The sequence below is a fragment of the Phocoena phocoena genome, unplaced genomic scaffold (assembly GCF_963924675.1).
Source record: "Phocoena phocoena unplaced genomic scaffold, mPhoPho1.1 SCAFFOLD_41, whole genome shotgun sequence".
Lineage (NCBI taxonomy): Eukaryota > Metazoa > Chordata > Mammalia > Artiodactyla > Phocoenidae > Phocoena > Phocoena phocoena.
In genome coordinates, this window is record NW_027077433.1 from 1,457 (window position 1) to 145,635 (window position 144,179).

The 144,179-nt window shown below is 42.0% G+C and overlaps 1 pseudogene; it reads right to left on the bottom strand.

Moving 5' to 3' along the window:
- Positions 1–28,880: 28,880 nt before the first annotated feature.
- Positions 28,881–92,921, bottom strand: LOC136143275 (RAD52 motif-containing protein 1-like; annotated as a pseudogene).
- Positions 92,922–144,179: the final 51,258 nt, after the last annotated feature.

A 144,179-nucleotide genomic window follows, 5' to 3' on the forward strand; every position in this document is an offset into this window, starting at 1 on the left:
AGGACACAGTCACACATTTAGAAATCGAACTTATACCTGCGTAAGGGGAAAGGTGAGGTGGGGTGATGCATAAAACCAGAGTTTGAAATTAGCACAGATACCATTCCATAAACGAAATATGTAATAGACAAGACCTACTGTTTGCTCAACGAACTGGACTCAACCCCCCCCCCCATGCACCGCAGAGGAATATATGTGTCTACTAAGAATCTTGAAACCTATGTATTGATATGTCTCCGTAAGGGAATCAAGTGTGTGTAGAGCGGCAGAAACACTGCAGTGAAAATCAGCTAAAGCCCATTATAAAAATAAATTTCAAAGAACAAAAAAACACAAAGAGAGTGAAAGAGAGAGAAGTTCTTCCAAAATTCGTCCAGGGGCTGTGATGCACCCTGGATTGACCTTAACTACCCACACAGCTGGATGAGACATAAGGCCGGACACTTGGGGCCGAGAGGATTGGTGAGGTTGGGTGAGCCAACGCAGGCCCTTTAAAGCAGTACTGCTCGCTACCCATCCCATGGGTCCCAACTCTCCAGGTTTAAGGGAATCTTCCTACAGCTAAAACATGCATGGGGAACCCAGAGGATGGTACACCGTGTGATCGGGAAAGGTTTCTAAAACGCACCTCATTTTTCCTCTCCTGGTGCTCGGGTTCGCCATTCCAGCCGCTTTGCTGACAATCTCCCCATTTGGAGAGTCAGCGCCTTAAACCTCCTGTTTCGCATACTCTGCAATTAGTGCGGAGGATAAACGGGATGAGGGGGAACCAATGTGAGAATAGCTGTAGGTGTTTGGACGGGCACATGTTACTCTAACTTCCCATCAGGAGGAAGAATTAACCAAAGGCTCAGCTTGCCGCCCCGGAACCAGAATAGGGCCTGAAGCAATCCTGCGGGTTTGCCGCCAGTTCACACAAAAGCGAGTTGAAAAATGGAGCTCAGGGGCACTGCAATTCACAAAACTGCAGAGTTGAAAAGGACAACTTTCGTCGAAAAATATATTGAGGTAAGGCAACGAGGAGGATTTGAAACCAATGCAGCATTGTAGGAAACAGGTTTCACCAGGTAGACTGGAGTCTCCTTTAAAGCACATCAAAAGCGGCAGAACTTCCAAATTGATGCAGCTGGCCAAAAAGCGCGTACGCGTTGTTTCCTGAATATATCCAGGAAACAACGCATACGCCCTCTTTGGCCAAGCAAACAAGCGGGCAATGCAAATCCCCACAACTAGGAAGTCTCTCTTCCCACCGTTCCAAAGGGCCATCCGAAAAAGGTGTACAAACGAGAGAGGCAGGACAGGCCACGGAGAACAGGTAGCCTTTTTACCCTGATGGGCGGGATGTAAATTGCCAACAGCCACTCTGGAGAAGTGTACGGTGTTTCCTGAAACATGTAAAAAAGAGAGCTACAGAGAATAGGGCAACTTCCACTCATGGGGCTATATCTTGGGAAAACTAAAGATCGACGAGACACAGCCACCCCAAAGTTTAGGGCTCTGCTGTTTACAAAAGCCTCGACTTCGGTACACCTTAAATATCCCAGGAAAGAGAAAAACGGGTAAAGAAGTTGCGGTACTTATGTACAATGGAGTATCCCTCAGCCTTGAAATCAATGTCATAAGGCCAGCAACAGCATAATGAGTAGATTTACGTACTATGATTCTACGTGAAAGAAGCAACACATAAAAAAGAAACTTATCATAAGATGTCACTCATAGACGGAACGTAATCATGGCTACACATGAGCTGAATTACAAAACAGAACACAGTCACGCATTTAGAAAACGAACTTATGCCTGCGTAAGGGGAAAGGTGAGGTGGGGTGATGCATAAAGCCAGAGTTTGAAATTAGCACAGATACCATTCCATAAACGAAATATGTAATAGACAAGACCTACTCTTTGCTCAATGAACTGGACTCAACACACCCTATGAACCGCAGACGAATATATGTGACTAGTAAGAATCTTAAAACCTATGTATTGATATGTCTCCGTAAGGGAATCAAGTGTGTGCAGAGCGGCAGAAACACTGCAGTGAAACTCAGCGGAAGCCCATTATAAAAATAAATTCCAACAAACAAAAAAAAAACACAAAGAGAGAGAAATTCGTACAGAATTCGTCGAGGGGCTGCGATGCACCTTGGGTTGACCTTATCTACCCCCACAGCTGGACGAGACATAAGGCTGGACCCTTGGGGCTGACAGGATTGGTGAGGTTGGGTGAGGGAAGGTAGACCCTTTAAAGCAGTACTGCTCGCTACCCATTCCATGGGGCCCAACTCTCCAGGTTTAAGGGAATCTTCCTACAGCTAAAACATGCATGGGGAACCCAGAGGATGGTACACCGTGTGATCGGGAAAGGTTTCTAAAACGCACCTCATTTTTCCTCTCCTGGTGCTCGGGTTCGCCATTCCAGCCGCTTTGCTGACAATCTCCCCATTTGGAGAGTCAGCGCCTTAAACCTCCTGTTTCGCATACTCTGCAATTAGTGCGGAGGATAAACGGGATGAGGGGGAACCAATGTGAGAATAGCTGCAGGTGTTTGGACGGGCACATGTTACTCTAACTTCCCATCAGGAGGAAGAATTAACCAAAGGCTCAGCTTGCCGCCCCGGAACCAGAATAGGGCCTGAAGCAATCCTGCGGGTTTGCCGCCAGTTCACACAAAAGCGAGTTGAAAAATGGAGCTCAGGGGCACTGCAATTCACAAACCTGCAGAGTTAAAAAGGATAACTTTCGCTGAAAAATAGAGTGAGGTAAGGCAACGAAGCGGAGTTGAAACCAATGCAGAAATGCAGGAACAGGTTGCACCAATTAGATTGGAGTCTCCTTTAAAGCACATCAAAAGCGGCCCAAGTTCGACAATGATGCAGCTGGCCAAAAAGGGCTTCTGCGTTTATTCCTGAATATATTCAGGAAAAAAGACATATGCTCTTTTTGGCCAACCAAGCAAGCAGGCAATGCAAATCCCCACAACTAGAAAGTCTCTCTTCCCACCGGTCCAAAGGGCCATCCGAAAAAAAGTGTAAAAACGAGACAGGCAGGCCAGGCCATGGAGAACAGGTAGCCTTGTTACCCTGATGGGCGGGATGTAAATTGCCAACAGCCACTCTGGCGAAGTGTACGGGGTTTCCTGAGACATGTAAAAAAGAGAGCTACAGAGAATAGGGCAACTTCCACTCATGGGCATTTATCTTGGGAAAACTAAAAATCGACAAGACACAGCCACCCCAACATTTAGGCCTCATCTCTTTACAGAATCCTCGACTTCGGTACACCTTAAATATCCCAGGAAAGAGAAAAATGGGTAAAGAAGTTGCGGTACTTATGTACAATGGAATGTCCCTCAGCCATGAAATCAATGTCATAAGGCCAGCAGCAGCATAATGAGTGGATTTAGGTACTATGATTCTAAGTGAAAGAAGTCACACATATAAAAGAAACTTATCATAAATGATCACTCATAGACGGAATGTAAACATGGCTACTCATGAGCTGAATTACAAAAGAGGACACAGTCACACATTTAGAAATCGAACTTATACCTGCGTAAGGGGAAAGGTGAGGTGGGGTGATGCATAAAACCAGAGTTTGAAATTAGCACAGATACCATTCCATAAACGAAATATGTAATAGACAAGACCTACTGTTTGCTCAACGAACTGGACTCAACCCCCCCCCCCCATGCACCGCAGAGGAATATATGTGTCTACTAAGAATCTTGAAACCTATGTATTGATATGTCTCCGTAAGGGAATCAAGTGTGTGTAGAGCGGCAGAAACACTGCAGTGAAAATCAGCTAAAGCCCATTATAAAAATAAATTTCAAAGAACAAAAAAACACAAAGAGAGTGAAAGAGAGAGAAGTTCTTCCAAAATTCGTCCAGGGGCTGTGATGCACCCTGGATTGACCTTAACTACCCACACAGCTGGATGAGACATAAGGCCGGACACTTGGGGCCGAGAGGATTGGTGAGGTTGGGTGAGCCAACGCAGGCCCTTTAAAGCAGTACTGCTCGCTACCCATCCCATGGGTCCCAACTCTCCAGGTTTAAGGGAATCTTCCTACAGCTAAAACATGCATGGGGAACCCAGAGGATGGTACACCGTGTGATCGGGAAAGGTTTCTAAAACGCACCTCATTTTTCCTCTCCTGGTGCTCGGGTTCGCCATTCCAGCCGCTTTGCTGACAATCTCCCCATTTGGAGAGTCAGCGCCTTAAACCTCCTGTTTCGCATACTCTGCAATTAGTGCGGAGGATAAACGGGATGAGGGGGAACCAATGTGAGAATAGCTGTAGGTGTTTGGACGGGCACATGTTACTCTAACTTCCCATCAGGAGGAAGAATTAACCAAAGGCTCAGCTTGCCGCCCCGGAACCAGAATAGGGCCTGAAGCAATCCTGCGGGTTTGCCGCCAGTTCACACAAAAGCGAGTTGAAAAATGGAGCTCAGGGGCACTGCAATTCACAAAACTGCAGAGTTGAAAAGGACAACTTTCGTCGAAAAATATATTGAGGTAAGGCAACGAGGAGGATTTGAAACCAATGCAGCATTGTAGGAAACAGGTTTCACCAGGTAGACTGGAGTCTCCTTTAAAGCACATCAAAAGCGGCAGAACTTCCAAATTGATGCAGCTGGCCAAAAAGCGCGTACGCGTTGTTTCCTGAATATATCCAGGAAACAACGCATACGCCCTCTTTGGCCAAGCAAACAAGCGGGCAATGCAAATCCCCACAACTAGGAAGTCTCTCTTCCCACCGTTCCAAAGGGCCATCCGAAAAAGGTGTACAAACGAGAGAGGCAGGACAGGCCACGGAGAACAGGTAGCCTTTTTACCCTGATGGGCGGGATGTAAATTGCCAACAGCCACTCTGGAGAAGTGTACGGTGTTTCCTGAAACATGTAAAAAAGAGAGCTACAGAGAATAGGGCAACTTCCACTCATGGGGCTATATCTTGGGAAAACTAAAGATCGACGAGACACAGCCACCCCAAAGTTTAGGGCTCTGCTGTTTACAAAAGCCTCGACTTCGGTACACCTTAAATATCCCAGGAAAGAGAAAAACGGGTAAAGAAGTTGCGGTACTTATGTACAATGGAGTATCCCTCAGCCTTGAAATCAATGTCATAAGGCCAGCAACAGCATAATGAGTAGATTTACGTACTATGATTCTACGTGAAAGAAGCAACACATAAAAAAGAAACTTATCATAAGATGTCACTCATAGACGGAACGTAATCATGGCTACACATGAGCTGAATTACAAAACAGAACACAGTCACGCATTTAGAAAACGAACTTATGCCTGCGTAAGGGGAAAGGTGAGGTGGGGTGATGCATAAAGCCAGAGTTTGAAATTAGCACAGATACCATTCCATAAACGAAATATGTAATAGACAAGACCTACTCTTTGCTCAATGAACTGGACTCAACACACCCTATGAACCGCAGACGAATATATGTGACTAGTAAGAATCTTAAAACCTATGTATTGATATGTCTCCGTAAGGGAATCAAGTGTGTGCAGAGCGGCAGAAACACTGCAGTGAAACTCAGCGGAAGCCCATTATAAAAATAAATTCCAACAAACAAAAAAAAAACACAAAGAGAGAGAAATTCGTACAGAATTCGTCGAGGGGCTGCGATGCACCTTGGGTTGACCTTATCTACCCCCACAGCTGGACGAGACATAAGGCTGGACCCTTGGGGCTGACAGGATTGGTGAGGTTGGGTGAGGGAAGGTAGACCCTTTAAAGCAGTACTGCTCGCTACCCATTCCATGGGGCCCAACTCTCCAGGTTTAAGGGAATCTTCCTACAGCTAAAACATGCATGGGGAACCCAGAGGATGGTACACCGTGTGATCGGGAAAGGTTTCTAAAACGCACCTCATTTTTCCTCTCCTGGTGCTCGGGTTCGCCATTCCAGCCGCTTTGCTGACAATCTCCCCATTTGGAGAGTCAGCGCCTTAAACCTCCTGTTTCGCATACTCTGCAATTAGTGCGGAGGATAAACGGGATGAGGGGGAACCAATGTGAGAATAGCTGCAGGTGTTTGGACGGGCACATGTTACTCTAACTTCCCATCAGGAGGAAGAATTAACCAAAGGCTCAGCTTGCCGCCCCGGAACCAGAATAGGGCCTGAAGCAATCCTGCGGGTTTGCCGCCAGTTCACACAAAAGCGAGTTGAAAAATGGAGCTCAGGGGCACTGCAATTCACAAACCTGCAGAGTTAAAAAGGATAACTTTCGCTGAAAAATAGAGTGAGGTAAGGCAACGAAGCGGAGTTGAAACCAATGCAGAAATGCAGGAACAGGTTGCACCAATTAGATTGGAGTCTCCTTTAAAGCACATCAAAAGCGGCCCAAGTTCGACAATGATGCAGCTGGCCAAAAAGGGCTTCTGCGTTTATTCCTGAATATATTCAGGAAAAAAGACATATGCTCTTTTTGGCCAACCAAGCAAGCAGGCAATGCAAATCCCCACAACTAGAAAGTCTCTCTTCCCACCGGTCCAAAGGGCCATCCGAAAAAAAGTGTAAAAACGAGACAGGCAGGCCAGGCCATGGAGAACAGGTAGCCTTGTTACCCTGATGGGCGGGATGTAAATTGCCAACAGCCACTCTGGCGAAGTGTACGGGGTTTCCTGAGACATGTAAAAAAGAGAGCTACAGAGAATAGGGCAACTTCCACTCATGGGCATTTATCTTGGGAAAACTAAAAATCGACAAGACACAGCCACCCCAACATTTAGGCCTCATCTCTTTACAGAATCCTCGACTTCGGTACACCTTAAATATCCCAGGAAAGAGAAAAATGGGTAAAGAAGTTGCGGTACTTATGTACAATGGAATGTCCCTCAGCCATGAAATCAATGTCATAAGGCCAGCAGCAGCATAATGAGTGGATTTAGGTACTATGATTCTAAGTGAAAGAAGTCACACATATAAAAGAAACTTATCATAAATGATCACTCATAGACGGAATGTAAACATGGCTACTCATGAGCTGAATTACAAAAGAGGACACAGTCACACATTTAGAAATCGAACTTATACCTGCGTAAGGGGAAAGGTGAGGTGGGGTGATGCATAAAACCAGAGTTTGAAATTAGCACAGATACCATTCCATAAACGAAATATGTAATAGACAAGACCTACTGTTTGCTCAACGAACTGGACTCAACCCCCCCCCCCCATGCACCGCAGAGGAATATATGTGTCTACTAAGAATCTTGAAACCTATGTATTGATATGTCTCCGTAAGGGAATCAAGTGTGTGTAGAGCGGCAGAAACACTGCAGTGAAAATCAGCTAAAGCCCATTATAAAAATAAATTTCAAAGAACAAAAAAACACAAAGAGAGTGAAAGAGAGAGAAGTTCTTCCAAAATTCGTCCAGGGGCTGTGATGCACCCTGGATTGACCTTAACTACCCACACAGCTGGATGAGACATAAGGCCGGACACTTGGGGCCGAGAGGATTGGTGAGGTTGGGTGAGCCAACGCAGGCCCTTTAAAGCAGTACTGCTCGCTACCCATCCCATGGGTCCCAACTCTCCAGGTTTAAGGGAATCTTCCTACAGCTAAAACATGCATGGGGAACCCAGAGGATGGTACACCGTGTGATCGGGAAAGGTTTCTAAAACGCACCTCATTTTTCCTCTCCTGGTGCTCGGGTTCGCCATTCCAGCCGCTTTGCTGACAATCTCCCCATTTGGAGAGTCAGCGCCTTAAACCTCCTGTTTCGCATACTCTGCAATTAGTGCGGAGGATAAACGGGATGAGGGGGAACCAATGTGAGAATAGCTGTAGGTGTTTGGACGGGCACATGTTACTCTAACTTCCCATCAGGAGGAAGAATTAACCAAAGGCTCAGCTTGCCGCCCCGGAACCAGAATAGGGCCTGAAGCAATCCTGCGGGTTTGCCGCCAGTTCACACAAAAGCGAGTTGAAAAATGGAGCTCAGGGGCACTGCAATTCACAAAACTGCAGAGTTGAAAAGGACAACTTTCGTCGAAAAATATATTGAGGTAAGGCAACGAGGAGGATTTGAAACCAATGCAGCATTGTAGGAAACAGGTTTCACCAGGTAGACTGGAGTCTCCTTTAAAGCACATCAAAAGCGGCAGAACTTCCAAATTGATGCAGCTGGCCAAAAAGCGCGTACGCGTTGTTTCCTGAATATATCCAGGAAACAACGCATACGCCCTCTTTGGCCAAGCAAACAAGCGGGCAATGCAAATCCCCACAACTAGGAAGTCTCTCTTCCCACCGTTCCAAAGGGCCATCCGAAAAAGGTGTACAAACGAGAGAGGCAGGACAGGCCACGGAGAACAGGTAGCCTTTTTACCCTGATGGGCGGGATGTAAATTGCCAACAGCCACTCTGGAGAAGTGTACGGTGTTTCCTGAAACATGTAAAAAAGAGAGCTACAGAGAATAGGGCAACTTCCACTCATGGGGCTATATCTTGGGAAAACTAAAGATCGACGAGACACAGCCACCCCAAAGTTTAGGGCTCTGCTGTTTACAAAAGCCTCGACTTCGGTACACCTTAAATATCCCAGGAAAGAGAAAAACGGGTAAAGAAGTTGCGGTACTTATGTACAATGGAGTATCCCTCAGCCTTGAAATCAATGTCATAAGGCCAGCAACAGCATAATGAGTAGATTTACGTACTATGATTCTACGTGAAAGAAGCAACACATAAAAAAGAAACTTATCATAAGATGTCACTCATAGACGGAACGTAATCATGGCTACACATGAGCTGAATTACAAAACAGAACACAGTCACGCATTTAGAAAACGAACTTATGCCTGCGTAAGGGGAAAGGTGAGGTGGGGTGATGCATAAAGCCAGAGTTTGAAATTAGCACAGATACCATTCCATAAACGAAATATGTAATAGACAAGACCTACTCTTTGCTCAATGAACTGGACTCAACACACCCTATGAACCGCAGACGAATATATGTGACTAGTAAGAATCTTAAAACCTATGTATTGATATGTCTCCGTAAGGGAATCAAGTGTGTGCAGAGCGGCAGAAACACTGCAGTGAAACTCAGCGGAAGCCCATTATAAAAATAAATTCCAACAAACAAAAAAAAAACACAAAGAGAGAGAAATTCGTACAGAATTCGTCGAGGGGCTGCGATGCACCTTGGGTTGACCTTATCTACCCCCACAGCTGGACGAGACATAAGGCTGGACCCTTGGGGCTGACAGGATTGGTGAGGTTGGGTGAGGGAAGGTAGACCCTTTAAAGCAGTACTGCTCGCTACCCATTCCATGGGGCCCAACTCTCCAGGTTTAAGGGAATCTTCCTACAGCTAAAACATGCATGGGGAACCCAGAGGATGGTACACCGTGTGATCGGGAAAGGTTTCTAAAACGCACCTCATTTTTCCTCTCCTGGTGCTCGGGTTCGCCATTCCAGCCGCTTTGCTGACAATCTCCCCATTTGGAGAGTCAGCGCCTTAAACCTCCTGTTTCGCATACTCTGCAATTAGTGCGGAGGATAAACGGGATGAGGGGGAACCAATGTGAGAATAGCTGCAGGTGTTTGGACGGGCACATGTTACTCTAACTTCCCATCAGGAGGAAGAATTAACCAAAGGCTCAGCTTGCCGCCCCGGAACCAGAATAGGGCCTGAAGCAATCCTGCGGGTTTGCCGCCAGTTCACACAAAAGCGAGTTGAAAAATGGAGCTCAGGGGCACTGCAATTCACAAACCTGCAGAGTTAAAAAGGATAACTTTCGCTGAAAAATAGAGTGAGGTAAGGCAACGAAGCGGAGTTGAAACCAATGCAGAACTGCAGGAACAGGTTGCACCAATTAGATTGGAGTCTCCTTTAAAGCACATCAAAAGCGGCCCAAGTTCGACAATGATGCAGCTGGCCAAAAAGGGCTTCTGCGTTTATTCCTGAATATATTCAGGAAAAAAGACATATGCTCTTTTTGGCCAACCAAGCAAGCAGGCAATGCAAATCCCCACAACTAGAAAGTCTCTCTTCCCACCGGTCCAAAGGGCCATCCGAAAAAAAGTGTAAAAACGAGACAGGCAGGCCAGGCCATGGAGAACAGGTAGCCTTGTTACCCTGATGGGCGGGATGTAAATTGCCAACAGCCACTCTGGCGAAGTGTACGGGGTTTCCTGAGACATGTAAAAAAGAGAGCTACAGAGAATAGGGCAACTTCCACTCATGGGCATTTATCTTGGGAAAACTAAAAATCGACAAGACACAGCCACCCCAACATTTAGGCCTCATCTCTTTACAGAATCCTCGACTTCGGTACACCTTAAATATCCCAGGAAAGAGAAAAATGGGTAAAGAAGTTGCGGTACTTATGTACAATGGAATGTCCCTCAGCCATGAAATCAATGTCATAAGGCCAGCAGCAGCATAATGAGTGGATTTAGGTACTATGATTCTAAGTGAAAGAAGTCACACATATAAAAGAAACTTATCATAAATGATCACTCATAGACGGAATGTAAACATGGCTACTCATGAGCTGAATTACAAAAGAGGACACAGTCACACATTTAGAAATCGAACTTATACCTGCGTAAGGGGAAAGGTGAGGTGGGGTGATGCATAAAACCAGAGTTTGAAATTAGCACAGATACCATTCCATAAACGAAATATGTAATAGACAAGACCTACTGTTTGCTCAACGAACTGGACTCAACCCCCCCCCCCCATGCACCGCAGAGGAATATATGTGTCTACTAAGAATCTTGAAACCTATGTATTGATATGTCTCCGTAAGGGAATCAAGTGTGTGTAGAGCGGCAGAAACACTGCAGTGAAAATCAGCTAAAGCCCATTATAAAAATAAATTTCAAAGAACAAAAAAACACAAAGAGAGTGAAAGAGAAGTTCTTCCAAAATTCGTCCAGGGGCTGTGATGCACCCTGGATTGACCTTAACTACCCACACAGCTGGATGAGACATAAGGCCGGACACTTGGGGCCGAGAGGATTGGTGAGGTTGGGTGAGCCAACGCAGGCCCTTTAAAGCAGTACTGCTCGCTACCCATCCCATGGGTCCCAACTCTCCAGGTTTAAGGGAATCTTCCTACAGCTAAAACATGCATGGGGAACCCAGAGGATGGTACACCGTGTGATCGGGAAAGGTTTCTAAAACGCACCTCATTTTTCCTCTCCTGGTGCTCGGGTTCGCCATTCCAGCCGCTTTGCTGACAATCTCCCCATTTGGAGAGTCAGCGCCTTAAACCTCCTGTTTCGCATACTCTGCAATTAGTGCGGAGGATAAACGGGATGAGGGGGAACCAATGTGAGAATAGCTGCAGGTGTTTGGACGGGCACATGTTACTCTAACTTCCCATCAGGAGGAAGAATTAACCAAAGGCTCAGCTTGCCGCCCCGGAACCAGAATAGGGCCTGAAGCAATCCTGCGGGTTTGCCGCCAGTTCACACAAAAGCGAGTTGAAAAATGGAGCTCAGGGGCACTGCAACTCACAAACCTGCAGAGTTAAAAAGGATAACTTTCGCTGAAAAATAGAGTGAGGTAAGGCAACGAAGCGGAGTTGAAACCAATGCAGAATTGCAGGAACAGGTTGCACCAATTAGATTGGAGTCTCCTTTAAAGCACATCAAAAGCGGCCCAAGTTCGACAATGATGCAGCTGGCCAAAAAGGGCTTCTGCGTTTATTCCTGAATATATTCAGGAAAAAAGACATATGCTCTTTTTGGCCAACCAAGCAAGCAGGCAATGCAAATCCCCACAACTAGAAAGTCTCTCTTCCCACCGGTCCAAAGGGCCATCCGAAAAAAAGTGTAAAAACGAGACAGGCAGGCCAGGCCATGGAGAACAGGTAGCCTTGTTACCCTGATGGGCGGGATGTAAATTGCCAACAGCCACTCTGGCGAAGTGTACGGGGTTTCCTGAGACATGTAAAAAAGAGAGCTACAGAGAATAGGGCAACTTCCACTCATGGGCATTTATCTTGGGAAAACTAAAAATCGACAAGACACAGCCACCCCAACATTTAGGCCTCATCTCTTTACAGAATCCTCGACTTCGGTACACCTTAAATATCCCAGGAAAGAGAAAAATGGGTAAAGAAGTTGCGGTACTTATGTACAATGGAATGTCCCTCAGCCATGAAATCAATGTCATAAGGCCAGCAGCAGCATAATGAGTGGATTTAGGTACTATGATTCTAAGTGAAAGAAGTCACACATATAAAAGAAACTTATCATAAATGATCACTCATAGACGGAATGTAAACATGGCTACTCATGAGCTGAATTACAAAAGAGGACACAGTCACACATTTAGAAATCGAACTTATACCTGCGTAAGGGGAAAGGTGAGGTGGGGTGATGCATAAAACCAGAGTTTGAAATTAGCAGATACCATTCCATAAACGAAATATGTAATAGACAAGACCTACTCTTTGCTCAACGAACTGGACTCAACCCCCCCGCCCATGCACCGCAGAGGAATATATGTGTCTACTAAGAATCTTGAAACCTATGTATTGATATGTCTCCGTAAGGGAATCAAGTGTGTGTAGAGCGGCAGAAACACTGCAGTGAAAATCAGCTAAAGCCCATTATAAAAATAAATTTCAAAGAACAAAAAAACACAAAGAGAGTGAAAGAGAGAGAAGTTCTTCCAAAATTCGTCCAGGGGCTGTGATGCACCCTGGATTGACCTTAACTACCCACACAGCTGGATGAGACATAAGGCCGGACACTTGGGGCCGAGAGGATTGGTGAGGTTGGGTGAGCCAACGCAGGCCCTTTAAAGAAGTACTGCGCGCTACCCATCCCATGGGTCCCAACTCTCCAGGTTTAAGGGAATCTTCCTACAGCTAAAACATGCATGGGAAACCCAGAGGATGGTACACCGTGTGATCGGGAAAGGTTTCTAAAACGTACCTCATTTTTCCTCTCCTGGTGGTCGTGTTCGCCATTCCAGCCGCTTTGCTAACAATCTCCCCATTTGGAGAGTCAGCGCCTTAAACCTCCTGTTTCACACAGTCTGCAATTAGTGCGGAGGATGAACGGGATGAGGGGGAACCAATGAGAGAATAGCTGTAGGTGTTTAGACGGGTACATGTTACTCTAATTTCCCATCAGGAGGAAGATTTAACCAAAGGCTCAGCTTGCCGCCCGGGAACCAGAATAGGGCCTGAAGCAATCCTGCGGTTTTGCGGACAGTTCACCAAACAGCGAGTTGAAAAATGGAGCTCAGGGGCACTGCAATTCACAAAACTGCAGAGTTGAAAAGGACAACTTTCGTCGAAAAATATATTGAGGTAAGGCAACGAGGAGGATTTGAAACCAATGCAGCATTGTAGGAAACAGGTTTCACCAGGTAGACTGGAGTCTCCTTTAAAGCACATCAAAAGCGGCAGAACTTCCAAATTGATGCAGCTGGCCAAAAAGCGCGTACGCGTTGTTTCCTGAATATATCCAGGAAACAACGCATACGCCCTCTTTGGCCAAGCAAACAAGCGGGCAATGCAAATCCCCACAACTAGGAAGTCTCTCTTCCCACCGTTCCAAAGGGCCATCCGAAAAAGGTGTACAAACGAGAGAGGCAGGACAGGCCACGGAGAACAGGTAGCCTTTTTACCCTGATGGGCGGGATGTAAATTGCCAACAGCCACTCTGGAGAAGTGTACGGTGTTTCCTGAAACATGTAAAAAAGAGAGCTACAGAGAATAGGGCAACTTCCACTCATGGGGCTATATCTTGGGAAAACTAAAGATCGACGAGACACAGCCACCCCAAAGTTTAGGGCTCTGCTGTTTACAAAAGCCTCGACTTCGGTACACCTTAAATATCCCAGGAAAGAGAAAAACGGGTAAAGAAGTTGCGGTACTTATGTACAATGGAGTATCCCTCAGCCTTGAAATCAATGTCATAAGGCCAGCAACAGCATAATGAGTAGATTTACGTACTATGATTCTACGTGAAAGAAGCAACACATAAAAAAGAAACTTATCATAAGATGTCACTCATAGACGGAACGTAATCATGGCTACACATGAGCTGAATTACAAAACAGAACACAGTCACGCATTTAGAAAACGAACTTATGCCTGCGTAAGGGGAAAGGTGAGGTGGGGTGATGCATAAAGCCAGAGTTTGAAATTAGCACAGATACCATTCCATAAACGAAATATGTAATAGACAAGACCTACTCTTTGCTCAATGAACTGGACTCAACACACCCTATGAACCGCAGACGAATATATGTGACTAGTAAGAATCTTAAAACCTATGTATTGATATGTCTCCGTAAGGGAATCAAGTGTGTGCAGAGCGGCAGAAACACTGCAGTGAAACTCAGCTGAAGCCCATTATAAAAATAAATTCCAACAAACAAGAAAAAAACACAAAGAGAGAGAAATTCGTACAGAATTCGTCGAGGGGCTGCGATGCACCTTGGGTTGACCTTATCTACCCCCACAGCTGGACGAGACATAAGGCTGGACCCTTGGGGCTGACAGGATTGGTGAGGTTGGGTGAGGGAAGGTAGACCCTTTAAAGCAGTACTGCTCGCTACCCATTCCATGGGGCCCAACTCTCCAGGTTTAAGGGAATCTTCCTACAGCTAAAACATGCATGGGGAACCCAGAGGATGGTACACCGTGTGATTGGGAAAGGTTTCTAAAACGCACCTCATTTTTCCTCTCCTGGTGCTCGGGTTCGCCATTCCAGCCGCTTTGCTGACAATCTCCCCATTTGGAGAGTCAGCGCCTTAAACCTCCTGTTTCGCATACTCTGCAATTAGTGCGGAGGATAAACGGGATGAGGGGGAACCAATGTGAGAATAGCTGTAGGTGTTTGGACGGGCACATGTTACTCTAACTTCCCATCAGGAGGAAGAATTAACCAAAGGCTCAGCTTGCCGCCCCGGAACCAGAATAGGGCCTGAAGCAATCCTGCGTGTTTGCCGCCAGTTCACACAAAAGCGAGTTGAAAAATGGAGCTCAGGGGCACTGCAATTCACAAACCTGCAGAGTTAAAAAGGATAACTTTCGCTGAAAAATAGAGTGAGGTAAGGCAACGAAGCGGAGTTGAAACCAATGCAGAAATGCAGGAACAGGTTGCACCAATTAGATTGGAGTCTCCTTTAAAGCACATCAAAAGCGGCCCAAGTTCGACAATGATGCAGCTGGCCAAAAAGGGCTTCTGCGTTTATTCCTGAATATATTCAGGAAAAAAGACATATGCTCTTTTTGGCCAACCAAGCAAGCAGGCAATGCAAATCCCCACAACTAGAAAGTCTCTCTTCCCACCGGTCCAAAGGGCCATCCGAAAAAAAGTGTAAAAACGAGACAGGCAGGCCAGGCCATGGAGAACAGGTAGCCTTGTTACCCTGATGGGCGGGATGTAAATTGCCAACAGCCACTCTGGCGAAGTGTACGGGGTTTCCTGAGACATGTAAAAAAGAGAGCTACAGAGAATAGGGCAACTTCCACTCATGGGCATTTATCTTGGGAAAACTAAAAATCGACAAGACACAGCCACCCCAACATTTAGGCCTCATCTCTTTACAGAATCCTCGACTTCGGTACACCTTAAATATCCCAGGAAAGAGAAAAATGGGTAAAGAAGTTGCGGTACTTATGTACAATGGAATGTCCCTCAGCCATGAAATCAATGTCATAAGGCCAGCAGCAGCATAATGAGTGGATTTAGGTACTATGATTCTAAGTGAAAGAAGTCACACATATAAAAGAAACTTATCATAAATGATCACTCATAGACGGAATGTAAACATGGCTACTCATGAGCTGAATTACAAAAGAGGACACAGTCACACATTTAGAAATCGAACTTATACCTGCGTAAGGGGAAAGGTGAGGTGGGGTGATGCATAAAACCAGAGTTTGAAATTAGCACAGATACCATTCCATAAACGAAATATGTAATAGACAAGACCTACTCTTTGCTCAACGAACTGGACTCAACCCCCCCGCCCATGCACCGCAGAGGAATATATGTGCCTACTAAGAATCTTGAAACCTATGTATTGATATGTCTCCGTAAGGGAATCAAGTGTGTGTAGAGCGGCAGAAACACTGCAGTGAAAATCAGCTAAAGCCCATTATAAAAATAAATTTCAAAGAACAAAAAAACACAAAGAGAGTGAAAGAGAGAGAAGTTCTTCCAAAATTCGTCCAGGGGCTGTGATGCACCCTGGATTGACCTTAACTACCCACACAGCTGGATGAGACATAAGGCCGGACACTTGGGGCCGAGAGGATTGGTGAGGTTGGGTGAGCCAACGCAGGCCCTTTAAAGCAGTACTGCTCGCTACCCATCCCATGGGTCCCAACTCTCCAGGTTTAAGGGAATCTTCCTACAGCTAAAACATGCATGGGGAACCCAGAGGATGGTACACTGTGTGATCGGGAAAGGTTTCTAAAACGCACCTCATTTTTCCTCTCCTGGTGCTCGGGTTCGCCATTCCAGCCGCTTTGCTGACAATCTCCCCATTTGGAGAGTCAGCGCCTTAAACCTCCTGTTTCGCATACTCTGCAATTAGTGCGGAGGATAAACGGGATGAGGGGGAACCAATGTGAGAATAGCTGTAGGTGTTTGGACGGGCACATGTTACTCTAACTTCCCATCAGGAGGAAGAATTAACCAAAGGCTCAGCTTGCCGCCCCGGAACCAGAATAGGGCCTGAAGCAATCCTGCGGTTTTGCGGACAGTTCACCAAACAGCGAGTTGAAAAATGGAGCTCAGGGGCACTGCAATTCACAAAACTGCAGAGTTGAAAAGGACAACTTTCGTCGAAAAATATATTGAGGTAAGGCAACGAGGAGGATTTGAAACCAATGCAGCATTGTAGGAAACAGGTTTCACCAGGTAGACTGGAGTCTCCTTTAAAGCACATCAAAAGCGGCAGAACTTCCAAATTGATGCAGCTGGCCAAAAAGCGCGTACGCGTTGTTTCCTGAATATATCCAGGAAACAACGCATACGCCCTCTTTGGCCAAGCAAACAAGCGGGCAATGCAAATCCCCACAACTAGGAAGTCTCTCTTCCCACCGTTCCAAAGGGCCATCCGAAAAAGGTGTACAAACGAGAGAGGCAGGACAGGCCACGGAGAACAGGTAGCCTTTTTACCCTGATGGGCGGGATGTAAATTGCCAACAGCCACTCTGGAGAAGTGTACGGTGTTTCCTGAAACATGTAAAAAAGAGAGCTACAGAGAATAGGGCAACTTCCACTCATGGGGCTATATCTTGGGAAAACTAAAGATCGACGAGACACAGCCACCCCAAAGTTTAGGGCTCTGCTGTTTACAAAAGCCTCGACTTCGGTACACCTTAAATATCCCAGGAAAGAGAAAAACGGGTAAAGAAGTTGCGGTACTTATGTACAATGGAGTATCCCTCAGCCTTGAAATCAATGTCATAAGGCCAGCAACAGCATAATGAGTAGATTTACGTACTATGATTCTACGTGAAAGAAGCAACACATAAAAAAGAAACTTATCATAAGATGTCACTCATAGACGGAACGTAATCATGGCTACACATGAGCTGAATTACAAAACAGAACACAGTCACGCATTTAGAAAACGAACTTATGCCTGCGTAAGGGGAAAGGTGAGGTGGGGTGATGCATAAAGCCAGAGTTTGAAATTAGCACAGATACCATTCCATAAACGAAATATGTAATAGACAAGACCTACTCTTTGCTCAATGAACTGGACTCAACACACCCTATGAACCGCAGACGAATATATGTGACTAGTAAGAATCTTAAAACCTATGTATTGATATGTCTCCGTAAGGGAATCAAGTGTGTGCAGAGCGGCAGAAACACTGCAGTGAAACTCAGCGGAAGCCCATTATAAAAATAAATTCCAACAAACAAAAAAAAAAACACAAAGAGAGAGAAATTCGTACAGAATTCGTCGAGGGGCTGCGATGCACCTTGGGTTGACCTTATCTACCCCCACAGCTGGACGAGACATAAGGCTGGACCCTTGGGGCTGACAGGATTGGTGAGGTTGGGTGAGGGAAGGTAGACCCTTTAAAGCAGTACTGCTCGCTACCCATTCCATGGGGCCCAACTCTCCAGGTTTAAGGGAATCTTCCTACAGCTAAAACATGCATGGGGAACCCAGAGGATGGTACACCGTGTGATCGGGAAAGGTTTCTAAAACGCACCTCATTTTTCCTCTCCTGGTGCTCGGGTTCGCCATTCCAGCCGCTTTGCTGACAATCTCCCCATTTGGAGAGTCAGCGCCTTAAACCTCCTGTTTCGCATACTCTGCAATTAGTGCGGAGGATAAACGGGATGAGGGGGAACCAATGTGAGAATAGCTGCAGGTGTTTGGACGGGCACATGTTACTCTAACTTCCCATCAGGAGGAAGAATTAACCAAAGGCTCAGCTTGCCGCCCCGGAACCAGAATAGGGCCTGAAGCAATCCTGCGGGTTTGCCGCCAGTTCACACAAAAGCGAGTTGAAAAATGGAGCTCAGGGGCACTGCAATTCACAAACCTGCAGAGTTAAAAAGGATAACTTTCGCTGAAAAATAGAGTGAGGTAAGGCAACGAAGCGGAGTTGAAACCAATGCAGAATTGCAGGAACAGGTTGCACCAATTAGATTGGAGTCTCCTTTAAAGCACATCAAAAGCGGCCCAAGTTCGACAATGATGCAGCTGGCCAAAAAGGGCTTCTGCGTTTATTCCTGAATATATTCAGGAAAAAAGACATATGCTCTTTTTGGCCAACCAAGCAAGCAGGCAATGCAAATCCCCACAACTAGAAAGTCTCTCTTCCCACCGGTCCAAAGGGCCATCCGAAAAAAAGTGTAAAAACGAGACAGGCAGGCCAGGCCATGGAGAACAGGTAGCCTTGTTACCCTGATGGGCGGGATGTAAATTGCCAACAGCCACTCTGGCGAAGTGTACGGGGTTTCCTGAGACATGTAAAAAAGAGAGCTACAGAGAATAGGGCAACTTCCACTCATGGGCATTTATCTTGGGAAAACTAAAAATCGACAAGACACAGCCACCCCAACATTTAGGCCTCATCTCTTTACAGAATCCTCGACTTCGGTACACCTTAAATATCCCAGGAAAGAGAAAAATGGGTAAAGAAGTTGCGGTACTTATGTACAATGGAATGTCCCTCAGCCATGAAATCAATGTCATAAGGCCAGCAGCAGCATAATGAGTGGATTTAGGTACTATGATTCTAAGTGAAAGAAGTCACACATATAAAAGAAACTTATCATAAATGATCACTCATAGACGGAATGTAAACATGGCTACTCATGAGCTGAATTACAAAAGAGGACACAGTCACACATTTAGAAATCGAACTTATACCTGCGTAAGGGGAAAGGTGAGGTGGGGTGATGCATAAAACCAGAGTTTGAAATTAGCACAGATACCATTCCATAAACGAAATATGTAATAGACAAGACCTACTCTTTGCTCAACGAACTGGACTCAACCCCCCCGCCCATGCACCGCAGAGGAATATATGTGTCTACTAAGAATCTTGAAACCTATGTATTGATATGTCTCCGTAAGGGAATCAAGTGTGTGTAGAGCGGCAGAAACACTGCAGTGAAAATCAGCTAAAGCCCATTATAAAAATAAATTTCAAAGAACAAAAAAACACAAAGAGAGTGAAAGAGAGAGAAGTTCTTCCAAAATTCGTCCAGGGGCTGTGATGCACCCTGGATTGACCTTAACTACCCACACAGCTGGATGAGACATAAGGCCGGACACTTGGGGCCGAGAGGATTGGTGAGGTTGGGTGAGCCAACGCAGGCCCTTTAAAGCAGTACTGCTCGCTACCCATCCCATGGGTCCCAACTCTCCAGGTTTAAGGGAATCTTCCTACAGCTAAAACATGCATGGGGAACCCAGAGGATGGTACACTGTGTGATCGGGAAAGGTTTCTAAAACGCACCTCATTTTTCCTCTCCTGGTGCTCGGGTTCGCCATTCCAGCCGCTTTGCTGACAATCTCCCCATTTGGAGAGTCAGCGCCTTAAACCTCCTGTTTCGCATACTCTGCAATTAGTGCGGAGGATAAACGGGATGAGGGGGAACCAATGTGAGAATAGCTGTAGGTGTTTGGACGGGCACATGTTACTCTAACTTCCCATCAGGAGGAAGAATTAACCAAAGGCTCAGCTTGCCGCCCCGGAACCAGAATAGGGCCTGAAGCAATCCTGCGGTTTTGCGGACAGTTCACCAAACAGCGAGTTGAAAAATGGAGCTCAGGGGCACTGCAATTCACAAAACTGCAGAGTTGAAAAGGACAACTTTCGTCGAAAAATATATTGAGGTAAGGCAACGAGGAGGATTTGAAACCAATGCAGCATTGTAGGAAACAGGTTTCACCAGGTAGACTGGAGTCTCCTTTAAAGCACATCAAAAGCGGCAGAACTTCCAAATTGATGCAGCTGGCCAAAAAGCGCGTACGCGTTGTTTCCTGAATATATCCAGGAAACAACGCATACGCCCTCTTTGGCCAAGCAAACAAGCGGGCAATGCAAATCCCCACAACTAGGAAGTCTCTCTTCCCACCGTTCCAAAGGGCCATCCGAAAAAGGTGTACAAACGAGAGAGGCAGGACAGGCCACGGAGAACAGGTAGCCTTTTTACCCTGATGGGCGGGATGTAAATTGCCAACAGCCACTCTGGAGAAGTGTACGGTGTTTCCTGAAACATGTAAAAAAGAGAGCTACAGAGAATAGGGCAACTTCCACTCATGGGGCTATATCTTGGGAAAACTAAAGATCGACGAGACACAGCCACCCCAAAGTTTAGGGCTCTGCTGTTTACAAAAGCCTCGACTTCGGTACACCTTAAATATCCCAGGAAAGAGAAAAACGGGTAAAGAAGTTGCGGTACTTATGTACAATGGAGTATCCCTCAGCCTTGAAATCAATGTCATAAGGCCAGCAACAGCATAATGAGTAGATTTACGTACTATGATTCTACGTGAAAGAAGCAACACATAAAAAAGAAACTTATCATAAGATGTCACTCATAGACGGAACGTAATCATGGCTACACATGAGCTGAATTACAAAACAGAACACAGTCACGCATTTAGAAAACGAACTTATGCCTGCGTAAGGGGAAAGGTGAGGTGGGGTGATGCATAAAGCCAGAGTTTGAAATTAGCACAGATACCATTCCATAAACGAAATATGTAATAGACAAGACCTACTCTTTGCTCAATGAACTGGACTCAACACACCCTATGAACCGCAGACGAATATATGTGACTAGTAAGAATCTTAAAACCTATGTATTGATATGTCTCCGTAAGGGAATCAAGTGTGTGCAGAGCGGCAGAAACACTGCAGTGAAACTCAGCTGAAGCCCATTATAAAAATAAATTCCAACAAACAAGAAAAAAACACAAAGAGAGAGAAATTCGTACAGAATTCGTCGAGGGGCTGCGATGCACCTTGGGTTGACCTTATCTACCCCCACAGCTGGACGAGACATAAGGCTGGACCCTTGGGGCTGACAGGATTGGTGAGGTTGGGTGAGGGAAGGTAGACCCTTTAAAGCAGTACTGCTCGCTACCCATTCCATGGGGCCCAACTCTCCAGGTTTAAGGGAATCTTCCTACAGCTAAAACATGCATGGGGAACCCAGAGGATGGTACACCGTGTGATCGGGAAAGGTTTCTAAAACGCACCTCATTTTTCCTCTCCTGGTGCTCGGGTTCGCCATTCCAGCCGCTTTGCTGACAATCTCCCCATTTGGAGAGTCAGCGCCTTAAACCTCCTGTTTCGCATACTCTGCAATTAGTGCGGAGGATAAACGGGATGAGGGGGAACCAATGTGAGAATAGCTGTAGGTGTTTGGACGGGCACATGTTACTCTAACTTCCCATCAGGAGGAAGAATTAACCAAAGGCTCAGCTTGCCGCCCCGGAACCAGAATAGGGCCTGAAGCAATCCTGCGTGTTTGCCGCCAGTTCACACAAAAGCGAGTTGAAAAATGGAGCTCAGGGGCACTGCAATTCACAAACCTGCAGAGTTAAAAAGGATAACTTTCGCTGAAAAATAGAGTGAGGTAAGGCAACGAAGCGGAGTTGAAACCAATGCAGAACTGCAGGAACAGGTTGCACCAATTAGATTGGAGTCTCCTTTAAAGCACATCAAAAGCGGCCCAAGTTCGACAATGATGCAGCTGGCCAAAAAGGGCTTCTGCGTTTATTCCTGAATATATTCAGGAAAAAAGACATATGCTCTTTTTGGCCAACCAAGCAAGCAGGCAATGCAAATCCCCACAACTAGAAAGTCTCTCTTCCCACCGGTCCAAAGGGCCATCCGAAAAAAAGTGTAAAAACGAGACAGGCAGGCCAGGCCATGGAGAACAGGTAGCCTTGTTACCCTGATGGGCGGGATGTAAATTGCCAACAGCCACTCTGGCGAAGTGTACGGGGTTTCCTGAGACATGTAAAAAAGAGAGCTACAGAGAATAGGGCAACTTCCACTCATGGGCATTTATCTTGGGAAAACTAAAAATCGACAAGACACAGCCACCCCAACATTTAGGCCTCATCTCTTTACAGAATCCTCGACTTCGGTACACCTTAAATATCCCAGGAAAGAGAAAAATGGGTAAAGAAGTTGCGGTACTTATGTACAATGGAATGTCCCTCAGCCATGAAATCAATGTCATAAGGCCAGCAGCAGCATAATGAGTGGATTTAGGTACTATGATTCTAAGTGAAAGAAGTCACACATATAAAAGAAACTTATCATAAATGATCACTCATAGACGGAATGTAAACATGGCTACTCATGAGCTGAATTACAAAAGAGGACACAGTCACACATTTAGAAATCGAACTTATACCTGCGTAAGGGGAAAGGTGAGGTGGGGTGATGCATAAAACCAGAGTTTGAAATTAGCACAGATACCATTCCATAAACGAAATATGTAATAGACAAGACCTACTCTTTGCTCAACGAACTGGACTCAACCCCCCCGCCCATGCACCGCAGAGGAATATATGTGCCTACTAAGAATCTTGAAACCTATGTATTGATATGTCTCCGTAAGGGAATCAAGTGTGTGTAGAGCGGCAGAAACACTGCAGTGAAAATCAGCTAAAGCCCATTATAAAAATAAATTTCAAAGAACAAAAAAACACAAAGAGAGTGAAAGAGAGAGAAGTTCTTCCAAAATTCGTCCAGGGGCTGTGATGCACCCTGGATTGACCTTAACTACCCACACAGCTGGATGAGACATAAGGCCGGACACTTGGGGCCGAGAGGATTGGTGAGGTTGGGTGAGCCAACGCAGGCCCTTTAAAGCAGTACTGCTCGCTACCCATCCCATGGGTCCCAACTCTCCAGGTTTAAGGGAATCTTCCTACAGCTAAAACATGCATGGGGAACCCAGAGGATGGTACACTGTGTGATCGGGAAAGGTTTCTAAAACGCACCTCATTTTTCCTCTCCTGGTGCTCGGGTTCGCCATTCCAGCCGCTTTGCTGACAATCTCCCCATTTGGAGAGTCAGCGCCTTAAACCTCCTGTTTCGCATACTCTGCAATTAGTGCGGAGGATAAACGGGATGAGGGGGAACCAATGTGAGAATAGCTGTAGGTGTTTGGACGGGCACATGTTACTCTAACTTCCCATCAGGAGGAAGAATTAACCAAAGGCTCAGCTTGCCGCCCCGGAACCAGAATAGGGCCTGAAGCAATCCTGCGGTTTTGCGGACAGTTCACCAAACAGCGAGTTGAAAAATGGAGCTCAGGGGCACTGCAATTCACAAAACTGCAGAGTTGAAAAGGACAACTTTCGTCGAAAAATATATTGAGGTAAGGCAACGAGGAGGATTTGAAACCAATGCAGCATTGTAGGAAACAGGTTTCACCAGGTAGACTGGAGTCTCCTTTAAAGCACATCAAAAGCGGCAGAACTTCCAAATTGATGCAGCTGGCCAAAAAGCGCGTACGCGTTGTTTCCTGAATATATCCAGGAAACAACGCATACGCCCTCTTTGGCCAAGCAAACAAGCGGGCAATGCAAATCCCCACAACTAGGAAGTCTCTCTTCCCACCGTTCCAAAGGGCCATCCGAAAAAGGTGTACAAACGAGAGAGGCAGGACAGGCCACGGAGAACAGGTAGCCTTTTTACCCTGATGGGCGGGATGTAAATTGCCAACAGCCACTCTGGAGAAGTGTACGGTGTTTCCTGAAACATGTAAAAAAGAGAGCTACAGAGAATAGGGCAACTTCCACTCATGGGGCTATATCTTGGGAAAACTAAAGATCGACGAGACACAGCCACCCCAAAGTTTAGGGCTCTGCTGTTTACAAAAGCCTCGACTTCGGTACACCTTAAATATCCCAGGAAAGAGAAAAACGGGTAAAGAAGTTGCGGTACTTATGTACAATGGAGTATCCCTCAGCCTTGAAATCAATGTCATAAGGCCAGCAACAGCATAATGAGTAGATTTACGTACTATGATTCTACGTGAAAGAAGCAACACATAAAAAAGAAACTTATCATAAGATGTCACTCATAGACGGAACGTAATCATGGCTACACATGAGCTGAATTACAAAACAGAACACAGTCACGCATTTAGAAAACGAACTTATGCCTGCGTAAGGGGAAAGGTGAGGTGGGGTGATGCATAAAGCCAGAGTTTGAAATTAGCACAGATACCATTCCATAAACGAAATATGTAATAGACAAGACCTACTCTTTGCTCAATGAACTGGACTCAACACACCCTATGAACCGCAGACGAATATATGTGACTAGTAAGAATCTTAAAACCTATGTATTGATATGTCTCCGTAAGGGAATCAAGTGTGTGCAGAGCGGCAGAAACACTGCAGTGAAACTCAGCGGAAGCCCATTATAAAAATAAATTCCAACAAACAAAAAAAAAACACAAAGAGAGAGAAATTCGTACAGAATTCGTCGAGGGGCTGCGATGCACCTTGGGTTGACCTTATCTACCCCCACAGCTGGACGAGACATAAGGCTGGACCCTTGGGGCTGACAGGATTGGTGAGGTTGGGTGAGGGAAGGTAGACCCTTTAAAGCAGTACTGCTCGCTACCCATTCCATGGGGCCCAACTCTCCAGGTTTAAGGGAATCTTCCTACAGCTAAAACATGCATGGGGAACCCAGAGGATGGTACACCGTGTGATCGGGAAAGGTTTCTAAAACGCACCTCATTTTTCCTCTCCTGGTGCTCGGGTTCGCCATTCCAGCCGCTTTGCTGACAATCTCCCCATTTGGAGAGTCAGCGCCTTAAACCTCCTGTTTCGCATACTCTGCAATTAGTGCGGAGGATAAACGGGATGAGGGGGAACCAATGTGAGAATAGCTGCAGGTGTTTGGACGGGCACATGTTACTCTAACTTCCCATCAGGAGGAAGAATTAACCAAAGGCTCAGCTTGCCGCCCCGGAACCAGAATAGGGCCTGAAGCAATCCTGCGGGTTTGCCGCCAGTTCACACAAAAGCGAGTTGAAAAATGGAGCTCAGGGGCACTGCAATTCACAAACCTGCAGAGTTAAAAAGGATAACTTTCGCTGAAAAATAGAGTGAGGTAAGGCAACGAAGCGGAGTTGAAACCAATGCAGAATTGCAGGAACAGGTTGCACCAATTAGATTGGAGTCTCCTTTAAAGCACATCAAAAGCGGCCCAAGTTCGACAATGATGCAGCTGGCCAAAAAGGGCTTCTGCGTTTATTCCTGAATATATTCAGGAAAAAAGACATATGCTCTTTTTGGCCAACCAAGCAAGCAGGCAATGCAAATCCCCACAACTAGAAAGTCTCTCTTCCCACCGGTCCAAAGGGCCATCCGAAAAAAAGTGTAAAAACGAGACAGGCAGGCCAGGCCATGGAGAACAGGTAGCCTTGTTACCCTGATGGGCGGGATGTAAATTGCCAACAGCCACTCTGGCGAAGTGTACGGGGTTTCCTGAGACATGTAAAAAAGAGAGCTACAGAGAATAGGGCAACTTCCACTCATGGGCATTTATCTTGGGAAAACTAAAAATCGACAAGACACAGCCACCCCAACATTTAGGCCTCATCTCTTTACAGAATCCTCGACTTCGGTACACCTTAAATATCCCAGGAAAGAGAAAAATGGGTAAAGAAGTTGCGGTACTTATGTACAATGGAATGTCCCTCAGCCATGAAATCAATGTCATAAGGCCAGCAGCAGCATAATGAGTGGATTTAGGTACTATGATTCTAAGTGAAAGAAGTCACACATATAAAAGAAACTTATCATAAATGATCACTCATAGACGGAATGTAAACATGGCTACTCATGAGCTGAATTACAAAAGAGGACACAGTCACACATTTAGAAATCGAACTTATACCTGCGTAAGGGGAAAGGTGAGGTGGGGTGATGCATAAAACCAGAGTTTGAAATTAGCACAGATACCATTCCATAAACGAAATATGTAATAGACAAGACCTACTCTTTGCTCAACGAACTGGACTCAACCCCCCCGCCCATGCACCGCAGAGGAATATATGTGTCTACTAAGAATCTTGAAACCTATGTATTGATATGTCTCCGTAAGGGAATCAAGTGTGTGTAGAGCGGCAGAAACACTGCAGTGAAAATCAGCTAAAGCCCATTATAAAAATAAATTTCAAAGAACAAAAAAACACAAAGAGAGTGAAAGAGAGAGAAGTTCTTCCAAAATTCGTCCAGGGGCTGTGATGCACCCTGGATTGACCTTAACTACCCACACAGCTGGATGAGACATAAGGCCGGACACTTGGGGCCGAGAGGATTGGTGAGGTTGGGTGAGCCAACGCAGGCCCTTTAAAGAAGTACTGCGCGCTACCCATCCCATGGGTCCCAACTCTCCAGGTTTAAGGGAATCTTCCTACAGCTAAAACATGCATGGGAAACCCAGAGGATGGTACACCGTGTGATCGGGAAAGGTTTCTAAAACGTACCTCATTTTTCCTCTCCTGGTGGTCGTGTTCGCCATTCCAGCCGCTTTGCTAACAATCTCCCCATTTGGAGAGTCAGCGCCTTAAACCTCCTGTTTCACACAGTCTGCAATTAGTGCGGAGGATGAACGGGATGAGGGGGAACCAATGAGAGAATAGCTGTAGGTGTTTGGATGGGCATATGTCACCCTAATTTCCCATCATGAGAAGAATCAACCAAAGCCTCAGCCTGCAGCCCCGGAACCAGAATAGGCCCTAAAGCAATCCTGCGGTTTTGCGGCCAGCTCACAAAAATGCCAGTTGAGAAATGGAACTCAGGGGACTGCAGTTCAGAAACCTGCAGAGTTATAAAGGAGAACTACCGTCAAAAAATATATTGAGGTAAGGCATAGAAGAGCATTTGAAATCGAGGGAGAATTGCAGGAAACAGGTTTCAAGAGATAGATTGGAGTCTCCCTTAAAGCACAGGAAAAGCGGCAGAACTTCAAAAGATTGAAAGAGTGAAAAAGATTCAACCTCCTCAGGGCTTTGTGGATGCTGAGCAGGGGGCTCCTGCTGGGGTAAAGTTTTAGCCTCCTCATAAAGCTCTGCATGATGAGGTTGGGCCTCCTGCTGGGATGGAGAAGTTTCAGCTTCCTCTGGGGGCTCCATAGTTTTATCTGGGCTCCCAAAAACATTCCTAGGTATGCTCTCCTCAGGTTAAATGGCATCCATAATGGGATCTAAATAATCACCCTGCAACTGTTGTTCTAGACCCTGAGTGTTTTTTTTGAAATTGGTCTGTAGTTCCAACTACAACTTTGGCAAGCCGTTGATGCTGAACTAGATCTTTCTTCAGTTTTGGGGGTGAAACCATAAACTTCATTGGTTTTGAGCTCTTACTACCTAGAGGTGGAACAAGTATTTCAAACGATTGATGATCTTCAGCCTGATCTAGACCTATGTCTTTAGTCTTACTTTTGTGTCCACAAGGCAGAAACAAGGGCTAATTCTGATCCCAGTCTAGAACTGGAACTGCCTCTGGGAGCTTTTGCACTGGAACTGCCTCTGGGAACTTTTGATATTGCGTTTGCTTGTTATTCAGATCCTGATGTGGAACAGCAAACCGATCTGGCCCTGTAGGCATCTCTCCAACCGAATCCGTGTCCGGGTATGGAACCTCCATCTCAGTCAACTCCTGATGAGGTGGGGCCACCATCTGGACTGGAGACAAGGACATCAAGTAATTAAAGCCCCCGGCTTCTGCCAGGGATGTAAGGGCATGGGCAATTTGGGAGGGGTTCTGAGACATGTGAATACAAAGCCTCGGTCAGACGTCCGGGATTGGGGGTCACGTGCACGGGGCCCATGGCCCATTCTGGAGGCTGAACTGCCTGGACTAGAAACCACAGTCCTTGCCATGTGAGGAAAAGCCGTGGGGCACAGCCACGACACAGAGGCGCAGCTGCGACATAACTTGCGGCGGCTCCAGGGTCAATGACCCAGGCCAGTGAGGAGCCGGAGCCTCATCCTCCTTCAGAGCCAAACCTAACTGCTCTGCCAGCACCGGGATGCGGCGGCTCACGTTAGCAACCGCGGGGCCCCGGCCCCGCCTAACGTCCCACCCGTTATTTATGACATCTTTAGTTGCACCACAGTTATTAGGCTCATGCGGAGATCCAATCCGCACCACCAGAGTGGGCCTTTTTCCCAGAGTCCCCAGGGCGCAAGCCAAAAGTCAACAATTACCTCCTGCCGGGCCCTCTTCCCAACCCCGCCCTGCCCTCCCTGGCCCCAAACAATGAGGCGGGATTTGGCCTGCAGACCCGAGTGGCCCCAAACTCCAGCAGCCCAGGGGTGGAGGGGGGTTGGGAAGGATGCAGAGCTTCCCGTGGAAACCAAAGGACCTGGCATTCTGGGACATTCAAAAGTGCTAGTCCAGTTCTGGCAATCTGAACTCTTCCTCCACAATGCTGAAGTCTGAGAGACATTCTTCCTCCCTTTTGCCACACGGCTGACAAGAAAAGTAGGTGACCTGCAAAATGAGCACCAGTTAGGGTGGCAGGAGGGGAACATACCTTACAATTATGTGAAAATGTTGCCATTTCCTCCAAACTCTCAGTATTCACGTCTCATTATTCATACACCACTTTGTTATTAGGGGTCACCACTGAATCAGTGATGACTCCAGAACTTCTGTAGGAGGGGTTTGGGGCAGGTGAGCAATTCACTATGGGAAAGAGAGCCTAAAACCAAGTGAATGGCCCTTTACATTAGCGTGGGAAGACTTCCCCCATCCCAACTTGTCCCAACAGAGCCATTAATCTAGAAAAAGCTACAGTGTCACTTTTCAGAGGTCTACCCTGTGTGAACACATGGAGAAGACACTTAGAATGTTAAAGTCAGCATGATAAGTAATTTTCTTGAAATACTGTAACTAGCACGAAGTTTAATTTCTTCACAGTCCTTTTCATAATCTCTTTAATTTTACTCCTTTTTAATCGTCTGGTACACTTTTAACACCTAAACTCCAAGAGAGAAGGAGCTTCACCTTATTTCCAGTGCCTAGCACATGATGGTTTCTAAATGGAACTGATTCCAAGATTGGCCTCATTTAGGAGTGGATCTGTTGTTATAATTAGGTTTCCAGAATCTTTAGTATCAATAAGGAACCCTTTCCTCTAACATTTCATAGGAAGCTAGACTTCTTAAAGCCCAAACATGGATACGTTTCAAGTTCCCTTGACTGATTTAAATTGATTTAAAATAATTAGTTTGCACAGGAAAAAACTTTCAAATTTTTTCAGAACATAACCACCTTTTCTTTCTCTACTTTCTTCCCTTCAAAACAAACTTTGCAACATTGGGGTGAGTTAAATAATGAGAAATCTAGCTAAAAATTAAGCTCTCAATGACACGACACACATTTTTTGCTCCTTTTAAATAAAAATCCTATATGCAGTACATTAATGTTTTCTTTCAGAAATTACGTTGACAACTTAATCTGTAACTCGAGGCATCCATATAACTGTTTACAGAAAGGTTCTTTGGCAAAATATTTAACACAAGATACATATGAGATGCTGATATCTGGGTAATATACCTTACTTGAAAGGTATGAATAGTTTTTAGACAGTGTAGCATAATCACACTTAAGACCATAGTTACTTTGTTCCCAAATCCCTGCAATTCTAATTGAGGGGAGTTCTAAAAGGCCTGTGACTTCTCCTGTGTCCACAACCATAGACCTACACTGGTGGCCCTTAATCCTGCTCTCGAAACTTCAAATAAGGGGCCAGAGACAAGGTCCGGGACTTGGAGAAGTACTAGAAATTCCCTACCTCAAAAGCACTTTCAGAGTTTCACCTTTTCCTAAGGAAGACAGAGATGAGTAGATATGCTGAAGTCTTCCACATCCTGCTGGTTGTTTTGAATTATGGCTATACTGGCCGTGTACCCCTTGAGCTTTTATCTCCACATACTTGAATTAAATCCTGTAGTTCCTCTTCGGTTCTAGCATCAGTGACATCTTCACAGGGTCTCTATGCCACAGCTGTTTTACCACTTTCTGTAATAAAGTTAACAAGAATCAATTCAGAAGTTTTCTTGTTCTAAAACTTCCTGTATACAACGGTAGCACCGAATAATTAGACATTCTTTTGACTTCTAAAAGCAGAAAATAAGAGCATTTTCCTAGAAGTTCCCTCATCTGACACGTCAGTTTTTATTATAATTATATGTGAAAACATATATAAGAAGTATCAACTTTGGTTCAAAAACTTTATGATCTTAGAAATAAGAACTAAGGAGTAAGGACATAGAAATTAAAAGCCGTGGAAACAAAAATGTTCAATCACAATACAATTAAATAGGAAGGCATTAGGTGGGGGTCAAAGTGAGTTCAAACCTGGGAGAGATACCACTGGACTATAACAGATACTTCCTATTAGAAGCAAGGCAAGTGCCTACTCCCTGGGACCAAAATTCTACCAGATACAATGAACAAAGCTTTGGAGACAGAGCAGACAGACAGAGCATTTGAACACTCTACTGGCAGAAACTGGCCCATGTACCCTTTGGGCAATACAGCTTTCCTCAAGGCAAACTAGAGCCACCAGGCTTTTTGGTCTAAGGGGTTTTGTGTACATATAAGGAGTACCTTGGCATATTAGGCACAAACAACCCAATCATTTAGTTTGGTTCTTAAAGGTTGTTACCCAGAGTTGACAGCAGATGGAGATTGTGCCTGATGACCAGGGAAGTCAAACTTCACTGGAAGGACTGCCAGGCTGGAAGGCCAAGTCCAATCCTGGGCCAACTCTTATAAGCCAACAAGGTCGCTGACAACTTACCTAGGATTTCTCAGTCTCTAAGCCTGCAGGGCTGTGAAGCAGGGGAGCAATTCTGTTCCCGGAATCTACTAATCATAAAGTTTCCTTTGGGCACAGCCTGTGACATTCTCACCGCTGTATAACTGGATAGGGAACACAATCAACGCTATTCAATAGCATAACCGGTTTCAAGGCTCACAAAAACTTAGCCGATTATTATATAAGAATCATATTCACCCAATACATCAGAAATAAACACTTCAACAAGAAAACAATGGTAATAATAATAGTCAATATATTCTGTCTGCTTACTATGTTTCACGCATAGTTCTAAGCTTTTTATATTCATCACCTCATTTACTCTTACAATATCCCCCATTTCGTGGTAAGCTGAATTACTAACCCTATATACAGATAAAGAAATTGCAGCTTAGAGATATTAAATACCTTCAAATGTCTCTGGCTAGAAAAACCTAAAATTGCAACAACAACAGCAACAAAATCTAAGAGACAATGTTAGGACTCAAACACAGGTGTCCAAGGCTTATAATCACTACCCTATTCTGTATGAGAAGCAAGCAATTGAGGAAGAACTGGATCAAACACTTTCTCTATGAACTGAGGCCAGTCATTCTACATCTAAACACTGGGGACAATAATATGTGCTGTCGTTCTTCTCATAAATGCCACAAAGAACAAATGTAAGACTGCTGCTGTGAAAGCATATGGTGAATGAAAGAATATGTAATGTTTTGGATAACCATTATTTTCATCCAATTAACTTTTCAAATAAGTTTATTTGCTCACTGAAACTGAAGCACTTCAATGACAATCAAAAAGGTCTTACCTAAAACCACATTCAGCAATTTCTGGAATGCATCTGTCATAACTTTCTGAATAGCAAGCTTCTGGGTTATCTTCCTTCTCATAAGGAATGATAATGACCCTAAATCCAACCAAAACAGATGAATTTAAAATGCCTATATGAATAACTGATTTCTAGGTTGTATGTTTAAAACTAAAAATGCATCTGTGATTCTTAGATCATTACCTCAGTGATTAAGGGCAGGCACAACACTGGGGTACGGTAAATGTCTCTGTTGTAGGTATACCCTGGCATGGCATATTTTTACAGCTCCGATCTATTCTGGAAGTTCCTAAAATACTACACGGGAAATGCAAACCAAGAACGTGGCACAAATCTCATATTACTCACAGATTTCAAATGGACAAGCTGAGGCTACATTGCTACAGACACTGCTCTCCTCTGCATCAAGGGCTGGACTCATACAGTGAGATAGATTTGGTTGTAGTGCAGATGATCTGGACTCTACTCAACCATCACCCACTCAGGTGGGTGGTGGAGCCTCCTCCACTCCATTCGTTAACAGCCCTGCCTCTGACTTAAAATCCTAAGCCCAAATGCCATGGATTCTAGGAAAAACCTCAGTATCAATCGGAATCCCCTTTCTTGGGATCTACATTTATTTCTCCGCTCAGGCCATTCTATAGGAGGCAAAGGACTGAACATTTGCACATGAGTTTATTTCAGTCTTCAAACAATGATTTTTTGGGGATAACTGAAGGCCAGAAGACGTGTATTTCAAGGATTATTTTAGCACAAAACAAATTATTAACCAAAAAAATAATAACTAATTTTCCCTCCTCCTAAGCTTCTTGGCAGGCAGTGAGTTCTAAAACTCTAAAGTTTAAGGTGTTCTCAGGTATTGCCTAAGATAAAAACCTATATTATCGGGCAGAACAATTCTGCCCAGGGCTTTACTTGCTTAGAAAGGTGATGATGTATCTGAAAAGTTGAGTTTCAGAATGAAAGGAAAAAAGAGAAATCCCGCTGCCTCACCTCCCCCCACACACACACACACATACTGGAAAACAGACCTTCCTCCAACTTATCCAAAGGTTCCTCAGCCATGCCAACTCAGGGACTCCTGCAATTGTGGGAGGGCAACACCACCTCTAAAGCACAGAAGAACTTCAGGCTTTGCTTCTGAAGTAGTGTCACAATATCTTAATTTTCCCTTTCTTCAAGGTTAGAAAGATCCTGAAGCTGTTAGGATTTTGAATTAAAGGCTAGACTTCAACATATTCTGTTGTTAGAAATAAAAACTAAACTCCAGCAATCCCAGGTAATAGTTTAGGTATGCTATCCCTTCAAAATCAACTGAGACTTGCAAATGAATGACTAGATATGGACAACTATTTTTTATGATATACCATACAAATACTGGAGAAAATTATGGACACCACCATTCAAGTCATTGAGTTTATCACTAATTCTAAGTGGCAGGCCAATGCTCAGATACTTCCATGTGGAAGCCTCCCACATCTCCTCACCATAGCCCTGTTCTATTCTTCTCTCTAAAGTCTAGGAATTCAATGTTGAAAGGAGTCTAGTTAGTCAAAGAAAGTCTACAGAGTTTACCTTGATGATCCTTTTTGACCACCCACGGAAACCAAAGTTGTAATTTGCCAATTCTTGGCATCTGGAGCTGTTTAAGGCAAGCGTATTATGTTGAACCGCCTTATGTCTGGTGCCGAGACGAACCTAAAGACATAAAAGACCTAAAAATATCACCACCCTACATAGAGACTTATTTTGGATATACCTGAGATTTATCAATACCAATTTTATAGAGTGGTTGTGAAGATTAAGTAGGGCATTTTAAGCAATGAGTTCACAGTGAGCCCTAAATAAATGTTATTTATTATTTTTAAGTCAGTACTTTTCTGCATCATTTCCAGGGCCCCTGATTAACCAGAAAGTTCCCTGACATCCGGTCGAAAGCGATGATGAAAGCATCCAAGGAAGCCCAGCAAAAGCCTATTATGGGGCTGGGGGTAAGCAAAGGAATGGACTGTCTCATCCTGTAGAGCTCCTGCTTTAGAATATGACCTGAATAGGAGACAAGATGGACCTGCCACTGAATTAGGACCTTAATCTGTAGCACCCCCTCCCCAATTTACTAACCCTGTTAGAAGAGGGAATATGTATACCTTTATAAATGTAAATGAAGCAACGAAAAGAATTAGAGGTTCATCTGCATTAACAAGCTTCTTTGAGAGTGCAAATATTTCCAGTCTTATACTCTCTAAATAACTTACATATTACTGTGGATTTTTTACATCACTATTTCTTTCTTAAAGGTCCATTTCCATTTTGAACAGGGTGTAGTATATAAATTTAGTCATAAAAATTCAAATAATACAAATAAAGTCAAAGCATTGTTAATTCTTTATTGATTTGTTTCTGCATCTTCCTCAGTCACTAGTTTATGAGCTCCTTAAGTGCCTGAAGGAACCATATATTATTCTTTCCTTGTTACCAGAAAGAAGAATACATATTGGCATATAATAGAGGAGTGATGGTCTGTTGACTGAGTGAAGGAATGAGTACATAAGAAAATGAAATTACTTTCTCCAACTGAAGGTGCCTGCAGGGAAGGAGAAATGAAGACTAATGTTTAAATGTTGAGTGTCATATGGGAGGCTATGTCATGTGTGGTGAGTCATAATGGAGCCGTCCTGGACAATTAGGAGTCTTCAGAAGGGCTCTGAGCCACTGGGTAGTAGAGACAGTTGACATCTGGGATAACCTTGCCACAGTTCTTGCTGGCAAACCTTTCCCTTCGTGCTACTGAGAAAAACTCAGATACATTAGGCCTTTCCTTCATTTTATGTTAAGATGTTATTCTCTTTTCTGTATTTATAAAAAACACAGGGGAAAAAGATAGAAAGATACCTGCCAATGAATAAGAGAACACATAATTGGAACTTCCGTGTTGGTGCAGTGGTTAAGATTCCGTTATCCCAATGCAGGGGGCCCAGGTTCAATCCCCGGTCAGGGAACTAGGTCTCACATGCATGCTGCAACTAAGAGTTCGCACGTCACATTTAAGAAGCCTGCAAGCCTCAAATAAAGGAGTCTGCCTGCTGCAAATGGGGAGCCCACATGCCACAACTGGGGAGCCCTTGAGCCGCAACTAAGGAGCCCGCCTGCTGCAACTGAGACCCGGTGCAACCAAATAAATAAATAAATAAATAAAATTGAAAAAGAACCCATAAGTAAAGTAGGGAAAAATTTCGGGCTTGTGGGTAGTAAACTAAGGCTCTGCATTAAATAAAGAAATCTAATACGAATGCCCTTTCCTCTCAACTCTATTGTGACTTGGAGAACATTTTCTTCATTATGCTATCAGTGACAGGCTTTATGCTGTGAAAATCTCACAACCTATGCTTATGGAATGGTCTTAATGTCCAATATAAGAAAAGAACTCATTACTCACAACTGATACCAAGTAACTGTTTCATAATCTTTCCAGGACCATCTGTAATATCTGAGTGGTACGTGAAATAGTTGCAGGGTCCGCAAATTAAAGAATGTCTGACACAAAATCATTTCAATCCCAGGGACTACAGCCAGGATTGAAGAAGGTGTTAAACAGCGTAAAGAAGTGGGAGGTAGTGTACCTGGAGTCACATCTGAGGAGAGTTCTCAGATTCAATAAAGGTGAAATCAGTGAGTAAAGAAATATGGGTGAGAAGAGGCAGCAAGGTCAGTAGGAAGTAGCTAGAGCAAGAAGCCAACCAGAGAAGACATACAATTATAAAGGGAAAGGTCTGGGAAATCTAAGCCTCACTCACTTATTCAGAGGAATTGAAAAGGTCCTTAACATAATGAAATGTTAATTCTGGGGAAGTAAAATTGGATGGCATGTTAATATGGAATAAGGTTTCTACAATGCATTAAAGAATATTTAACCATTTTCTGGAATCTGAAGTGAGTTCTTAATAGGCAGTTTGAAAGTGATGATGATGATGAAGCCTCCTTTATCTTACATCTGACAAAAGTTTGTCAAGCTCGGGACTTTGCTGTTGGCACACTGGTTAAGAGTCTGGGTGCCAATGCAGGGGACAAGGATTCGATCTTTGTCCACGAAGATCCCACACGCCGCAGAGCAACTAATCCCGTGTGCCACAACTACTGAGCCTGTGCTCTAGAGCCCGTGAGGCACAACTACTGAAGCCCACGTGCCTAGAACCCGTGCTCTGCAACAAGAGAGGCCGTCGCGATGAGAAGCCCACGCACCACAACGAAGAGCAAACTCTGCTCGCCGCAAATACAGAAAGCTGGCGCGCAGCAACAAGACCCAACGCAGCCAAAAATAAATAAATAAATTTATTAATTAATTAAAAAAATTTTTTGTCAACCTCACACATTTGAAATCCACATAAATGTATATATAAGGAAGATTCTTGTGAAGATTTCTTAAATTAAGGGGCAGCATAAAATGACATGGGGTTTAACATCAGTTAAGTTAGGGTTTGGCCTCTAGTTTCCACATTTACTGTCATGAACCTTAAGTAAGTCACTTAACCATCCTGAGTTTGAGTTTCTTCATCTAAAATAAAAGAAAGAAACAACTGGGGAACTGGGGGATCAGTGGAGCAGTGCATGTGAGAGCATTCTGTACACCACAGTGCTGTACAAACGCTAGCGATTTTTTTTCCCCCCCTGGGATCTTAGTTCCCAGACCAGGGATTCAACCCGGGCCTTCAGCAGTGAAAGTGCAGAGTCCTAACCACTGGACCACCAGGGATTTCCAGATGGCCTATTAGTTTTAAATTCAGCACTTCATCCCAGTAGAGCGAGGAATTCCACATTTAGACCCACCTTCACTGGAGATGTGTGAAAAAGCTGCTTCTGGTCACATGCCTTTTGGGCTCTGTGGGCATCCCTTGCTGAATAAAACTTGATGATGGCAGAGAACCCAGGACCGCCCACTGCTGAGTTTGTGAAGACTCGGGCCGAATACAGAAGTCCAAACTGGAGAAGACTGTAAACAGAGAATGCTTTAGGGTGGTCTCACACTACAAAAGTGCAGTAAATTTCAGGCCCAGGAAACCAAATCGCCCATTCCCTTATATTCCCCCAGCCCTTTGCCACAGGTAACTGTGGTGAGCCTGCTACTCCAAACACTTCTCATTTCATGAACAAGTTCCCTCTGAAATCCTAAGCTTTGAGAAGCATTAGGAGGCAATGCCTTCTGTTGGGGACTAACTCTCAAAAATCTATGGGGGTGAGCTGACTGCTCAGGTCGTCTCTAGAACTAAGATTCCTCTCAGCGGAGACCACAGGCAGATGAGGTACTGAAGCAGTACCCCGGGGCGCCCAGTTACTGGGGCGCAGGGCAGCTTCTTCCACCCTTCCCTCCGCTCCCGCACGGCTCAATTGCAAAGCCTCGGGGGTGGGTCCAGAGCTCAGCTCCCACACCAGCAAGGTTTTGTCACCCCCGATGGGAACCGCAAAAAGTACCAATTGCACCAACCCACCGTCACCGCACGTGCGCTGCTCGGGGCGCAAGCGGACTACGCATGCACACGCGCATGCGCACTCTTTAAATACTTAGTGCCAATAAATCTAATATATAGAAAAAGAGCTGAAAGCCCCTGAGTGTTTTGTGGATAGAAAAGCGTGAGATTCAGAGCAAGTTCAGAGCTTGACAGCCAAAGAATAAACTAGCTCTCCGTTCCATTAGAAGTGCTAGGTAGCAGCTTCTGGTTATGGAACCCGAAACTCTCAGGCTCCAAAGAGGACATAAAACAGCATCCCTTGTACTCTTTATAAAATTGCAGAAACAAACAAAATAAACAAAAATATATTTACACCTGTCCTATAAGACAAATGGTACTTGAGACCTAATGTATATAAAATCAGTTTACAAACTGTGAGGCACTATATCAATAAGTTCTCATTTGCAGAGAGCACAGCATAGGATATGTGGCCATTAATGTTAATTCCCTTCCCCCTTCCATTCCTTTCTCTTGCTCCTTTATGTATGCGGATCAGTTACATTATTAAGTTGACAATGTAACTGAGCTATTATTAGCTTAATAATGTAACCAAGAATCTGATTTTTAGCAAGGGGGTAGTTCTTAGAAACTTAGGGAGCTGGAACTCTGAAAGTATGAATTGAAATAATGCAATTACATCATGAATTTTAAATTTTATCATCATTGATTAAAAATAAAAATATTAAATAACTGAAAATTTATTATTCCACAATTTAGACTCACCACAACGTGTGACGTCTGTCAGGCATTCACTGTCACAACGCAGCTTGACTGTCTTTCAGACAACCTCAATGGTATTTTTAAATTGGCAGAGGCAGCAGGCCATACGGCTAGGTAAGATCCTATAAATGGAAACACAGGTAATTAAATTCGTGGTAAAAGAGTTACTTGAGTAGGTAGAAGAGGTAGGCCAAGGCCACCACAGACCAGTGCAAAAAGGAGTTCTTGGGGCGTATGGACTGCAGAACTGGATAGGGGCCGGTTGGCCAATTGCTGCTCTTGACTGTTGTAAATAAATATAGAGGAGGAGAGAGGTGCCCAACAGAATGATTAAGATGGCAGTAGATATGGTATACCTAGAAAAAAGGGAATATGGATTAGAATTGGGTGACACTGATCTGTAGTTTAAATCCGAAGTATCTCTTTCCAACCCGAAAGCCTCACTTTGGGTTGAGAGTACACAGGAAGAAGGCAGACTTCTAAGAAGAGTCTGAATAAGACCGCACCTTCTGGAGTCCCTTTCTCAGGTCCTATTTGTGAGTAGTAATATATTAGAAATTATTCTAGTAATAGAAAAGCATCGTGTGGTTAAACAATAACAGAGGTCGCTTTGGCCAAATCTGGACAAAAGGAACATTCCAAAGAATAACACTATCATTATAATAAGTTATAACATAGTTAATTTTAAAAAAAGCACACGAGTTCATAATGATACTCAAAATGAAAGTGGGGGAGCTCTTCATTATAGAATAATGTCAGCTAATAAATGGAAAAGGAAAGATAGAATTAGGAAAGTGTCATTTGGCAACTATCAATGTAATAATCGATTCAGACAAGGATTATCATTGATGCACATTTGGGTGAAGAAGTGTTTGAAAGTAGGATCTTCACTGATCCCAAACTTTCACCCCACATATTATTTTTCAATTACCAAGGGGAAAAATAACTTTACAATGGAGAGATATGGAAGATACCACCTTAATCAAGTGATCAAACTTAGCACTGGGCCACCTGAAGTGATGAAGTATGAAGATTACATCACCTATATAGTATTCTTCCCCAAAAAGTTTACTTTGAATCTAATGAGGAAACGGACAAATCCAGATTGTTGGGCAATTTATAAGACAACTGGCTTAGACTCTTCAAAATTTCCAATGTCATAAAACACCAAGAAAAAAAATAGCAGGGAAATATTGTAGCTTAAAGGAAACAAAGACAAGACATGCAATGCCTAATCTTATTTGGACCCTGTATCAAAGCAAAACACACTTAAAGAATGTTATCGGATTCTGGCCAAGATGAAGTAACAAGGACCAATTTAACCTTGCCCCTGAAGCAATGAAAAAATCAGACAGAACATATGAAAAAACACTTTTCAAGAAACTGGACCTCAGGCAATAAACTTCAGTAATCCTCATGAGGTGGGAAATAAATGAAGTGATCCCTATAATTGCCCTAATTTACTTCTCTGAGAGTTTCCAGGTCATGGTACAGGGAAGAGAAGTCCAGGCAGAGACTGGTGGACTCCCTGACTGATGAAATGGAGCTGACAGTCTGGGAAAACCAAGGTAACTAGAGTTCAAAAAGCAGAGTATCAGAGACAAAAGAAGTGCACAGACAAAGAAGTCTGGAGATATGCAGAGGGATCTCTTGAGAATTCAACAAAGTATTTGTCAGTACATTTGTGTGAGGAATTACTTGATGCCAGGAAAAGGACCACATGAAAGGATTAAGAATAACTGGATATCACACAGGGTTGTAGGAATAGTACCTGTTCTTACAAGTCAGACTGGAAAACCTCATGATACTCAGAAAAGACTTGTCTCAGTAGTTGCAAATAATGCACGCCAGACTAAAGGCTACTTGGACTCCTACCCAACGAATCTTAAAAGCTAGACCTAAAAGAATAAAATTGTTTTGAGTAACTTAATTCCACCCAAAACAAATCCCAAGCATTTTACCAGAATTTAAATATATATATCACACAAGAAACTAAAACTCACAATATCTGGGATCATATGAAAAATTGCCAAGCATGCAAAGAAGTAGGAAAATATGCCCCATAGTGAGGAGAAAAGGCAATCAATCAGAACTAACCCATAATCTATACAGATGTTAGAATTCGCAGAAAAGAACATTTAAAAAGTTATTATACCTGAAGTAAAGTTATTATAACTGTATTTCATATGTGAAAAAACCTAGACTAAAAACTGAAAATGTTAAGTACTGGCATGGAAAAGGTAAAACAGACCAAAATTGAGCTTCTAGAGATTAAAAGCAATGTCTAAATGAAAAAGATATTGAAAGGTTAATGGCTGATTAGACACTGCAGAAGAAAGGGTCACTGAACATTAAGGCATAGTAATAGAAACTATCCAAAATGAAACAAAAAGAGTAACAAAACTAAACAACAACAAAACTTAATAGAGCATCAGTGAGCTGTGCAACAACTTCAAGTGACCTAATACATGTGTACTTAAGAGTCCATGAAGGAGAGGAGAAATGAAAAAATTTGAAGAAATAATAGCCAAAATGTTTCCAAAATGGTAAACACTATAAAGCCACAAAGTCAAGAAGATCAATGAACTTTAAGCATAAGAAACATGGACAAAACTACACCAATGCACAAAAAATAATCAAATTGCTCAAAACCAGCAGTAAAGAGAAAAATTTAAAAGCAGCAAGAGGAAAAAACTATACACTACATACAGAGGAACAAATATCAATGACAGCAGAATTTTTGTTGGAAACAATGTAAATGAGAACACAGTGAAACAACATCTTTAAAGTAGTGAATTGAATTCTATCAAGCTAGAATTCTATACCCAAATATGTCAAAACAAAAGCAAAATAAAGACTGTCTCAGACATCCAAAGCTGAAAGAATTCATTACTAGTAGACTTTCACTTTAAGAAATGTTAAAAGAAGTATTTTCAAGCAGAAGAAAAATGACATCAGATTGGAATATGGATCTACATAAAAGATTAAGAATACAGGAACAGGGACTTCCCTGGTTGTTCAGTGTTTAAAAATCTGCCTGCCAATGCAGGGGACATGGGTTCGATCCCTGTTCCGGGAAGATCCCACATGCCACGGAGCAACTAAGCCTGTACCTCACAACTACTAAGCCTGCACTCTAGAGCCTGTGTGACACAACTACTGAAGCCCATGCACCTAGAGCCTGTGCTCTGCAACAAGAGAAGACATCCAGTGAGAAGCGGGTGCACTGCAACGAAGAGTAGGCCCTGCTTGCCGCAACTGGAGAAAGCCCAGAAGAAGCAAAAAAGACCCAACGCCGCAAAAAAATAAATTAAAAAAATACTTAAAAAAATTTTTAAAGGATTTTAGTCATTCAATATATGTCTCCGAACACAATGGAAATAAATTAGAAGTTAACAAATCTGAAAAAGCTCCAAATATTTGGAAACTAAACAACACACTTCTGAGTAACTTTGTGGTCAAAGAAGAAATCAAAAGGGAAATCAGAAACTATTTTGAACTCACTGAAACTGAAAACATAGTATGTCAACGTGTGGGATATTGCTAAATCTGTACTCAACTCCCTCAGCTTCCACCTTAATCTGGGAAAACGAGAGCAAGTTAATCACAGAGTAAGAGAAGAAAGAACACAATAAAGATCAAGGTAGAAATAAATAAAATGGAAAACAGAAAAATACTATGGATATGAAAAGGATAATAAGAAAATAAATAGAATATACCAATAAATTCAAGATGAAATGGACAAGTTCCTTGAAAGACAAGCACTACTAAAGTTTTTCAAGAATATAGATATTAGGGCTTCCCTGGTGGCGCAGCGTTTGAGAGTCCGCCTGCCGATGCAGGGGACGTGGGTTCGTGCCCCCGTCTGTGAAGATCCCACATGCTGCGGAGCGGCTGGGCCCGTGAGCCATGGCCGTTGAGCCTGCGCGTCCGGAGCCTGTGCTCCGCGACGGGAGAGGCCACAACAGTGAGAGGCCCGCATACCGCCAAAAAAAAAAAAAAAAAGAATACAGCTATTAGAGAAATTGGACGTGCAGTTTAGAACCTTCCAACAAAGAAAGCTTCAAGTCCAGGTGGCTTAACTGATAAATTCTACCAAGCATTTAAGGAATAAAATAATGTCAATTCTACACAAACTCTACCAGAAAGTTGAAGAGAAGGGCACATTTCCCAACTTATTTATAAGGCCAACTTTCACCATATCAAGATTAGACAATGACATTGCAAGAAAACTACAGACCAGTATCTCTCATGAACACTGAGGCAAAAATTCTTAACAAAATTTTAGCATATCAAATCCAGTATTATATAAAAAGATGATACATCATGTCCAATTGGGTTGATCTCAAGAATGAAAGGTTGGTTTAATATCTGAAAATCAATTTACCAAACTTAGTACACTAAAAAAGAAAAATCAGGACATCTCTGGTGGGGCAGTGGTCAAGAATCCACCTGCCAGTGCAGGGGACATGGGTTTCAGCCCTGGTCCGGGAAGATCCCGCATGCCACGGAGCAACTAAGCCCGTGCGCCACAACTAATGAACCTGTGCTCTAGAGCCTTCCATCCAACTTCCATCCAACTACTGAGCCCATGTGCCACAACTAGTGAAATCCATTCACCAAGAGTTTGTGCCCTGCAACAAGAGAAGCCACCGCAATGAGAAGCCTGCATACTGCAATGAAGAGTAGTCCCTGCTCGCCACAACTAGAGAAAGCCCGCATGCAGCAATGAAGACCCAAAGCAGGCAAAAATAAATAAACAAATTAAGAAAAGAAAAGAAGGGAAAAATGACATAATCATTGCAATAGATGCAGGAAAACAATGAAAAGAATCTAACCTCCATTCCTGATTAAAGAGAAAAACAGCCCTCAGTAGACTAGGAATGGAAGGAGACTTGCTCAACCTGATAAATGACTTCTACAAAACACCAAACATCATATTTAATGGTGAAGGACAAAGTACTTTCTCTCCAGGATCAGGACAAAAGCAATGATCCTGATCTCCAGGATCATTACTTCTATTTGACACTGCACTGAAGGTTCTAGCCAGTGCAATAGGGCAACAAAAAATAAGCCATATTCAGAATGGAAAGGAAGAAGTAGAACTATCTTTATTTGCAGATAACACGATTATGTAGAAAACCTGATAGAATCTACAAAATTGCTACTGGAACTAATAAATGAGTTTATCAAGTTTGCAGGGTACAAGATGAACATACAAAAAGATTAATTTATCTCAACAAACAATCAGAGATCAAACTTTTAAAATACTACTTATATTAGAATCAAACATATAAAATACTTAGAATAAATCTGATAAAATATGTAACAGACTTGCACACTGAAAACTGTAAAATATTGCTGTGGGAAATTAAGGAAGACCTAAATAAATGGAGAGATATAATGTATTCATGGATCTGAAGATTCAATATTGATATCAATTCTCCCCAAATTGATTTATAGATCAAAATCCCAGTAGGCTTTTCTGTAGAAATAGGCAAGCTAATTCTAAATTTTATCTGGAAATAAAATTCAGAATAACTAAAACAACGTTGAAAAATAACAAAGTTGAAGAACAGTAACTGATTTCAAGGCTTATGAAGCTACACTTTGAAGACATTGTGATAGTAGTGTAAAGATACACAAAAAATCAAAGGAACAGAAAAGAAAGTTCAGAAGTACAGAGAGGTGGACAACTGACTTTCAGGTTCAAAGGCATTTGAGAGGAGAAACAATAGTCTTTTCAATAAATGATGCTGGAACAACTGAATATCCAGGTTCAAAACAAAAAAAAACAACTTCCATCCAAACCATATACAGAAATGAACTCAAATTGGTTCAAAGGTCTAAATGTATAACATAAAACTATAAAACTTCTAGAGCAAAACAAGTGAAAAATTTTATGGCCTTGAGTTAGGCAAGATTTCTTAGATACAACACCAAAAGCATAATCCATAAAAGAAAAAAATAGATAAATTAGCCACCATCAAAATTAAGAATTTCTGCCCTACAAAAGACACTACAGAGAGAATGAAAAGATGAGTCCCAGAATGGGAGAAAATACTTAGCAACTTACACATTGGATAAAGGACTAATTTCAAGAATATATAAAGAACTCTCAAAACTCCAGAAAAATATAGATAAAAGATTCAAAGATATACATATGGAAAATAAGCATATGAAAAGATGTTTGACATGATGAATCATTAGGGATGCTAGAGTGAGAAAAAATTGCACACCTATTAAACTATCTAAAATTAAAAATACTGAGCATAGCAAGTGTTGGCCGCAACGTGCAGAAGATGTAACTCTCATACACTGCTGGTAGAGATGTAAAATGATCAAGCCACTATGGAAAATAGGTATTTTTTAAAAACTTAAACATACACTTACCAATGATCCAGCCATTCTACTTGCAGGTATTTACCCAAGAGAAATGGAAATATATATCCATACAATGACTTGTACACAAATATTCATAGCAACTTTATCTGTAATAGACAAAGACTGAAACAACTCACTTGTCCATCAATGGTGAATAGATAAATTGGGGTACATCCGTATAATGGAATACTATTCAACAACAAACAGATATGAATTACTGATATATACAAAAATATGGATGAAGATTAAAATAATCATGCTGAGCTTAGAAGCCAGTCAGAAAAAAGTATACACTGCATGATTCCATTTACATAAAATTCTAGAAAAGGCAAACAGAAAGCACATCAATGGTTGCATGGCGACTGGAAAGGGCAAGGAACGATTGGAAGCAATAATTACAAAGAAACGTTAAGAAACTTTCTGAGGTGATGGACATTTTGATTTTGGTGATGTCTTCATGGTGTGTATGTATGTGTGTGTGTGAACACAGATTACTGTATGTTAATTATACCTCAAAAAGCTGTTAAAAGAAATGATATTATATGAGAGAGAATGGGGGAAAATTGAATAGCAACTCTTTATTAGGTAATATTATTGTGCAGGAATTTAATTTCTTCAATACTGTGTGTTAACAGTATTGTAGTTATAGGGAAATAAATTTTTCTTTTTTTTGCCGTATGCGGGCCTCTCACTGTTGTGGCCTCTCCCGTTGTGGAGCACAGGCTCAAGATGCGCAGGCCCAGCGGCCATGGCTCACGGGCCCAGCCGCTCCGCGGCATGTGGGATCTTCCCGGACCGGGGCACGAACCCGCCTCCCCTGCATCGGCAGGCGGACTCTCAACCACTGCGCCACCAGGGAAGCCCCGGGAAATAATTTTTAATATCCAGAGAGGAGGACATCTAGCTGATAAGAGAGGGATCACAATTGTGGCAGATGCTGTGGGAGGCTGAGGAAGATGAGGCTAGAGCAGTGAACAATGTGTGATGGCGTGGTGAAGACAGTCATTTGTCAGCTGACCTGACAAAGACGGTTGGAACAGACTGCTAAATGCAGGGTTCTTTCCGCATACTAATCTCATGCAATCCCCTCAACTAGCCTTGGCACAACAAAAACTTTCTATTAGCTTGCCATACTGGAGGGGCGATGGCACAATTTAAGGTGAAGTAAGTTGTGTAATGAACTGTCACAATAGGGTCCTACAGAAATAGATTTTTTTTTAACGGAAAAAAAAAAGAAACTTGACCCTTCCCTCAAAACATATATGAAAATTAACTCAAAATGAATCATAGACCTAAATGGAACTATACAACTTCCGGAAGAAAACAGAGGAGAAAATCTTTATGATTTTGGATTACACAATGGGGTCTCAGAAAAAGATTTCTTAGATAAGACACAAAAAAGCACAAACCATCTAAGAAAAATTGCTAAGGGCCTTCCCTGGTGGTTAAGACTCCCAGTTCCCAATGCAGGGGGCCCATGTTCGATCCCTGGTCAGGGAAGTAGTTCCCACATGCATGCCGCAACTAAGAGTTCACATGCCACAACTAAGAAGACCATGAGCCGCAACTAAGGAGTCCATCTGCTGCAACTAAGACCCAGCACAACCAAATAAATAAATTAAATAAATATGAAAAAAATTGCTAAATTAGAGTTCATCAAACATTTAAAACTTCTAGTATTCAGAGACACTTTAATACAATGAAGATAAGTCACAATCTGGGAGAAGATATTTACTAAACACATCTCTGAAAGAAAGGACTTTTTCCATTGCTTTTTATATAAAGCCCTCTTAAAACTCAATATAAATATCCAATTAAAAATGGATTTAAAAAAAAAAATGGATTTTAACAGACACTTCATTTAAAAAGATACTTGCACATGAATAGATACTCAACATCATCAGCTATTACAGAAATGCAAAATGTGGCAAAAACCACGAGATGCAACTACACACCTACTAGAAAGGCTAAATTTGTTTTAAAAACAAATATAATGATCAGGTGATGATGTGGATCAACTGCAACTCTCATAGACTGATAGTGGGAAACCAAAATGGCACAGGCACTTTAGAAAACAGTTTAGCAGTTTCTTAAAAAGTTAAATATGCACTTAGCATATGATGATGCAATCCAACCCTTAGGTATTTTACCCCAAAGAAATGGAAACATATGCTCGCACAAAACATATGTTCACACACACATGTGAGTGTTTTCAGAGGCTTTGTTCATAATAGCCAGAAAACTAGAAAAAACTCAAATGTTCATCAGTCACTGAATGCGTAAACAAACTGTGTCTCCACACAAGTAGAATACTACTCAGCAATAAAAAGAATGAACTACTGACAGGTGCAACAAAACAGATGAATCTCCAAAGAGACTGGTAAGTGAAAGAAGCCAAAAACAAACGGCTACATACCACATGATTTCAGTTATAAGATATTCTGGAAAAGGCAACATTATACGGACAAAAATCAGATTGTTGGTTGACAGGGGCTGGTAGTGGGAGGAGGACGGATTGACTACAAAGGGACATGAGGGGTCTTTTGGGATTTCAGAAGATTTCTTTACCTCAAATGTGGTGGCTACAGAATTATAAGTTTGTCAAAACACATCACAAGGTATATTTATAAATAGTGAATTTTGTGAAATGAAAATTATACATAAATAAACCTGACTTAAGAAAATAATAAAAGAAAACTAAAGAAAAACAATTGAGTGAAAATAAATTAAGAAAAATCAATTTACAGTTTTTCCAATTTAAGGGTCATCATGAGGATGCTTTCAATAGTTGTGACACTTGTGTTGTTCCCATGTCTCTGAAGCAGAAGCCCAAACATGCATGATATAAAACCCAAAGACAAAAATTCTACACTTAAAAAGATACTTAACATGTGATTACTTCAATTCTGGCTTCTTACTTGCCATAGATGATAATTCCAAAAAGCTCTTATTGAAGAAATTTAAATTTGCATCATCAAATGAATGACCTTGGTGCTGAACAGCACAATCATTGTTTATTATCCTAACTTTTCATTTTCAATTGCATCTACCTCTTTGATCACTCTTTTTAATAAAATAATGTACCCCTTATTCCTTTTTGCTTTCTGGGATAAATAATATTCCTACATGCATCTACATCTTCATAACTATATGTGTTCTTCAACACTGTTCTCATTCTCTGCTGGCTGTCTTACCCATATATATTCTTTCTTAATCCTTTTCTTTGCCAATAACTCTTATTTCAATAACCCAGTTAAAATCTAAATTATGACTTTTCAGCCAAAGTACTCTATCTTTGACGAAAGCAAAAAAGAGCAGAAATTATCTCATGAACCATGAAACTGCTGCAATACTTACAAATATTTTAATGCTGGCAATTTAAAAAGATAAGAATCTTTACCTGTTGTCAAAGGATTACGATTGAGAATTCTGAAAAATGGAATGGAATTAAAATTATCTGCATTTTCAATTACTTCCATGAAAGCTTATATTCACTTTTTTTGGTATGGAACTTGAAGGTTAAAAAAAAATCATTTTCTATTTTTACCTATAAATCACTCTAAGAATCTGTAAAACACTCTTTCATTGGGAACTACCCAGGTCTCTAGATGATAAAGTGGAGAAGAGAAAGAAACAAAAAAATAGAAAAAAAAGGTAGCTAGCAAAGAAAAAATATGCCAAAGAACTTTTCAGGTTAAAAACCCAAGAAGTGCCTATGCTGGTAGGAAGCCCTTGCTCTGTAAAAAAGTACAATTCCTAGTGTCCTCCAGAATTCAAGGTGTTTTTCTTTCATCTCTACAAATTTTTAAAAATTTCATGATTTAAACTACCCAGTTAAAGACAAAAATAGGGCTAATTCCTTGGTTCTGGAGCCAAAGGAGAGAGAAATCCAATAGGAACTGCTGAAAGCCATACTCCCATCACATAGTACCATGTGTATTCTTCTATCACAGCCTTTGTTACTGTGTATGTAATCACCTGTTTACTTGTCAGTCCCCTAGATAGTCAGCAACTTGAGAGCAGGGACCACACTTTATTGTCATTATTATTCCTCTGCCTGACACAGTGCCTAATATTTACTAGGTATTTCATAAATGTTTGCTGAATAAATAAAATTTTGTTTATATATCAATAAAATAAACAAATAAATTTGGGGGAACAAAATTTTATTCCAAAATGCTGGAATAGATTTTCTTCTTAGTTTCTTCTCTCTCTTTTTTTTTTTTCTTACTTCTTTAAAACAAATAGGGGAAAAAAGACCAAAAGAAACAGGAAGAAAGGAAAGAATATCTAACTTTAGGTTAACTCTACTCAAGAATTATTAGCATATTTTTCCAGAATATTAGAAAGATAATTACCAAAACTAATATCTTTTGGGTTGCCAGGTATCTGTGATCAGCATTTAACAGTCAATCCTCACAGTAACCTTATGTGATAGATATATTACCCCATTGTACGAATGAGGAAACTGAGGCACAGAGAAGTTACATAACTTGTCCTAAGCCATCAAGTTAGTAAGAAGCAGAGCTGGAATTTGAACTCACTTCTGACTGTAAAGCCTGTGTTTAACCTGAATGAAAAAAAAAGTGGGGGGGTGTTAAACCTATGTTAATTTAACCTTAATTTTCAGAGCACTAAATACAGAAATACCTTTTCAGTCTTCATCTACCCATCTGGGAAAGCCTCTATGAGAATTATATTTTCTCTTTTTAGTTAGTATTTACCTTTTAATTTATTTTTTCCTTAATCATCTCCCATGACAAATATTTAATTAGCCTATGGTCATTGAGACTTTAGAGATTTTTTTAAAACTATTGCAGGAAAATCAGTAAAAATGATGGAGGAAGGACATCTGAAAATTCATCCCTCCATAGAAGCAACAATACCAGTAACAACAGCAGCAACAACAAAACTGGCAAAAATGGTCAGAATCAACTTCTTCTGAACTCTGGAGATTTAACCAACAGGCTTACTGCACATTGGGAAGCAATTTATTCAAGGAAAACAAATTAATTTCTGTAAGAACAATGAGATCTGTGTTGCTTGAACTTGTCCTTGACCTTTGCTCTCCATGCCAGTGGTAGCCTTGAAAAACAGCCCACATCCCTGGTACCAGAAGAAGAAGCATGGACTGGGAGGTCCTTCAAAGCCTCATTCCCAAAGAACTGTCATTGTTTAACATGTCTGGTGGTCCCCTGGAAGACATCACTTGAAAGGCTTGCCCTTTGACCTGACTGAGAGCTGTCTAGTGAGAAAAGCCGCTTCTCAGGTGGCATTACTGGAAAACATTTTCAAGCAAATATTTTAACATGGCGGTTGCATGAGGCAATGGATAATACTTAGGGGCAATAAACAGCCCAACCGAAAAGCTTAAAAAGAAAAGCTGAGGAATGAGATGTCCACAGAGACTTTGAAATGTGCCAATGTATTCCTGGGAAACTGGAAGACCACAAGACATATTCCTGGTAATCTAGGAAAATAACTGTTAGCATTAATAAAAGAATTCATCAAGGTTGTAGGATATTAAGATCAATATTATTTCTACACACCTGCAATGAGTAATCCAAAAATGAAATTAAGAAAAAAAAACAATTCCATGTGTAACAGCACCACAAGAAAAAAAATACTTAGGGAAAAACTTAACCAAGTAAGTGCAAGATTCACACTGAAAAGTACAAAACTGTTGAAAGAAATTGAAGAAGATCTAAATAAATATAAAGACATGCTAGATTCATGGACTGGAAGATAATCTTATTAAAATGTCACTACTTCCCAAATCGACCTATGGTTCCATTGCAATTCCTATCAAAATCCCAGCTGATATCTTTCCAGAAATTGCCAATAATTCCAAAATTCATATGGCAATTCAAGGAAACAGAGTAACCAAAACAATGTTGGTAACGAACAAAGTGGGGGACTCACACATCCTAGTTTCAATACTCAGTTGAAAGCTACTGCAATCACAGTGTGGTACTGGAATAAGAACAGACATGTATATCAGTGGAACAGAAATGACAGTATAGAAATAAACCCTCATATTTTTGGTCTATTGATTTTCAACAAGCGTACCAAAACAATTCAGTGTGGAAAGAACAGTCTTTTCAAATGATACTGGGACAACTGTACATCCAGACACAAAATAATGAAGCTGGACTCCTACACTTCACACCATATATGAAAATAAACTCCCAATGGATCAAATATCCAAATGTAAGAGCTAAGGCTATAAAACTCTTAGAAGAAAACACAGGAGTATGACCTTGCATTAGACAATAGTTTCTTAGATATGATACCAGAAGTATAAACAACCAAAGGAAAAATAGATGAATTGGATTTTATAAAAATTAAAAAGTTTGTGCTTCAAAGGACACTATCAAGCAAGTGAAAAAACATATAGAATGGGAGAAAATACTACAGTTGGGAAGAATAAGAGGCAGTTGGGAGAAGAAAAGCATAGTAGTTGCTAGGTGTGACAATCTCAAAATTTTGAACTATTACAAATAAAACAGCCACCCTGAATCACCCCAAAGGGCAGACCCAAGTTATTTTTAGTGTTAATGCTTTTCTAAATCTGAGAAGGTGCCAGGATTCTAGTACATAGCAAAAAGTGATGACAGCACCCTGAAGTGTATAAACTTTTGTGTGTATGTCGCTATCTAAAGGAAACCAACGCTAGCTGACTGGGGAAGCATTAGTGTGGCTCTGTGACCGCAGCTCAATTTGCCTTCATAGTGTGGCCACACCTCCCTTATTGATATTCTCAACAATGAGGTAAATAATTCAATAGGGGTAAGTCTTTGATTTTCCCCTTATTCTCTCTTAGTGCTTATGTTCTTGGTACCATATTATTTTTACTTTTTTTTTTTTTTTTGCGGTACGTGGGCCTCTCGCTGTTGCGGCCTCTCCCGCTGCAGAGCACAGGCTCCGGACACGCAGGCCCAGCGTCCATGTCCCACGGGCGCAGCCGCTCCGTGACATGCTGGATCCTCCCGGACCGAGGCACGAACCCGCATCCCCCGCATCAGCAGGCAGACTCTCAACCACTGCACCACCAGGGAGGCCCTTGGTACCATATTAATGTACCACAGAGAAGGCAGCATGTGAATGTGCTCTGTCTGGTTAAGTTATATAGCCTTTCTACATTGTAGAGTCCTACAGCTTCTAAAATCATGGAGCTTGTATTGTTAGAACCAATGAAGTGACTACAAGAATTTTTTAAAATAAGCCATCAGTCTGGACCTTCATAGGTGAATGAAGGAGAAACACTTTAAAGTCAGAAAAAAACGTATACTTAACATTTAGGATTATCAACCACTGCTGGTTTTCTATAATATATTTCATTCCTGATTTTATCTGAAAGAGATGTGATTACTACCAACATTCAAAAAGTGGTACTTTATTAATTAATAAGCTCTTGGCTCATTTTTGAGGTTGATTTCGGATTTAAAATAGACTACCACACTGCTAACTACTTCACCTGATGTTCGTCATTAACACAGAGGCTTCATTCCAGAAACCTACTGACTTATAATTACCTGCAGCCCGGTGATGAATCAGGGTTTTGTGGGGCCTGAAGCTCATCTACTTTGGAAAATCCTATCTAATAAAAACATGCAAAATTATGAATACAAAAATTGCTAGGACCCTTCTCAAGACCTTGGAAGGGACCTCTGCAAGTGAGGAGCCCTGAAGCCTAAGCTTCATTGAATTCATGATAAATCCACCTCAGCTGGGGCCCTTTCCCAAACTTATTTAATGCAGGAAACTTATAAACACCCCAGTAATATGTCATTATAGGTAATAAAATAACTTAACTCGAGGCATCTTCCCTTGGTGGCTAGCCTTTGGAAAGAGATGCAATAAAGTTTATATCTCACCATGGCAAATGCTTCCTGAAGCAAATTAGCTATGTCTATTAGAAAGACTTATCCCAAAACAAAGACTTACTATACTGTGACAGTCTATTTTTTTTTTTTCATTTGTTGTACGCGGGCCTCTCACCGTTGTGGCCTCTACCGTTGCGTAGCACAGGCTCCGGACGTACAGGCTCAGCGGCCATGGCTCACAGGCCTAGCCGCTCCGCGGCATGTGGGATCTTCCCGGACCGGGGCACAAACCCAAGTCCCCTGTGTCGGCAGGAGGACTCACAACCACTGCGCCACCAGGGAAGCACTGTGACAATCTTTTGAAAGTAACTGTGAACGAGTGTTAAGAGTACAGTACTAATTGATTTCCAGCACCAGACAGATCTGATTCTTTCACTACTTTTTCTGTCATTTAAGAGGAACACAAATACAAAAAGAACGAGTTGGTGCCTCTTCCATTACACATCTTTTCTAAACTACCACGCATTTTCTACTTCATCACCCACCTCTCTGACCTTGTTACCCTGCTGCATAGACGCTAGAATGGCTCTCATCGATGCTTTCCCATCAACAACCATCTTTCTCCTTCCAGTATGAAAGTTTCTTGGGGAGAAAGTCCCTGCCCTATGCGTCTTTGTATCCCCAGCACTCAGTACAGTGCTGACACACAGTGGGCATGGCATTCAGTGAATGTTTTTGAATGAATTCATTAATTTTTAAACTGCAATTTATTTATTTATTTATTACCACAATGTATTTTCCCGTGTTGCCTACATAACTATAGTGAAACTCTGATTCTTATAAGGAACTCTTGCTGTTGTAAGATGTTTAGGAAAGGTGGTGAGTTTAAGACGTTGTATTGTCGCTACTAAAACCTCCTGGTGAAGGCACCCCATGAGTCTGCTCTCCAGTGTGCTGGAAAAGAAAAACTGACCCTTGGTGCTATCTCCCCAAGGTAGGCATCAGCAAACTAACAAGGGAAAGGAAGGAGGCCACTAAAGATAGGCATCTGCAGGAATTGCTAATCCAGCTCCAGACACAGCCTCAACACCTTCATTAACCCAAAATGTGTGAACTGTGTGAAACTGGATTTCAGAACCACAAGACAGGTAAGAGAGTCTTTTCCAAAGCCAGGTGTAGAAGAGCTCTCTTTTACCTGGAGTCTGAAATCACCTTCGGGCCATTGAACATACCCTCCATCATTTCCTTGTGTCATGAGAAATCACAGAATTTTTGAGCTGAAGAGCTGTAAAACCCACACTTCTTATGAAGAGTAGTCAGCAAAGAACGTATATTGTTATTAGGCTACAGCAATGTATTTTCTTTATATTTTTCACACTACAGCTGAACACAAACAACGTCTTTTTCCATATCTCAAAGGTTCCCATTGGCTACAGATAATTCACTTCAGAGATATATGCTTTTTGAAAAATAATGTTCTGGTTGGCTGGGGAGATCCCTGTGGTGGGTGTTCAGGAATTCTTTCTGCTTTACCATTTTAAAAGAGCTAATAATGGTTGGGGAAGCACCCACACCTTTTGCTCCCTGAAGAATTCGGTGCTAAACTTAGTTCTTTGCAGCTCTGTGTTGCATACATTTTAAGCAGTTAGGAACTTTGCACGTGAGGAGGATTCAAAGTTAAATTCAAAAGTGGAACTTCATGGACCATTCGCATATTGGAGAGGCATCAATGGGATTCCATGACAATGCTAATTTGAGTGTTTTCGCTTGGTGCCTTTTACTGCCCATGCCAAAGATCAGTACTATGGAAAGCAGAGCGTTTCATATATATGACTTATACAAGTCTCTTGGCCTCTTTGTTCCTTAGTTTCCTCATTTGAAAAAATAAAATAAATGGCTCTCAAGACATGTTTTCCAGAATTCATACTGGTCTTATACCCAGCTAACCAATAACTGAATGATGCTTTTACACACAGTTTTTTACATGTATTCATCTTCTATTTCACTTACTACTTGTGGAAAAACTGCATTCCATGCCGGGCCTGGATGTTCCAAAGCTCAGTTTTGTGAGTAAATTGCAACCAAGATTTCTACAAAAAAAGACACAAGCAAAAGAAGAAGAAAAATGTATATTCTTTCAGAACATTTATCCTTTGGCAATAATTCTAATTTATATATGATGAAACATAACATCACTACTCCCTCCATACACTAAAGAAATCTCACTGTGGAAGATGTTATGATTTATACTTTCATGATTAGATATGTGGTGCATTAGATAGAAAATAGTAAATGTTCATTAAATACTTGTATTAAGTGATCTTTATTTCTCTAGAAAGGCGGCACTCTTGGCATTTTTGGCTGGATAATTCTTTGCTGTGGGAGGCTCCCCTGAACAATTGGATGTTTAGTAGCATCTCTGACCTCTGTCCACTAGATGCCAGTAGCATATACAGTTCTGACAAGGAAAAATATCTCCAGACACTACCAAATGTCACCTGCGTGAAAAAATCACCCTGGTTGAGAACCACTGCTCTATAATGATTCACTCTGATCTGTGTAATAATTCTCACAGTAATCTTTGCTACAGACAAAAAGATTTTGCTACCTAATTTTAGTAGTAATTTTAATCATATTTCAAACTGAGTAACAAATTAATTTTATAAAAAATTAAGCTTTATAAAAATTCCAAATATAATGAAGTTATATTTGTAACTTACATAAACTGCCAGAAAGGCATTGGTTCACATGTACGTTTTTCGACAGACGGTATTTTATTGCAGGATAAATCTCTAGGAAAGGTAAAAGGAAAATATTGCCTCAATTAGCTATTAGATATCTAATTAGTAGGAATAACTAGTAGAAGTTAGAATAATAATAATAAATAAGAAGCTTTGTTCTAATCTCCAAACCTTAGGAATTACTATTTGAACCTTCCAGAGCCCCTAACCCTGACTTCACCTCTCTTAAGAGTCTCACCTTCAGGATCTTCATAAATTAAATATACAACTGTAGATCTTTATAGATTTTGGAGGTAATCTTTCCTGAGAGCAGAGGCATTGATTAGATTCCAACTTCTGTGGCCTTATCAAATTCTAGATTATGAGCTCAACGTTTTTATCTCTATATATCATTATAATTTCTAATATTAGGAGGAATATTCTTATATTTACACATTTCCCAGTATAGTTCCATTTCTCTAGGCCAATTCATTACCGGAAGAAATAAAAGATACCTTTTCACAAAACTTGAAAGGATGTTACTCCTGTCATTAATATGTAATGTTAACCCAGGATTACACTTTCTATCATATTGACTTTTATTCGAAAATACCTACTCTTGACGATAGCTGACTATCTTATTTCCATTGATTCCAGCTTAGTCTCTCATTTCACCTAGATCGGTATAACTGTCTTCTGACTGCTGTTTCCATCTCTACCCTCTCCCTTTCTAAAACATGCTCCACGGGATCACCAGATTAACTGCTCTGGCCGTGGAATCAGCGTCACCGTCAGCAGGTGATTACTGACCAGGGACTGGATGGAGCTTGGACCTACCCAACAGCAAACCTGCTGTATCAGTGGGATCAGCCTCATACACCAACAGGCACACACCAGCTTCAGGAATACCACCGTCCAGCAGCGTGTGTGACCAGAACACTCACTTGCAGGCCAGAAGCAGCCATGGACTCAGCTAGGTCCTGACGCTGCCCATCAGAATGCCAACACAAGATTAGGGATACCCCAGACCCTGCAGATAGTTGTGTCAGGGACAGTGATCCAACGCCAACTCTGCGACTCCTGGGTCCTGCAGCCAGCACTCAGGACCTGTGTCTTCCTCCCAGTAGCCAGCATAGCCCCAGGACCAGTGACTGGGCACTAGCCCTGAAATCACCTGGACTGCAATTCAACCCATAAGTGATCCAGCACTAGATTTGGTGTCCCCCAGAGTTGTGCAGCCAGCTGCCTTATGATTTAGCCTCACCAAGCAGCACAGACAGCCTCCATACTAGGCAGAGTCTGGCAAACATGTACTCCCGGGGCAGCCAAGCCTACCAGACCATCCACAGTAGTCAGCCCACCACAACAGAAGAGCCCAAGCAGCCCGCATAGGGGCTACACCTAGAACATATAGTTCTAATGACCAGGGGACAGTGGGCGCCTGGGACACATAGGACCCCTCCTACAAAAGGCCACTTCTCTAATGTCAGGAAATGTAACAAACCTACTACATACATAGAAATAAAAACAGCAAGTTAAGAAAAATGACGTGACACAGAAACAGGATCCAAATAAAGGAACAAGATAAGAACTCAGAAGAAGATCTAAGTGAAGTGGAGACAGCCAATCTCCTCAACAAAGAGTTCAAGGTAATGACTATAAAGATGATCAAAGAACTCAGGAGAAGAACCGATGACCAGAGCAAGAAGTTAGAATTTTTTAAAAAAGAGTTAGACCATTAAAGGACAACAAAACAGAGGTGAGGAATACAATAACTGAAATGAAAAATACACTAAAAGGAAACTACTGTAGACTAAATGATACAAAGGAAATGAAGCAGAAAACTGAGGACAGAGTACTGGCAATCACTGAAGATGAACGGTAAAACAATAGATTAAAATAAAATGAGGAAAGTTGAACAGACTTGTGAAACAACATCAAGTGTACTAATGTTTGCATTATACTGGTCCCAGAAGAAAAAGGAAAGAGAAAGCAGTGTAGAACATACCTGCAGACATAAGAGCTGAAAACTTCCATAACCTGGGAAAGAAAACAGACATCCATGTCCAGTAAACACAGTAAGGCCAAAACAGAATCAACCCAAAGAGGACCACAACAAGACTCATTGTAATTAAAATGGCAAAAAAATAAAGATAAAAAGACACTATTAAAAGGAGCAAAGGAAAAGCAACAAGTTACAAACATGGGAACTTGCATAAAGTTATCAGCTGACTTTTCAGGATAACCTCTGCATGCCAGAAGGGAGTGGCATGGTATATTTAAAGTCATGAAAGGGAAAAGTCTATAACCAAAAATACTCTACCCAGCAAGGCTCTCCTTCAGATTTGATGGTGAGATCTAAAGTTTTACAGAGAAGCAAAACTAAAAGAGCTCAGCATCGGCAAACCAGCTTTATGAGAAATCTTAAAGGGGCTTTTCTCAGTGAAAAACGAAAGGCCACGACTGAAACCTAAAAATTAGGAAAGGAAACTTACTAAAGGAAAAACCTCATTGGATAAGGCAAATATTCAACAAAGGCAGGAAATCAACCATGTACATAGCTTTACTATTTTCTATCTAATGCACCACATATCTAATCATGAAAGTATAAATCATAATATCTTCCACAGTGAGATTTCTTTAGTGTATGGGAAGGATGAAAGAAAACAGCAATAAAATCATCTATATTCACAATAAGAAGTTCAGGGACACACAAAACAAGTAGATGTAAAATATAAAGTCAAATTCAGTAACTGTGGGGGAGCAGAGTAACAGTGCAGGGTTGTTAGTGTCCATGGGAAATTTAGAGCCCAGCAACTTAAATAATCACACACACACACACACACACACACACACACACACAAAACTGAAAGAAATCCAAATATTAAAGACAGTCCTCACATCACAGATGAAGGGAATAAAAGGGGAAGAAAGGAACACTGAAGAAATTAAAGAGGGATTCTAAAAATACCCAAGCCAAATGAAAATGAACACACAATGATCCAAAATCTATGGGACACAGCCAACGCAGTTCACAGGGGGAAGTTATAGTGATACAAGCTTATTCTTAGGAAACAAGAAAAATATGAAATAAACAACCTAACATTACACCTGAAGGAATTAGAAAAAGAAGAAAAAATACAACTCAAAGCTGTCAGAAAGAAAAAAATTAAGAAAACAATGCCATATGCAATCACACCAAAAAGAATAAGATACTTAGGAACAAACACCCCTAAGCAGGTAGAAGACATGTGCTCAGAAATCTACCAGCCATTGGTGAAAGAAGTTGAAGGGAACAGAAAAAGATGGGAAAATATAGCAGGTCCATGGACTGGAAGAATTAATACTGTTAAAATAATCATGCTACCAAAGACAATCTACAGATTTAATGCAATCCCTTTCAGAATACCAAAGCATTTTCACAGAACTTGAAAAAGTAATTTTAAAATTTGTATAGAAACACAAAGACCCCAAATAGCCAAACAATCTTGAGAAAGAACAGAGCTGGAGGCATCATGCACCTTGACTTCAGATTATACTGAAAAGCGAGAGTAATCAAAGAGAATCGGACCGGAGCAAAAAAGACACAAAGATCACTGGAATAGAAGAGATCCCAGAAAGAAGCCCACACACTTATATTTAATTGATTTATGACAAAGCAGGCAATATGGAGAAAAAACTGCCTCTTCAATAAGTGGTACTGGGAAAACTGGTCAGCTACATGGAAAAGAATAAAATTAGAGTATTTTAGCACACCATATATAAAATAAACGCAAAACTGAATAAAGACTTAAATATAGGACCATAAAACCCCTAGAGGAAAATACAGAACATTCTTCAACATAAATGATTGCAACAGTTTTGGGTTCAGTCTACTAAGGCAAATGAAACAAAAGCAAGAATAAACAAATGGGACTTCACTAAACTTAAAAGATTTTGCACAGCAAAGGAAACCAAAGACAAAATGAAAAGACCACCTGCTGAAGGAGAGACAATATTTGCACATGATAACAGGTTAACACCAAAAAGATGACCAAGCAAGGGTTCATATCTAAACTACAGAAACAGCACATGCAACTCAATATCAGAACAACACCCAAAATCTTTTTTAAAAATATGAGAAGAGCTAAATAGACATTTTTCCAAGAAAAAATACAGATAGACAGCCAGAACTCACAAAGATGCTAAACATAGCTAATCTGGCAATAAAATGCAAATCAAAACAATGAGATATATCACCTCAGGCTTGTCAGAATGGCTGTCATCAAAAAGGTCACAAATAACAAAGGTTAGTGAGGATGCGGGGAAAGGGAAACTCTTGTACACTCTTGATGTGAATGTGAAGTAGTGCAGCTACTGTGGAAAGCAGAATGGAGGTTCCACAAAAAACTAAAAACAGAACTACCATAATATCCTACAATTTCACTCTTGGGTATATAACAAGAAGACAAAAACACTATTTCAAAAACATAACTGCACACCAATGTTCATAACAGTGTTATTTGCCATAGCCAAGATATAGAGTCAAACTAAGTGTTCATCAATAGGTTAGGGGATAAAAAAAATTTTCTATGATGACTTCAGCAAAACATGAAATTTTGCCATTTGCAAGAACATGGATGGACTTGGAGGGTATTATGCTTAGTAAAATAAGCCGCAGAGAAAACAAGCCTGGTAGGTTATCACTTACACGTGGCATCTAAAAAATTGAATACAACAACAACAACAACAACAACAAAACAGACTCACAGATTAAAGAACAGACTAGTGGTTACCAGCAGGGAGAGACAGGGTGGAGGAGCAAAAGAGTGGTAGAGATTCTGAGGAAGAATCCACTATGTATAAAATCAATAATCTACAGTGACGTACTGTACAGCATGGGGAATAGAGCCACTCTTTTATAGTAAGTATAAATGGAGATATACTTAAACATTTATGAATCATTATGTGTTGTACCTCTGAAACTAATATAATAATGTAAACTAACTACAGATCAATAAAATATAATAAAGAGGAGATTATTAGATAGAAATCAATTAAATAAACACAAGTTTTGGAAATCAATGAATTAAAAAACAACATGTAAGATACAACATTGGCATTTAAAGTGTACGATCTATTCATTTAAGTGGTGAAAAATGGTACCCATTCTTACAATTTTTGTATACCTAAGATAAATTATTATCTACAAAAATATGTTACAAATATTCACTCAAAAAGAAAGAGAAAATTTGGATTAACCAATTTTAGTATACAAATTTAATAACAAAGTCTCTATGTAACATTGATTAGAATAAGTTCTGTTAGCCACTTATAGTTTGTGATGTAAAATCTTTTAAACCAAAAAAATCAGTCTTTCTACATTATTCCATTAGACATACATAGAAGTTAAAAGAAATGAGAAGACAGAAAAATCAACTAAGAAGGTGAATTTACTGAGAAACAGTCATTCTTTCTCCCTCTTTCTTTTCTTTTCCTCCTTTTCCAGGTCTCTTTCCGTTCCAATCAAGAGAAGTCTTGAGAGTTCTGAGAATATTTCTTTAAGGGCTTCAAATCACCATACCTACATCCTCTGCCACAGCTACACACACAGGAACAAAAATAAACCTGTGCTATCTACTCATGTAGGAGGGATTCGTGCAAAATAAACTCCTACATGGAGACCAACAGGTGAGTTTTCTACCTGTTTTTTATAATGCCCTTCCATTATAGTAAATCCCACACATTATGAGGCTCTTCCTTGAAGTCAAAAAACTTGCATTCATTTCAAGTACCTGGTGATCATAGGGTACAGCCAGGGAAGGTGCCATCCTCCTTGGGGGGAGGGCGGTGAATGGGCTCCTGCAGCCATGCACCTCCTGATGTACAGATTCTGGAGAAACAAAGGGCGGTCACACCGCAGTCAACCTGTCAGGCTGTCGGGCCACTGGGCAACGCTAGCAGCTTGCAAGTTACCTCTCAGTTGCTGAAAGCAAAACTCTGTCTCCCCTGTGAAGCCAGGCAATTTAAGCCAGAGAGTCAGAGGAGACCGGTAATCAACTCCTCCTCTCTGCTCACCTCCTTGGGGTTACAGCAACCCCATCTCCAAACCCAACTCTGATCCTGGAGGGCCAAAGTGGGAGTGCAGGTGGGCTCTGCCGGTGCTTTAGCGCCCTCTGGAGGTTGTCTTCTCTAATGGCAACTCTCAGCCCTTCCTCCTCCTCCTTCCCTAGTCCTGGGGGCTGCCATGCCCTCTGCAGCTACTGGCCTGATTTCATTCTCCTTTTTTCTCCAATTACAATGAAGTGTCCTACAGAGGTTTGGAATCTCTTGAAGGAAGATCTTTTAGTCAATACACCTTAACCGTAAGAAGTTGGTTTCAAGAATGAACCTGAAATACTGTATTTTTCTCCTGATGATTCCAAGGAGAGACAGCTCAAGTTTTCTAAATCATAAGAAAAACCAAGGTAAATATGATATTCTGAGCCAGAGATGAAAAAGCAGTTTTTAGCACTCCCTCCTCATGTCATATGACCAGGATTTAAATCAATCAGCTGCCACTGCTTTTTAAATCACATGACCCAACTTTAAATCAATCAGCTGCTTCCCTGTAACTCACGTGACTTGGCTTTGAATAGTAAGAAATGCAGAGGTACAAAAATGATGTTCTGAACAATAAATGGAAAAACAACATTTTAGAAAGTTTTTTTCTTTTCAAATAGACCATTCATTGCATACAGAGTAAAGGATTCTCTTCTGGATTTCTTGAACTGTAAACACATACAATGTCTCCCTTGGCTTGACTGACTTAGGTTTTTGGGGGTTTTTGCTGTTGTTGTTAACATCTTTATTGGAGTATAATTGCTTTAGTTTTGGGGGGTTTTTGATGTTGTTGTTAACATCTTTATTGGAGTATAATTGCTTTACCATGTTGTGTTATCTTCTGCTGTATAACAAAGTGAATCAGCTATTCGTACACATACACCCCCATATCCCTCACATCTTGCGTCTCCCTCCCATCCTCCCTATCCCACCTCTAGGTGGTCACAAAGCACTGAGCTGATCTCCCCCTGTACTATATGCAGCTGCTTCCCACTAGCTATCTGTTTCACCTTTGGTACTGTATACATGTCTATACCACTCTCTCAGTTCACCCCAGCTTACCCTTCCCCCTCTCTGTGTCCTCAAGTTTGTTCTCTGTATCTGCTTCTTTATTCCTCAGCAGCGACTCCTGCAAGGGGTGGGTACTTACTTTTATGCTCAGGGGAAATCCCCTAGTTTGTATTTTTATTTGCAGTATGCAGGCCTCTCACTGTTGTGGCCTCTCCCGTTGCGGAGCACAGGCTCCGGACGCGCAGGCTCAGTGGCCATGGCTCACGGGCCCAGCCGCTCCGCAGCATGTGGGATCTTCCTGGACCGGGGCACGAACCCGCATCCCCTCCATCGGCAGGCAGATTCCCAACCACTGCGCCACCAGGGAAGCCCCCTAGTTTGAATGTAATTTGAGTTTGATCCTGTGAAACCAGAAGAACTGCCCACCAGAGATAAATGAGGAGATTCTGGCCTTTATTAGTATGCACGGTGAACACGGCTGTCCTGGCTGTACTTGCCAACCCTCCTATTTTACCCACCTATTTTTATACATCTTCTTCCCTGTGAGTACATTTGACCAACCCTGAGCTCAAGACTCCTGACCTATTACAGTGACTTTGTCAGCCTTTCTTTAAAAATGGACAGGTAGGGCTTCCCAGGTGGCGCAGTGGTTGAGAGTCCGCCTGCCAATGCGGGGGACACGGGTTCGAGCCCCAGTACGGGATGATGCCACATGCCGTGGAGCGGCTAGGCCCGTGAGCCATGGCCGCTGAGCCTGCGCGTCCGGAGCCTGTGCTCCGCAACGGGAGAGACCACAACAATGAGAGGCCTGCGTACTGCAAAAAAAAAAAGGACAGGTAATGAAATGAATTTAACCTAGAAGCAGCAGCCCAGTAAGGGAAATAAAATCATCAGAAGTTTTCTAATCACAGCCATAGCCATCCAGGGCTCTGTCTTATCTGCTGGGGCATAAGAATGGGACCTTCCTAAACTTGAAGGGCATCCAATCAAACAAGTAAAGGTGTCGCTCACCTCTGGCTCTTGGAGGGATTGCTAGGCAGTCTACCCAGTGTATACTAATTGCAAAACATTGTCATGGTTCTGAAACACCTATGTTCAAGGAAAGCTTTGGGGGTGCATGAGGAAGGTTTCTTTTTGACATCAAGCAGAAAATAAATCACCAAGCTCTTTGAGCACAGGGGTTCTTAAGAGGTAAGTAGAAGGAAGGAATGGGCAGAAAAGACGATCTCCTCTGAAGTGAAGGTCGTTTTTCCAAAAGAGTAGGATTTAGTCTCAGTTTAAGGAGAAAACTTTTAAATAGCTGGGACAGCTCCAAACTGCAGTTTAGGGAACGAGTGCTTCAAAAGAACAGTGCTTTAAAAGTCCTGGCAAGGCAGCAAGAGGATGAAGAGTTTGTTCTGCATAGTTTTGAACACAGGAGTAAAGAAGCAGAGGCATCTCTGACTAAAAGGCCCTGAGATCCTATGGCATCAATGGGTCAGTTGCAGGGGGCAGGGGGTGTGGGAGGAAATATTTCTCTCTCAACAACTCCCAGGGCAGCCACCCCTCCCTACCCCACCCCCACACTCCTTTCACCCTTCCTCCCTCCACTGTTGGGTCCCCAGGGGCAGCACTTCTTAAGTGGGAGCCCTCAGGCACCATCTCTGCAGTCTGGATTCTTCCTGGAGCCTGGAAAGTTCTGGGACAGGAAGCCAGGTCTGCAAGGCCGCTGGGGTGCAGTCAGACCTGGAGGCCTGGAGGGGAATTGAAGCCCTGAAGTCCACCCACGTCCTTGAAGCCGAGGGAGGAACACATCCTCTTAACAGTACTTCTCAGGGGTCAGCGTGCTCCCCACCGGATGGTGATCCATACTCACTTGAGGCAGCAAGGACTGCCTCTAACTGGCCCCCTCGATTCCACCTTAAGGGTCCTCGGACATATGTGAGAGCACAGGCCCCGGATGTATTTAGTCAGCTGAGGCCAGTGCTGACGGGGACCCTCCAGTCCCATCCCCCAGCCCCTCCCTCTCGGACTGTATCTAATAGAAGAAAGAGCACAGAGGAATTGGCTGAATCAAGGGACCTGGGAGCCTGGGTATGAGTTTGAAGACCGAGAACCTAAGGCGCAATTACATATTATTGGAAACTCTTGTGGGGTGTGTGTGGGGAGGTTAGCAGGCTGAGCCGACCTGGTGAGTCCAGCCCCAGGACACCACACAGCCCCGCCCCCCCTTCCCTGCCATCAGACAAGGGGTGCCGCAACTCCAGCCGGGACTCTGCACTTTCCCCTCCCTGATTCTCCTCCAAAAGAGCAGGTGGCCCCCCGCTGAGGGCAGGGGCAAGACAAGGCACCAAGTCCCCCTGTACTAAGGCGCTACTGGAAGCTCTTCCTGAACAGCAGTGCTGCCTTGGAGCGAACCCGTGCACCACCAAATTTGGTCTTGTCCTGCAGCTGAGGGACGCAGGCTTTAAGTCAGCTGCCATGGCCTTAAATCAATCAGTCAGGTGACCCGACTTTAAATCACTGTGTGCCCCTCAAGCCTGCAACTTCTAAAGTTGGGAACTTCACTTTGATCCCAGCAGCTCACATAGCTGAATGCATACTGTAGTCACCCCCAAGCCTGGCTTAGAGGCAAGATATAAGGTAAGGGGATGGGCGTGCACTCATGGTGATGAGAGTGTACTTCATGGACCAGAAGGGTCTAGGTACTCTGGGGTACAGCAAGCAGTGCACGATACAGCAGCTCCCTGGCAAAGCTGGTGATGCACAGGGAGAGCGGGCACACCCATGCATGCCGAGGTTCCAGGGCGGGAGCTGGGGCACAGTCAGCCAGGAAGGTGTGAAAGCGGAGGATCTGAGCCTTCTCGAGAAAGGCAGACACCGAGGATGGATGAGAAACAAAGACCAGATGAAATATGGATTTGAAAAACACACCGTGCTCTTTAAATTGGGGTGGGGGCACCCCAGATTTGAGTCTTCTTACTCCCCAGTACCTACTGCTTTCTCATTTGCCCAATTACTTATGAAATTTACTGATAAGATCTAGCCCATAGAATACTACATTTGTAGTCGTATCGCGTGTTAAATTTTCTACAGTGGAATAATCTTTTCTACAAGAAACATGTACACTATCTGACATAAATTAAAACCCCTCTTTATAAAGTTCTATACCGGATTTCCCTGGTGGTGCGGTGGTTAAGAATCTGCCTGCCAACGCAGGGGACATGGGTTCGAGCCCAGGTCAGGGAAGTTCCCACATGCCGAGGAGCAGGTATGCCCATGTGCCACACCTACTGAGCCTGCAGGCCACAACTACTGAAGCCCGTGAGCCTAGAGCCGGTGCACCACAGCAAGAGCAGCAAGAGAAGCCACCGCAATGAGAAGCCCGTGCACCGCAACAAACACTAGCCCCGGCTCGCCACAACTGGAGAAAGCCCGCGCATAGCAACGAAGACGCAACACAGCCAAAAATTAATTAATTAATTTTTTTTTAAAGTACTATATCCTTCCGTACAACTTCTCTGGGAAGAACAGAGAGATGGCATGGTAGAGTGAGAAAGACGAATATTTAGTCCACATCTCTCATGCAGGTTCTTGGCTGGCTCAGATAGTTTAACCCCACTTTACAAAGGAGGAAATAAGCTCAGAGAGGTTTCGTAATTTTCCCAAAGCCAAACAGCTACCGAGTGGCAGAACCAGGATCTGAACCAAGTCTGTTACCTTCAAAGCCTAAGTCCTCATCACAACAAAACTCAATTAATATTTACATTTATCGAATTACATTGAAAACTGGGGAGTTCTTGGCACAATCCTGAATAAGAGTGAGAAAGAAAGGAATAGCATTGCTCCTACAGTCAACCAAAATTTTTGGAGCAGGTGCTAGATACCTGGCCCTTTTTGGGGTTCAGCAGTGCTCACGACAGGAAGAGTCCTGCTTTCATGAAGCGTGCACTGGGGAGGAGAGACTGGTGCAACTTGGGTGAGGGATTTCACCTTGCTGGGCCTCTGTTTTCTCATCTGGAAAATGGGACGGGTGCTCCTCATTTTGTGGGATTGTCCAGCCCTCACATTCTCTGATTCCATGAGAAGCATTTGTTTTCTTGTTTCTTTAAAATTCATTCAGGCCCTGAGCCGCGATGAATGCTGTTAGCTGCTCCCCAAATCACTCTATTCCCACACTTTTCCTGTGATCAGATCTTTCCCAAAACATGACAATCAGTCAAGTCACAGAACTTAAGGGGCACCCAGCAGATAAATTCCAACCCTTGCTTCTCAGGAGCTCTGCCTTCTACCTACCAGGTAAACTTAACTCACCTGGCACAAGCTGGCCATCCCTGGTTTCACATCAACGTGATCTCAGGCACAAACCTCCTTGTTTTTCCATTTTGTCTTTACATTACTGGTTGAAACAACTGTACAAATATGACAAAGATATAAAATCAGGTATCTTCTGCCCCCAGTGCCTACTAATATATGATTCTCTGCCACCTTAATGATAAAGATAGAACATTTCAGCATTCTGCTGCCCTTATTATTTGTCATTTTTGTTGATATTTCTATTGAATACACCTTTCAATATTTTAACAATGAACATTTATGTAGGCTGTTCCAGACCCAGCCTTTAGTGGTAAAGGTTTTGTTGTTATATTTCTATTATGTTTCCTTTAAAAATCATTATCCTATTTAAATGGATTAAGTCAACTCTATAGGCATTTATCCGGTGAATATTGATGAAATGAATACCTACAGGGCAGTAGTACAAGTTGATTGGACTTGAGAACCTCTATTAGCACACTTACGTATAAATATTATCTATATGTAAACCAAAGAACATGCTGAGTGAGATTCTCCGACTCTTTCACTGTCTGCCCCTCAAGCCTGTGAGAAATGGAATATTTCTTACCAGCTCAGTAAACAAAGGATGTCACAGTCATCAGCACTTGCAGCCCTCCAGTGTGAGCCGCGGGCCCTGAGTAATTCAGGATATGCAAATAGAGAATGCAGGCCCCAGAGAGCTGAGGTGCATATCAAAGGAAGGATTTCAGTGAGCCCAGACTCTGGCATCTTCCTATACAAAAAAAAGCGCTACATTCCTCACGTTGGGAGAGCTGGTTTTCTTTAGTTAAAAATCACCTTTTAATGTTCCCCATTACCTGCGCCAGTCCCCCGCCCTGTCCCCTCCCCCCCGATACTGTAGCTCAGGGAGGAAGAAGCGCAGAGAGACTCGGCTGAATAAGGGGCCTGCGAGCTTCGGGAGGAGTTTTCAGCCGCTTTCCCCGCAGTCGGGAGGAGGGGAGCTGAGGCTGCAGCCGGACCCTGCTCCACCCTTGCCCAGTTTCCCCTCAGGACGCTCAGGCCGACCCCCTCCCCACGCCCCACAGGCCCCGCGAGCCAGGCCGAAGCCAGGGGCGAGAGGAGGGACCGAAGTTCCCCGGGACCAGACGCTGGGGGCCGCTCTTTCTGCACAGCAGCGGCGGGTGGCAGCGAACTCCTGTCCCTCAGAAGCTGGTCTTGCGCTGTCGCCCGGGCACCGGACCAGGCGGAGGGTCGCCGCCCACTTACCCGGCCCGCCGTCCGCACGACTGTCGCGGCTGCGGCCGCCGGGGCCCCTCTAGAACCGGCAGCTTCAGTGAGGCCGCCGTCCCCTCGGCCTCCGGGGAGTTCTGTGACGGCGTAGGGAAGAGACCCCGAACTGCGGGAGTTCCAGCTCTGCGGAAACGCGGGCTCCGTTCTGGGCGCAGAGGGTGGGACCGCTCTGCCCCGAGGCCTTTCGGGAGGGAGGGGGGCGCCGGGGGAGGGAGCCGCCAGGAGCGCAGGGCCCCGTCGGGGTTCCTGGAGGGGAGGCCCGGCCTGGGGGCCCCCCGACTGTGACCGAAGCCCAGGCCTTTTTCCTGGAATCCTACACAAAAAAGTTAGAAAGATACACGGTCTATAGTAAATATTCACAAATGATTGTTGCTGCTGTGCTTACTGTCCTATTAAAGGTGTAAAATCCATAAAACACTTTAAGTTCAAAATTAAATATGAATTTTTACCTTTCTAATTATGTCTCTGCTATTCAAAATTGTCCTTAATGGATCAGAGACTGTGGCATCACTAGTTAAAAATGAGCTTGTTAAAAAAATAGAACTCAGGCCCACCGGACCTCCTCAATCATACACAATCTGCACTTTTACAATCTCCCCAGTGTACTTGGGTACCCATGAATAGCTGAAAGATACATTCCTACCTCGACGTATCTTTTCTGTCTGAGAAATACACACATTTTATCCAGTTTGATATAAATAAAACACTCAAAAATGCATATGCCTGTGTTGAAACCATCATTTTATCATTTCTTTTCCAGATAAGTATAGTCTCTATGCTGATTTTGTGGATCACATGCCACACTCTTTTCTTGTAGTTAGAAATAAGGTAGAGAAAATTACTTTGTAAATATATATATATAAATATATAAACATATATATATATATAAAATTAGGGGATAATTCAAGACACTCTTCTAAATTAAAAACAGTTCTCTTAACTTGCTGTTTTCTTCTTGGGTCACATTATGAACTCTTCCTGTGGCCACATGGCATGTGTACTTTTAATTTCAGGGACTGCTGACATTCCAGGATATGGCCATAGATTTCTCTCAAGAGGAGTGAGAATGCCTGGACCAAGATCAGTGGGAATTGTACAGGGATGTGATGTTAGAGAAGTATAGGAACCTGCTCTCCCTGGGTGAGGATACCTTCCTTCCAGAATTCCTTATCCAACCACAGCGTTTAGAGTCCTTCATTTGTAGAATGTCTCCTGAAATCTTCTGCTTCCTACAATAGGGTTTCAGATTGCAATGTTTCAGGAAATATTGGGAGTTTGTGGGTATAATTTATCTTATTCTTTTAAAATTGCAGCCTCCCTCAGCCGCATAGCACAGAGAGAGCAGCTTGGTGCTTTGTGACCACCTAGAGTGGTGGGATAGGGAGGGTGGGAGGGAGGGAGATGCAAGAGGGAAGAAATATGGTAACATATGCATATGTATAATTGATTAACTTTGTTATAAACCAGAAAATAACGCATCATTGTAAAGCAATTATATACTCCAATAAAAATGTTAAAAAAATAAAAAATAAAATAAAATTGCAGCCTCCATTTTCATATACTTTGTAACTGCTTGGGATGTGTCTATATGAACTGTGTACTGTATGCTTCTGTTATAGTCCTTACAATATTTTATTGTCTTATTTTCTGTAACAATTTTCCATGGATTCTTTGGGCTTAAGGTATATTAAAAGGGAGACTGCGATTCTTGGACTTCCCTGGTGATGCAGTGGTTAAGAATTCGCCTGCCAACGCAGGGGACATGGGTTCGAGCCCTGGTCAGGGAAGTTCCCACATAGCCGCGGAGCAGCTATGCCCATGCGCCACAACTACTGAGCCTGCAGGCCACAACTACTGTAGCCGGCGCACCTACAGTTGGTGCTCCGCAACAACTGCATCAAGAGAAGCCACCGCAATGAGAAGCCCGCGCACCGCAACAAGGAGTAGCCCACGCTTGCCGCAACTAGAGAAAGCCCGCGTATGGCAACGAAGACGCAACGCAGCCAAAATTTAATTAATTAATTTTTTAAAAAGTGCTTTATCCTTCTGTACAACTTATCTGGGAAGAACAGAGAGATGGCGTGGGAGAGTGAGAAAGACCAATATTTAGTGCACATCTCTCATGCAAGTGCTCTGCTGGCTCAGATATATTTATCCCCACTTTACAAAGGAGGAAATAAGCTCAGAGAGGTTTCGTAATTTTCCCAAAGCCAAACAGCTATTGAGTGGCAGAACCAGGATCTGAACCAAGTCTGTTACCTTCAAAGCCTAAGTCCTCATCACAACAAAACTCAATTAATATTTACATTTATCGAATTACATTGAAAACTGGGGAGTTCTTGGCACAATCCTGAATAAGAGTGAGAAAGAAAGGAATAGCATTGCTCCTACAGTCAAACAAAATTTTTGGAGCAGGTGCTAGATACCTGGCCCTTTTTGGGGATCAGCAGTGCTCACGACAGGAAGAGTCCTGCTTTCATGGACCACGTAGTGGGGAGGAGAGACGGGTGCAACTTGGGTGAGGGATTTCACCTTGCTGGGCCTCTGTTTTCTCATCTGGAAAATGGGACGGGTGCTCCTCATTTTGTGGGATTGTCCAGCCCTCACATTCTCTGATTCCATGAGAAGCATTTGTTTTCCTGTTTCTTTAAAATTCATTCAGGCCCTGAGCCGTGATGAATGCTGTTAGCAGCTCCACAAATCACTCTATTCCCACACTTTTCCTGTGACCAGGTCTTTCCCGAAACATGACTCACAATCAGTCAAGTCACAGAACCTAAGGGGCACCCAGGAGAAAAATTCCAACCCTTGCTTCTCAGGATCTCTGCGATCTACCTGCCAGGTAAACTTAATTCACCAGGCACAATATCGCCATCGCCAACAGCTACTCTGGAGAACTATATGGTGTTTCCTGAAACATCTAATAAACAGAGCTACAGAGCCTAGGGCACTTCCACTCATAGCCCTATAGCTGGGGAAAACTAAAAATCAAGAAGAAACAGCCACCCCAAGTTTAGGGCTGCTATGTTTACAAAAACCTCGACTACGCTACAACTTAAATACCCCAGGAAAGAGAAAAATGCTTAAAGAAGTTGTGGTACTTATGTACAATGGAATGTCACTCAGCCATGAAATCAATGTCATAAGGCCAGCAGCAGCATAATGAGTGGATTTAGGTACGATGATTCTAAGTGAAAGAAGTCACACAGAAAAAGAAACTTATCATTAGGTATCACTCATAGACGGAACGTAAACATGGCTACTCATGAGCTGAATTACAAAAGAGGACACAGTCACATATTTAGAAAATACACTTATGCCTGCTTAAGGGGAAAGGTGAGGAGGGGTGATGCATAAAACCAGAGTTTGAAATTAGCACAGACACCGTTCCATAAACCAGATATGTAATAGACAAGACCTACTCTTTGCTCAATGAACTGGACTCAACATCCCCTATGCACCGCAGAGGAATATATCTGACTAGTAAGAATCTTACAACCTATGTATTGATATCTCTCTGTAAGTGAATCAAGTAGGTGTAACGTGGCATAAACACAACAGTGGAAGTCAGCTAAACCCCATCATAAAAATAAATATATTCAGGAAAAATGCATCCGCCCTTTTTGGCCATCCAAACAAGCTCCAAATGCAAATCTGCACTACAAAGATGTCTCACTTCGCATTCGTCAAAAGGGCCATCCTGGAACAGTGTAAAACCAGAAATGCAGCACAGGCCATGGGGAAAAGGGAGCCTTGTTAAGCTGACTGGGGAGATGTAAATAGCCAAGGCCTCTCTGAAAAAGTGTATGGTGTTTCCTGAAACATCTAAAATGCAGAGCTACAGAGCATACGGCACTTCCCCTCTTTGGCGTATATCTTGGGAAAACCAAAAATCGACAGGACACAGGCACCGCTATGTTTAATGTTGCTCTGTTTAGAAATGCCTCGACTTGGGTACAACTTACATGTCCTTGGTAGTAAAAAATGGATAAAGAAGATGTGGTACTTATGTACAATGGAATATTACTGAGCAATTAAATCAGTGAAATAAGGCCAGCTGCAGCAACTCGTGGAGTTTGAGGTATGATCATTCCACGTGACATAAGTCAGACATAAAAAGAGACTTATCATAAGGTATCACTTATAGATCGTATCTAAAAATGGCTACACACGAACTCAATTACAAAACAGAGTCACACATTTAGAAAACACACTTATGGCTGCTAAAGTAGAATGGCGGGGTGGGGTGATGCATAAACGAGGAGGTTGGAATTAGCATAGATACAGTTCCATAAACAAAATAGGTAATCGACAGGACCTACTGCATATCTCAAAGAGTTGGACACAGCACAGTGTTGTACCGGAAAAGGACATATAAGACTGGTAAGAATCTGTAAAAGAATTTATTGATGTCTCTCTTTAAGTGAATCAAGTGGATAGATGTAGAGCAGGAAGAAAGACATTATTGAAAATCAGCTATACCCCATTTTAAAATTAAATAACAAGAACAAAAGACAGTGAGAGAGAGAGAAATTCTTACAAAATTTCTTCAAGGGCTGTGATGCAACCTGGACTGAACACATGTAGACACACAGCTGGATGGGACATAAGGCTCTACACTCGTGGGTCTGAGAGGCTTGGTGAGGATGGGACAGCAAATGCAGAACTTTTAGAGTAATAATGCCTGGCCCCCATTCCATGGGTCCCATATCTCCAGGTGCAGGGGGACCCTTTGTACAGCTAAAACATGAATGGGACATCCAGAGGATGGTACACCGTGTGTTCGGGAAAGTTTGGGAAAGTCACCTCATCTCCACTTCTGGTATTCGGGGTCCCCAGTTCCTTGGCTTAGAGTCTCCCCACTTTGGGAAGGCAGCACACTCAGCAGCCTGTTTTGCACAGCTTGGAATTTTCCGTGTGAAGAAGGGGAATGGGGGGATGGAATGAGACACAAGCCCTAGATGTTTGGACAGGCATATGCCACTCTAGTTTCCTAATCTGGAGGAAGAATTTCCCTATCCTTCAGGTAGGTGCCCCAGTAACCGGAATGGGTCTGTAGAAATCCTGCCCCTTTGTGGCTGCTTCCCTAAACAACAAGTTGAAAACTGGTGCTCAGGGGCACTGCAATTCACAAACATGCAGGGTTGTAATTGACACCTCTAATGGAGTCATTTCTTGAGCCAAGTATTCGTAAAGGCCTTGTAAGCAAGGCAGAATTGCAGGAAAGGGATTTCAAGAGGTAGCTTGCACTCACCATTAAAGCACATGCAAGGTGCTGAACATCGCCAATGATGCAGTTTGCCAAAAAGGCCATATGCGTTATTCCTTAATATATTCAGGAAAAACCCTTACTCCATTTTTGGCCAACAAAACAGGCAGGCAATGTAAATTAATACTACAAAGAGGTATCAGTTCACACCAGTCAGAATGGCCAAGCTCACAAAATGTAAAACCTGAAATGCAGGACAGGGCATGGAGAAAAGGGAACCCTGACAAGCTGATGGTGAGAATGTAAATTGCCAACAGCCACTGTGGAGAAGTGGGTGGTGATTCCTTAAAAATCTCAAAAACAGAGCTTCAGAGCATATGGCGCTTCCACTCCTGGGCCTGTATCTTGGAAAAAACGTACATTGACAGGACCCAGGCATTCCAAAATTTATGCAGCCCTGTTTACAAGAGCCTCTACTTGGAAGCTACCTAAACGTCCTTGGAAGGAAGACTGGATGAAGAAATTATGGTAGATATATACAATGGAATATTACTCAGCCATGAAATGAATGGAATAAGGCCATTTTCAGCCACTCAGAAGGACATAGATACATTCATACTAAGTATGTCATAAATCAGGCAATGATAAATATCATATGATATTACTTATCGGTGGAATCTAACAATTGATACAAAGGTACTATCTTACAACACAGAAACAGAGTCCCAGACTTAGAACACAAACTTATGGTTACCAAACTGGAAAGGTGTGTTGGAGGCATAAATCATGAGGTTGGAGTTAGTATATACATATTTACAGAGAGAAAACTTGTAATCAACATGGCCCTGCTGTAGAGTACTTGGAACTCTTCTCAACACCCTTTAGTAAGCTCAATGGGAAAATAATTCCAGAAAGAATATATAGTCATCTCTGTATAAGTGAATCATGTTGGTGTATATCAAAAATGAACACAACATGGTAAATCAACTATACTCCATTATAAATTTAAAATTGAATTATAGAAAAGAAAAATGATCACTAAATTCATTTAGTCTCAGTTAACGTGCTAGTGTTACATCCCTGGACACAGACACAATTTGGTCCCAAGGCTGGACTGTTGTGGGCCTGAGGACCTCGGGAGGATATGCCAGCTAATTTGACCCCCTGAACATGTAGTACCTGGTCCCCTCTGCATGGGATCACAATCTCCAGATCTAAGTGTGCCCTCATACTACTAAACCAACCCTCTGACACCCAAAGGATGGTGGACTCTCTGGGCTGGATGACATTTGGAAAATCACCTGGTCTCAACATATCTTGGTGTTTGGGTTCCGACCTCCCGACTCCTTCTTTAGGGTCATCCCACTCTACAAGACAGCACCCTCAACAGGTGATTTTGCAGGGGTTTATACTTGTTCAGGGGATGAAGGGTAACGGGGAAGAAGGAATGGGACAGAAGCCCGTACATGTTTGGTCAGGCACATTCCACTCTAATTTAAAACCCAGGAACAGGACTTTCCCTACATCTAAGGTTGTGTCAGTAACCACAGGGGGACAGGAGAAATCCTGCCACCTTCTGTTTCCCATAACAACAATTCTAAAACTGGACCTTACAGGCACTTCATATTTACAATGCCTGGGGAGCTGTAAATGACAACAGCCCTCAAGAAATACCTTGGGGTAGGTAATCGAAATAGACTTCAAAACAAGGCAACCTTTCAATAACCCTTTTTCAATGGGTAAACTTTACTCACACTGTTCAAAAAAAAAAGCACATATGAAGATGCTCAACATTGCTTTATGTTAGACAAATGCAAATCAGATGTACAAAGAAGTATCACCTGGAACCACTCAGAATAGCCATCCTCACAATGTCTAGAAACAAGAAATGCTTCAGAGGGTGTGGAAAAAAGAGAAACCTACTACTTATTATTATTGTTTTTTTCATCTGCATTGGGTCTTCTTTGTTGCATGCGGCTTTTCTATAGTTGCAGCAAGCGGGGGCTACTCATCGTTGTGGTACGCAGCCTTCTGTTTGCGGTGGCTTCTCTTGTTGTGGAGCACAGGCTCTAGGCACACAGGCTTCTGTTGTTGTGGCACGTGAGCTCAGCAGTTGTGGCTTGTGGGCTCTAGAGCGGAGACTCAGTAGTTGTGGCGCACGGGCTTAGTTGCTCTGTGGCGTGTGGGATCTTCCTGGGCCAGGGCTCGAACCTGTGTCCCCTGCACTGGCAGGCGGATTCTTAACCACTGCGCCACCAATACTACATTACTGGTGGCAATGCCAATTGGTAACAGCCACTATGGGGCACAGAATGGAGGTTACCAGAGTAAGGGGAGACGGGAGGGATAAACTGGAAATTGGAATTGACATATACACACCACTATATATAAAAGAGATAACAAATAAGGGCCTACGGTATAGCACAGGGAACTCTACTCAATACTCTGTAATGACCTGTATGGGAAAGGAATCCAAAAGGGATTGGATATATGTATAACTGCTTCACTCTGCTGTACAGCAGAAAGTAACACAACATCGTAAATCAACTATCCTCCAAAAAAATTGAAATGAAAGGAAATAAAATAAAATAGAGCTACCAGATGATCCAGCAAGTTCACTCCTGTGCGCCTATCTGGAGGAAAGCATAGATCGAAAAGACACATCTTCCCCAATGTTCACTGCAACACTCTTTACAATAGCGAAGACATGGAAGCAACCAAAATGTCCATCAACATATGAATATAGGTAAAGAATATGTGATACATATATATAATAGAACATGACTCAGCCATAAAACAGAAGAAAATAATGCCAATTGCAGTAACATGGATGGACCTAGAGATGATTGTACTAAGTGAAGTAAGTCAGACACAGTAAGACAAATATTGTATGATATCATTTCTAGGTGGAACCTAAAAATTGATACAAATGAACTAACTTACAAAACAGAGGCAGACTCACAGACTTGGAAAACAAACTTATGGTTACCAAAGGGGAAATGTGGGGGGTAGGGACAAATCAGGAACTTGGGGGAAACATACGAATACTGCTATATATAACATAGATAAGCAACAAGGACCTACTGTATAGCACAGGGAACTCTACTCAATATTCTGGGAATACCTTTTATCAGAAAAGAATCTGAAAAAGAATGACTATATGCACGTGTGTAACTGAATCACTTGCTGGGCAGCAGAAATGAAATTGTAAATCAACTATACTCCAAGAAACTTTAAATTACAAAATAAAGAAAATCACCTACATTTCAAAAGAAAGAAAGAATTCCCACCATTTTTTATGGCTTGATAGCTTACTTTTGTAGTGCTCAATATTATCCCATTCACAGAATATATTAATACTATATCATTTCATTCACCTATTGGAGAACACCTTAGTTTCATTCACGTTTTGGCAATATTGAATTAGGTGCTATAAATATCCATATGCAGGTTTTCGTCTGGAAGTATGTTTTAAACTACTTTCAGTAAATATCCATGAGAACACTTGCCAGATTGTACAGTAAGGGAATGTTCAGTATTATAGCAAGTGTCAATCAGACTACCAAAGTAGCTGTACTATTTTTCATTTCCACCAATAACAAATGACATTTCCTATTGTTCCACATCCCCTACAGAATTTGTTCTTGTCATTGTTCACATTTTAGCCATTCTAATGGCTAAAATCGTATGTAATTGTATTGTTAATTTGCTTTTTGATGGCAGCATGTAATCTGAATTATTCTTCTGTATACTTATATGCATAGTGTCTATTTTCTTTGGTGAGGTGTCCGTAAAGTATATTGGTCTACATTTTATTTAGGCTGCTGTCATTTTTTTCTACCCAATCTGTATTTGTTTTATTTATTTTTGTGCCTTATTGCATTAGCAAGGACTTGGAGTAAAATATGGAAAAGGAGTCATGAAAGGGAACATCCTTGCTTTTACCTGAATTTAGTGGAAAAGCTTCATGTTTTTGACCATTAATCATGACGTAAGATAAAAGTTTCCTGTAGATCTTTGTTATCAACTTGAGAAAGCTCCAGTCTATTTCTTTAACTGAGAGTTTTTATGAAGAATGGGTGTTAGATTTTTTTCAAAGGTCTTCTGAATCTATTGATATGCTAATGATTGTCTTTAGGGTGTTGATATGATGGATATAATTATTTGATCTTAGAATTTTGAACCAGCCTTGCATACCTGGGATTACTCCCTCTCATTCATGATATAAAATTCTCTCAAAATATTGTTGGATTCAATTTGTTAATATTTTGTTGAGGATTTTTGCACTGATGTTCCTGAGAGATATTGGTCAGTTTTCTTTACTATTCATATGTTCCTCTAAGTTTGGATGTTGTGGATTTAGTGCCAGACATTCATTTGGGGAGATTCTCAGTCATTTTTAAAAACTATTTTCTGTTCTTTGTTATCTTTATTCTCCTCCTGCTACACCCATTATGTATAGGTCACAGCATTTTCATTGTTCCACAATTACTGATTACTCTGTTCTGCTGATCTCTTTCCTGCCCATTTTCTCTTTTCTTTTGAGATTTAAAGGTTTCTCTTGATATGTCTTCAAGCTCACAGATATTTCTTCTCAGCCAGCTCTTTGACTGCTAAAACAAAATACGAGAGACTTGGTATTTTATAAACAACAGAATATTTTTGTTTTCTCATAACTGCTCAGGCTGAAAAGTTCAAGAACAAGTTACCAGGGGCTTCCCTGGTGGTGCAGTGGTTAAGAATCTGCCTACCAATAAAGCGGACACGGGTTCGAGCCCTGGTCCGGGAAGATCCCACATGCCATGGAAGAACTAAGCCCGTGCACTACAAATACTGAGCCAGTACTCTACAGCACACAGGCCACAACTACTGAGCCCGTGTGCCACAACTACTGAAACCCGCACACCTAGAGCCCATGCTCCGCAACAAGAGAAGCCACCCAATGAGAAGCCGGCACACTGCAACAAAGACCCAAAACAGCCAAAAAATTAATTAATTAATTAAAAAAAAAAAGAACAAGTTGCCAGCTGACTTAGTGTCTGGTGAGGGACCAATATCTGGTTCATAATGTGGGTTTTCTCGCTCGGCAATGAAATCATGTGATGGGCATGAGATCTGTGTGCTACATTTATTAGGCCACTAATTCCATGTTTGAGGTCTCTGGCCTCATGACATAATCACCTCCCAAAAGCCCCACCACCTAATACCATCAACATGGGAGCTGGGTTTCAAAATTTTAAAATTAGAGGTACAAAATGTTTACACCATAACAGGGACCACAGAGTTAACTGATTTTTCCTTTCATGTTAAAGGTTTGCACATTTATATTTATTATATTATCCCAAAACCCTTGTTGTTGCTTTTAAGATTCTTTTCCCGTATATGCCAATACACAACATTGAGTAGAGTTCCCTGTGCTATAAAGCAGGTCCTTATCAATACTTATCTATTTTATATATACTAGTGTGTATAGGTCAGTCCCAATCTCCCAATTTATCCCTTCCCCACTTATCCCCTGGTAACCATAAGTTTCTTTTCTATATCCATGACTCTATTTCTGTTGTGTAAATTAGTTCATTTGTACCTTTTTATTCTTTTTTAGATTCCTCATATAAGCAATATCAAATGATATCTGTCTTTCTGTGTCTGACTTGCTTCACTCAGTATAACAATCTCTAGGTCCATCCATGTTGCTACAAAACTTGTTGTTACAAAAATTGTTAAGGACAACTCTCAATTTTTTCCAGTATCATCAGCAATTCTTTCTGTCAGACATGTGATAACACTTTTTAAACAGGGATATTGAGACCAAGGCTCCTGACTTGCAAACAAACAAAACATCATTTATATAGTGAAAACTTTGCACGTCAAAGGATGAAAGCACTTGGTCTAAATCCCTTTACACCCACTGCTGACAGAGAGCAGAGGAGTTTGACTCACTAATCTTCCTTATGTGCACTTCTTCCTAATGGGGAATTCCATCTAAAACTTATAAGAAGCGGGAATGCATCATGGAACACACCAATCTCTACTACAGATTCTGAAGCAGCAAAAAAACAAAAACAAAAACATGATGAATCCATCCAAAGGGTTCTGTCCACATTGTTACAGTAGTTTCCCTCGCACTGTGAACCCTTTTCAAACCCTATCACTTGAACCTACTTTCATTTTTTTCAACAAAAATAATGTTAATCTGCAGTCACATGCTCCATTAATATTACACTATCCCTTGTGCAAGTATGTAGGGATTCGAGGACTTATGGGAGGCTATCATGAGAGGTTGCCTAGAGTAATTAGGACATTTCATTTAATGTTGGATTTTCTCCCTAAGATGTCTGCTGTCCTCTTCTTTTTGTAGCTACTAGCATTGAGAAAGTGAGCAAGGTAAGGCCCTTCTCTTTTATTGCCCATGAATGCACCCGTGATGAACCCCACAGACCTTGGTGCTTCCAGAATCCCCTGAACCTCCTGACCTTCCATGTATGGCATCATATAGAAAAAGATGGTGACGTGTAGATTTGTATAAAACATGCTATAAAATTTTCGAGTCTTCCCTTCCTCATAATTCCAAAGAATAGATTTCTTTGGATCTCTGCTTAATGCTGCTGGAGTTGGTACATAAGTTGAGGGAGGTATCAGGGCACACCAAAAGAGAGGGTACCTGCACAGAAAATACAAGTAGGTATATTTCTGTGTAGTTTCAAGCAGCTTATGTGCTATATCAACCATGGTGACATGTTGAGCCTTCCTCTTTCTACCAGTAGTACAACAAACATAAAGGATACTTAGGCTGCTTGTTTTATCCCCACCTCTCTCAAATGATCTGCATTCACATATAGGACAATGAAGGGCCCTTTCTACCATCTTAACCAATACTTGAGAACTAGAAAATGTCCAGATTTTTCCAGGGATTATTTTCATATTCCCTAATCAGGCCTATGAAGGAATCTTACCTATTGTGTTTAATGAAGTCATATCTCTGATGGCATCCCATCATCAACAAAACTGGAAAGAAATCTGAAGGGTCTTAGATTTACCATATTTGAAATTCCTATATTTTAGCCTGACACGTTTTTGGGTTTTAGAAAAAAATATTTTAAATGAGACAAAAAATCATTTTTATGACACAGAATGACAGCAATAGTTTTATATTTTTATCTGTTCCACTTGCACACCAATGTCTCATGGGGTTATGTAAAGCAGTCCTGTTGGGTGTTGTGCATAGTGCAAGTATGGATTAAAGCTTAGGAATCTTAAGCTTCAGTCACATGAAACTTTTTAATTAGGATGCAAGCATTCCTGTCCAACATTTGGGCAGAGCAAGACACTGTCTTTATTTTATTTGTCAGGTAATTAATCTGTCTTTTGCCTCAAGGTGAGAAACAACTGGCATCTTCCATCAATGTGTTGTACAAAAATCTTCGAACACAGAGTGCAAACAGAGGCTGATACAAGATGTGAAAAATAATGAGAGACCCTTGTGACATTTTCTCCTAACTTATTGCAATCTCCCATTTAAAATGTGGGAATAATCAATCTTCTGAGGAAAAAGGCCCAAGGAAGGTTTTTGCTTCTGTGGAATAATGGGATTGCTAAAGATTTCAGGAGGCCAGACGAATTAGTAAGAATGACCATGAGAAATCAGAGAAAAGTCAGACCCATGGATGAAGTGATGTTTACCTCTGTGAATCAATGAGAAGTAGGAGCAAGTGAAAAGAAAGCTGAATACAACATTTTCTGAATAAATGTAACCTTTCAGCTGTCATAGAAAAATTAATACTCACTGTGATACAACATATGTAGTTTAGAAAGTAAACTTAAATTTAAAGATTAATAATTAGATTTATTGAAGAAACGAAAATATACTTGTGCTTTAGAATAAATAATGTGTTCTGCTACAGATAAGAATACGGCATAACTAAATAGAAATAAGACTAAATAAATAGGAAAATAACAAATCTGATGTTATTAACATTAAAAACTGACACTCATCTAAAGAAAGAGGAGAGACAGAAAGAGAGAAGAACTCATAGCAAGCATATATTAAAAACTCCTAAATAAGAAATCTTTGGATGTTAAAAAAAAAAGAAGTCTTCAATAAGAAGATAATGTAATAGCGAAAATGGGGAAAATACACCAAAAGATATTTCAAAAAAGATAGTACAGAATGTTAAGTAAACATACCAAAAGATGCGTGGCTTCTTAGTAGTCAATTAAATGCAAAAAAGTGATACCTTTAATTATCACTCACCAACCAGAAAGTTCAAATGAAAATGACAGGTATTATCAAGTTTGACAAGAATGTATATAATCCTTGAATCTCATTTACTGCTGCTAAGGATGAAAAATCATACAAATGAGTGAAGTAAGTCAGAAAGAGAAAGACAAATACCGTATGCTAACACATATATATGGAATTTAAGAAAAAAAACTGTCATGAAGAACCTAGGGGTAAGACAGGAATAAAGGCACAGACCTACTAGAGAATGGACTTGAGGATATCGGGAGGGGGAAGGGTAAGCTGTGACAAAGCGAGAGAGTGGCATGGACATATACACACTACCAAACGTAAAATAGATAACTAGTGGGAAGCAGCCGCATAGCACAGGGAGATCAGCTCGGTGCTTTATGATTACCTAGTGGGATGGGATGGGGAGGGTGGGAGGGAGGGAGATGCAAGAGGGAAGAGATATGGGAACATATGTATATGTATAACTGATTTGCTTTGTTATAAAGCAGAAACTAACACACCATTGTGAAGCAATTATACTCCAATAAAGATGTAAAAAAAAAAGAAAAATCGTGCACATGCTTTGAAAATATTTAGAAATATCTAAAAAGATAAACACATTAAAGCTATGACTCGAAAATTTTACTACTACATGTATACTGAACAATAATTTATACACACACCACCAAAGCTCAAGTTCTAGAATTTATATACCAGTGCTATTCTCAATAGACACAAACTGAAAATCACTCATATTGTAATACACATTGGAATAAATTAATTAATAGTTAAACATTTACACTATGGAATCCTATGCAACAGTGGCAACGCATGATCACAATAACAGGAAACCATACAGGCATATTCACTAGCAACATAAAATAAAAAAGCCCAATCCAAAAGTGATTTTATTGTGCCATAACATTTATATAAACTACAAAGTACAGGTAACAGGATCTTTTTGTTAGATACAAGAACAATATTAAACCTTAAGGGGAGTCACTAGAATGGGACCAGGGGGCCTCTGAGTATCTGGCAATTTTCTGTGTCTTTATCTAGAAGCTATGTATAGAGTGTATTCAGATTCTGAATTTTCTGAAATTTGTCATTTCCTTAAAAACCATGCATGTTTTTAGTTGTTTTTTATACATAACAAAAAGAAAAAAACGATAGACTAGGGAAGGTAATTATATTAGCACTTTAATAGCCATGCTTTTCAAGGTGGAACTGAAAGGTATTAAATACTTGACATTGTGATTACTTCTTAAAAGGTGAAAATTTGAGATTAATAAATAAGACATACTTCTTCATATATAATCCTCAAACAGGAGGGGTAGAAAGGAGTATTATTTTTTTAAATTAATACATAATTGTTAAGACAGAAAATAATGAAAACAGACTAGGTTTAAAAAAGAGCACACTGGACTTCCCTGGTGGCACAGTGGGTAAGTATTTGCCTGCCAATGCAGGGGACAGAGGTTCAATCTCTGGTCTGGGAAGATCCCACATGCTGCAGAGCAACTAAGCCCGTGTGCCACAACTACTGAGCCTGCGCTCTAGAGCCAGCAAGCAACAACTATTGAGCCTGCATGACACAACTACTGAAGCCCATACTCCACCAAAAAGAGAAACGACCTCAAGGAGAAGCCCGTGCGCCACAACAATGAGTAACCCCTGCTTGACACAACTAGAGAAACCTTGTGCAGCAACAAAGACCCAACACAACCAAAAATAAATAAAATTAAATCTTTTGACTTCTGAGATGACTCACTCACGTGGCTGTAGGTAAGAGGCCTCAGTTCCTTGCCACATGGATCTCTCCTTAGGGCTGCTTGAGTGTCCTCATGACATGGCAGCTGGCTTACCCCAGGATGAGTGATCTAGCAGGAACCAAAGTAGAAGCTGCAATGTCTTTCATAACTTTGGAAGCTGCACTTTGTCATTTCTACAATTTCTTATTAGTTAAACAGTAAGCCCTTTTCAAGAGTGAGGAGCCACACAGGTACAAGAAGACTGGGAGATAATTAGGCAATAATTAGGGCCATCTTGGAGGCTGGCAACCAAAGTGGCTGACTAGCCAAAGACCGACTTTTGTTTTCTTCACTTCTGGAGAGAAAATGGTCAGTGAATCTCATTGGTGGTCTTTGAGATGTACCAAAGCTACCTCTTGCTCTCACCCCCAGCCATGTGGCTGACAGGGTCTTGGTTCTCCGGCCGGGTGTCAGGCCTGTGCCTCTGAGTTGGGAGAGCCGAGTTCAGGACATTGGTCTACCAGAGACATCTGGCACCTTGTAATATCATATGGCAAATGCCTCCCAGAAATATCCGTCTCAATGCTAAGACCCAGCTCCACTCAGAGACCAGCAAGGTCCAGTGCTGGATATCCCATGCCAAACAACTAGCAAGACAGGAATGCAGGCCCACCCATTAGCAGAGAGGCTACCTAAAATCATAATAAGGCCACAGACACCTCAAAACACACCACCGGATGCAGACCTGTCAACCAGAAAGACAAGATCCAGACACACCCACCAGAAAGCCTACACAGCCCAGTGAACCAACCTCAGCCACTAGGGGCAGACACCAAAAACAACGGGAACTACGAATCTGCAGCCTGCGAAAAGGAGACCCCAAATACAGTCCCCAAAGCCAAATAAGACAGAGGAACACACAGCAGATGAAGAAGCAAGGTAAAAACCCACCAGACCAAACAAATGTAGAGGAAATAGACAGTCTACCTGAAAAAGAATTCAGAGTAATGATAGTAAAGATGATCCCAAAAAAAAAAAAAAAAAAAAAAGATGATCCCAAATCTTGGAACTGGCATGGAGAATATACAAGAAACGTTTAACAAGGACCTAGAAGAACTAAAGAGCAAACAAACAATGATGAACAACACATTAAATGGAATTTAAAATGCTCTAGAAGGAAACAATAGCAGAATAACTGAGGCAGAAGAATGGATAAATGACCTGGAACACAAAATAGTAGAAAAAACTACTGCAGAGCAGAATAAAGAAAAAAGAATGAAAAGAATTGAGGACAGTCTGAGACACCTCTGGGACATTAAACACACCAACATTAGAATACAGGGGTCCCAGAAGTAGAAGAGAAAAAGAAAGACACTGAGGAAATATTTGAAGAGATTATAGTTGAAAACTTCCCTAATATGGGAAAGGATATCATTAATCAGGTTCAGGAAGTGCAGAAAGTCCCATACAAGATACACCCAAGGAGAAACATGCCAAAACATATATTACTTAAACTATCAAAAATTAAATACAAAGAAAAAATATTAAAAGCAGCAAGGGAAAAATAACAAATAACATACAAGGGAATCCCCAAAAGGTTAACGGCTGATCTTTCAGCAGAAACTCTGCAAGCCAGAAGGGACTGGCAGGACATATTTAAAGTGAGGAAAGGGGAAAAGCTACAACCAAGATTACTTGACCCAGCAAGGATCTCATTCAGATTTGACAGAGAAATTAAAACCTCTACAGACAAGCAAAAGCTAAGAGAATTCAGCACCACCAAACCAGCTTTACAACAAATGCTAAAGGAACTTCTCTAGGCAGGAAACACAAGAGAAGGAAAAGACCTACAATAACAAACCCCAAAAAATTAAGAAAATGGAAATAATAACATACATATCAATAATTACCTTAAATGTAAATTGATTAAATGCTCCAACCAGAAGACATAGACTGGCTGAATGGATCCAAAAACATGACCGGCAAATATGCGGTCTACAAGAGACCCACTTCAGACCTAGAGACACATACAGACTGAAAGATAGGGGATGGAATAAGATATTCCATGCAAATGGAAATCAAAAGAAAGCTAGAGTAGCAATTCTCATATCAGACAAAAAAGACTTTAAAATAAAGACTATTACAGGAGACAAAGAAGGACACTACATAATGATCAAGGGATCAATCCAAGAAGAAGATATAACAATTGTAAATATGTATGCACCCAACACAGGAGCACCTCAATACATAAGGCAACTGCTAACAGCCATAAAACGGGAAATCGACAGTAACACAGTCATAGTAGGGGACTTTAGCACCCCTCTTTCACCAATTAACAGATCATCCAAAATGAAAATAAATAAGGAAACACAAGCTTTAAATGATACATTAAGAAAGATGGACTTAATTGATATTTATAGGACATTCCATCCAAAAACAACAGAATACACTTTTCCTCAAGTGCTCGTGGAACATTCTCCAGGATAGATCATATCCTGGGTCACAAAAAAAGCCTTGGTAAATTTACGAAAATTGAAATCGTATCAAGTATCTTTTGTGACAACAATGCTATCAGAATAGATATCAATTACAGGAAAAGATCTGTAAAAAATACAAACACATGGATGCTAAACAATACACTACTTAATAACCAAGACATCACTGAAGAAATCAAAGAGGAAATTAAAAAAAATATCTAGAAACAAATGACAATGAAAACATGAAGACCCAAAACCTATGGGCTGCAGAAAAAGCAGTTCTAAGAGGGAGGTTTATAGCACTACAATCCTACCTCAAGAAACAAGAAACATCTCAAATAAACAAGCTAACCTTACACCAAAAGCAGTTAGAGAAAGAAAGAAAGAAAAAAAAAACAAAGTCAGCAGAGGAAAGAAATCATAAAGATCAGATCAGAAATAAATGAAAAAGAAATGAATGAAAGAACAGCAAATATCAAAAAAACTAAAAGCTGGTTCTCTGAGAAGATAAACAAAATTGACAAACCATTAGCCAGACTCATCAAGAAAAAAAAGGAAGACTCAAATCAATAGAATTACAAATGAAAAAGGAGAAGTAACAACTGACACTGCAGAAATACAAAGGATCATGAGAGATTACTGCAAGCAACAATATGCCAATAAAATGGACAACCTGGAAGAAATGGACAAATTCTTAGAAAAGCACAAGCTTCCAAGACTGAACCAGGAAGTAATAGAAACTATAAACAAACCAATCCAAAGCACTGAAATTGAGACTGTGATTAAAAATCTTCCAACAAACAAAAGCCCAGGACCAGATGGCTTAACAGGCAAATTCTATCAAACATTCAGAGAAGAGTTAACACCTATCATTCTCAAACTCTTCCAAAATATAGCAGAGGGAGGAACTCTCCCAAACTTATTCTGTGAGACCACCATTTCCCTGATACCAAAACCAGACAAAGATGTCACAAAGAAAGAAAACTACAGCCCAATAAAACTGATGAACATAGAGGCAAAAATCCACAGCAAAATACTAGCAAACAGAATCCAACAGCGCATTAAAAGGATCATACACCAAGATCAACTGGGGTTTATCCCAGGGATGCAAGGATTCTTCAATATATGCAAATCAATGTGATACACCATATTAAAAAACTGAAGGATAAAAACGATATGGTCATCTCAATAGACACAGAAAATGCTTTAGACAATATTAAACACCCATTTATAATTTTAAAAAAAACCTCCAGAAAGTAGGCATAGAGGGAACTTTCCTCAACATAATAAAGGTCATATATGACAAACCCACAGCCAACATCGTTCTCAATGGTGTAAAAGTGAAACCATTTCCACCAAAATCAAGAGCAAGACAAGGTTGCCCACTCTCACCACTATTATTCAACACACTTTTGGAATTTTTAGCTACAGCAACCAGAGAAGAAAAAGAAACAAAGGGAATCCAAATCAGAAAAGAAGAAGTTAAGCTCTCACTGTTTGCAGATGACATGATACTACACATAGAGAATCCTAAAGATGCTACCAGAAACCTACTAGAGTTAATCAATGAATCTGGTAAGGTTGCAGCATACAAAATTAATGTACAGTTATCTCTTTCATTCATATACACTAAAGATGAAAAATCTGAAAGAGAAATTAAGGAAACACTCCCATTTACCACTGCAATATAAAGAATAAAATACCTAGGAATAAACATACCTAAGAAGACAAAAGTCGTTTACTCAACAAACTATAAGACACTGATTAAAGAAATCAAAGATGACACAAACAGATAGAGAGATATACCATGTTCTTGGACTGGAATAATCAACATTGTGGAAATGACTATACTACCCAAAGCAATCTACAGATTCAATGCAATCCCTATCAAACTACCAATGGCATTTTTCAGAGAACTGGAACAAAAAATTTCACAATTTGTATGGAAACACAAAAGACCCCGAACAGCCAAAGCAATCTGGAGAAGAAAAACAGAGCTGGAGGAATCAGACTCCCTGACTTCAGACAATACTACAAAGCTACAGTAGTCAAGACAGTATGGTACTGGCACAAAAACAGAAATATAGATCAATGGAACATGAGGGAAAGCCCAGAGATAAACCCATACACATATGGTTACCTTATTTATGATAAAGGAGGCAAGAATATACAATGGAGAATTCACAGCCTCTTCAATAAGTGGTGCTGGGAAAACTGGGTAGCTACAGGTAAAAGAATGAAATTAGAAGATTCCCTAACACCATACACAAAAATAAACTCAAAATGGATTAAAGACCTAAATGTAATGCCAGACACTATAAAACTCTTAAGAGGAAAACATAGGCAGAACACTCTATGACATCAATCACAGCAAGATCCTTTTTGACCCACCTCCTAGAGAAATGGAAATAAAAACAAAAATAAACAAATGAGACCTAATGAGACTTAAAAGCTTTTGCACAGCAAAGGAAAACGAAAACAAGATGAAAAGACAATCCTCAGAATGGCAGAAAATATTTGCCAATGAAGCAACTGACAAAGGATTAATCTCCAAACTTTACAAGCAGCCCATGCAGATCAATATCAAAAAAAAAAACAAACAACCCAATCCACAAATGGGCAGAAGGCCTAAATAGACATTTCTCCAAAGAAGATATACAGATTGCCAATAAACACATGAAAGAATGCTCAACATCACTGATCATTAGAGAAATGCAAATCAAAATTACAATGAGGTATCACTGCACACAGGTAAGAATGGCCATCATCAAAAAGATCTACAAACTCTAAACGCTGCAGAAGTGTGGAGAAAAGAGAACACTCTTCCACCATTGGTGGGAGTGTAAATTAATACAACCACTATTGAGAACAGTATGGAGGTTCCTTAAAAGCCTAAAAATAGAACTACCACTACCATATGACACAGAAATCCCACTACTGGGCATATACCTGGAGGAAACCATAATTCAAACAGAGACCTGTTCCACAATGTTCATTGCAGCTCTATTTGCAATCACCAGGACATGGAATCAATCTAACTGTCCATCAACTGATGAATGGATAAAGAAGATGTTGCACATCTTCAATATAAAATGGAATATTACTCAGCCATAAAAAGAAATGAAATTGAGTTATTTGTAGGGAGGTGGATGGACCTAGAGTCTGTCATACAGAGTGAAGTAAGTCAGAAAGAGAAAAACAAATACTGTATGCTAACATATATATATGGAATCTAAACAAAAGGAAAAAAAATGGTTCTGAAGAACCCAGGGGCAGAACAGGAATAAAGAAGCAGACATAGAGAATGGACTTGAGGACATGGGGAGGGAGAAGGGTAAGCTGGGACGAAGTGAGAGAGTGGCATGGACTTATACATACTACCAAATGTAAGATAGATGGCTAGTAAGAAGCAGCTGCATAGCACAGGGAGATCAGCTCAGTGCTTTGTGACCACTTAGAGGGGTGGGATAGGGAGGGTGGGAGGGAGATGCAAGAGGGAGAAAATATGGGGATATATGTATATGTATAGCTTGTTCACTTTCTTATAAAGCAGAAACTAACACACCATAGTAAAGCAATTATACTCCAATAAGATGATATAAATAAATAAATAAATAATTTATGCTTCCCCCCAAATTAATTTTTTAAAAAAAAAATAAATAAAAAACAGCACTCGATAACATGGTAACTCTAAACCTAAGTATTTTCAGTACTATAGTAAATGTAACTGGATTAATATCTCCTATTAAAGTGTAATTTTTTATATTATGTGCAACTAAATTTTTTTCACAATATACAGGTAAAATGAAAGAATTACGTTAGAAAGGAGAAAACATTCCATGTATTTAAAAACAATAAAATAATAAGCATATAATATCATGCTTATAATAATCATATAAAAAGCATATATAATATCATATAATATATAAGCATATAATATCATGCTTATAATAAGCATATAATAACCATCTTAGATAAAATAGTCTTTAAGTTCAGAACAATTTGTCATTATTGTAATTAGTATTATTATCCCAATTTCTTAAAAATATTTCAATACATTTTCTATTTGAAAAAATATTTTAATATTTTTTTCTTCACTTTTTTGTGGTCTAATACATGGTAAGTATTTAGGTGATAACATAACCTAAAAATATATGTGGTTTTTTTACAGCCGAACAAAACTGAATCAAGAAAAAATAGATAACTTGAACATACTGATCACTAAAAGCAAAACAGAATCTGTAATTAAAAACAACTCTCTACCAACAAAATTCCAGTATCAAATGGTTTCACAGGCAAATTCTTCCAAATATACAAAGCAAAACTTACACTGATTCTTCTCAAACTCTTCAAAAAGCTTGAAGAGTAAAGAATACTTCCAAAGACATTCTATGAAGCCACCATCACCCTGATATCAAAAACAGATGAGGGGGGGGCTTCCCTGGTGGCGCAGTGGTTGAGAGTCCGCCTGCCGATGCAGGGGACACGGGTTCGTGCCCCGGTGCGGGAAGATCCCACATGCCGCGGAGCGGTTGGGCCCGTGAGCCATGGCCGTTGAGCCTGCGCGTCCGGAGCCTGTACTTCGCAACGGGAGAGGCCACAACAGTGAGAGGCCCGCGTACCGCAAAAAAAAAAAAAAAAAAAAAACAGATGGGGGGGACTTCCCTGGTGGCACAGTGGTTAAGAATCCATCTGACAATGCAGGGGACATAGGTTCCAGCCCTGGTCTGGGAAGATCCTACATGACATGGAGCAACTAAGCCTGTGTGTCACAACTACTGAGCCTGCACTCTACAGCCCAGGAGCCACAACTACTGAGCCTGATAGCCACAACTGCTGAAGCCCGTGCACCTAAAGCCCATGCTCTGCAACACAAGAAGCCACTGCAATGAACAGCCTGCACATCACAATGAAGAGAAGTCCCCACTTGCCACAACTAGAGAGAGCCCGTGCACAGCAACGGACACCCAATGCATCCAAAAATAAATAAAGAAATCTACTAAAGACAAACAAACAAAACACACAGATGGGGACTTTTCTAGTTGTCCAGCAGTTAAGATTTCGCCTTCCAGTGCAGGGGGGGCAGGTTCAATCCCTCATGGTGGAGCTAAGATCCCACATGCCTCACAAACAAGAAACCAAAACATAAAACAGAAGCAATATTGGAACAAATTCAATAAAGACTTTAAAAAAAACACAGAGAAAGACACTACCAAAAAAAGAAAATTTCAGACCAATATCTTTGATAAATATAGATGCAAAAATTCTCAACTGAATATTAGAAAACTGAATCTGACAACACATAAGAGGATCATACACCATGACCAAATTTGATTCTCCCCAGTGTCACAAAGTTGTTTCAACATATGCAAATAAATCAACATGATACACCCCATCAACAAAGGAAAAACACAAAACAAATGATCATCTCAATAGATGCCAAAAAAGCATTTGAAAAACTTCAACATCCATTGATGATAAAACACTTACCAGGGCTTCCGTGGTGGCGCAGTGGTTGAAAGTCCACCTGCCAATGCAGGGGACACGGGTTTGTGCCCCAGTCCGGGAAGATCTCACATGCCGCGGAGCGGCTGGGCCCGTAGCCATGGCCACTGAGCCTGCGCGTCCAGAGCCTGTGCTCCACAATGGGAGAGGTCACAACAGTGAGAGGCCCACATACCAAAAAAAAAAAAAAAAACAAAACACTTACCAAAGTGGGTATAGAGGAAACATATCTCAACATAATAAAAGCTATTTATGACAAACCCACAACCAATATAATACTCAATGTTCATAGGCTGAAAGCCTTCCCCCTAAAATCTGAAACAAGGATGCCCACTCTCACCTCTTCTCTTCAACATAGTATTGGAAGTCCTAGCCACAACAATCAGACAAGAAAAAGAAATAAAATCTAACCACATTGGAAGGGAAGAGGTAAAGTTGTCATTATATACAGATGACATGATAATATATATAAAGGAAACCCTAAAAGTACCACACAAAATCTACTAGAACTGATAAACAAATTCAGCAAAGTAGCAGGATACAAGATTAACATACATAAATTAGTTGCATTTCTTGGTTTTTCCTTTTCTTTTTTAAATTTATTTTGGCTGCATTGGGTCTTCATTGCTGTGCACGGGCTTTCTCTAGTTGTGGCCAGCGGGGGCAAGTCTTCGTTGTGGTGTACAGGCTTCTCATTGCAGTGGCTTCTCTTGTTGCAGAGCACAGGCTCTAGGCACGCGGGCTTAAGTAGTTGTGGCACATGGGCTCAGTACTTGTGGCTCACGGGTTCTAGTGTGCAGGCTAAGTACTTGTGGCACACAGTTCTAGTTGCTCCACGGCATGTGAGATTTTCCTGCACCAGGGCACAAACCTATGCTCCCTGTACTGGCAGGCGGATTCTCAACCATGGAGCCACCAGGGAAGTCCCTGGATGCATTTTTTTACACTAACAATGAAATATCAGAAAGAAAATGTAAACAAGCAATCCTTTTTAGAACGGCATCAAGAAAATAAAATACTTAGGAATAAACCTCACCAAGGAGGTGAAAGACTTCTACGTTGAGAACTACAAAACATTAGTAAAGGAAACTGAAGATGATTCAGAGAAATGGAAAGACATCCCACGCTCTTGGATGGGAAGAATTAAAACTGTTAACATGGCTATACTACCCAAAGCAATCTACAGATTTAATGTGATTCCTATCAAATTGCCCATGACACTTTCCCCAGAATTAGAACAAATAATCCTAAAATATATCTGGAACTATAAAAAGTCAGAACTGTCAACACAATCCTGAGGAAAAAGAAAAAAGCTGGTGGCATAACCCTGCTAAACTTCAGACAACACTACAAAGATAGAGTAATCAAAACCGCATGGTATTGGCACAGAAAGAGATGCATGGATCAATGGAATGGAATAGAGAGCCCAGAAATAAACCCACACACCTATGGTCAATTAACCTTCGACAAAGGAGGTAAGAATATACAATGGGGAAAAGATAGTCTCTTCAGCAAGTGGTGTTTTGAAAGTTGGACAGCCGTATGCAAATCAGTGAAGTCAGAACATACTCTCACACCATACACAGAAATAAACTCAAAACAGCTTACATGCTTAAATATAACATAGGACACCTTAAAACACCTAGAAGAGAACATAAACAAAACATTCTCTGACATAAATCATACCACAGTTTTCCTAGGCATTTCCCCCTAGGCAGAACAAATACAGTAAGTCACCTACATACGCACCTTCAAGTTGCAAACTTTCAAAGATGCAAACGTCCATTCGCATGTCCAATTCGCATGTAAGTTAGTTCACGTGTCTGGCATACATTGTCATGTGCGTGCATCCTCTATAAGTGGTTGTGCTTTTGTGTTCTTTACAGTACTGTATAGAGTACAGTAGTAGAGTACCTTTATTTCAAGCCCAAGATGTCTGGAAGCAAGCGTAAAGGCAGCGGTGATGTAGCTGGTACTGTTAAGAAGGGCCAAGCTGGTACTGTTAAGAAGGCCAAAGTGAAAGTAATTGAGAGAGTGGAGCGAGGCAAAAAGATGTTAGACATCGCTCATTCTTACAACGTGAATCATTCAATCATTGGCACAAATCTAAAGAACAAGGACAAGATCATGGAACATGGGAAGTCTGTCGTGCCGATGATTTTGACAAAATATCGAAGAAGCATGGAAAAGTGATGGAGGAGAGGGAGAAACTTCTCAGTGTGCAGATGCAGGATCAACGTCAGCGCTGAGTCCTGCTCAGCTTAATGCTGATTCAAGAGAAAGCTAAAAGCCTTTATGAAGACTTGAAGAAGAAACACGGCAAAGAATCAGAGGGCACGTCTTTTAATGTCAGCCATGGCTGGCTTCATCGGTTCAAAGCTAGAGCCAACCTTCAAAATGCAAAAGTAAGTGGAGAGGCAGCAAGTGCAGATAGCATAGCTGTCCTGGAACTTCCAGAAACACTTTGAGAAATTATTGATGATGGTGTGTATTTACACAACCAGGTTTTTAATGTGGATGAGACACAACTCTACTGGAAGAGGATGCCAGACCGAAGTTACATCTGTAAGGAGGAAAAGTTGATGCCAGGCTGTAAAGCAGAAAAGGACAGGCTAACTGTTGTTTGGTGGCAATGCTTCCGGTGAATTGAAGCTGAAGCCTCTCTTAATTTATCATTCAGAGAACCTAAGAACCCTTAAAAACATACCCAAGGGCTCTCTTCCTGTTGCGTGGAAGCATAACCCCAAATCCTGGATTACACAGGCCACGTTCCAGGACTGGTTTTGCCACCACTTTATCCCAGATGTACAGAAATATTGCTTGGAGGACGTTCCAGCAAAACATTCTTTTGCTGATCGACAATGCTCTGGGCCACCCCCTATCCATGGATGACTTTCATCCCAACGTCAAAGTAGTGCATCTGTCACCAAATACTACGTTGTTCATCCAACCTATGAACCAGCAGGTTAGAGCGACTTTCAAGAAATATTATTTATGTCACACTTTTTGTCAGGCAGTAAAGGTAAGTGACAAATCAGGAACAACCTAGGGACAACTTTGGAAGGACTATAACATCTACAGGACCATAAAAACATTGAGTTTGCATGGTGTGAAGGTATGGTCGTCACCATGAATGGTGTTTCGAAGAACCTTTGCCCACAGTTCATGATTTTTGTGGATTTGAGAAGGTAGACCAGAAGTCTGAAGAGGCCTTCAGCAACGTAGTGACACTTAGTGAGAAGCTGGAGCTAGATCTGCAAGAGGACGATTTCATTGAACTCCTTGCTGTGCAACATGAGGAGCTTACTGATGGAATTGGAGGCCCAGAGAAAGGATGAAGAGGGACAGGAGGAAGAAGAAGTAACTGAAGAACTAAAGAGATTCACAACACAGAAAACGGCAAGGGAATCTTCTTTATTTGAGGAAGCACTGTTAGTTTTTGAGGCACAGGACCCGAACCTAGAATGGTACCCAAAGGTGGCAGCAGCCATTCAGAATGAAATCCAGTGCTACCTTGTCATCTATAATGAGAAAAAAAAGAGCTACGACCGAGACATCAATGGATCACTTTTTCAAGAGGGTTGATATAATTAAATCCAGCAAGGAACCAGAACTTGTGCCATCAACGTCAGGCATGAGTGAAATGGCAGCTTGCCCTCTGTCTCCTACTGTTGATAATCCTTCACCTCTACCTTCTCCCACTTCCTCTCCCTCCTCTAATCAGTAACTCTTCTCACCTGTTCCCTCGATGCCAGCCCAAGTATCCCAGCTGCTGTACTGTATTACTGTACTTTTCAAGTTACTGTACTGTAAGATTAAAAATGTTTTCTTTATTTTTGTGTTTGTTTTTTATGTATTGTTTGTGTGAAGAGTATTATAAACCTATTATGGTACAATACCATATAGTCGACTGTGTAAGATGGGTACCTAGGCTAAGTTTGTTGCACTTACAAACAAATTGGACTTACAAATGCACTCTTGGAACAGAACTTGTTCATATGTAGGGGACTTACTGTAAAAGCAAAGAAGAAACAGTAACTAATCAAACTTATAAGCTGTTGCACAGCAAAGGAAACCATAATCAAAAAGAAAATACAACCTATGGACTGGGAGAAAATATTAGCAAATGATGAGACTGACAAGGGCTTAATTTCCAAATTTTACAAACAGCTCATACAACTCAATAACAAAATAACAAATAACTCAATGGAAAAATGGGTAGAAAACCTAAAGAAACATTTCTCTAAAGAAGACATACAGATAGCCAATAGACACATGAAAAGATGCTCATCATCACTAATTATTAGAGAAATGCAAATACAAATTACAATGACGTATCACTTCACAATGATCAGAATGACCATCATTAAAATAACCTACAATTAACAAATGCTGGATGGGGTATGGAGAAAAGGGAACGCTTCTACACTGTTGGTGGCAATGTAAGTTGGTGCAGCCACTACGGAAAACAGTATGGAGGTTCCTCAAAAAAACTATAAAGAGAGTTGCCATATGATCTAGCAATCCCACTTGTGGACATATATCTAGACAAAACTATAATTCAAAAAGATACATAAAACCCTATGTTCCTTGCAGCAGTATTTATAATAGCCAACACATGGAAACAACCTAAATGTTCATTGATAAATGAATGTATATAGAAGGTGTGGTATATGTATACAATAGATATTACTCAGACATAAAAAATGAATGAAATAATGCCATTTGCAGCAACATGGATGGACACAGAGATAATGATACTAAGTGAAGTAAGTCAGAAAGAGAAAGACAAATACCATATAATATCACCTATATGTGGAATCGAAAACAGGACATAAATGAACATGTCAGTGAAACAGAAACAAACACAAAGATATAGAAAACAGAGTTGTGGTTGCCAAGCAGAGAGTGATGGAAAGATTGGGAGTTTTGAAATAGCAGAAGCAAACTATTCTACATAGGATGGACAAACCACAAAGACCTACTGTATAGCAGAGGAAACTATATTCAATATCCTGTGATAAGCCATAATGGAAAAGAATATATATATATATATATATATATATAACTGAATCACTTTGTGCACAGCAGAAATTAATACAACAATGTATAAAGGCTGCAGAGGGTGTGGAGAAAAGGGAACCCTCCTGCACCGTTGGTGGGAATGTAAACTGATACAGCCACTATGGAGAACAGTATGGAGGTTCCTTAAAAGCTAAAAATAGAACTACCATATGACCCAGCAATCCCGCTACTGGGCATATACCCGGAGAAAACCATAATTCAAAAACATATATGTACCACAATGTTCACTGTAGCACTATTTACAATAGCCAGGACATAGAAGCAACCTAAATATCCATCGACAGATGAATATATAAATCAGATGTGGCCCATATATACAATGGAGTATTACTCAGCCATAAAAAGGAACAAAACTGAGTTATTTGTAGTGAGGTTGTTGGACCTAGAGTCTGTCATACAGAGTGAAGTAAGTCAGAAAGAGGAAAACAAACACCGTACGCGAACACATATATATGAATCTAGAAAAATGGTACTGACGAACCTAGTGACAGGGCAGGAATAAAGACACAGATGTAGAGAACGGACTTAAGGACACAGGGCGGAAGGGGAGACAGGGACATAGTGAGAGAGTAGCACTGACATATATACACTACCAAATGTAAAAGAGCTAGTGGTAAGCTGCCGCATAGCACAGGGAGGTCAGCTCAGTGCTTTATGTCCCCCACAGGGGTGGGATAGGGAGTGTGGGAGGGAGCCTCAGGAAGGGGGGATATGGGGATATATGTATACATACAGGTGATTCACTCTGTTGTAATGCAGAAACTAATACAGTGTTATAAAGCAATTATACTCCAATATACATGTATTAAAAAAATGTTTGTTCGTTTTAATTACACTCACGGTGAGTAAGACATAGCTCAGAAGAGCTAATATGACTTAGTGATTCTCTCATCAGGAAATACAGGTTCTACTTCCCTGTTTATTCTCCACATCCTGTAGTAAGTTAAGTTTCAATGAAAGATAAATCTACAGGGCGAAAAAGAAAAGAAAACTTTCATGTGTCGATAAGTTCATTCTGACAGGTTTTACAACGTATGTCAGTGTTTCTGGCGAGGGACACAAGCCAGAGCTCCCTACTTTGACATTTTCACTGATGTCATTCCCCTTGATCCTCAATTTGAAAGTGGATAAATATGTTTTCTTCTTTAATAAATTAAATAACGAAAGCTTTCTAGACATGATCCTCGAAAGATTTTCAGTCAGTGGTCATCAAGAGAGGAAAAGCACAGAATCTCATCCCCACAGAAGAGTGACATTCAGTCAGGTAAGAAAATTCTCCCCGAAATCAGAGCTTCATGTTTAACATGCAACCAGAGGCTTTCACAGGTTCTTCATCACTCTGCACTCAGCCCTACCATATGGGATTGGCTCTAAGAATCTCACATCAGATGACTGACAAACATGTCATAGTACACTGATCTGGTACCAGAACCTGCCTCTCTAACTGCAATATTCTAGGATATTTCCTGGAGCCCTCTACTATATACAGGTACACTTCCAAGTAGAAACAGAAGCTTTGATTCTCACTGGGACCCCTGCTCTCTCCAACCAACCTCTCTAGAAATATGATGTTCTAATCTCTCCTGATTAGAACATTTCAAGGTCTCTCCCTGTGCTGATTTACTAAAGGTAAAAGAGAAACCAAAATGAGCTAATTATGCAGGGAGCAATATATAGGATTCCTTTACTTAATGTATTTATCTGACATACCCAAATATTGAGAAATATAGATTCATTTCATAATGGTCAAGAAAAGAGGAGGAGGAACCTCCATGCCAGCAGTATATATAAAATGGAATCAATATTGCAGTAAGCTCCAGCTTAAGCTTAGCTACTAGGTACTAACTCTTCTCATAAAGAAGCAATAGTTCTCCATCATTTGAAGCACACTGAGGACTCAGACAGCTGGACACCTAGGGTGTAGTCTCCTTACTCGAATTCTGTACCTGCATCACAGAGCAATGAAATATTCCCAAAGAATTATTAAGGATGAGGTGGGGAGCCGAAATAAGAAAGATGAATCTATAGTCTGCCCTACCATCTGTTCTGCGGGATATTACCCCCATCGTGGCCCAATATGACCTTCCCACTTTTCTCTGGGCCTCGCTACATTCCACCTCCATCCTGTCATTATATCTTACCTACACTTGGAAACGACTCTAGTTTTTCCACTTACCTTTATCAACAAGTAATCCAAAGAGCAACTTTGTATATAACTCCTTAGAAACCTCAGGTCTGACTCAGTAATACATGACCTCCAAAGTCCAAAGTTTTTCTAATTCCCTTTATTATTTTTTTTCTAACTTCCATGTACTTACACTCTCTGGACCTCAACTGTTCTCAGGTTCGTCTTCCCTGCAAAATCTGTCAACCTAGACATAGACTTAAGTACCACCCTCTAATTATCTCCTAGGGAATCCAGTTTTTAAAAAAGCCTCAGCAAGCCTTATGGACTTTATTAAAGACTCTTTAAGATAACCCATGGGAGACAGCAGTACACCCAAAGATATCTATTTAATACACCCTCAGAGTATTTATTTTTTCTTTTTTATAAAGTCTCTTCTGTCCAATGAAGACTCTCAGCTCTTCTTCAACATAGGCAGTGTCTCACCCTTCTGATTACTCTCTGCTCTATCCCAGGGTCACTCGCTTTCCTGATATTACATTCTTTCCCAATTTTGTATGTTAGTAAAATCAAATAACATAAAATATAACATGTGAATTATTATAAAGTGCACCATTCAGTGATATTAAATACAATCATATTATTGGGGGATGAACATCACCATTTATCTTTCTAATTATTTTCTACGTTTTAAAACTGTGACTCTATATCCTTTAAACATAACTTTCCTTTTTGTTCCATAACCATCTGAAAAGCATCATTACCCTCCCAATTTCTATCTTTTTGACTACACTAAGTACCCCATATAATTGAAATAAGTAGTTGTATTGTTATGACTCACTAAAAGTCACAAAAATGGCATTTTGGTAGCTAAATTTCCTCAAGATTCTTCCATGTTGTAGCATATTTCTAGATCTTTTCCTTCTTAACAGTGAACAATATTGTATTATATGGGTACACCACACTTTGTTTATCCAGGAACTAGTGGATGAACACTTAGGTTTCTTTCATATTTTAGCTACTGTGATTACTACTGCTCTAAACACTGGAGTACAAATATTTCTTTAGGACTCTGATTTCAATTCCTTTAGGTATACCTCATAGTAAAATTCCTGGATCATGTAGTAATTCTATTTTTCAATATCTGAAAACTTGCCATACTCTTTTGCAAAGCAGCTATATCATTCTACATTCCCACTGACATAGCACAATGCTTCCAACTCCCTCACATCCTCACCAATACTTGTTTTCTGCTTGTGTATGTGTCTGTGTGCTTGTGTGTGTATGCATGCACACAAATATATAAACATGCATTTAGTGATATGGAGCATCTATTCAAGTGCTTAGTCATTTGTACATCTTTTTGAAGAACCATCTATTCAAGTCTTTTATCCATTTTTGAATCAGGGTGTTTGCTTCTTGTTGAGTTGTAGGAGTTCTCTGTATATTCTGAACAGAAATCTCTTGTCAGATAGGTGGCTTTCAAATATTTTCTCCCATCTTGTGGGTTGCCATTTTATTCTGTTTACATTTCTTTGATACACATTTTTTAAATTATATACTGCAAATTGTTTATTTTTTTGTTAGCTGTGCCTTTGTTGTTCCTTCATTTCATATTGAGGAAAACATTGCCAACTCCAATGTCATGAAGCTCTTGTCCTGTGTCTTCTTCTAAGTCTTTTTATTTTATTAGGTCTTATATTTAGTTTCTTGATATGTTTCCATTAATGTTTGCATATGATGTTAGGTAACGGTCCATCTTCCTTCTTTTGCATGTTGACAACAAGACTTCTCAGCACCATTTGTTGAAAATATTATCCTTTGTACTTTGAAAAGTCTTAGCAACTTGTCAAAAATCATTTGGCCATATATCAGGGTTTATTTCTGGGTGTTCTATTCTGTTCTATTAGCCTTGAATAAGGGAGAAAATAGTATAACCTATCCAGGTTGATGAAGAACATAAAGAAAGACCAGGACTGAGAATTAGGAGGGCAATATAAAACAGCAGGGAGTAAAAGACAGTGTGACAGAAGATCTTGTATTTGCAAGTTCATGGAAATATGATCATGTTAAACCACTAAACGCTTGACTTGAACAATACGGTAAATGTGCTAGCAAGAAACATAACACTTACTCATCTCTGGGAAATATAGTATGGGCATAAAGATAAAATACACACAAATATATTAAAAAGGGAAGGGTTTTCATGGTGTGAGAAAACTGTAGGATGTGAAATACAATTTACTTCTGTTCTACCATTGTCTCTAAAATTTATCAAAGTGTATATACAAGCAATTCCAATTCTGGTAATGTGCTTGACAGGTTTATATATGAACTTCAACCGACCAGTAAATGTACATTCATAGTAGGACTGTTCTCTAATCCAAAAAACAAAACACAAAAACTGGAAAGACTAGAGTTCACTGTGTCAACACACATACAGATGGAATGATGGTTAACGGTCCAAAAACAGAAGGTGAGCATGGGTGCAAGAGGTTAATCCCCAGGCTGGGGTGGGGAGCAGAGTTTGAGGGTAACACAGGTAGAAAAGGCTTTTGTCCTATCCTTGATTTTTGAGGTATGGAAATTCACAGGTCACTACCTTCATTTCAACATGAATGAATGCACTATTCAATTTATTAAAACAGGAGAAGTAAACATGAGTGATAATAAGTTTCAAACTGTCGCTAATCAAATAAGATACTAAGAAAAATTAAATAATATGATTTAAGAATGAAGTGGAGAGATTGTCCAAGAGGGTAGCATTCAAAGACCCAGAGCTTGATGCCTCTCATGGGCACACCAAAGTCACAACTGTTTACAGAACAGCAACTGATGAAAAAGGCCAGGACCTACCGTAAAAGATGTTTTACAGCTAAACACATAAGGAAGGCACCTCGGCAAGACAAGAAGGAAGGGCTAAATCTCAATAGAGTCAAGACCCATACCACCAGGTGGGTGGCCCACAAATGGGAGAATAATTACAATTTCTGAGGTGCTCCCAGGTAGCAAGGGGTATGAACAGAATATCAGGCTCCCAAACCTAGGGATCCTGTGCTGGAAAGAAGAGTTCCTAGAAAGTTGGAATTTGAAGACCAGTAGAGTTTATTTTCCAGAGAGCCAGAGGGTTGTGGGAAATAAAGAGTCCACACTTAAAAGAGGCTCACAGGGCTTCTCGGGTGCCGCAGTGGTTGACAGTCCGCCTGCCGATGCAGGGGACACAGGTTCGTGCCCCGGTCTGGGAGGATCCCACATGCCGTGGGGCAGCGGCCCGTGAGCCAAGGCTGCTGAGTCTGCACGTCCCGAGGCTGTGTTCCACAACGGGAGAGACCACAATGGTGAGAGGCCCGCGTACCACAAAAAAAAAAAAAAGATGCTCACAGTATCCCACATGACCCGAGAATCAGAACGGAAGCAGTCATTTGAAAAGATCCTGGGTCACACCTACCTCCTGATCTTGGAGAGTCTCCCAGAGAGGCAAGAGGCAACTACAGCACATCCTCAGGGACATAGACACTGGCAGCACCCATGTGGGGGAGCTCCTTCTACCTTGTGGCCACTGGTACCAGCAAGCATAATTTCCGAATCCTCCCTCTATCTTTTTAGCCTCAGGACCTAGGCCTACCCATTTCCACCAGACCATAGACACAAGTAATAGGATGGTGCAGGCCAAGCAACTAACTGAGCAGGGGCATAGCCCCATCCACCAGCAAACAGGTTGCCTTTAGACACTCTCAATGCACAGCTGCCCCTGGACATGGGCCCAGCCACCAAAAGCCCCAGGACCAGCCTTCACACCTCAGTGGACAGACACCAGCCCTAGAGTCCCCGGCCTCTCTGACAAGTGAGCCTGCTCTGGCCTTGAAATCAGCCTCACCATTGGCAGGTGTTTACTGCACAGGGACTGGACGGAGCTTGGACTTACACAACAGCAAACCTGCTCTAGCAGTGGGATCAGCCTCATACACCAACAGGCACACACCAGCTTCAGGAATACCACAGCCCAGCAGCCTGTGTAACCAGGCCACTCACTTGCAGTCCAGAAGCAGCCATGGACTCAGCTGGGTCCTGACGCTGCCCATCAGAATGCCAACACAAGATTAGGGATACCCCAGACCCTGCAGATAGTTGTGTCAGGGACAGTGATCCAACACCGACTCTGCGACTCCTGGGTCCTGCAGCCAGAGCTCAGGACCTGTGTCTTCCTCCCAGTAGCCAGCATAGCCCCAGGACCAGTGACTGGGCATTAGCCCTGATATCACCTGGACTGCAATTCAACCCATAAGTGATCCAGCACTAGATTTGGTGTCCCCCAGAGTTGTGCAGCCAGCTGCCTTATGATTTAGCCTCACCAAGCAGCACAGACAGCCTCCATACTAGGCAGAGTCTGGCAAACATGTACTCCCAGGGCAGCCAAGCCTACCAGACCATCCACAGTAGTCAGCCCACCACAACAGAAGAGCCCAAGCAGCCCGCATAGGGGCTACACCTAGAACATATAGTTCTAGTGACCAGGGGACAGTGGGCGCCTGGGACACACAGGACCCCTCCTACAAAAGGCCACTTCTCTAATGTCAGGAAATGTAACAAATCTACTACGTACATAGCAATAAAAACAGCAAGTTAAGAAAAATGAGGTGACACAGAAACAGGATCCAAATGAAGGAACGGGATAAGAACTCAGAAGAAGATGTAAGTGAAGTGGAGATAGCCAATCTCCTCAATAAATAGTTCAAGGTAATGACTATAAAGATGATCAAAGAACTCAGGAGAAGAACCGATGACCAGAGCAAGAAGTTAGAATTTTTTAAAAAAGAGTTAGACCATTAAAGGACAACAAAACAGAGGTGAGGAATACAATAACTGAAATGAAAAATACACTAAAAGGAAACTACTGTAGACTAAATGATACAAAGGAATGAATCAGAAAACTGAGGACAGAGTACTGGCAATCACTGAAGATGAACTGTAAAACAATAGATTAAAACGAAATGAGGAAAGTTGAACAGACCTATGAACAACATCAAGTGTACTAATGTTTGCATTATACTGGTCCCAGAAGCAAAAAAGGAAAGAGAAAGCAGTGTAGAACATATCTGAAGACATAAGAGCTGAAAACTTTCCTAACCTGGGAAAGAAAACAGATATCCATGTCCAGTAAACACAGTAAGGCCAAAACAGAATCAACCCAAAGAGGACCACAACAAGACTCATTGTAATTAAAATGGCAAAAAAAAGTAAAGATAAAAAGACACTATTAAAAGGAGCAAAGGAAAAGCAACAAGTTACAAACATGGGAACTTGCATAAAGTTATCAGCTGACTTTTCAGGATAACCTCTGCATGCCAGAAGGGAGTGGCATGGTATATTTAAAGTCATGAAAGGGAAAAGTCTATAACCAAAAATACTCTACCCAGCAAGGCTCTCCTTCAGATTTGATGGTGAGATCTAAAGTTTTACAGAGAAGCAAAACTAAAAGAGCTCAGCATCAGCAAACCAGCTTTATGAGAAATCTTAAAGGGGCTTTTTTCAGTGAAAAAGGAAAGGCCACTACTGAAACATAAAAATTAAGAAAGGAAACATACTAAAGGAAAAACCTCATTGGATAAGGCCAATATTCAACAAAGGCAGTAAATCAACCATGTACACAGCTAATAGGAAGGATGAAAGAAAACACTAATAAAATCATCTATATTCACAATAAGAAATTAAGGGACACACGAAACAAGTAGATGTAAAATACAAGGTCAAATTCAGTAACTGTGGGGGAGCAGAGAAACAGTGCAGTGTTGTTAGTGTCCATGGGAAATTCAGAGCTCAGCAACTTAAATAATCACACACACACACACACACACACACACACACACACAACTGAAAGAAATCCAAACATAATATTAAAGATAGTCCTCACATCACAGATGAAGGGAATAAAAGGGGAAAAAAGGAACACTGAAGAAATTAAAGAGGGATTCTAAAAATACCCAAGCCAAATGAAAATGAACACACAATGATCCAAAATCTATGGGACACAGCCAACGCAGTTCACAGGGGGAAGTTATAGTGATACAAGCTTATTCTCAGGAAACAAGAAAAATATGAAATAAACAACCTAACATTACACCTGAAGGAATTAGAAAAAGAAGAAAAAATAAAACTCAAAGCTGTCAGAAAGAAAAAATTTAAGAAAACAATGCCATATGCAATCACACCAAAAAGAATAAGATACTTAGGAACAAACACCCATAAGCAGGTAGAAGACATGTGCTCAGAAATCTACCAGCTATTGGTGAAAGAAGTTGAAGGCAACAGAAAAAGATGGGAAAATATAGCAGGTGCATGGACTGGAAGAATTAATACTGTTAAAATAACCATACTACCAAAGACAATCTACAGATTTAATGCAATCCCTTTCAGAATACCAAAGCATTTTCACAGAACTTGAAAAAGTAATTTTAAAATTTGTATAGAAGCACAAAGACCCCAAATAGCCAAACAATCTTGAGAAAGAACAGAGCTGGAGGCATCATGCACCTTGACTTCAGATTATACTGAAAAGCGAGAGCAATCAAAGAGAATCGGACGGGAGCAAAAAAGACACAAAGATCACTGGAATAGAATAGAGATTCCAGAAAGAAGCTCACACACGTATATTTAATTGATTTATGACAAAGCAGGCAATATGGAGAAAAAACTTTCTCTTCAATAAGTGGTACTGGGAAAACAGGTCAGCTACATGGAAAAGAATAAAATTAGAGTATTTTAGCGCACCATATATAAAATAAATGCAAAACTGAATAAAGACATAAATGTAGGACCATAAAATCCCTAGAGAAAAATACAGAACATTCTTCAACATAAATGATAGCAACAGTTTTAGGTTCAGTTTACAAAGGCAAATGAAACAAAAGCAAAAATAAACAAATGGGACTTCACTACACTTAAAAGATTTTGCACAGTAAAGGAAACCAAAGACAAAATGAAAAGACCACCTGCTGAAGGAGAGACAATATTTGCACATGATAAGAGTTTAACACCAAAAAGATGACCAAGCAAGGGTTCATATCTAAACTACAGAAACAGCACATACAACTCAATATCAGAACACCCAAAATCTTTTATAAAAAATGAGAAGACCTAAATAGACATTTTTCCAAATAAAAAAATACAGAGAGACAGCCAGAACTCACAAAGATGCTAAACATAGCTAATCGGCAATAAAATGCAAACCAAAACAATGAGATATATCACCTGAGGCTTGACAGAATGGCTGTCACCAAAAAGGTCACAAATACAAAGTATAGTAAGGATGCGGAGAAAGGGAAACTCTTGTACACTCTTGATGTGAATGTGAAGTAGTGCAGCTACTGTGGAAAGCAAAACGGAGGTTCCACAGAAAAACTAAAAATAGAACTACCATAATATCCAGCAATTTCACTCTTGGGTATATAAGAAGAAAACAAAAACACTATTTCAAAAAAATAACTGCACACCAATGTTGATAACAGTGTTATTTGCCATAGCCAAGATACAGAATCAAACTAAGTGTTCATCATCAATAGGTTAGGAGATAAAAAAGATTTTTTATGATGACTTCAGCAAAACATGAAATTTTGCCATTTGCAAGAACATGGATGGACTTGGAGGGTATTGTGCTTAGTAAAATAAGCCGCAGAGAAAACAAGCCTGGTAGGTTATCACTTACACGTGGCTTCTAAAAAATTGAATAAAACAACAAAACAGACTCAAAGATTAAAGAACAGACTAATGGTTACCAGCAGGGAGAGACAAGGTGGAGGAGCAAAGTATTGGTAGGAGATTCTGAGGAAGAATCCACTATGTATAAAATCAATAATCTACAGTGACGTACTGTACAGCATGGGGAATAGAGCCACTCTTTTATAATAAGTATAAATGGAGAACAACCTAAACATTTATGAATCACTATGTTGTACCTCTGAAACTAATATAATAATGTAAATTAACTACAGATCAATAAAATATAAAGAAACAATAAAGAGGAGATTATTAGATAGAAATCAATTAAATAAACACAAGTTTTGGAAATCAAGGAATTAAAAAACAACATGTAAGACACAACATTGGCATTTAAAGTGTACGATCTATTCCTTTAAGTGGTGAAAGATGGTACCCATTCTCACAATTTTGTATACCTAGGATAAATTATTATCTACAAAAATATGTTCCAAATATTCACTCAAAAAGAAAGAGAAAATTTGGATTAAGTCATTTTAGTATAAAATTTAATATCAAAGTCTCTATGTAACATTCACTTAAGTTCTATTAGCCACTTCTAGTTTCTTTGTGATGTAAAATCTTTTAAAGCATAAAAATCAGCCTGTCTACATTTTTCCATTAGACATACATAGAAGTTAAAAGAAATGAGAAGACAGCAATCAACCAGGAAGGTGAATTTACTGAGAAACAGTCATTTGTTCTCCCTCCTCCTTTTCCAGGTCTCTTTCCGTTCCAATCAAGAGAAGTCTTGAGAGTTCTGAGAATATTTCTTTAAGGGCTTCAAATCACCATACCTACATCCTCTGCCACAACTACACACACAGGAACAAAAATAAACCTCTGCTATCTACTCATGTAGGAGGGATTCGTGCAAAATAAAATCCTACATGGAGACCAACAGGTGAGTTTTCTACCCGTTCTTTATAATGTCTTCCCATTAACATAAATCCCACACATTATGAGGCAGAAGCGGTTATGTGAGTTTTTCCTTGAAGTCAAAAACTCGCAGTCATTTCAAGTACCTGGTGATCACAAGGTACAGCCAGGGAAGGTGCCATCCCCCTTGGGGGAGGGTGGTGAATGGGCTCCCGCAGCCATGTACCTCCTGATGTACAGATTCTGGAGAAACAAAGGGCGGTCACACCGCAGTCAACCTGTCAGGCTGTCGGGCCACTGGGCAACGCTAGCAGCTTGCAAGTTACCTCTCAGTTGCTGAAAGCAAAACTCTGTCTCCCCTGTGAAGCCAGGCAATCTGGGCCAGAGAGTCAGAGGAGACCGGTAATCAACTCCTCCTCTCTGCTCACCTCCTTGGGGTTACAGCAACCCCATCTCCAAACCCAACTCTGATCCTGGAGTGCCAAAGTGGGAGTGCAGGTGGGCTCTTCCGGTGCTTCAGCGCCCTCTGGGAAGCCCCCTAGTTTGAATATGATTTGAGTTTGATCCTGTGAAACCATCAGAACTTCCCACTACAGATAAATGAGGAGATTCTGGCCTTTATTAGTATGCATGGTGAACACGGTTGTCCTGGCTGTACTTTCCAACCCTCCTATTTTACCCACCTATTTTTATCCACCTTCCTCCCTGTGAGTACCTTTGACCAACGCTGAGCTCAGACTCCTGACCCATCACAGTGACTTTGCCAGTCTTTCTTTAAAAATAGACAGGTAGGGCTTCCTTGGTGGCGCAGTGGTTGAGAGTCCACCTGCAATGCGGGGGACACGGGTTCGTGCCCCGGTCCGGGAGGATCCCACATGGCACGGAGCGGCTGGGCCCATGAGCCATGGCTGCTGAGCCTGCACGTCCAAAGCCTGTGTTCCGCAACGGGAGAGACCACAACAGTGAGAGGCCCGCTTACCCCCCAAAACAAAACAAAAAAAAAATGGACAGGTAATAAAATGAATTAAACCTAGAAGCAGCAGCACAGTAAGGGAAATAAAATCATGAGAAGTTATCTAATCACAGACACAGCCATCCAGGGCTCTGTCTTATCTGCTGGGGCATAAGAATGGGACCTTCCTAAACTTGAAGGGCATCCAATCAAAAAGGTAAAAGTGTTGCTCACCTCTGGCTCTTGGAGGGATTCCTAGGCAGTCTACCCAGTGTATACTAACTGCAAAACACTGTCACGGTTTTGAAACACCCATGTTCCAGGAAAGCTTTTTGGGGAGCATGGGGAAGGTTTCTTCTTGACATCAAGCAAAAAATAAATCACCAAGCTCTTTGAGCACAGGGGTTCTTAAGAGGGCAGTAGAAAGAAGGAATGGGCAGAAAAGACAATCACCTCTGAAGTGCAGTTCGTTTTTCCAAAAGAGAAGGATTTAGTCCTAGTTTAAGGAGAACACTTTTAAATACCTGGGACAGCTCCAAACTGCAGTTTAGGAAACGAGTGTTTCAAAACAACAGTGCTTTAAAAGTCCTGGCAAGGCAGCAAGAGGATTAAGTGTTGGTTTCGCATAGTTTTGAACACAGGAGTAAAGAAACATAGGCATCTCTGACTAAACGGCCCTGAGATCCTATGGCATCAATGGGTCAGTTTCAGGGGGCAGGGGGTGTGGGGGGCGATATTTCTCTCTCAACATTTCCCAGGGCAGCTACCCCTCCCTACCCTACCTCCCTACTCCCTTCACCCTTCCTCCCTCCACTGTTGGGTCCCCAGGGACAGCACTTCTTAAGCTGGAGCGCTCAGGCAGCATCTCTGCAGTCTGGATTCTTCCTGGAGCCTGAGAAGTTCTGGGACAGGAAGGCAGGACTGCAAGGCCGCTTGGGGTGCAGTCAGACCTGGAGGCCTGGAGGGGAACTGGAGCCCTGAAGCCCACCCACGTCCTTGAAGCCGAGGGAGGAACACATCCTCCTAACAGTACTTCTCAGGGCTCAGAGTATTTCCCATCCAACGGTGATCCATACTCACTTGAGGCAGCAAGGACTGCCTCTAACTGACCCACTCGATTCCGCGTCACATATGTGAGAGCGCAGGCCCTGGTTCTCCTTAGTCAGCTGAGGCCAGTGCTGCTGGGGTCCCTCCAGTCCCGTCCCCCAGCCCCTCCCTCTGGGACTGTATCTAATACAAAAAAGAGCACAGAAGAATTGGATGAATCAAGGGACCTGGGAGCCTGGATATGAGTTTGAAGACCAAGAACCTAAGGCACAACTACATATTATTGGAGACACTTGTGGGGTGTGTGGGGGGCGGTTAGGAGGCTGAGAAGCTGATTCGACCTGATGAGTCCAGCCCCAGGACACCACACAGCCCCGCCCCCCCTTCCCTGCCATCAGACAAGGGGTGCCGCAACTCCAGCCAGGACTCTGCACTTTCCCCTCCCTGATTCTCCTCCAAAAGAGCAGGTGGCCCCCCGCTGAGGGCAGGGGCAAGACAAGGCACCAAGTCCCCCTGAACTAAGACGCTACTGGACTCTCTTCCTGAACAGCAGTGCTGCCTTGGAGCGAACCCACGCACCGCCAAAGTTGGTCTCATCCTGCAGCTGAGGGAAGCAGGGTTTAAGTCAGCTGCCCTGGCTTTAAATCATTCAGCCCCCCCTTTAAGTCAGGTGACCCGACTTTAAATCACTGTGTGCCCCTCAAGCCTGCAACTTCTAAAGTTGGGAACTTCGCTTTTATCCCAGCAGCTCATATAGCTGAATGCACACTGGAGTCACCCCCAAGCCTGGCTTAGAGGCAAGATATAAGATAAGGGGATGGGCGTGCACTCATGGTGATGAGAGTGTACTTCATGGACCAGAAAGGTCTAGGTACTCTGGGGTACAGCAAGCAGTGCATGATACAGCAGCTCCCTGGCAAAGCTGTTGATGCACAGGGAGAGTGGGCACACCCATGCATGCAGAGGGTTCAGGACGGGAGCTGGAGCACAGCCAGCCAGGAGGGTGTGAAAGTGGAGGATCTGAGCCTTCTTGAGAAAGGCAGACACAGAGGATGGACGAGAAACAAAGACCAGATGAAATATGGATTTGAAAAACACACCCTGCTTTTGAAATTGGTGTGGGGGGGAACCCCAGATTTAAGTCTTCTTACTCCCCAGTACCTAGTGCTTTGGCCTTTGCCCAATTACTTATAAAATTACTGATAATATCTAACCCGTAAAATACTGCATTTGTAGTGCTATTGCATGTTAATGTTTCTAGAGTGGAATAATCTTTTCTACAGGAAAAATGTACACTATCTGAAATAAATTAAAACCCCTCTTTATAAAGTACTATATTGGACTTCCCTGGTGGCGCAGTGGTTAAGAATCTGCCTGCCAGTGCAGGGGACATGGGTTAGAGCCCTGGTCAGGGAAGATCCCACATGCCACGGAGCAGCTAGGCCCAGGCAACACAACTACTGAGCCTGCAGGCCACAACTACTAAAGAAGGTGCACCTGGAGTTGGTGCTCCACAACAAGTGCAGCAAGAGAAGCCACCGAAATGAGAAGCCCGCGCACATCAACAAAGAGTAGCCCCCTTTTGCCACAACTAGAGAAAGCCCGCATACAGCAATGAAGACCCAACGCAGCCAAAAATTAATCAATCAATCAATTAATTAATTATTTTTCAAAGGAACTATATCCTTCTGTACAACTTATCTGGGAAGAACAGAGAGATGGCGTGATAGAGTGAGAAAGACCAATATTTAGTGCACATCTCTCATGCAGGTGCTCTGCTGGCTCAGATATATTTATCCCAACTTTACAAACGAGGAAATAAGCTCAGAGAGGTTTAGTAATTTTCCCAAAGCGAAACAGCTATTGAGTGGCAGAACCAGGATCTGAACCAAGTCTGTTACCTTCAAAGCCTAAGTCCTCATCACAACAAAACTCAATTAATATTTACCTTTATCGAATTACATTGAAAACTGGGGAGTTCTTGGCACAATCCTGAATAAGAGTGAGAAAGAAAGAGATAACATTGTTCCGACAGTCAACCAAAATTTTTGGAGCAGCTGCTAAATACCTGGCCATTTTGGGGGTACAGCAGTGATCACGACAGGAAGAGTCCTGCTTTCATGGACCATGTAGTGGGGAGGAGAGACGGGTGCAACTTGGGTGAGCGATTTCACCTTGCTGGGCCTCTGTTTCCTTATCTGGAAAATGGGACGGGTGCTCCTCATTTTGTGGGATTATCCAGCCCTAACATTCTCTGATTCCATAAGAAGCATTTGTTTTCCTGTTTCTTTAAAATTCATTCAGGCCATGAGTCGTGATGAATGTTGTTAGCTGCAACCCAAATCACTCTATTCCCACCCTTTCCTGTGATCAGGTCTTTTCCCCAACATGACTCACAATCAGTCAAGTCACAGAACCTAAGGGGCACCCAGGAGAAAAATTCCAACCCTTGCTTCTCAGGAGCTCTGCGGTCTACCTGCCAGGTAAACTTAACTCAGCTGGCACAAGGTGGCCATCCCCGGTTGCACATCAACATGATCTCAGGCACAAACCTCCTTGTTTTTCCATTTTGTCTTTAAGTTACTTGTTGAAACAACTGTACAAATATGACAAAGATATAAATTCAGACATTTTCTGCCCCCAGTGCCTACTAATAAATGATATTCTGTCACTTGAATGATATAGAACATTTCAACATTCTGCATCCCTTATTATTTGTCATTTTTGTCGATATTTCTATTGAATACACCTTTCAATATTTTAACAATGGAACATTTATTTAGGTTGTTGCAGACCCAGCCTTTCGTGGTAAAAGCTTTGTTGTTATATTTCTATTATGTTTCCTTTAAAAATCATTATCCTTTAAAAATCATTATCCTATTTAAATGGATTAAGTCAACTCTATAGGCATTTATCATATGATATTGATGAAATTAATATATACAGGGCAGTGGTACAAGTTACTTGGACTTGAGAGCCTCTATTAGCACAGTTAAATATAAATATTATATGTATATAAGCTAAATTACATGCTGAGTGAGATTCTCTGACACTTTTCCACTGTCTGCCCCTCAAGCCTGTGAGAAATGGAATATTTCTTGCCAGCTCAGTAAACAAAGGATGTCACAGTCATCAGCACTTGCAGCCCTCCAGTGTGAGCCGCGGGCCCTGAGTAATTCAGGATATGCAAGTAGAGAATGCAGGCCCCAGAGAGCTGAGGATGCACATCAAAGGAAGGATTTCAGTGAGCCCAGACTCTGGCATCTTCGCATACAAAGAAAAGAGCTACATTCCTCACGTTAGGAGAGCATGTTTTCCTTAGTCAACCATCACCTTTTGATGTTCCCCATTACTTGCGTCAGTCTCCTGCCCTGTCCCCCCGCCCCCGCCCCGGTACTTTAGCTCAGGGAGGAAGGAGCGCAGAGGGACTCGGCTAAATAAGGGGACTGCGAGCCTCAGGAGGAGTTTTCAGCCGCTTTCCCCGCAGTCGGGAGGAGGGACGCTGACGACTGACCGTTCCCCTCCCTTGTCCCGTTTTCCCTCAGGACGCTCAAGCCGAATCCCCGCCCCACGCCCCCTAGGCCCCGCGAGCCAGGCCGAGGACAGCGGCGAGAGGAGGGACCGAAGTTCCCCAGGACCAGACGTTGCGGGCCGCTCTTTCTACACAGCAGCGGCGGGTGACAGCGAACTCCTGCCCCTCAGAAGCTGCTCTTGCCCTGCCGCTTGGGCACCGGACCAGGCGGAGCGTCGGCGCCCACTTACCGGCCCGCCGTCCCCACGACTGTCGCGGCTTCGGCCGCCGGTACCTCTCCAGAACCGGCAGCCTCAGTGAGGCCGCCCTCCCCTCGGGCTCCGGGGCAGTTCCCAGACGGCGGAGGGAATAGACCCCGAGCCGCCGGGAGTTCCAGCTCTTCGGAAACGCGGGCTCCGGCTCCGTTCTGGGCTTAGTGGGTGGGACCGCTCTGCCCCGAGGCCTTCCGGGCGGGAGGAGGGCGCCTGGCGAGGAAACCGCCAGGAGCGCAGGACCCCAACGGGCGTCCTGGAGCGGCGGCCCGGCCTGGGGGCCCCGCCCACTGTGACCGCAGCCCAGGCCTTTTTCCTGGAATCCTTCACAAAATAGAAAGATATACGGTCTATAGTAAATATTCACAAATTATTGTTTCTGCTATGCTTACTATCTTATTAAAGGTGTAAAATCCATAAAACACTTTAAGTTCAAAGTTAGCTATGAATTTTTACCTTTCCTTATTATGTCTCTGCTATTCCCAATTGTGGTTAATGAATCATAGACTGCGTCACTAGTTAAAAATGAGCTTGTTTAAAAGATAGAACTTAGGCCCACCGGACCTACTGAGTAACAATTAGAACTTTTACAATCTCCCCAGTGTACTTGCGTACCCATGAATAGCTGAAAGATACATTCCTACCTCGACATATCTTTTCTGTCTGAGAAATACACACATTTTATCCAGTTTGACATAAATAAAACACTCAAAAATGCATATGCCTGTGTTGAAACCATCATTTTATCATTTCTTTTCCAGATAAGTATAGCCTCTATACTGATTTTGTGGATCACATGCCACACTCTTTTCTTGTAGTTAGAAATAAGGTAGAGAAAGTTACTTTGTAAAAAAAAAAAAAAAATATATATATATATATATATATTAGTGGATAATTCAAGACACTCTTCTAAATTAAAACCAGTTCTCTTAACTTGTTTTCTTATTGGGTCACATTATGAACTCTTCTCGTGGCCACACAGTATGTGTACTTTTAATTTCAGGGACTTGCTGACATTCCAGGATGTGCCCATAGATTTCTCTCAAGAAGACGGGGAATGCCTGGACCAAGATCAATGGGAATTGTTACAGGGAAGTGCTGTTACCCAAGTATAGGAAACTTCTCTCCTTGGGTGAGGATACCTTCCTTCCAGAATTCCTTATCCACCCACAGGGTTTAGAGTCCTTCATTTGTAGAATGTCTCCTGGAATCTTCTGCTTCCTACAATAGGCTTTCAGGTTGCAACGTTTCAGGAAAAATTGGGAGTTTGTGGGTATAATTTATCTTATACTTTAAAACTGCAGCCTCCCTTTTAATACACTTTGTAACTGCTTGAGATGTGTCTATATGAACTGTGTACTATATGCTTCTGTTATAGTCCTTACAATATTTTATTGTCTTATTTTCTGTAACAATTTTCCATGGATTCTTTGGGATTAATATATACTAAAATGGAGACTGCGATTCTGGGACTTCCTGGTGATGCAGTGGTTAAGAATTCGCCTGCCAATGCAGGGGACACGGGTTCGATCCCTGGTCTGGGAAGATCCCACTTGCCATGGAGCAGCTAAGCCAGTGGGCCACAACTACTGAGCCTGTGCACCACAACTACTGAAGCCGGTGCACCTTGAGCCTGTGCGCCATTTATTTTTTGGAGAATAAAACCACCTCTGAGTGATCAAAATTTAGACCAGCTAGTCAAAATGCTTTATCACCTGTTCTTTTAAAACACTGATCAACGGAACAAGTTTTACTAGGGATAACAGTGTAATTGTATTCTGGAGTTCATATCGGCAATATGGTTTATGACCTTGATGCTGGATGACGACATTTCAATCGTATAACTGCTATTAATTGTCTGTTCAATGATTAAAGTCTCACGTGATCTGAGTTCAGACTGGAGTCATGCTGGTTGCTTTCTCTCTATTGCAGATTTCTTCCAGTAGGAAAGGACAAGAGCAATACGGCTTACTTTACAAAATGTCTGCAAACTAAATGATGATATAATCCACATTCAATTAATTTATTCATACCCTATTGTAGAACCTGGTTTGTTATGGTGGCAGAGCCTGGTAATTATGTAAACCTGAAACCTTTATCTGCATGGGTTCAAGTCCTCTTCCTAAGAATATATTTATAATCAACTTTCTTTCACAAATGACCCAATTTACTTCACCATAGCATTCCTCGTATTAACTAAATGGAAAATCCTAGGCTATATACAAATTCAGAAAGGGCCAAAAATCATCAGCCCCCATGGATTATTACAACCCATTGCTGAGGCATTCAAATTACTTATTAAAGAACCTCTATGTCCATCAACATCATCAATTTATATATTATTGCCCCAATGCTAGCCTTAACCCTGTCTCTCACAACATGAATTCCTCTTCCTGTATCTTATCCACTAATTAATATAAATGTAGGCATATTATTTATATTAGCCATAACACAGCTAGCCATTTATTCCATCCTCCGATCTGGATGAGCTTCACATTCAAAATACTCATTCACTGGAGCTCTAGGGACAGTAGCACACACAATCTCATATGAAGTAATGTAGCAGTTATTCTATTCTCAGTCTTACTGATAAATGGATCATTTACAATTTCAACAGTAATTATTACACGAGAACACCTATGACTAATTTTCTCCTGACCCCTACCCAGAATTTATCTCCGCAGTAGCAGAAATCCAATGAAGCCCCACTTGATTTCACAGAAGTAGAATCAAAACCTGTATATGTCTTCAATGTAGAAAATGTAGCAGGCCCATTCACCCCGTCCTTCCTAGAGAATATGTCAATTTCCTTATAATAGACGTTTCCACAACAATCTATTTTTAGGATCATTCGACAATTCCTAGGTGCTAGAATTATAGATTCTTTCATCTTGTGAATATAGTTTTTTAAAAAATATTTTTTATAGTTTTACTACCTTTAAACAAAATGTACTCCACTGCTGTGGAATATTCCTTCGTAGGAGCACGCATGGTTTATTTCTGCATACGCTTGTGATGGCCTTCAGTTTCTTTCAGGTTTGGCTCCTGTGGCTGCAGAGTCCATGTCCGTGTGTCCTGGTGCAGGGCTGGGGGGTTTGTGTTCAGCTGGGAAGAACACTGTGGGTCTGTGTGCACGGACTTCATTCTCTGAGGCCCGATTGTTTCACAAGTGGTTGCACCCCCCACTGCGCACCAGGCGTTCCATTGCTCCACATCCTGCTGATATTTGATACTGTGTCTTCATGTCTGCCATTCTGGTAGGTGTGTGCACAGTAGTTTTCTTATGGTTTTAATCCCTCGGTTGTTAGTGAAGTTGTGCATCTTGTGGTATTCATGGACTACTTCCTGTTGTTTTTTAAAAAGTTTTAAAAATTGTGGTCAAATACACAAAACATAAACTTTACTATCTTAACCATTTTAAAGTGCACATTTCAGGGTCAAGAAGTAATTCACACTGTTGTGCAAACCTGAGTGCCATCGTTCTCCAGAACTTTTTCATCTTGCAAAATTGAAAGAGTCCCCATTAAACACTCAGTCCCCATTTTCTCTCCCTCAGCCCCTGGCACTCAACATCCTACTTTCTGTCTCTATGTTTCCGACTGCTCTAGGGGCCTTGTATGAGTGGGTCAAGCACTGTTTGTTTTTTTGTGTCTAGCTTACAACACTGAGCATAATGCCCACAAGGTTCATCCCTGCTGCAGCCTGGGTCAGAATTGCCTTCCTCTTTAGGCTGAGTAGCATTCCCTTGTATTGATGGACCATGTTTTTCTTCTCCATTCATCCATTAGTGGACACATGTAATATCTACATTCATTTCTCCTGTCATAATATTTGTGGAATAACGTCAGAAACTCCTATGAATCAAAAGTCATTTGCCATTAACTTTTTTCTTCAACTTTTTATTATGAAAAACATCAAAGCTAAGAAAAGCTGACATTACATGTCAGCGTCACTTGTGTTCAGGGCTTAATGCTTTACAGATTCACTTTATGGATTCACTTTATTCCCTGTGTGTGTGCTGTGTACATGCATTTGCATGTGCCTGTTTGCATACATATGCTGTGCGTGTTCATAGGTATGTGTACTCGCTCACGTTAGTTAGCGTGCACTTGCTCACGTTAGTGTGTGCACGGGCATATGCGTGCATGTGTGTTCATACGCTAGTGTGTGAATGTATTTGTGCTGTGTACCTGCATATGTTTGTGTGTGTGCTGTGCCTGCCCGTGTGCACAACTGTGTGTTTGCTGGAACCACTTGCAGATATATCCACATGCAGCTGCTCTAACAATCCTGCGTAGCCACGTAAAGGTCACAGATCTCAGGGATTTAAATGGATGGAGCAGGATGTCCTGACACAGAGTCTGTCTTCCAGTGACTGTCACTGTCTCAGTAACATCCTTCACACCTTCTTTAAGCCACATTCAGGGTCCAGTTTAGACCCCCATTACATTCAGTCACCTGCCCCAGGTCCCCTAAAGCTACACTGTCACAGTTGGAGAGCCCAGCCAAGGCTGGGGGTGCCCCTCCTGTTGGCCTGGCCTCCAGGCTCTGAAATTGGCTCCTGTGCTCCCATCTCTCAGCCAGGCCCTGACTTGGATGGGGCCGCCACCTCTTTCCTCACAGGGTCCCATCGCCCAGTCAAGGGGGTTCATTCTCCCAAACTCAGCATCAGGAGTGGGGGTGTGACAGTCCCCACTGGGTCTCCTTCATGTGAGACCCTGTGCTGTTGAAAGAGCATGCGCCCTGCCCTCGGGGGTGGGGGCTGGGGGGTGACATGCGGCCCACGATGGGCAGACGGGTCACCAGGTGGGGCGAGCCAGTGTGCAAGGAATTCCGCGGTGGGCTTTCCTCTCCAATGGCTTCTGTGCCCCTCCCTCTCCCCGTGCCTCCCCTCAAAGACAGCGCGGTGCCCGGGACCGGAGCCATGGGAGCCGTCAGCCACCGACCGCCCCGCTACACACGAAAACACGCACACGCACACACACACGCACATGCTGCAGGGAAGCAGGACCTGAGTGCAGGGCTCTCAGCGGCCCTGAGCGCCCCGCCCAGAATCAGCCAGCGGAATGGACAGACCGGATCTCCCGGCCCGGACCACGCAGGAGTGTCCTGCCTGGGCTTCCAGTGCGGCCGCCTCCTCTGGAAGCCTGGGAGGCTGGAATCAGGCCACTTCTTGTCTGTCCTGGCAGCAGACTGGGCTGCGCTCTAAGAAGTTCGCGGCTAACCCGTGGATCCGGACCATCAGGTGGCCAGAGAAATTGGTAACATTTCTGTTTTGCCTGTTGAAATGTTTAATGACAAAGATTTTGTTCAGTTTCCTGATGTGGGTGTCCAAAGATGGAGACCCATGTGTGTGATCTGTACCTCCTGTGAGATCAGCCCTAAGCTAGTTTAAACATGATAAAGTTCTGTCTACACGGTAGATTTAGACCTCTGCATGTCCTGTCTACTGATTATGTTTAGAGCTGACCATGTGTTGTCTATAATAAGAAGATTTAGACCTGACCATGTTCTGTGTATGTTCGGACTATGGGAACCCGGGTAGAGACCCGGCCTGGCCTCAGTACTGGGAAGCTCCGCGCCTGCATCTGAAGGTCAGTGCTTAGATGTCTGGGGTCTGGAGCTGAGGTGGGCTTATCTAAGTAACAGCCTCTCTTCTGAGTGTGGTTACCTGGTCCTCCCAAGGGTCAGTGCTATGGTCGGGGCCTTAGTCTTAATCCCTGCAAGGTTCACCTTCCCTGGGGCTTGTGGAGAATCCGCAGGAGGGCTACCTGGCAATAATTCCAATTCACTAGCATGTGCATGGTGCATAGGGAGGCAGGTTTAGCTGGTGAATTGATTGCAGGGCACGCAGTTTGGGCAAAAGGCCGATGGGTAACAGCTGAGGTTGCGGCTGAGCTCTCCTTCCAGTCTACCGTCCCTACTGAGAAGCGTCCAGAGCTGCCCCTCGGCTTTCAGCCCTGCTGTCCTGTGAGTTATCTCAACAAGTATGTGAGACAAGAAAGGAGTGAGCCTGCCAGAACCAAGTAATGTGTTCACCTCTAGCATGAAAGCTTTAAAAAGAGGTAAAATCAACAGAACCAACGTGAAAAGAGGAGGACTTCTCTGGGACAAGTGTGGGGAGAGGAGACCCACCTGCCACTTTTTCCCATCCCAGAAGATCCGAGGAACACAGCTTGTTTCCACATTAGGGGAGCCACCAGCAGAGCCATGGTGTCCTGACTAAGGGGACACGTTCCCCAGGTGCAGGTTCTGGGGAGGTGAGGTCACCCTGGAGACTGTGCACATGTGACCCCAGTTGGGGGAGTCTGGGGAGGACGGTTCACCCTGGGACTGTGGACATGTGACTCAGGCAGAGGGGTCTGGGTAGGATGGGTCACCTGTTGAGAGAGAACGTGCAACTTTAGGTGCAGGGTCTGGGGAGGTGGGGTCACCGTGGTGAGTGTAGATGTGCGACCCCAGGTAAAGGGTGTGGGGAATGTGTGGGTCTCACCACATCTGCATGGGTCAGGATCACATGTACGGGGAGGCCCCATATGTGCTCTTTGCCTGCAGTGTTTCTTTTCCCTTTTGAGATTTCCAACCTCTGCATTAAGGGTGTTGCCCTGATTAACCTGTGGTACCTTTTCTTCTCTTAATCTTCTCACATTCATATGAGGTCAGGCATGTTTGAGTGGGTTGCTTCTCTGTGTTCTAATGAGTGACAACACTTGGTGATATCATATTAATATCATATCATATGTCTAATCTATGGGGGTCACCACTGCCTGGGTCCCCCTGCACAGAGGTCAGGTGAGCGCAGACTAGCCCCCCCACCCCAAGAATGGTCTCCCATGTGCCATGTGAGGGTACCATGATGGCCCCTAAGGTAGAGGACTATGTCTGGGCCTCCGACATTTGTGAGGAAGGGGAGTCGAAATGGAATCTCAATTAACAAGACATTATTTTAAGAATTTATTTTAAGTGAAATAAAACACACATCACATACCCTTTACCATCATCACCATTTTAAGCGCACGTTTCTGAGGCATCATATCTATTCACTTTCTCGTGGAGCCATCACCACCATTCCTAGAACTTTTCACCTTGCAAAACCAAAATTCCACAACCATGAAAGTCTCACTCCCCGTTCCCTCCCACTGCCCCTGGCACCGATATCCCCTTCAGTCCCTGAATTGTCGACTCCAGGGCACCCACTGGAGTGGAATCCTGCAGTGTTTGCTGACGGGTCACTTTGGAAGAGCTGACTTTCCGTCTGAAGCTCTGCCTGTTTGCATCTGAAGAATCTGCATTTAAGGAGTGGGTGTATGAGGAAGGGGGTGTATGAGGGACAAAGGTGTCCAGGGTGCAGATGAGCCAGGACCTGACCAGCTGCCTTTTGGGTCCTCTGGTTCCATCTCTTGGCCTGGGCCCTATCTGCATCATCACTGGCCCCACTGGCACCCCTGGGGTGTTGTTGTCTGAGTGAGATTCCCCTGGTGCCCCTGCTCTCCTTCCCTCCTCCTGCTGGTTAGGGAGGGAACTGCTTGCTGTGTGGTCTCTACTCCTGAGGCACAAAGGACCCTGCAGCATGGACCTGAAGAGTGTGGGTGTGGTCCCAAAAGCATGGGACCCACATAGGACACAGCACTGGGGTATGGCAAGTGCTAGGGCTGCCTCATCACTGACAGGGGATGTTGCCAAGATCCTGCTTGGGAGGGCACGGTGGGTGGCCTGGGACCCCAGAGGCCCCATTCCTATCCTGGAGCTTGGACAGTGCATCCCCATGGGCTCCAGATTCACCCCATATCTCAGCCGTATCCCTCTGTCCTGTCTTTGAACTCAGGAAAACGACCTCTACTGATCATTGTCCACAACATAGGCCTGGTCCTGTTGGTATTAAGATTCTTTAATTTAGCCGTCCTGGGATAGCAGCTCTTTTTAGGCCTAAGAAGGAATAGCTCAGGAGTATACAACAATTTCAGATGAAACTAATATTCAATGACTATCTCTATACTGCCAGGTTGTTGACTTCTATTAGTCATTATTCTCCTGGTTTTAGCTCTGATGTGGGGATTACAGTGGAGTCAACATTTAAATCTTCATAATCTGTGTATTTGTAGCATCAGTATCATTACTGACCCGTAGTTTTTATGGTTTGGGGAGAGTTATTGATTTCATGTATCATGTAAAGGATTTGCAATGATGATAGGGCAATTAAGATGAAAATAATGGCTGGTAAATTGTTCAGATTTTCTCTACCTGTGCATCTATTGTACATATATGAGTTACTTTAATTGTCAATATTAGTGAAATAATATAGAGGACTAGAGAACTTCTTTTAAAAATCACTATTAATGTGTGTGATGAAAATGTAAAAGTTCTTCCATAATCGGTGATGTTGTATCTTGAGAGCCTAGATGAAATTGATATGCCTTCGTGATATAAACTATTTTAGCCTATAATTTAACTTTGAAAAATTTACATCAAATTTTACTTTTATCTCATTTATTGAGAAAGACATAATTGTTATGCTTTGGGCTCCAAACTGCTTGAAAAGGACTTGAGTCCTTCCTTATTTTACATTTACATAGGTAGGATCTTCAAACATAGGATATGGTGGAGGGCATCCATGTAACCGTTCTAGGTTAGGAGTAGCAGTTTAGTTTCCACTGCTGAGACTTCTGGTTTGGACATAAATGTTTTTCACAGTATGAAGATTATTAGCATTACTGAGATGAATGAGCCTAAAGACAAAATATTTCATGTTGTGTGTGCCTCAGGGCACTCAGAGTAATGTAGTAACCTCCCTGAGAGGCCAAGAAAGTGCTGCAGTAAGTCATATTTACTACTACAAATATACCTGTGAAGTGAGTTTTTGCTCATGCTGAGTTAAGTGTATAAGCTGATAATAGTGGGAATCCATGTAGGAAGCCTCCGATGATAGTGAAGCCTGCTCCCATGGACATTAGGTCATGGAGGTGTGCTACTACATAGTATGTATCCTAGAGGACAATGTCTGGGGATAAGTTGGCTAAGATGACTCCTGTCAAACCACCTACTGTAAAAAGGAAAATAAAGCCTAAAACTCATAATAGAGTGGGAGGTCATATAATATTACCTCTGTGAAGAGTTGCTAATCAGGGACTTCCCTGGTGATGCAGTGCTTAAGAATTCGCCTGCAAATGCAGGGGAAATGGGTTAGATCCCCGGTCCCCAAAGATTCCACATGCTGCCGAGAAAAAGCCCATGCACCACAAGTACTGAGCCTGCCCTCTACAGCCCGTGAGCCACAACTACTGAGCCCACGTGCCAGAGCCCTTGCTCTGCAACAAGAGAAGCCACTGCAATGAAAAGGCCGCACACTGCAACGAAGAGAAGCTGCCGCTCATCGCAAGCAGAGAAAGCCCACATGCAGCAACCAAGACAACACAGCCAAAGGAAAAAAGAAAAGAAAAGAAAAATTAAAGAGAGAGTTGCGAATCAACTAGATACATTTACTCCTGTAGGGATAGAAGTAATTACGGTAGCTGATGCAAAGTATGCTCCTCCGTTGACAGCTATCCCTATGGTAAACATATGATGGGCCCATAAGAGAAATCCTAAAAAGCCAGTGGACATGACTCATACTATTCCCAAATAGCTGAAAGGCACTTTTTGTCCTGAATAGTATGTAATGATATGTGAGTTTATAACAAACCCTGGTAGGCCATGAATACACACTTCAGGGTGACCAAAGAATCAAAACAGGTGTTGGTATAGGATTCGGTCTCCTCCTGCAGAGTCAAAGAAAGTAGTGTTGAGATTTCTATCTCTTAACAGTATGGCAATTCTGGTTGCTCGGACTGACATTGGTAATTATATTAAGATGGCTATACTTGGGGAAGATTAAACAAATAATGGTGTTTGGTATTGGGATGTGACTGCTGGTTTTGTATTAAAGACTATAGTAATAAAAATAATAGCACCAAGAATTGAAGAGACACCTGCTAAATGAAAGGAGGAAATTGTTAGGTCGACCGAGGCTCCTGCGTGGCCAGATAGCTGAATATGGGATTCCACTGTTACCAGAACCAGCTTCTACTATTGGTGATATGAGTAGGAGTAAGAATGATGGGGGAAGTAGTCAAAAGTTTATATGATTTATTCGGGGAAATTCTACCTCAGGTATCCGAGTTGTTAGTGGCCCAAGTCAGTTTTCAAACCCTACAATCATAATGGGTACAACTATAAAGAAAATTATTACAAGTGCAGGGACTGTTATGACTACCTTACAGATCTGGGCATCTCCAAGTAACGTCCAGGTTAGCATAGCTCAGTCTGGATTAATATACTTAAGGTGCTGCCTGCTACTCCAGCTCAAGCACCAAATAGTAAATATAAAATGCTGATATCTTTGTGATTTGTTGAAAATAATCAGCAGTGTATGAACAGAGGTAAAAAGACTGAGCTAGCATTCGACTGTAAATCTAAAGGCAGAGATTGAGCCCTCTTTCTTGTAAACCCTGTGCTGAATCAACAAATTGAATTGTAATTTCAAAGAAGCAGCTTCAATTCTGCCAGAGATTTTCCTGTCTTTTTTCTCTTTTTTTCTTTCTCAAATGAAGGAGAAGCAGATTGAAGCCAGTTGACTAGAGGACTGGCCTGTTAACTAAAGTTTCCTGGGGTTAAAACTCATCAATCTCCTAAAGATTTGGCTTAATTACAATGTTTGCTTTACATTCAATTGATGTAGGATGAAGGCTTGCAATCCTTATTTTTAGGAATTAAGTAAATTTTACTTGTTTAGGGTTATAAAGCTCTTGGTCTGAACTAACCTAAATTCCTAGTCCAGCACTGATAGAATGGGTGTTATGTGTAGTAATCGTGTGGATATTATGATTGGTAATGATAGGAAGGTTATTTCTTTGTATGTTCAAATTGTTTTATTTTTGTGTTGTTTAATGAAGGGAACATAGTGATGTGGAGTATGTTAGCTGCAAGTAGAAATATATGTTGAGGACTGCTATGATGGCTATTAGTGTTGGTAGAAGGATGTTATCATTTTTGTTATCTCTTGGATAATTACTCATTTGGGTAAAAACCCTGATAGTGATGGGTGATGTCCTAATGATACTATAATGGTGAGGAAAAGGATTGTGATGGGAGGAGTTTTATCTCATGTGTGTGATAACGATACTCCCGTAGTACAAGATCTGGGCATAGGGCTTCCCTGGTGGCGCAGCGGTTGAGAATCTGTCTGCTAATGCAGGGGACACGGGTTCGAGCCCTGGTCTGGGAGGATCCCACATGCCGCGGAGCAACTATCCCCGTGAGCCACAACTACTGAGCCTGCGCTTCTGGAGCCTGTGCTCCGCAACAAGAGAGGCCGCGATAGTGAGAGGCCCGCGCACCGCGATGAAGAGTGACCCCCGCTTGCGGCAACTAGAGAAAGCCCTCGCACAGAAACGAAGACCCAACACAGCAAAAATAAATAAATTAATTAATAAACTCCTACCCCCAACATGTTCAAAAAAGATCTGGGCATAAATAAGAAGAGGGTGTTGTTATGATATAAATTAGTATGTTTAGGATTGTTATAATTGGAATATACTTTATAATAGCTGTCATTCATCCTATATGGGCAATTGATGAGGGGGGTGTAATTTTTTCCAGGTGAGTATGGCTAAGTCTGCCTCAGCCTCCAGCTATGATTTATAATATCACTATGATTAATAGTATATTTAGCTTGATGAATGGTGACATGTGGGATAAAACTGATAGGGGTGCAATTTTGTCAGGCTGATAGCATCAGGCCTGCTGTTCATGGGATGCCTTGTGTTACTTCAGACACTCAGAAGTGAAATGGGGAAAGTCCTACTTTTGTGACAAGGGCGATTGTCATGAGGGTGGATGCTGCTGGATTAAAGATTTTTGTTATTCTTTGTGTTCTTTGACCAGAGTATATTAGATTAATGATAATAGCCATTATAAGTAGTATTGATGTGGTGGATCGTTTTAGGAAATATTTGTTGGATGCTTCTGTAGCTTATGGGTTTGTGTTTTTTTATTAGAATGGGGATACCATTAACCAGTGTGAGCTTGTTATACAATTATATTTCCTGAGATAATAGTCAGTAGAATGATAGTAAAAACAATGAGAGTTTATTAGTACAGGAAGGATATACAACAACATTTTGAGGGTATGGGCCTGAAGCTTACTTAGAGAACCTTACTATATAGCATGTGGTGTAAAGTGGTAGCATGGAGAATGTAAGATTCTTAGGAAGAATTCAATTCCAGGAATAAGAGCATTGAAACCTCTATGATTTACTCTATCAAAGTAACTCTTTTGTCAGACATAGTTCTTAAGTTTGTGGTGGGTTGCCTGGTATGATGACAGGTAGTGAAAACTCTCATATACATCGGGCTAATGTTAGTAGTAAAAAAACTTTTTATAAGAGATGTAGACATTGATCATATCAAAATTGTGGGTAGGATGCTCAAATTCACAGAAAAGAGATTGTTAGATGTGTTTTAATGATGACTTGGGCTGTATATAATTCTGGCACCTAGGGATTGTCGAATGCTCCTAAAAATAGATTGTTGTGGAAATGTTTATTATAAGGAAATTGACATATTCTCTAGGAAAGACGGGGTGTGTGGCCTGCTACATTTTCTACATTGAAGACATATACAGGTTTTGATTCTACTTCTGTTAAATCTACTGTGGTTTCATTGGATTTCTGCTACTGTGGAGATAATCAAATTCTGGGTAGCGGTCAGGAGAAAATAAGTCATAGGTGTTCTTGTGTAATAATTACAGTTGAAAGTGTAAATGATCCATTTATCTGTGAGACTGAGAATAGAATAACTGCTACGTTACTTCATATGAGATAGTATGTTGTACTGTCTACTCACTAGGGCTCCAGTGAGTGAGTATTTTGAATGTGAAGCTCATCCAGATCAGAGGATGGAATAAATGGCTAGCTGTGTTATGGCTAATATAAATAGTATGCCTACATTTACATCAATTAATATATAAGATATGGGAAGAGGAATTCATGTTGTGTGAGACAGGGTTAAGGCTAGCATTGGGGCAATAATATGTAAATTGATGATGTTGATGGACATAGTAGTTCTTTAATAAATAATTTGAATGCCTCAGCAATGGGTTGTAATAATCCATGGGGGCTGATGATTTTTGGCCCTTTCTGAATTTGTATATAGCCTAGAATTTTCCATTTAGTTAATATGAGAAATGCTCTGGTCAATGAAATTGGGTCATTTGTGAAAGAATGTTAATTATAAACATATTCTTAGGAAGAGGACTTGAACCCATGCAGATAAAGGTTTAAATTTTACATAATTACTGGGCTCTGCCACCGAAACAAATCGTGTGCTACAGTAGGGTATGTATAAATAAATTGAGTGTAAATTATATCATCATTTAGTTTGCAGACATTTTGCAAAGTAAGCCGTATTGCTCTTGTCCTTTCCTACTGGAAGAAATCTGCAATAGAGAGAAAGCAACCAGCATGACTCCAGTCTGAACTCAGATCACGTGAGACTTTAATCGTTGAACAAGACAATTAATAACAGTTATACCATTGAAATATCCTGATCCAGCATCAATGTCATAAACCATATGGACGATATGAACTCTAGAATAAAATTACACTGTTATACCTAGTAAAACCTGTTCCGTTGATCAGTGTTTCAGAACAGGTGATAAAGCATTTTGACTAGCTGGTCTAAATTTTGATCACTCAGAGGTGGTTTTATTCTCCAAAAAATAAATGGCGCACGGACTCCAGGCACACCGGCTTGAGGAGTAGTGGCATGCAGGTTCAGTAGTTGTGGCCCCTTGGCTTAGTTGCTCCGTGGCACGTGGGATCTTCCCGGACTGGGGATCGAACCCGTGTCCCCTGCATTGGCAGGCGAATTCTTAACCACTGCATCACCAGGAAGTCCCAGAATTGCAGTTTCCCTTTTAATATATGTTAAGCCCAAATAATCCATGGAAAATTGTTACAAAAAATAAGACAATAAAATATTATAAGGACTATAACAGAAGCATATAGTACACAGTTCATATAGACACATCCCAAGCAGTTACAAAGTATATTAAAAGGGAGGCTGCAGTTTTAGAGAATAAGATAAATTACACCCACAAACTCCCAATCTTTCCTGAAACGTTGCAACCTGAAAGCCTATCGTAGGAAGCAGAAGATTCCAGGAGACATTCTACAAATGAAGGACTCTAAACCCTGTGGGTGGATAAGGAATTCTGGAAGGAAGGTATCCTCACCCAAGGAGAGAAGGGTCCTATACTTGTGTAACATCACATCCCTGTAACAATTCCCATTGATCTTGGTCTAGGCATTCCCAGACCTCTTGAGAGAAATCTATGGGCACATCCTGGAATGTCAGCAGTCCCTGAAACTAAAAGTACCCATATCGTGTGGCCACGGGAAGAGTTCATAATGAGACCCAATAAGAAAACAGCAAGTTAAGAGAACTGGTTTTAATTTAGAAGAGTGTCTTGAATTATCCACTTATATATATATATATATGTAATTTTTTTACACAGTCAGTTTCTCTATCTTATTTCTTACTACAAGAAAAGAGGATGGCATGTGATCCACAAAACCAGTATAGAGACTATTCTTATCTGGAAAAGAAATGATAAAATGATGGTTTCAACACAGGCATATGCATTTTTGAGTGTTTTATTTATATCAAACTGGATAAAATGTGTGTATCTCTCAGACAGAAAAGACATGTCAAGGTAGAAATGAAACTTTCAACTATTCATGGGTTCACAAGTACACTGGGGAGACTTTAAAAGTTCAGATTCTGATTCAGTAGTTGTGGTGGACTTGAATTCCATTTTTTTAACAAGCTCATGTTTAACTAGTGATGCCACAGTCTATGATTCATTAACCACAATTGGGAATAGCAGAGACATAATAAGGAAAGGTAAGAATTCATAGTTAACTTTGAACTTAAAGTGTTTTATGGATTTTACACGTTTAATAGAATAGTAAGCACAGAGGCAACAATCATTTGTGAATATTTACTATAGACCGTGTATCTTTCTAACATTTTGTTTAGGATTCCAGGAAAAAGGCTGGGCTGCGGTCTCAGTGGGCGGGGCCCCCAGGTGGGCGGGGCCCCCAGGCAGGGCCACCCCTCCAGGACCACCGACGGGGCCCTACCCTCCTAGCGGCTGCGTCCCCCGGCGCCCCCCTCCCTCCCGGAAGGCCTCGAGGAAGAGTGGTCCCACCCCTGCGCCCAGAACGGAGCCCGCGTTTCTGCAGAGCTGGAATTCCCGCAGCTCGGGGTCTCTTCCCTCCGTCGTCATGGAACTGGCCTGGAGTCCGAGGGGAGGGCGGTCTCACTGAGGCTTCCGGCTATGGAGGGAACACGGCGGCCGAAACCGTGACAGTCGTGGGGACGGCGGGCCGGTAAGTGGGCGCCGACCTTCGGCCTGATCCGGTGCCCGGGCGGCAGCGCAAGTCCAGCATCTGAGGGGCAAGTGTTCACTGCCACCCGCCGCTGCTGTACAGAAAGAGCGGCCCCCAGCGTCTGGTCCCGGGGAACTTCAGTCCCTCCTCTCGCCCCTGTCCTTGGCGTGGCTCACGGGGCCTGGGGGGCGTGCGGAGGGGGGTCGGCCTGAGCGTCCTGAGGGAAAACAGGGCAAGGGAGGTGCACGGTCAGTCGTCAGCGTCAGCGCCCCTCCTCCTGACTGCGGGAAAAGCGGCTGAAAACTCCGGAGGCTCGCAGGCCCCTTATTCAGCCGAGTACCTCTGCGCTCCTTCCTCCCTGAGCTAAAGTACCGGGGGGAGGGGACAGGGCAGGGGACTGACGCAGGTAATGGGGAACATCAAAAGGTGATGGTTGACTAAGGAAAACATGCTCTCCTAACGTGAGGAATGTAGCTCCTTTCTTTGTATGCGAAGATGCCAGAGTCTGGGCTCACTGAAATCCTTCCTTTGATGTGCACCCTCAGCTCTCTGGGGCCTGCATTCTCTACTTGCATATCCTGAATTACTCAGGGCCCGCGGTTCACACTGGAGGGCTGCAAGTGCTGATGACTGTGACATCCTTTGTTTACTGAGCTGGCAAGAAATATTCCATTTCTCATAGGCTTGAGGGGCAGACGGTGAAAAAGTGTCAGAGAATCTCACTCAGCATGTAATTTAGCTTATATACATATAATATTTATATTTAACTGTGCGAATAGAGGCTCTCAAGTCCAAGTAACTTGTACCACTGCCCTGTATATATTAATTTCATCAATATCATATAAATGCCCATAAAATTGACTTAACCCATTTAAACAGGATAATGATTTTTAAAGAAAACATAATAGAAATATAACAACCAAACCCTTACCACTAAAGGCTGTGTGTGGAACAACCTAAATAAATATTCCATTGTTAAAATATTGAAAGATGTATTCAGTACAAATATCAACAAAAATGAAAAGTAATATGGGCAGCGGAATGCTGAAATGTTCTCTCTTTATCATTAAAGTGGCAGAAAATCATTTATTAGTAGGCACTGGGGGCACAGGATGCCTGATTTTATGTCTTTTTCATACTTGTGCAGTTGTTTCAACAAGTAACTTAAAGACAAAATGGAAAAACGAGGAGGTTTGTGCCTGAGATCATGTTGATGCGAAACTAGGGATGGCCACCTTGTGCCAGGTGAGTTAAGTTTACCTGGCCAGGTAGACTGCAGAGCTCCTGGGAAGCCAGGTTGGAATTCTTCTGCTGGGTGCCCCTTAGCTTCTGTGACTTGATTGATTGTGAGTCATGTTGACGGAAAGACCTGATCACAGGAAATGGGTGGAAATAGAGTGACTTGGGGAGCAGCTAAGGACATTCATCACAGCTTATGGCCTGATTGGATTTTAAAGAAACAGGAAAACACATGCTTCTTGTGGAATCAGAGAATGTGAGGGCTGGACAATCCCACAAAATGAGGAGCACCCGTCCCATTTTCCACATGAGAAAACAGAGGCCCAGCAAGGTGAAATCCCTCACCCAAGTTGCACCCGTCTCTCCTCCCCACTGCACGGTTCATGGAAGCAGGACTCTTCCTGTCGTGAGCACTGCTGAACCCCAAAAAGGGCCAAGTATCTAGCAGCTGCTCCAAAAATTTTGTTTGACTGTAGGAGCAATGCTATTCCTTTCTTTCTCACTCTTATTCAGGATTGTGCCAAGAACCCCCCAGTTTTCAATGTAATTCGATAAATGTAAATATTAATTGAGTTTTGTTGTGATGAGGACTTAGGCTTTGAAGGTAACAGACTTGGTTCAGATCCTGGTTCTGCCACTCAATAGCTGTTTGGCTTTGGGAAAATTACGAAACCTCTCTGAGCTTATTTTCTCTGTAAAGTGGGGTTAAACTATCTGAGCCAGCAGACCACCTGTATCAGGGATGTGCACTAAGTTTTGGTCTTTCTCACTCTCCCACTCCTTTCTGTTCTTCCCAGAGAACATGTACAGAGGATATAGTACTTTTTAAAAAATTTATTTTTGGCTGCATTTTGTCTTCGTTGCTGCGCGTGGGCTTTCTGTAGTTGCAGCGAGCGGGGGTTACTCTTTGTTGTGGTGCACGGGCTTCTCATTGCGGTGGCTTCTCTTGTTGGGTTTGCTGTGGAGCACGGGCTATAGGCACGTGGGCTTCAGTAGTTGTGGCTTGCAGGCTCAGTGGTTGTGGCGCATGGGCTTAGCTGCTCTGCGGCATGTGGGATCTTCCCTTACCAGGGCTTCAACCCATGTCCCCTGCCTTGGCAGGCAGATTCTTAACCACTGTGCCACCAGGGAAGTCCTATATAGTACTTTTTAAAACGAGGTTTTAATTTATTTCAGAAAATATACATTTTTCTTGTAGAAAAGGTTATTCCACTATAGAAACATAAACACGCAAAACGACTACAAATACAGTATTATATGGGTTAGATATTATCAGTCACATTTTTAAAGTAACTGGGCAACTGCCAAAGCACTAGCAACTGGCGAGTAAGAGGATTCAAATCTGGGGTGCCCCCACCCCAATTTCAAGAGCAGGGTGTGTTTTTCAAATCCATGTTTCATATGGTCTTTGTTTCTCATCCATCCTCGGTGTCTACCTTTCTCAAGAAGGCTCAGATCCTCTGCTTTCACACCCTCCTGGCTGGCTGTGCCCCAGCTCCCTCCCTGGAACCTCGGCTTGCATGGGTGTGCCCGCTCTCCCTGTGCATCACCAGCTTTGCCAGGGAGCTGCTGTATCGCGCACTGCTTGCTGTACCCCAGAGTACCTAGAACCTTCTGGTACATGAAGTACACCCTCCTCACCGTGAGTGCACGCCCATCCCCTTACCTTATATCCTGCCTCTAAGCCAGACTTGGGGGTGACTACAGTGTGCATTTTGCTACGTGAGCTGCTGGGATCAACGTGAAGTTCCCGACTTTTGAAGTTGCAGGCTTGAGGGGCAGACAGTGATTTAAGTCGTGTCACCTGACTTAAAGTGGGGCTGATTGATTTAAAGCCAGTGCAGCTGACTTAAAGCCTGCGTCCCTCAGCTGCAGGACAAGACCAAATTTGGTGGTGCACGGGTTCGTTCCAAGGCAGCACTGCTGTTCAGCAAGAGCTTCCAGTAGCGCCTTAGTGCAGGGGGGACTTGGTCCGTTGTCTTACCCCTGCCCTCAGCGGGGGGCCACCTGCTCTTCTTGAGCAGAATCAGGGAGGGGAAAGTGCAGAGTCCCGGCTGGAGTTGCGGCACCCCTTGTCTGATGGCATGGAAGCGGGGGCTGGGCTGTGTGGTGTCCTGGGGCTGGACTCACCAGGTCGGCTCAGCCTCCTAACCTCCCCACACACACCCCACAAAAGTTTCCAATAATATGTAATTGCGCTTTAGGTTCTCGGTCTTCTAACACATACCCAGGCTCCCAGGTCCCTTGATTCATCCAATTCCTCTGTGCTCTTTCTTCTATCAGATGGGAGGGGCTGGGGGATGGGACTGGAGGGACCCCGGCAGCACTGGCCTCAGCTGACTAAAGAGAGCCGGGGCCTGTACTATCACATAGGTGTGAGGACCCTTAAGGCGGAATCGAGGGGGCCAGTTAGAGGCAGTCCTTGCTGCCTCAAGTGAGTATGGATCACCATCAGGTGGGGAGCACACTGACCCCTGAGAAGTACTGTTAAGAGGATGTGTTCCTCCTTTGGCTTCAAGGACGTGGGTGGGCTTCAGGGCTCCAGTTCCCCTCCAGGCCTCCCGGTCCGACTGCACCCCAGCGGCCTTGCAGACCTGGCTTCCTGTCCCAGAACATGTCAGGCTCCAGGAAGAATCCAGACTGCAGAGATGGTGCCTGAGCCTTCCAGCTTAAGAAGTGCTGTCCCTGGGGACCCAACAGTGGAGGGAGGAAGGGTGAAGGGAGTAGGGGGGTAGGGTAGGGAGGGGTGGCTGCCCTGGGTAATGTTGAGAGAAAACTATCGCACCCCACACCCCTTGCCCCTTGCAACTGACCCATTGATGCCATAGGATCTCAGGGCCGTTTAGTCAGAGATGCTTCTGCTTCTTTACTCCTGTGTTCAAAACTATGCAAAACAAACTCTTCATCCTCTTGCTGCATTGCCAGGACTTTTAAAGCACTGTTCTTTTGAAGCACTCGTTCCCTAAACTGCAGTTTGGAGCTGTCCCAGCTATTTAAAAGTTTTCTCCTTAAACTGAGCCTAAATCCTATTCTTGGAAAAACTACCTTCACTTCAGAGGAGATTGTCTTTTCTGCCCTTTCCTTCCTTATACTGCCCTCTTAAGAAGTCCTGTGCACGTACAGCTTGGTGATTTATTTTTTGCTTCATGTCAAAAAAATAAATAAAACTTTCCCATGCACCCCAAAAAGCTTTCCCGGAACATGGGTGTTTCAAAACCATGACAGTGTCTTGCAGTTAGTATACACTGGGTAGACTGCCTAGGAATCCCTCCAAGAGCCAGAGGTGAGCGACACCTTTACTTATTTGATTGGATGCCCTCCAAATTTAGGAAGGTCACATTCTTATGACCCAGCAGAAAAGACAAGAGCCCTGGATGGCTGTGGCTGTGATTATATAACTTCTGGTGATTTTATTTCCCTTACTGAGCTGCTGCTTCTAGGTTAAATTATTTTTATTACCTGTCCATTTTTAAAGAAAGTGTGAAAAAGTCACTCTAATAAGTCAGGGGTCTGAGCTCAGGGTTGGTCAAAAGTACTCACAGGGTGGAAGGTGGATAAAAATAGATGGGTAAAATAGGAGGTTTGACAAGTACATCCCGGACACCTGTGTTCATTATGCATACTAATAAAGGCCAGAATCTACTCATTTTTTTCTGGTGGGAAGTTCTGATGGTTTCACAGGATCAAACTCAAATCATATTCAAACTAGGGGATATTCCCTGAGCATAAAAGGAAGTATCCACCCCTCGCAGGAGTCGCTGATGAGGAATAAAGATGCAGACATAGAGACTGGACTTGAGGACAAGGAGCGGGGGGGAAGGGTAAGCTGGGACGAAGTGAGAGAGTGGCATGGACATGTATACACTACCAAAGGTGAAATAGATAGCTAAAGGGAAGCAGCTGCATATAGCACAGGGAGATCAGCTCGGTGCTTTGTGAGCACCTTGAGGGGTGGGATAGGGAGGGTGGGAGGGAGATGCAAGAGGGCAGGGATATGGGGATATATGTATACGAATAGCTGATTCACTTTGTTATACAGCAGAAGCTAACATGACATGGTTAAAGCAATTATACTCCAATAAAGATGTTTACAACAAAAACGAAAAAAACTAAATAACTAAGTCAACCACGCCAAAGGAGACATTGTGTGTGTTTACAGTTCAGGAAATCCAGAATAGAATACTTTACTCTGTATGCAATGAATTGTCCATTAGAAAACAGAAAAACTTTATAAGATGTGTTTTTCCATTTATTGTTCAGAACATCATTTTTATACCTCTGCATGTCTATTCAGAGCCAAGTCACGTGAGTTAGAGGGAAGCAGCTGATTGTTTTAAAGTTGGGTCTTGGGATTTAAAAACCAGTGGCAGCTGATTGATTAAATACAGTCATATGACATGACGAGTGGGTGCTAAAAACTGCTTTTTCATCTCTGGCTCAGAATATCCTATTTACCTTGGTTTTTCTTATGATTTAGAAAACTTGAGCTGTCTCCCCTTGGAATCATCAGGAGAAAAATACAGTATTTCAGGTTCATTCTTGAAACCAGATTCTCACGTTTAAGGTTAAGGTGTATTGACTCAAAGATCCTCCTTCTTCAAGAGATTCCAAACCTCTGTAGGACATTTCATTGTAATTGGAGAAAGAAGAATGAAATCATGTCAGCAGCTGCAGTAGGCAAGGCAGTCCCCAGGACTAGGGGAGGAGGAGAAAGGGCTGAGGGTTGCCATTAGAGCGGACAACCGCCAGATGGCGCTGAAGCACCGGCAGAGCCCACCTGCCACGCCCAGTTTGGCATTGCAGGGTCAGATTTGGGTTTGGAGATGGGGTTGTTGTAACCCCAAGGAGGTGAGCAGAGAGGAGGAGTTGATTACCGGTCTCCTCTGACTCTCTGGCCCAAATTGCCTGGCTTCACAGGGTGGACAGAGTTTTGCTTTCAGCAACTGATGGGGCACTTCCAGGCTGGTCGGGTAGCCCAGTGGCCCGACAGCCTGACAGGCTGACTGCAGTGTGACCACCCTTTGTTTCTCCAGAATCTGTACATCAGGAGGTGCATGGTTGCGGGAGCCCATTCAACGACACCCCCCAAGGGGGATGGCACCTTCCCTGGCTGTACCCTATGATCACCTGGTACTTGAAATGACTGCAAGATTTTTGACTTCAAGGTAAAGTTCACATAACCCCTTCTGCCTCATAATGTGTGGGATTTACTATAATGGAAGGGCATTATAAAAAACAGGTAGAAAACTCACGTGTTGGTCTCCATGTAGGAGTTTATTTTGCACGAATCCCTCCTACATGAGTAGATAGCAGAGGTTTATTTTTGTTCCCGTGTGTGTAGTTGTGGCAGAGGACGTAGGTATGGTAATTTGAAGCCCTTAAAGAAATATTCTCAGAACTCTCAAGACTTCTCTTGATTGGAACGGAAAGAGACCTGGAAAAGGAGGAAAAGAAAAGAAAGAGGGAGAAAGAATGACTGTTTCTCAGTAAATTCACCTTCTTAGTTGATTGTTCTGTCTTCTCATTTCTTTTAACTTCTATGTATGTCTAATGGAATAATGTAGATAGGCTGATTTTTATGCTATAAAAGATTTTACATCACAAAGAGACTAGAAGTGGCTAAAAGAACTTATTCAACATTGACAGAACTAATTCAAATCAATTTTAGATAGAGTCTTTGATATTAAATTTCTACACTAAAATTGGTTAATCCAAAGTTTCTCTTTCTTTTTGAGTGGATATTTGTTACATATTTTTGTAGATAATAATTTACCCTAGATACACAAAATTGTGAGAATGGGTAACATTTTTTACCACTTAAATCATTTCTTTTAAATGAATAGATTGTACACTTTAAATGCCAATGTTATTTCTTACATGTTGTTTTTTATTTTCTTGATTTCCAAAACTTGTGTTTATTTAATTGATTTCTATCTAATAACCTGTGTCTCCCCTTTATTGTTTCTTACTTTATATTTTATTGATCTATAGTTAATTTACATTATTATATCAGTTTCAGAGGTACAACATAGTGATTCATAAATGTTTAGGTTCATCTCCATTTATACTTATTATAAAAGAGTGGCTCTATTCCGCATGCCATACAGTACGTCACTGTAGATTATTGATTTTATACATAGTGGATTCTTCCTCAGAATCTCCTACCAATACTTTGCTCCTCCACCTTGTCTCTCCCTGCTGGTAACCATTAGTCTGTTCTTTAATCTTTGAGTCTGTTTTGTTGTTGTTTTATTCAATTTTTTAGAAGCCATGTGTAAGTGATAACCTACCAGGCTTGTTTTCTCTGCGGCTTATTTTACTAAGCACAATGCCCTCCAAGTCCATCCATGTTCTTGCAAATGGCAAAATTTCATTTTTTTTGAAGTCACCGTAAAAAATCTTTTTTTTAATCCAGTAACCTGTTGACGAGCACTTAGTTTGACTCTATATCTTGTCTATGGCAGATAACACTGTTTTGAACTTTGGGGTGCAGTTATTCTTTTGAAGTAGTGTTTTTGTTTTCTTCTGATATATACCCGAGTGAAATTGCTGGATATTATGGTAGTTCTATTTTTAGTCTTTTGTGGAACCTCCATTCTGCTTTCCGCAGTAGCTGCACTAATTCACATTCACATCGACAGTGTACAAGAGCTTCCTTTTCTCCACATCCTCACTAACCTTTATTTGTGATCTTTTTGATGACAGCCATTCTGACAAGAGTGAGGTGATATCTCATAGTTTTGATTTGCATTTTACTGCCGATTAGCTATGTTTACCATCTTTATGAGTTCTGGCTATATATCTGTATTTTTTCCTTGGAAAATGTCTATTTAGGTCTTCTCACTTTTTTAAAAAAAGATTTTGGGTGTTTTTTGATATTGAGTTGTATGTGCTGTTTCTATATTTTAGATATTAACACTTCATTGGTCCACTTTTTGTGTTAACTTCTTATCATGTGCAAATATTGTTGCTCTTTCAGCGCGTTGTCTTTCATATTGTCTTTGGTTTCCTTTGCTATGCAAAATCTTTTAAGTTTAGTGAAGTCCCATTTGTTTATTTTTGGCTTTGTTTCATTTGCCTTAGTAGACTGAACCTAAAACTGTTGCTATTATTTATGTTGAAGAATGTTCTATATTTTCCTCTAGGGGTTTTATGGTTTCTGTCTTGCATTTAGGTCTTTATTCACTTTTGAGTTTATTTTATATATGGTGGGCTAAAATACTCTAATTTTATTATTTTCCATGTAGCTGACCCGTTTTCCCAGTACCATTTATTGAAGAGACAGTTTTTTCTCCATATTGCCTGCTTTGTCATAAATCAATTAAATATAAGTGTGTGGGTTTATTTCTGAGATCTCTATATCTCTATTCTATTCCAGTGATCTTTTTGTCTGTTTTTGCTCCAGTAGTATTCTCTTTGATTACTGTAGCTTTGTAGTATAGTCTGAAGTCAAGGTGCTTGATGCCTCCAGGTCTGTTCTTTCTCAAGATTGTTTTGGCTATTTGGGGTCGTTGTGTTTCTATAGAAATATTAAATTATTTTTTCAAGTTTTGTGAAAAAGCTTTGGTATTCTGATAGGGATTGCATTAAATCTGTAGATTGTCTTTGGTAGTATGGTTATTTTAACAATATTAATTCTTCCAGTCCATGCACCTGCTATATTTTCCCATCTTTTTTCTGTTGCCTTCAACTTCTTTCACCAATGGCTGATAGATTTCTGAGTACATGTCTTTTACCTGCTTAGGTGTGTTTGTTCCTAGGTATCTTATTCTTTTTGGTGTAATTGCATATGGTATTGTTTTCTTAATTTTTGTTTCTGACAGCTTTGAGTTTTGGTTCTTCTTCTTTTTCTAATTCCTTCAGGTGTAATGTTAGGTTGTTTATTTGATATTTTTTCTTGTTTCCTAAGAATAAGCTTGTATCACTATAACTTCCCCCTGTGAACTGTGTTGGCTGTGTCCTATAGGTTTCGGATCATTGTGTGTTCATTTTCATTTCTCTCTGGGTATTTTTAGAATCCTAATTAATTTCTTCAGTGTTCCTTTCTTCCCCTTTTATTCTCTTCATCTGTGATGTGAGGACTATCTTTAATATTATGTTTGGATTTCTTTCAGTTTTGTGTGTGTGTGTGTGAGAGAGAGACAGAGAGAGAGAGATAATTTTAAGTTGCTGAGCTCTTAATTTCAAATGGACATTAACAACCCTGCATTTTTACTCTCCTCCCCCACAGTTACTGAATTTGACCTTATATTTTACATCTACTTGTTTTGTGTGCCCCTTAACTTCTTGTTGTGAATATAGATGATTTTATTAGTGTTTCCTTTCATCCTTCCTACTAGCTGTGTACATGGTTGATTTACTACCTTTATTGAATATTTCCCTTAACCAATGAGGTTTTTCCTTTAGTAAGTTTCCTTTCCTAATGTTTATGATTCAGTCCAGGCCTTTTCTCTTTCACTCAGAATAGCCCCTTTAAGATATCTCATAAAGCTCATTTGGCAATGCTGAGGTCTTAGTTTTGCTTTAGAAACTTTAGATCTCTCCATGAAATCTGAAGGAGAGCCTTGCTGGGTAGGATATTTTTGGTTATAGGATTTTCCCTTTCATGAGTTTGAATATACCATGCCACTCCCTTCTGGCATGCAGAGGTTATCCTGAAAAGTCAGCTGATAACTTTATGCAAGTTCCCATGTTTGTAACTTGACACTTTTCCTTTGCTCCTTTTAATAGTGTCTTTTTATCTTTATTTTTTTGCTATTTTAATTACAATGGGTCTTGGTGTGGTCCTCTTTGGTTTGATCCTGTTTTGGCCTTACTGTGTTTACTGGACATGAATGTCTGTTTTCTTTCACAGTTTAGGGACGTTTTCAGCTTTTACGTCTTCAGGTATGTTCTACACTGCTTTCTCTTTCCTTTTTGCTTCTGGAACCAGTATAATTCAAATGTTAGTATACTTGATGTTGTTCATAGGTCTGTTCAACTTTCCTCATTTCATTTTAATCTATTATTTTACCGTTCATCTTTAGTGATGGCCAGTACTCTGTTCTTTAGTTTTCTGATCCATTCCTCTGTATCATGGAGTCTACAGTAGTTTCCTTTAAGTGTAATTTTCATTTCATTTATTGTATTCCTCATCTCTGTTTGGTTGTTCTTAGGAGTCTAACTCTTTTAAAAAGCTTCTAACTTCTTGCTCTGGTCATCGGTTCTTCTCCTGAGTTCTTTGATCATCTTTATAGTCCTTACCTTGAACTCTTTCTTGAGTAGATTGGCTATCTCCACTTCACTTAGATCTTCTTCTGAGTTCTTGTCTCGTTCCTTCATTTGGATCGTGTTTCTGTGTCACGTCATTTTTCTTAACTTGCTGTTTTTATTGCTATGTATGTAGTAGGTTCGTTACATTTCCTGACCTTGGAGAAGTGGCCGTTTGTAGGAGAGGTCCTATGTGTCCCAGGCGCCCACTGTCCCCTGGTCACTAGAACTATATTTTCTAGGTGTACCCCCTATGCGGGCTGCTTGGGCTCTTCTGTTGTGGTGGGCTGACTACTGTGGATGGTCTGGTAGGCTTGGCTGCCCCCAGACTGCTTCTTTTCCAGGCTCTGCCTTGTATGGAGGCTGTCTGTGTTGCTTGCTGGGACGAAATCATAAGGCAGCTGGCTGCACAACACTGGGAGACATCAAATCTAGTGCTGGTTCACTTATGGGTAGAGTTGCAGTTCAGGTGATATCAGGGCTAGTGCCCAGTCATTGGTCCTGGGGCTATGCTGGCTACTGGGAAGAAGACACAGGTCCTGAGTTCTGGTGGCGGGACCCAGGATTCTCAGAGTTGGTGTTGGATAACTGTCCCGGACACAGCTATCTACAGGGTCTGGGGTATCCCTAATATTGTGTTGGCATTCTGATGGGCAGGGTCAGGAGCTAGCTGAGACCCTGGCTGTTTCTGGCCTGCAAGTGAGTGGCCTGGTTACACAGGCTGCTGGGCTGTGGTATTCCTGGAGCTGGTGTGTGCCTGTTGGTGTATGAGGCTGATCCCACTGATAGAGCAGGCTTGCTCTTGGGTAGGTCCAAGCTCCCTCCAATCCCTGTGCAGTAATCACCTGACAACAGTTGAAGCTGATTGCAATGCCAGAGCAGGCTCACTTGTCGGAGTGGCCAGGGATCCTGAGGCTGGTGCCTGCCCACTGGTGGGTGGAGTTTGGATCCAGAGTCTCTGCCTGAGGTGTCCTGGGCGTCTTGGATCTAGTGCCTGTGCACTGAGGTGTGGAGGCTGGTCCTGGGGCTTCTGTTGGCTGGGCCATGTCCGGGGCAACCGTGCATTGAGAGCGTCTTAAGCCACCTGTTGGCTGGTGGGTATGGCTGTGCCCCTGCTCAGTTAGCTGCTTGGCCTGCAGCCCCATAGTGCTTGTGTCTGTAGTCTGGTGGAAATCGGTGGGGCTTGGTCCTGAGGCTGATATGCTAGAGGGAGGATTCTGAAACTATGCTTGCTGCTACCAGTGGCCACGAGGTAGAAGGAGCTCCCCAAAATGGATGCTTCCAGTGTCTATGTCCCTGAGAGTGTGCTGTAGTTGCCTCTTGCCTCTCTGGGAGACTCTCCAAGATCAGGAGGTAGGTATGACCCATGATGCTTTCAAATTCCTGCTTATGTTCTGATTCTCGGATCATGTGGGATTTTGTGAGCATCCTTTAAGAGTGGAATCTCTATTTCCCACAACCCTCTGGCTCTCTGGAAAATAAGCACTACTGGTGTTCAAAGCCCAACTTTCTAGGGACTCTTCTTCCCAGCAAAGGATCCCTGGGCTTGGGAGCCTGATGTTGGGTTCATACCCCTTGCTACCAGGGAGCACCTCTGAAATTGTAATTATTCTCCCATGTGTCGGCCACGCACCTGGTGGTATGGGTCTTGACTCTATTGAGATTTAGCCCTTCCTTCTTGTCTTGCCGAGGTGCCTTCCTTATGTCTTTAGCTGTAAAACATCTTTTATGGTAGGTCCCGGCCTTTTTCATCAATTGCTGTTCTGTAAATATTTGTGACTTTAGTATGGCCATGAGACGCATCAAGCTCTAGGTCTTTCTATGCTGCCATCTAGGACCATCTCTCCACTTCATTCCTAAATCATATTATTTAACTTTTCTTAGTATCTTATTTGATTTGTGGCAGTTTGAAATTCATATGACTCATGTTCACTTCACCTGTTTTAAAAAATTGAATAGTGCATTCATTCATGTTGAAATGGAGATAGTGACCTGTGAATTTCCATACCTCAAAATTCAGGAATAGGACAAAAGCCTTTTCTACCTGTGTTACCCTCAAACTCTGCTCCCCACCCCAGCCTGGGGATTAACCTCTTGCACCCATGCTCACCTTCTGTTTTGGGACCATTAACCATCATTCCATCTGTATGTGTGTTGACAAAGTGAACTATAGTCTTTCCAGTTTTTGTTTTATGGTTTTCGGTTTATGGAACAGTCCTACTATGAATATACATTTACTGGTCTGCTGAAGTTCATATATAAACCTGTCAAGCACATTACCAGAATTGGAATTGCTTGTATATACACTTTGATAAATTTTAGAGAAAATTGTAGAACAGAAGTAAATTGTATTTCACATACCACAGTATTCTCACACCATGAAAACCCTTCCCTTTTTAATATATTTGTGTGTAGTTTATCTTTATGCTCATACTATATTTCCCAGAGATGGGTAAGTGTTATGTTTCTTGCTAAAAAGTTTACTGTATTGTTCAGTCAGGTTTTTAGTGATTTTAGCATGATCACATTTCCCTGAACTCACAAATACAGGAGCTTCTCTCACACTGTCTTTTACGCCCTGCTCATATATATTGCCCTATTAATTCTCAGTCCTGTTTTTTCTTTATGTACTTCATCAACCTGGATACCTTATACTATTTCCTCCCTTATCCAAGACTAATGGAATAGAATAGAGCACCCACAAATAAACCCTGATATATGGCCAAATGATTTTTGACAAGTTGCCAAGACTTTTCAATGTAGGAAGGATAGTATTTTCAACAAATAGTGCTGAGAGGTCTTGTTGCCAACATGCAAAAGAAGGAAGATGGACCCTTACCTCACATCATAGGCAAAAATTAATGAAAATGTATTAAGAAACTAAATATACGGCCTAATAAAATAAAAAGTCTTTGAAGAAGACACATGACCAGAGCTTCATGACATTGGAGTTGGCAGTGTTTCCTCAATATGAAATGAAGGAAAAACAAATGCACAGCTAACAAAAAAATAAACAATTTTCAGTACATAATTTTTTTAAAAACGTGTATCAAAGAAGTCGAAACAGAGTAAAATGGCAACCCACAGGATGGGAGAAAATATTTGAAAGCCACCTATATGACAAGAGATTTCTATTCAGAATATAGAGAGAACTCCTACAACTCAACAAAAAGCAAACATCCTGATTCAAAAATGGATAAAAGCCTTGAATAGATGGTTCTTCAAAAAGATGTACAAATGACTAAGCACTTGAATAGATGCTCCATATCACTAAATGCATGTTTATATATTTGTGTGCATGCATACACACACAAGCACACAGACACATACACAAACAGAAAACAAGTATTGGTGAGGATGTGAGGGAGTTGGAAGCATTGTGTTATGTCAGTGGGAACGTAGAATGATACAGCTGCTTTGCAAAAGAGTATGGCAAGTTTTCAGATATTGAAAAATAGAATTACTACATGATCCAGGAATTGTACTATGAGGTATACCCAAAGGAATTGAAATCAGGGTCTTAAAGAAATATTTCTACTCCAGTGTTTAGAGCAGTAATAATCACAATAGCTAAAATATGAAAGCAACCTATGTGCTCATCCACTAATTCCTGGATAAACAAAATGTGGTATACCCATATAATACAATATTATTCAGTCTTAAGAAGGAAAAGATCTAGAAATATGCTACAAGATGGAGGGATCTTAAGGAAATTTAGCTACCAGAAATGCCATTTTTGTGACGTTTAATGAGTCATAACAATACAACTACTTATTTCAATTATATGGGGTACTTAGTGTAGTCAAAACCATAGAAATTGAGAGGGTAATGATGCTTTTCAGGTGTTTATGGAAGAAAAAGGAAAGTTATGTTTAAAGGATATTGTTTCAGTTTTAAAAGATAGAAAAGAATTAGAAAGTAAATGGTGATATTGGTTGCCCAATAATATGAATGTATTTAATAACACTGAACGGTGCACTTTATAATAATTCACATGTTATATTTTATTTTATTTGATTTTACTAATATACAAAATTGGGAAAGAATGTAATATCAGGAAAGGGAGTGGACCTGGGATGGAGCAGAGAGTAGTCAGAAGGGTGAGACACTGCATATTTTGAAGAAGAAGAGGTGAGAGTCTTCATTGGCCAGAAGAGAATTTATAAAAAAAAAATTAAAAATTACTCTGAGGGTGTATTAAATAGATATCTATGGGTGTACTATCTATCTATCTCCCGTGAGTTATCTTAAAGAGTCTTTAATAACGTCCATAAGGCTTGCTGAGGTTTTTTAGAAACTGAATTCCCTAGAAGATAATTAGAGGGTGGTACTTAAGTCTATGTCTAGGTTGACAGATTTTGCAGGGAAGACGAACTTGAGAACAGTGGAGGTCCTGAGGGTGTAAGTACATGGAAAGTAGAAAAGAAATAATAAAGGGAATTAGGAGAACTTTGGACTTTGAAGGTCATGGATTACTGAGTCAGACGTTTGATTTCTAAGAGTTATATACGCAGTTGCTATTTGGAATATTTGTTGATAAAGATAAGTGGAAAAAGTAGAGTTGTTTCCAACTGTAGGTAAGATATAATGGGATAATGGAGGTGGAACATAGGGAGGCCCAGAGAAAAGTGGGAAGGTCATATTGGGCCACGATGGTGGTAATATCCCGCAGAACAGATGGTAGGGCAGACTATGGATTCATCTTTCTTATTTCGGTTCCCCACCTCATCCTCAATAATTCTTTGGGAATATTTCATTGCTCTGTGATGCAGGTACAGACTTCGAGTGAGGAGACTACACCCTCAGAGTCCAGCTATCTGAGTCCTCAGTGTGCTTCAAATGATGGAGAACTATTGCTTCTTTATGAGAAGAGTTCGTACCTCATAGTTAAGCTGAAGCTGGAGATTATGCAATATTGATTCCATTTTATATATACTGTTGGCATGGAGGTTCCTCCTCCTCTTTTCTTGACCATTATGAAATGAATCTATATTTCTCAATATTTGGGTATATCAGATAAATACATTAAGTAAAGGAATCCTATATATTGCTCCCTGCATAGTTTGCCTCTTTCTTCTTTCTCTTTTACCTTTAGTAAATTAGCACAGGGAGAGACCTTGAAATGTTCTAATCAGGAGAGATTAGAACATCATATTTCTAGAGAGGGTGGTTGGACAGAGCAGGGGTCCCATTGAGAATCAAAGCTTGTTTCTACTTGGAAGTGTACTTGTATAGGGTAGATGGCTCCAGGAAACCGCCTAGAATATTCCAATGTCCCTGAAGGAGTTCATTAAGAGAGGCAGGATCTGGTACCAGATCAGTGTACTATGACATGTTGGTCAGTCATCTGATGTGAGATTCTTAGAGCCAATCCCATATGGTAGGGATGACTGCAGAGTGATGTAGAACCTGTGAAAGCCTTTGATTGCATGTTAAAGATGAAGCTCTGATTTCAGGGAGAATTTTCTTATCTGACTGAATGTCATCCTTTTGTGGATATGAGATTCTGTG